Here is a 121,896-nt window from a genome sequence, read left to right as displayed (position 1 = left end):
TTTAATGCAACATGCAGGACATCGAGGCTGATTTAAGAATTTGAGATTTATTCCAGAGCTCGTGAAAACGGCAGGACAGACAGCTGACGAAGAGCTGACAGCAACAGAGAAAAAAGTGAAAGAATGACAGAAAGAGGGATACTGAAGAGTGCTGTGAATGAGTGACTAAGAAGGCAAAGTTAAAGTGAATGAATGAAAGTGGCCGAGTATCACCTGAGCCACTGTGAGCCAAACTGCTAGGATTGGCTGTTCCAGCTGAACCAGCTTTAACCATTTGGAAGTGTTTCACTCATGGCAGTAGGATCTCATCTCTATGTAGAGGCACTCCCTACAGTTTTCAGAACAATAAATGTCAGATTTAATTAGCTGATTTTATTTAGATTAGAGTTAGTGGCCCAACAGTTACGTGACGCACCAGAGTGTCACGAAGCGGCAATTTGCCCACTTTTGCATTGCTCTGTACCTTATCAAAGAAGGTGACATTTCATCTAATGCTTAAACAAGCGGTGAATATCAAATCTATGAAGTGCTTTTTTAGATGTTACACCTTAGATTTATAAGTTATTTGTGGGAAAGGACACATTGTAGCAATGTCCTTCATTAGCAGTACAGCTAACATCAATGATGCATCTATAATGTCAAGTAAGTAAATAACACATCCTTGAACATTAATGTTCTCATCTATCACATACTTAAATACCACATCATGAAAAAACAAAACTTCTGGGCTCATTTTCTTTTTAGCTCTTCTGGCTGAAAGACTCATGCAGTGGCGAGGCATCCGTGCAAACTTCCACAGAATGATCACCAGTGCTGGGCATAATGTGTTCCAAAGTAATGCATTACTGTAGTCCAAAAATATTTTTCAGTAATGCAGTAATGTAACGTTAGTGCATTACTGTTACTGTACTAAATGTATTAATATTTATTAATTACGTTATGGTTACAATTATGCATTACAAAGGTTATTTACACACCATGGCTACAAAGGAAATAAATCAAACAAAAATGCAGAAACAACTGAAGTATGGTGTATCTGCTAATGCTAACACAAAGCTAGCCATAAACCCAGAGTGATGATAAAGCTGAGTGCATGCTGACCCCCAGCCCAGCAGCCAGAGCCAGATCTTCAACAGCAGTTGCAGTCTCGGTTTCTACATGTTCATGTTTCACGTTCACGTTAGATCAAATATAATACAACAAAGACTCATTCAGTTCCCTACGGGGGGGTTCAATTTTTATTTGTCATCAGGACTTGATGCATCCAAGTTCAGAATCATTCAGTTTTGGCACCTTGAAAGACATTATGTTTTTTTGTTTTTTTGTTTTAATTTGTCATTTACAACAACACAAAGCAAAACCAAAGAACAAGAAAATGAGATAAAGAAAGAGACTAAGGCTGTGTGAAAGTCCAAAGTAATGGAGGAAATAAAATTAAATGAAAAGGCAAGATAAGATTCTCTTCTGTTAAAAAAAAAGAGCCTTGATACGTTTTTCAAAGGTTGTTTTTTTTTTGTTTCAAGCATGATGAGACCCCACCCCAAATAACCCACTCAAAAAGAAAAACAAGATAAAGAAAAGTAGAAATTGACACAGTACTGTAACATTAATTACTACTTTTTTCACTCCCACTGCCCTTACATGGTATCATTGTTCAGTTGTTCAAAACATAGGTTCCTTAAAAGCAGATCGGATGATTTTAGATTAGCATGCATGTAAATTCTTAATTTTTTTTTGGAGTCACTTAGCTTCAGCTCACTCGTAGCCATGTTCTCACACGCACTACTTTGTGTCTTTGGCAGTAGTGACGATTCATTGTCCATAGTCATCTGCAAGTTTGCAGAGAGACCATCCATTACCCAGAGTTCTCTCTTCACTTCACCCCTGTATGGGGCAAAAGCAAGAGTGGCCAACTCACATCTAGCTGACCCTGAACAAAGATGGCTGCCAGGGTTTTGGCGGAAGGCCAAACGATTTTGTTGTTGTTGTAAAAGAATGTGATAATGTGTCTAACGCTAACCAATACCAGTTTATCAAGTAGGCTGAAGCCTTTGCCCGTCAAATGAGCCAGTCACAATGAATCCTCCGTCTTGGTTTAGTTTCCATGACGACTCGGTTTAGTTTCATTGTAGGTTACGTTGTTTCTTTCTTTTTTTTTCTTTTTTCTTGATATTTTTTGCTTCAGGGAAGTCGAGTCATGATTTATTAACATATATGTTCATATATTTATATATAATCAATACATATATTAACTTATGTGTTTTTTCTTGGTTTTTTCTCTTTTTTTTGCGGCCTGAAATGCTCCCTGCTAAAATCCCGTACCGCAATGGTTCACAGTATTAATGCGAATAAAGAATGAAATCAAGAAGATACAGTAACTAAAGAAAGGAGTAGGGTTTATAAGGGAATTTAGGGTGCGTGTGTTGGGGGGGAGGGGCTTGTGGTATGGTAGTGCGAGGGTTGGTTCATAGGCAGGGCCGTGGGGCCTTTCAATCAGACTGAGGAAGAGTAAAAAATATAAAGTTCGCCTATAAATGGGCAGTTTGGCCCAGCCCACCACTCCACAGTTCCACAGCCCCGAGACAACCACCAACCACCCCAACCCAGCATCATGAATGCCCCCCATCCCCACTCATCTTTCCCCGACCTTCCCTTCAACTCTTTACAAACATGTTCAAAACTTGTTAAACAATGGTTCATGGGAAAATCATGCATGTTTCTTTTTTTATGCAATTTTACTCCATTTCCTTTTTATTAAACAGAAACTCTGTGATTATCTGAGGCGCTGTGGAGCTCTCAGAACTTCCCCTCTGCTGCCTACCCCTCGCTCCTCAGTCTTTTGGAGCCCTCTTTCTCTTTCTGTCTCCTTAAGCCACAATCTGTCTTTCCCCCCAGAGTTCCTCTGATTTCTCTTAATGTCTGTGTCATTTTCATACAGGTGTGGTGCGCCGATTGGCGGTGTTGCTATGGCCACCTGAGTCTTTCAGGTCCTTCTGGATGCAGTTGTGGACCTGCAGGAAGTTGTGGTCCCTCTCCGTGGAGTTATAGGTGGCTGTTGGAGTGCCTGTTTGGCCTTTGGGGAGCGTGTACATGGACAGCTCAGTGGAGGGCAGCGTCCCAAAGGCCTTCAGGCCCACTGGCGATGCCTCGCGAGAGTGCGAGGGATCTGTAGAACGGGACGAAGAGCGCGAGCGGCGTCGATAACGGTAGCGGTAGCTTGGGATGCGTGTGATGGCTGCCCCTTGGAGGTAGTCGGCGGCTCGTGCCCCCACACGCAGCTCCCGATGTCGGTCGATGAACATGTGCACAGCCAGCACACCCACCATTTCAGCCATGATGAAGGAGAGGGCGCCAAAGTAGAAGGACCAGCCGTAGGAGTAGCTGTTCTTCTTGGAGTCACTCTTGGAAGGATCCCCAGCATTGGCTGATATGTACACAATGATTCCTATAATGTTGCTCAGGCCTGGGTAAAGAAATGAGGGATGGAGATTAGCTCAAGAGCTAAAATGCAGCCAATTGCAGACAAAGCCACACGTTAAGCACACATTAACTTCAGTACAATGAAATATTCACAGGCGTAACACTATGACCACCACCCTAATATTGTGGTGATCCCCCTTTTGCTGCCAAAACAGTCCTGACCCATTGAGGCATGGACTCCACTAGACCCCTGAAGGTGTGCTGTGGTGTCTGGCAGTCCAGACCTATAAGTTTTAAGGTTGAGCCTCCATGGATGGGACTTGTTTGTCCAGCACATCCATTCAATCCAGAACCTCAAACTTACTGTTGTGTTCCTCAAACAACAGCGAATACTGTTTCCATGAAAGTGTGTACATGATCTGAAAATGTTGCCCAAAGCATCATACTGCCTCCGCCCACTTGGCTTCTTCTCATAGTGCACTTTAAAGACAAAATGTTCCCTTACTCCCTAATATATCCTACCCACTAACAGCTGCCACGATGAAGAAATAAGCATCATAATTCACTTCACATGTCACTGGTCATAATGTTATGTCGGTGTATGCAAAGTAAATATGCAAAAACATATATGTTATAAAATAAGGTCAAATTAAGATCATCATATGTCATATTTATATTTTCCTCTTAAAAATCTTACCCTCCTCCACACTTTTAACTGTCTGCTCAGACTGACTACATTTTTGTAACTTTTCTCTGTATGGAGGGCAGCAAGTACTGTATTTAGGACAGCTGGTACCAGCAGCAGCTGAATCGAGTTCAGCATGTACAGTAGGGTCCATAAGTTTTTTGGACTACGCAGCTTTTGTAGTTTTGCCTCTGTACACCACCACTGGGAAATTCAAATCAAACAGTCGACATGTGATTGAAGTGCAGACGTGCGGCTTTAATTTTAGTGTTTTAACAAAAAGGATCACATTAACTGTTTAGCAACTACATTCATTTTTATTCATAGTCCCCATTTTCAGACGTACGTGTAGGTCTTTAATACCGAACATTTTCCCTGAGGGGAAAATCAAACCTCTGAAGGCTTAAAATGACTTATTATGATTTGTCATTATTTTGACACATAGTAGTGTTTCACTGAAAGTATAATGATTCAATAGGCAGTCACAGGGCCTAGAATGACATTTATGATTATTATAAGAAAGCAACCTTTTCATATTTAATTGAGGCTTTTATGTTGAATTTGTTTACATTTCAACTGCTATTGTTATCCACCAGGAAAGTGGCCAAATAGCTGTCCTTCACATCTGATGGCTGAAGTGGCTGATCAGTGAGCATGGCAGAGAACCATAAATATGCCTCAAATAAATTAGTAAATTAACAATGTGCAATGTGCATCTATGCGCAGCAGCATTAATATAAGTAGAATCAGTGATACTTGAAAGAAAGCATATTCCCAAAAGTGCAGGATTTTTTTTTTCCCAAACTGGGGCAGGTTCACTTCTATTTCTTATGTCTTATTTGAATGTTTTCATCTGTGCCTCTGTATTTTACCCTCCTCTGTCTCCCCCCAGCCTCCAATGAGCTTCAACTCACATCCTTTGTCAGGCTCTCTGTTATCTCCCTTTCTGTATTTTCAACATCATACAAGAGGATTCTGGGTGTGTGTAGCCAGAAATAGACACAGACATGGACAGACAGCCAGAGAGACAAACAAGACGAATACAAAGCTAAACGATGAAAACAGTTCTGCACAAAGACATAGAGCAGCAGTCCGAGGTGTGAGGACTTTGTAGGCCTGATTGAGATGGATCAGAGAAAAAGTATCAGGGACACCTTATTTTTAGAGTGTAATCCCAGTGGCCTCCTCTTAGCCTAGCAACAGGGTGAGAGAGTCAGACGCAGACAGTGAGAAAGAGAGAGAAAGAGACAGAACTGCATCTCTCACTTCTGACTTGGAGGGGAACTAGTTATCTAGTGCAGCACAGTAGGCCATGGCCTAGAACCATGCACAGCCACACACACATACACAATCAGAAAAATTCTGTGGCAAAATGGCAACTTGCACTATCTTTGTCTTGTGTCGGATGCGGTGCTGTATAACGCAGTGCAACTGGACTCTAGAGCAGTGCAGACATGTTCTCTGGAGTGACGAATCACACTTCTCCGTCTGGCATTTTGATAGACGAGCATGGGTTTGGCGGTTGTCAGGAGAACGGTACTTATCTGACTGTGCCAACTGCAAAGTTTGGTGGAGGGGGGATTATGGTGTTGGGAGTTGGGCTCTGTCCCTTAGTTCCAATGAAAGGAACTCTTAATGCTTCAGCATATCAGGACATTTTGGACAATTTCATGCTGCCAACTTCATGGGAACAGTTTGAGGATGGCTCCTTTCTGTTCTAATATGACTGCACATCAGTGCACAAAGCAAGGTCCAAGAATAAGCAAATTTGGTGTGGAAGAACTTGAATGACCTGACCCCAAACCGACAGAACACCTTTGGGGTGATTTAGAGCTTAGACTGTGAGCCAGGGCTTCTTTTCCCACACCAATGTCTGACCTCACAAATGTGCTTCTGGAAGAATTATCAAAAATTCCCATAAACTCCTAAACCTTGTGGAAATTTTTCCCAGAAGAGTTGAAGCTGTTATTGCTGCAAAGGGTCAACATCCTATTAAACCCTATGAATTTAGAATGGGATGTTACCCAAGTTTAGATGTGCGAACAAATACTTTTGGCCATATATATAAATATGGACATGGTCAAGTTCACACTTAAGTGTTTCAGATCATTAAACAAATTTAAACAGAAGTTTCATAATGAAGGTGTTTATTATTAAGAGGGAAAAAATCCAAACCTACTTGGTCCTGTGTGAAAAAATCATTGCCCCCTAAACCTAATAACTGGTTGGTCCACCCTAAGCAGCAGCAACTGCAATCAAGCATTTGTGATCACTGGCAATGAATCTTTTACAGCCCTGTGGAGGAATTACGGCCCACTCATCTTTGAAGAATTGTTGTAATTCAGCCACATTGGAGGGTTTTTGAGCATGAACCACCTTTTTAAGATCATGCCACAGCATCTCAATCTGATCCAGGTAAGGACAAGGCCACTCCTAAGTCTTCCTATTGTTTTTCTTAAGCCATTGAGAGGTGGACTAGCCAGTGTGTTTTCACTTTCAATGACTTTCCTAGTAGTAAAGTAAATCATACCACTGTATAATCTATATATGTATTATTTTTCACAGTGGTAACATAAAATCATCAAGTCCAACAGAAACCCTTCTTAATATTTGCTTAATATGCTCCCCTTCCCTTTTCTCCCAGTATATCAGCATAGTTTTTAACTTACGCTGGCTCTTTGGTCAGCTTCATTTTCATCTGCCTCTTCATACATCCACAAAGATTTTACCTCCTCTAACTTGCTTCTTCTTAATGTTTACCTCCATCTACTCACCCACTTTGACTGTTATATCTCCCGGTAAGTCTGCCTGTTTTCCTATTTCCCTTAATACCTGCAGAGACGAAGAGGATGCCGGCGCTGAGGATGATGTTATGCCGTGACTTGTAGAACTCGCTTGCGGCGATGCACAGGCCCCCCATGAAGAGCAGGATCACACTCAGGATGGGGAAGATACTGGAGGCTCGTACAGCACCTGCACACATGCATCAAAGCAAAAAATAGTTACCATAATTGTCATCGGTGGACACGCTGACATTAGTTCCTTGTATGGCACGAGATATGAGCAAATACAAATCTTTTAACCAGAAGCTAACAAAGTATGAAAGGTTTCAGAGAAATAGCTGCTTTCATGCTTTGCTTTTGGACTATTAAACCTCAAACAATGATCATGAGTAACAGAAATTCCCCATTTGTAAAGGTAATCTGAATTTCTTCAGTTTCTTTCAGTAGCAACTCTGCACTTGGCAGCACAACAGGAAATACTTTTAACAACTTAAACCCCTTTTTTATGTAATAAAATCTTCATCTAGGTCTCGTGTTCTTCAGTGACTTTTTCTAAACACTTCTACACCCAGGTTGCAAGACAGGGACTTCCAGTGTGGAAGGGGTTAAGCACCATATCTGCTATCATCCTGTTATGGTATGATGACTTTGAAAACAATTATGCTTAAAGCGGTGTACAACATTTGCTTGCACAAATTTCAGCAGTAGGCCAAATTACCACTTTGGAGTGCCTCGGTACAACTAATCCTTGATATGATCCTAAAGAGGGATCTTTTATTGCCCTGTATATAATATTATTGTTATTACTTTGTTTAACTTCCTTGCCACTTTTCCTCCTTTTCTATCTGTATCAGATCCTCCAATGGGCATTGTGTCTGTCTCCCTCCATGAAACCCCTCATCATCGCTTTATCGCCCCATCTCTCTGTATGTGTCTGTCCTCATCATCTGTCTGTTTGCCATCTGCGTTGCTGATTTCCTGATCGGCCTCAGGGTTGTCATGGCATTGCCGTGGTCATGGAGCCGGTTTCTGAGGAGACCAGTGTCACGATTCTGAAATTTTGATTGTATTTCAGCAAGCTCATTCAGGTTATTTCCGTTCCCCTTGCAGAAAGTGTCCCAATATTCTAAGCTCTGGTTTTCAATGAATCTAGCATTAAAATCCAGATGTGTGAGACTCTGTGAAGCAAAAACTATTCATATGCTTCTTGTGAAACTACTAGTTGCAGACCTTTGACCTGACTTTACATCCTATGTCTCTCGAAATTATGGTCACAAAGCAAAGGCAAAACAATGCTGGCTGTAATAAACCAGAGTTTGCCTCCATTGCTTTGCTCAAAGGTCCTTAAAATGAACAAAGAGCAGGTCTTGTCCCTGGTATTGTTTCTAATGTCAGTAGCTCCCATATTGGTTTTCTTTTCCCTCCCTCATTTTGTTTTTAATCCTGCATTTCTCTCTCCCTCCAACTCTCTATTGCAGCTGCTCTCTGACCGTTTCATCCACTGAAGCAGATCAAATATTAAGGTGACCTCAGAGTTGGAACTGCACCAAGATTCCCCCCCTCCTCTTCCTCCTACTCTTCTCCCTTCTATTTGTTTTAACCCCATCACCTCTTCTTCATGTGCTGTCAGTGCAAATCGTCTTCAAGGTGGAAATCCTTCATAACAGGTGCACACTGTACGTACACAAAGACACACACATATTCAAAGAATAGGCAAAGTTGCCTTCTGTCACATTCACTCACAGTCATGTAAACATGACTTCAGAGGACGTTACACTGAGTTGCACTCCTGGAGAATCAGTCCAGCCTTAACTACTACTAACTACTACTACTACTAACTACTGCCTGCCCAAGACCCCAGTCACACAGGCCTAGAGACAGGTGGTGACAACCTCTCAACCACTGGTTGCTAGGGAACAAAATGAGTATTCCCTGACTAGTTGTGAGTGTTTGCTGGGTGTCACTCTGAAATCAACTGCTAAAGCTCCAGTCTTGCAGGTCTACAGATCGGTGACCTGCTGGTAATGACCGGTTACTAGGGAAAAATATATATTCTCCAACCAGTTGGCAAGTGGTTGCTGATAGTCATTAGTAGAAATTTGTCAAAGAAGTATACAATTCTGCACTGATAATTTTAACAGCTTTGGTCACTAGGACTTTGCCACAACTGCAACTATGTTTCTGTAGACACAAACAACTATTCGATAAGTGACAATGCAAGAAACAGAGAATTTTTGCCCTCAAAGTAAAAACTGTGCCTCTAAAAGAGTTAGGCTATGTTTGCAAACAAGTTGGCATCTTCCATGTAAAGTATGGGCGCCTGCAGCAATCTCTTAGCAGCACCCAGCGGCAACCAGCAACCTCCACCAAACATTTGCCAACTGATTTGGCAATATGGATTTTTCCATAGTGAATGGATGCTGCTAGGGAGTTGCCAACTAGTCACTAAGGGTTACGGCTGTGTCACAGTAATCTTTACAGTGACAAAATGAGTAATACCTACACCACACACACACGATTTTGCTTTTGCTGTGAGGACACTTGTTGGCACAATGCGTTCCCTTAGCTCCTTGGTCACCGATAGAGGGACCAGACCACAGTCCGGATTCCGACATAGACCTATTGCTAAATTTTGACAGACTGTTTCTATTTTACTCTGCACAACTTTTCTCATCTTTACAGTAGAGTTATTTTAATCTGTTCAGCCTTTTCTTTGTCTTTACAGGAGTCAGTATATGTACAAATCATTCAGAGCACGTGTGAAGACAGACTACTGCAAGAAGCTGAGATGCAGAAGTCCAAAGACAGAAGAACCCACTACTAAAGAAAACAACAAGCAGCAGAGATTTGTTTGGGCCAAGGATCACAAGAAATGGACATTAGACAGTGGAAATCTGTGCTTTGGTCTGATGAGTCCATATTTGAGATCTTTGGCTCCACCCGCCATGATGGATGGCCTGTACATGCATGGTTCCCACTGTGAAGCATGGAAGGGGAGGTGTGATGGTGTGGGGGTGCTTTGCTTGTGACAGTGTTGGGGATTTATTCAAAACTGTACCAGCATGGCTACCACAGCATCCTGCACCAAAATGCCATCTGGTTCGAGTTTATTACTTATTTGCTTTAAAAAAATGGCACATGCTGATTCCAGGTCTTTCTGTAGCTTTCCACAAGTGGTCCTCGGCTTTTGGAAAAGTCTTCTGATAATTCTTTTCACTCCTGTGTCTGAAATCTTGCAGAGAGCACCTGGAACCTTCTGTAGTTTAGAAATTCTTCTGTAACCAATGCCATCAGTATGTTTTACAACAATAAGGTTGTAAAGGTCTTGAGAGAGCTCACTGGTTTTACCCGTCATGACATGAGATACCTTTTTATAGGCCCTCAGATGGGACTGAACCAGCTGATATTAATTTGGTCTAAGTGGCAGGATTGATTTCTAATTACTGAGAGACTTCAGGTGGTGTCATGACTTTCCGTGCCTGCTTGTTCAATACTTTTTCTGTTTGTCATTTCTCATTATTAAAATAAAAGGCTGCACTTTGTTATCAGATTGGCATTTTGCTAAGCTACTACGCAGTTACGTTAGCTAGCACTATCAAACCTGTCAGGTTTGGCATTGTGGCATACAACATACTTTACAATGACATAAGTGGTTATGTAAATTCTGACACAATGGATTCAGAGAGAAGTATGACATGCTTAAATAAACTTCTTGGTTTTACCCGGTGAACAAAATTTGACAACACTCTGACAACATTTTTACATTTTCCAGTTGACTTGATTGAAAGTAGAAAAGATTATTTTTTTTTGTATTTTACCACTATGACTGATTTCATGTTAATTTGTGCCATAAAAAAGTGAATAACCAGAATCGAGAGAGAAAGAGAGCGAGAGCAGGAGTGGGTTTCATAGATAAGGAAGAAAAGAAACAAAGTTGCAGTAAGCATGCTGTGGCACTGCAGGTTTTTTTAACATACACTGCATGTATAATTATAGGATTCAATGAGAATAAAGGGCTAAATAGGGAAAGGAAAAGAAAAAGAAATACAGAGAAGAAAGAGAGGGAAAAGAAGAGAAGAGAGGAGAAGTGCAAAGACTGCAGGCTTTCACTTCTCTGTGAAGCTGCTTTGCCTCCAGCGATCCCTCTCCCTCTGTTTCCCTCCCTGCACCTACACTTTAAGCAGAAGGCAGGGAGTTAAAAAAGGAGAATTTTTAAATGCGCTGGCCTCCAGGCGCACCCTGCCACCAAGCACATCATGGCACAGAGACAGACAGAGAGAGCTGAATTGAGAGTGAATGAGTTTTAGTGTCAGCAGTGTGAGGAGACATATACAGCATGGTTTAGTTTCTTTGTTAAACAAGCAAACTTTTTCCCACCTGTTGTGATTTGATCTATCTCGAGGCCACCGTTTCTTATCAAAGTACGCCAAACACCAAAAGGCAAACAGAGCATTACAAAGTCCAACTTTCCAGAAATATCTTTTGTTGCACAGAGTATTGTTGTACCAAAATGAATTCATCAATTTTATTATACAGTGTTCCAAATATTAAAGGAAATTTCCCAGAGGTCTTCTATTGGATTTAGGTCATGTAAGCGTGGAGCCCAGTCAAGTCCTTTGACCAACGTTACAGGCAATGTTACAGACAGCGCAACGTTCTTCGTGACTTCTTCAGACCCTTTTACGTCTGGCACATGTGCTCACGGTGAACCTGCTCTCATCTGTGAAATGCACAGGGTGCCAGTGGTCATTAACCTGCTTCCAAACGTCTCAAAACCCAATCCACAGAGGCAGCACACTGCAATCGACAAGAACAAAGGATTTGAGCACTACAGAGCACCTCCAGAAGTCTCATCATATGGACATGTTATGGCTGAGGAATACAACAGATATTTACTGAAGACAATCAGAAAGCAAATGAAAAATACCAATGAGCAATTTGTTTTCACTGGCTTCCACGTGAGAACAATTGCAGCTGACATTACAGTTTGTGCGTGCCACTGGTGAGGGGATCAACACCTTATTATCTGCACATCTCAGCCTATTTATCTATACCCCCTTATACATGCCGAAGGAGTTCGTGGCTGTCTTAGCTCATAATTGGACGAGAGGCAGTGTACACCCTGAACAGAGCACCTGTGTGCTAATTATCAGCATGAAATTGGTTCGTAATATTGTTTATACGTTCCCCCGTTGGACTGTGCAACACTATTGGTTTAGTGGTTCGAAATTAGAAGAGAGTAAGGGTTTGCATTATTGCTGCACATGGACAAACAATCATTCAGAGGAGGAAGCAGAGAATGGCGATGATCATACTATTGCTGTTGATGCTCCTATACTACACATCAGTCCAGCAGTTGTCAGCTGTGTGACATTTCATCTCACTAAACGTGTGAAAAGCTGCATAATATAGGACTTTTTCTCCAGTTTGGATCTCTCATTTGCAGAATCTGCGAATATGAGCAAAGTTAAGCAACACTTTTTGAGACATTAGGTCATTCCTACATCCACACCAGCACAATATGTACTGAGGACTATAATTCAGATGGAATACACAATCAGATGGCAGAGCAGGCACACACACATACACACAAACCAACACATTCGCCTCGCTGCTTTCAAACAGCTTTTCTTTTTCTTTCTATGTATTACACTTTCATCTTCCATTCATTTCCCCAATTGCTTGGCTGGTTCTGCTGCAGTGGTGTGTGTGTTTGTGTGTGTGTGTTTGTGTGTGTGTGTGTGTGTGTCTCTGGCTGACTTATGGTTTCATTAGCTGCAGCAGAGGAGAGCCTTGTAATTGTGGCTGAATTATAGAGATGGGGGTGGACACCACCATGGGAGCTCCTTGGGTTCACACACACACACCTACACACACACAGAGCTGTGTTATGTGTGTACACATAATCTACAGTTACAGTACAGTTGACCCCCCTCACTCACACACACACACACACACACACACACACACACGTTAGCTCAGCAAGCTACAAAGTGAACACACTCATCGATCAGCCCACCACCTACTCACTCGCTCATTCTCCAAAGTGGGGTGTTTCCCATACACACTGTACACTAACCATGCTGGAACAATCTGCTCACTTTTTCTGTCTCCCATACACACAGACACACACAGGCACACACAGACACACACAGGCACACACAGACACACACACGCACACACACAACTTCGCCCACGTGGGAGAGCCCAGCAGCAAAGAACATGTGGTAGTGGGAACTCAGCAAAACAGCTTCAGGGGAATAACTATCTGTGTGTGCGTGTGCGTGTGTGTGTGTGTGTGCGTGTGAGTCCATGCAGGGCTGACGAACGAATCATTTTAGGAAACAAACTGCATTTATTTAAATGGAGAAAGAAGAACAGAATAATGAAAACAAACACCACCCTGCAGATGTGTGTTTGCACGTGCCTGTGTGAGTGGGAGCACGTGTTTGTGTGTGTGCGTGTGTGTTTGTGTGTGTGTGTGTGCTACACGCACAGGGGGAGCTTGCGCAGCCTGCCAGTCATTATCATGCCGTATTACTCATGTAAATCGTGATATGCCTCCATGTCACAACTCGACCGCCAAAAATAGCTGCAGTGACATCGGTGGGCCTGATGACATCATCAGTGGGTGACGTCACATGTCTCCTAGCATACCGATTCAAAGTATTAGCATTGTGTATACGCATTCAACATTCTAATTATAGGAGCTAGAAGGGTTTTCAGTGCAAATCAGGACTCTGATGGTGTGCGCCCTCTGTACCAAATTTTAGACCTGACTAGTGAGGACATCTATTCAAAGTCACTATATTTTGCCTGATTCTCACTTGTTCACCTGGCTTTTTATGCTTTAAAAATTAGTTAAAGGTCATAAGTGTAAAATAACTATATATATATTACCTTAAATACTCTATTTTACAGAATTTTGCTCCGCCTCACCCAGCACATTAATGTATTAAAGTACATCCCAACATGAGTGCTTTTTTGTATATGACACATTTTTCTAATCAACAGTTTTACTTGCAGTATTAATTAATCGCAGTAACATATAGTTTCTCCTCATACTGTATACTCTAAAATTTGAATTGTTAGGTGTGCTGGGAGGTTTGTGGTGTAGGATTTACAGACTGCAGTTCTGCATGGATGGCTAGAGGGCAGTCCACGTAAAAGCTTCTGTCAAAATCAGTTGAGCTGAGTGTGTTAGAGTAAGAGCCAATGTGTTTTCAGTTAGCCAAAATACTAATCTTAGTAACAGTACCTGCTATACTGAGCCCAGCTGCTGAAGACGATGTCTTATATCTTTCAGTTGAACTCATTTTGTCCACTACAGAGGATATAATGAAGAGGCTATTTTAGATTTTCTGTTTGTGATGCTAACTTTTGATGCAAACGGTTATATTGATCCAGTTAAACAGCTTACATTATATTTTACTAAATAAATTGCACAGTTAGCTGACTGAATTCAGAATAATTCAGCTTATATTTATGTAGCGCCAAATCACCTCAAGGTGTTTTATATTGTAAGGTAAAGACCCTGAATTAATTTAGCTACGTGAACACCGCTGCTCTAATAGTGTTAGCTAGCTGGCATTGCCTGTTTTTCTGTGCTAAGAGGCAGCTGCAGAATAACTACTCTGAAACCGACTGCTATCAACGTTGTTGTTATTATTGAGAACAAAATCTGCAACACCTTGTAAAGTGTATTGTTTTTGACAAAGCCAGTCATTGCCCAGGTCTCATTAGTTTAATATATACTGGTAGGAAGCATCTGCCACGCAGACATGGCTAATTATTGGCCAGTTTGTCGACTTCTAAAAATCTTTCTGATTTGTGCATATCAGGAGTCACGATCTTCCACAATACCAGTAAAAACTGACACTTTCATATGTTATTGTTTGCTTTATCTGTAGGTTCCATAACTCCACTACTAGTGCTTAGTTAAGGTTAGGCAGTGGTTTTAATGGTTCTCGGGAGTGTACATTTAGTGAAGGTTCCCATAAATGCACACAAATGTGTTTATGGTTGTGTGTGTGTGTGTGTGTGTGTGTGTGTGTGTGTAACTCTGCCTTGTTCAAGCCAGTTAGGGCCAGTGCTGAGCTGTTAGCCATATCTAATCCCATTCATCGGCTCCATGCATGACACAGCACACATAGACACTTCAAGAGCTTGCACATGCACTGTCTCTCTCTCTCTCTGACACACACACACACACACACACACACACCTTTCCCTTTTTACTTTTTACTCTTTCCAACTCTGCAAACACACACAGCTGTAGTAGCCTATGCAAAATCTGTGAATTATAGACTTCATATGTTTCAAATTAATGCCTCAACACACATAACTCATATGATACCCAAGTCAGAACATTTACTGTAACATGTCCACAAAGGCACATCAGTACACAAATAGCCACTCACCGTGGGCTTCGGATTTCCTCAGTTTTAAAGCCAAAATGGGATCAATTATGTAACAATTTCAGGAAATAAATATAGATAGCTTTTTTTTTCTTTGTCTTGTTTTTGGATATAGTGAATGCACATTAATCCACCTTGATGACACCAAGAAACATGCTGTCACCTAAATCTGTTATCCAATAAATGCAAGCTCGGGTTTCAAGGACACCATGAGTTCATGTGCAATAATAGCAGACAGTGCAAGACATATTATGGACAGTAGGCGATACATCAAAACGGTTTTATATAGGACATAACAAGCGTCTCAGCAAGCCGAGGTGAAATGTATGTCCTTGTATAATATTTGTTTTCAAGTGAGCCACAAGTTCTGATTTTGTCTGGTGCATATTTTTGCACAAGGTTTCATAAAAGTCAAAGTTCTGACCAAGAAGGCGGCTGTGATTGCCTTCATGGTTTCTGCACAGCATGAAACAGACCAAGGAAAACCCCAAAGTCTTCATGCATAAGTTAATGTTTTAAAATTAAGAGATCTGAACGAAAGGAGACGGCAGTAAAATTTTCCAGGAAACAGAAAATGCAGTTGAGTCACACAGAGAGCGATTTCTGCATCGACAGTGGTGCTCTCTGGTTTAGATGGGTACATCGGCAAGGTAAATCGTCAGCTCTGTCCTCTATATTATGCTATGCCGAAGAATTCTGGTGGCAGATCTGTCCTCTCTCTCTGTGGCTGATAGTACAACTGCTGCAGGACGAAGGCTGACTGCTTGCTCTTACATAACCACATGTACAAATTCACCCAGTGAGAGGAGACCTAAAAGGGAGGGGGGCAGGGTGAAACAGCTCAGAGAGCAAGAGACTGAGGGAGAGAGACAGAAAATGCCCTTGGGCAGAGAGAGAGGGAGACAGAGAAAAGGAGAAACAGTGTGTGAAAAGAATCTCTAACAAATAAAGGAATCTATGTATGCACGTGTGTGTCGGGCACACGGGCACCTATGAGGCATCCCGGGCATAACTTTGCTACATAGCAATGTATGAAAATGTATGAAACCATAGTGACCGCAAACCCGAGCTTCTTATGCTGCAGTCACGCTCGGGAAAACAGTGATTGGAAACTGCAGCATGACCGGAATTATTACGACTGTGTGGAATGAAACTGCAATCTCATTTCTTCTTAAATAGCTGCTTTGGAGAAGGGGATCAGATCAGCCACCATTCACAGTCAGTTTCCGGACATCTTCGAAGCCACTCTGGTGCATCGAGATGGTACTAAAACGGCAATATAATGGAATCAGTCTGTATCAATTTGTCATTGAATGGGGTCAATTTGCAATTATATTCAATCTGTTTGCAATAATATGGCAGTTAACTGTGATAAATCAGTGAAAATTCCACATCTCCTCCTGTCTGTTGAAAATCTGACGCCATATTCACATTAGATAGAAATTCATATTAACTATTTACATTGAATCCTGCAAGAACCTCCTAGATTTGAAACAGAAATTCTTTCTGATGTAGTTGCTGCAAGATGGTTATTTAACTACAGACTGACACAGGCACTGTGTCAGACTATTTACAGGATAGGGCAGCACGGTGGTTAGCACTGTTGCCGCACAGCAAGAAAGTCCTGAGTTCAATTCCACCGTCAGGCCGGGGTCTTTCTGTGTGGAGTTTTCATGTTCTCCAGCTTCCTCCCACCATCCAAATACATGCAGTTTGTGGGGATAACTGATTAATCTAAACTGCCTGTTGGTGTGAATGTGAGTGCGAATGGTTGTCTGTCTCTGTGTTAGCCCTGCGACAGACTGGCGACCTGTCCAGGGTGTACCCCGCCTCTCGCCCTATGACAGCTGGGATAGGCACCAGCACCCCCCGCGACCCTGGAAAGGATAAGTGGAAGCGAATGGATGGATATTTAAAGGATGCAACCAGCTGAGTTGAGTCCCCTGCTGCAAATAGCCAAATGCAGATGAGTTGCGCTCGCTGGTGCAACCTGATGCAATTTGATCACAAGCGGAAACACGTTGGTCAGTTAATAAAGTTGTTCCTCTTTACTTTTAAGTGTTGCTGGAGCCTCTGCTTTGTACATTTATTAATTATACAGCAATTATTTACAAACCTTCACCAATCTGTCTGAGAGTGACTACAATCTTTTTGACAGACTACATTATAATTGTTTTGGGAGCAGCTTGCCTTCCACCAGATCACCTGTGCAATCATGTTGCCATCAAAAGTGGTCACCCCGAGGGTCAAGGGAATTCCCTGCTTAACTTCTGGGTAATTAGTTAGTTGTCCCTACTATTTGCTATCGATTGCCTTAATTCAACTTTTGAAAACCTTGCATTAAGGCACTCCTCTAGTCTGAATAACAGCCTTTGTCATCATATCAATATTAGTCTGCTACTGTTTGAATGGTTACAGAATGATATCTGACATTTCCGCCCGTCTCTGTGCTTCTGTACACTTTTTTATTCATTTCAGTTCCGGAGCTGCACAACTGCTGCACTTCATTAATCTGTGGACAAATCCCACTCAGTCATGATGCAAGAGGTGTTATTTAGTCCTTTTCCTTTTTTTTCTGTGCAGTGAATCTCAACTCAAAAAACCCATCTGGGACAGATCGTGATACTGCAACAAAAACAGGAAAATGTTATGGCTCGTTTGCTTTCTCCTTCTTAATTTGCATCTTCGATGTGGTCTGTGATGTTAGTCCATATATCACCACGAAGCTGCATTCAGACATGGAAAAGCAAAGATTTATTTCACACACATGTTTTCAAAACTGTTGGTCAGAGCTTAATGACTGATGTGATGTGATGTGATATTACGACAGAAAAAAAAACAGGTGAAGGTAAAATACCTGCATCAATGATCGGATGTCCTGAGAACAGCTTTGATGTTTCAGGATGTATTGAGGAAACCAGAAACCCCAAGTCAGCAAATATTGAACTCTATTGTTTCACTCCGTCTCTCTGGCCGTCTTTATTAAGGCTTTTGGCAGCAAAACAATGTGATGGAAATTCAAGGTGGCAAAGGTGGGCTGGGATTTACAGACGCAGCACTTGAAGGTTAGCTTTTTGAAGGGGAATGGTTAACCATCTACATCAACTATTGTATAACGAACCCAGCAAGTTCAGTTGAGCAACTAGTATGAGACTGTGGCTATAGTGGGCAGCTTTCAGGTGGGAATGTGTGTGAGCAGAATAACAGAGGAAAAGATCTTGCATTGATAAACAGATGTTGCACCATTTCCATCTGTCAAAATGTGTCATCATCCACACTTTACATTGTTATTGCTGTAATTTAGCTGACACTGTTAATCAGAGTGACTTGCAGTGAATCGGACAGTAAAATGGGCTTTGATTACCATATCACTGAAGAATTCAGGAAGCCAAAAGCAAATAGTGCAAGAGTCAGTGCGTTAACGCATTTATAATAGTTATGTAACCTGGCAAACTACAAAAGTGGTGCTCAGATAGCAAACAGAATAGGAGCAGAAGGACAATTTGTGCAAATGGTGACAGTTACAATTAAGCACTTGACACAGCGATGAATTCCAGCCTATAATTACAGCTGAGTTCAGCATTTAACTGTTTTACCTGACTTGTTGTCAGGGTTACAGCTAATGACTATTCTAATTAAGCTAGGTCATTCTCGTTGGGCAGCAGTGGTTACATCTCATTACGAAGTCAACGTTAGAAAAAAAATTACATTCAGTTTATTAATATTCATGTCCAAGTGGATGTGAAGGCTTATTAACTCTTACAAACACGCGTTCGTGTGGTCAGGTTCAGTTTTTCCCAGGCCTACAATTGCCTCATTATATGTGTTTATATCAATTTTAAAATTAGAGAATCGTTATGGAATTTACATAATAACCCATCTGACATTATTAAATGGAGGATTAATTATTAATTAAAGTGAGGAGGGAGAGTATTTTTTAGGCTTTTCAACCCCTGTTTCTGTAGAAAAACCTCTAGTATCGCAAATTAGGTCCTGTTTTACCTAAAAATATTTTGTGTTAGCCGTGCAGCAGACTGGGGACCTGTAAAGGGAGTACCCTGCCTCTCGCACTAAGACAGCTGAGATAGGCTCCAGCCCCCCAGCAACCCTACCAAGGATAAGAGAAGAGAATGGATGGATATTTTGCGTGACTTTTAACAAAATTTCAGGTTAATCTTTTACTGCTACCATATATCAAAATGATTCAAGTTTTGACCTGAACAGTATATAAGGAGGACTCGGAGAGCTGATGGGCATGATGGCATCCCAGGGGCTGTGGTCGAAGCCTGGCAGGGATCCTCACCAGCTTCTTCAAACTCTCCTTGACTCATGCCACTGTTCTCACCTGTCTGAAGGCCTCCACCACCCTTCCCATCCACAAAAAGACTGGTATAGACAGCCTCAACGACTACACACCTATAATCCTCATGTCTGTAGCTATGAAGTGTTTCGAGCAGCTACATTAGGATGCTCTTCGTGGAGGATCCCAGACATCCTCACCACCAAACTGGACCACCTTCAGGTCCATCCTGACATCTGCTCCTGGATCAAAGACTTCCCAATCAACTAGCCTCAATCAGTCCAACTCGGCCCAGAAACCTAACTTCACCTACAGGTTTTTGGGCACCCACATCTCCGGTGATCTCAAATGGACCCACAACGCCAACGACCAGAAGCTCCTGCTGGGCTTTTACCGCTCCTCAGGGCCATTAGTGACAACAGGAAGGCTGCACAGAGGGTAATTAACACCACAGATACTTTTTTTGGCTGATAGGTCAGAATCTTCTGTCTGAAAGGCCTCAGAGAAAGCCTTATGGCATCGAGAGAATTGCCGCAACTCACTCCCTGCTGTTAAAAAAAAGATTAACTGTACACTATCCAGTCTCAAACTAGCAAACTTCCCGTGCCACACTGTGTGCATCCGTTTCAACTAAACCATCTTCAAACTTTTGCAAACTTTTAAAAACACAAAAAAAGATTTTTGAGTGGACACGACAACAAACTCAGTTCCCTCGCTTCCCTGTATTCCTCGCTCTACCCCACAGCCTCCATCCACCAGCTGTCAGGCAAGCGTGAAGGCCTCGGTGGAGATGGACAGACATATGGATGGAAAGCAAGAGGGAGGAGGTGAGGGATGGCTGGATGGATGGAAGGAAGGAGGAGTGGGAGAGGTGTGACCCACTTAGCAGAGCCTAGAGTATTTATAGAAGAAAGTGTCCTAATTGGCAAGCCGCTGGGAGAGCAACAGCGCTGTGCTGCTACCCTACTCCTTGTCCTTCACCTCCTCAACCTTCCCTTCACTGAGCCATGTGCTTTCTCCTGATGCACCTTCCTCCTGTCCTCTTTCACCTCCCACAATCTTTCTTCTTGAGGACTTTAACTATTTCTTCTTCCTCCTCTTCCATAACAGTGAGATTCCCCTCATTCTTCCATTCACATGCCTGACCCCTCCTCCTCTACTGAGTCTCTGCTGTAAGTGTACACTGCCCTCCATAGTTTCTCCTTGTCTCTGACTTTCTGCCACCTCTTCCTTTTACCCTCTCCATGACAAAAAACTGTGGTTTCTCATCCCAGCCCCTTTCCCCTCTTCCTTTGATCTTTTCCCATTTTTGGCTAAGTGTGCTGTCACTCAGCCCACATCCTCACTTTCCATCCTTCATTTAATATGTTTGTAGGCTTTTCAGAGAGTTCACGATAAAGACACGAGCAGTGAAAGATAACTTTAAGATCAGATGTTACTGACTCAAACCCAACTAAAACCAGAAAGCATGAATAGATGACAACTTTGGGATTATTCTTGGATTATGAAGGAAAAAAAGACAGACTCACGTAAGAAGTACTCTGAGGCATCCGCCTCATAGTCAGCATCCTCAGGAAAGTGATCTATCTGCTTGCACATGCCTTTGAAAGAACCTGTGAGAAAGAAAGAACATATTACAAAAATCAGCACTGACAAAACATAAAATTGCACGTGTAAACATGCGTTTATGTTTGTGTTCGTCTGAATGACCGAACGCGAGCAAACTCAATTTTCCCATTTTTTCCCTGCATGGTATCGCAGATTGTATCAAGTCTCCAGTATTCTGCTCGGTGTCTGTATCAACCCTTCTTTGGGACAAAAGAGATGAGACAGGGAGGAGAACTTTGTCAGGAGCTTTGAAGGAAACATATCACAGAACAAAAAGTGACAGACAAGGAGAAATAAGGAAGACGATTGGAGGAGCTCAGTCTAAACAACTCAAAAACGCAGGTGGGAGGGTGAGGGGGAGGCGAGGGGAGGGGAGAGCAAAATGCAAATGATAGACAGGAAGAAAGGATAGTGCTGCTCATTAAGAGAGATTGTGTGTGTTTTTGTGTGTGTGTTTTTGGCTTAGTGCAGCTTCCGTGGTAATTGTTGTACCCTCCTAAACCACTGCAACTAAATGGCCCCTTGTTAATTGGCGATTGAAGGACGAAAGACTAGCGCCGGCTTTCAAATGGGCATCGGCTGCGCACACTCTCACACTCTCACAATATGTCTCACACTTCCAGGCGTGCACACACACACACACACACACACACACATTCACATACTGTAGCATCAGCCCTGTTACCACGAGCCTCACTCCAGCCGTATTTTTCACTCATCGCTGGGGGAGTGTTTGCTGCTAAACTTGCATTTTTATCATACCTGTGGAGAAAATAACCACTTTATAACAAAGCCTGATAAATAAAAGTGAAAAAAGAAAAACAAAATCATGACAGGACTCCAACAACAGCCTGTTTCGTATTTACATATCTTTAATACACCTCAGAAAACTCTCAGACGAACAAAGTGTTTTTCATCAAGTGCACTTTGATAGATGCATTAAAGAAGATATTTCACGAGGAAGCGGCGCCAAAAACCTTTTAGAGTCCTGCAAAAACACTTTCATCTTTTCATAATTTCAGCGTGAACTGCGTGTAGAGCGCCGTGTTGAGATTGCGTTCGCTTCCTGAAAGGACCGCGATGAGTGACAGCGCACTGTGTTTCAGCAGGAATAGCTTCACATCTGAATGCCCCTTTGTCTCACTTGCTTACAGTAATTGTTTGTTGGACAAATGCGAGTCGGTACTACAAAGTTAAAAATACTGCAATCATGCTGAGTGCGCTTCACAGACACACTCACTTTTCTACAGTAAGCGCCGATGACTAGACTTTAAAATGATGTCATTTTCACTCCAGTGGACGTGAAGGAGATATTTAGCACTTCAGCGCAGCCTCTTAGAAACTGTTTTTTTGTTTAATGAACAGAGCTTTAAAGGACGGTGGTGACAGCTGCATTGTTCAAGTTACATTGGTAGAGGATAATCTAAGAGCATGAAGAGTGTGACAAATGAAGACGTCATCGTACTGTGAGACTGTCCTCCCTCAGAAAACAACACCACATGTTTGCACGAGGTTTTTTTATATGACCCATAAAAACCTCAGTGTGAATAAGAGCATGTTTAATGTGCACTGAGCTCTCCAAAAAAATGAGGATGCCAAACTCATTTTACATTGGGAGCCACATACAGTCCACTTTGATCCACAGTTGGCCAGACCGGTGAAACTTTCTGTTAGTGTAAAGGTGTTTAACTGCACGTTTAATCCCTAAGATGTCTTAGGATAAGAAGAAGAGATGCAATTTCAACCTAATGTCTCAGTTTTATAAGATGATAAAGAAATGCTGCTGTAGTAAGCGAAATAAAAAAATTCCAGCTTGGCTCTTTGGGATTGAAATAAGAGTGTAAAATTACAGAAACAGCTCTGCTGGCTCATTGCCCAGACTGCCCTGTCATTACAAAGAGGAAAGTTTTTGTCAAAACAGAGAAAATGTCCATTTTAGTTATTTATTTGAATGTGGACAGGTTGTAAAAAACAGACACTTCTAAAGTAGATGTCATTTAACTGATTACTACTGTGGGGGAGGTCTTTATCAGCAGAACAAGCTGTAAATTTGATGAAAATACAGTTAAAATCTAAAATTTATGTCCTCCTTTAAAAGTCCGGTGGGCCGGATTGAAGTCTTTTGTGGTCTGATTGTGGTCCCCGGGCCTTCTGTTTGACACCACTGCTTTAACCTCCTAAGACCCGAACTCTTTCAAGGCATGCATTTTTGATTTCTCTTTGCTATGTGGGCTGATTGGGACCTGATGAATGTAAAAAGATTGAACTTGCTTTTTTTTTTTTACCTGATTTTTTGTCTCTGAGAAAAATGAGATCCACATATGAGGATATTTGTTTTAAATTTCGATAGAACAGTGGCAGTATAACGTCGTCGTACGTGGATATCAGGCCTTTGTAGAGCAAAATTGAGTATTTTGGTCTAGACGACCCAAAATGTGATGTCCACATATGTGGACGCCAGGTCCTAGGAGGTTAATGCATTAGTCAGAGATCAAGATTGTTGGGGGCAGTAATTCCAAACTAACATAACTTGGCATCATATTCAAAGAACCTGGGTGTGACGTAGGTATCTTGTGGGAAGTTTCTGACCAAAGTGATGTGCATATCTTATGTTGTTGTTAGCGGTGATTACATTACTGTTATAAACAATAAAGTTTCTGCAGTACATATGAAAAAAAGCAAGTTTAACAGCTACCTAAGAAAAGAAAAGAAAAAATAATATTTTGATGGTTTTGATGGTGTCTCTCTCTGAGTGCCCCTTGCTGAGTTCCTCCAAACCGAAGACCACGCAGGTAACCTCTGGAGCTGAGGAATGATGGAAAAGTGGAAGTGTCTGAAACTGTAATTCCTTGAAGTGCCACTTGAGTTTGGGCCCCAAAGTGAGTCAGTGCCCCAAAGGATGGAAATTTGGCTTAGTTAAAGCAAGGACACACTTTAGAGCTGTTAAAGCCATTATGGTTTAGTCAGACTAGAGATATATCAGTACATGTGCATTAGACTTGTACCAATAAGCCTAATGCACATCTTGTTATGTACCAACATCAACAAGTCAATAATATCACATCATAAATAGAGTAAAAACAAACTTTGCATTGACCCAGACTCTGGGTCTTATAAGGACTATGTGGGAAATGATTATAAAATCAGACACAATCTCATACACGCAGAGACATTTCTTGAGCTTTTCATCTTTTCTTTACACCTATCACTGCTATGGTTGGTTAGCCATCACCAGTTTGTCCGTCTGTATCTGAAAGTTCGACAGAATCTCAGCTCAGTCATTGTCTCCCATTTTGACCTCGGGACTTCCAGGCCATACTTCCTGTATACTGTGCTGACCACTTGGTATGCCCTGCCTGCTAGCATCTTGCACCCTGCTAATATTTGCTGGATTGTCTCAGGGGTGTCTTTACACAGCCTGCACTTGGGGTCTTGCATTGTGTGATAGACCCCAGCCTCTATAGAGCTTGTACTTAGAGCTTGTTCTGTGCTGCAATGATTAATGCCCCTGTGCTGTCTTTCAGTGCAGCTTTGTCCAGCCACTGGTAGCCAATTAATATCAGCCACTTCTTCTATCTGCCGATGATCCATGCCATGCAGAGGTCTATCCTTCCTCACGTATTCACTAACATGCAATCAGTTGTGTCAGTGGTATATATATATTCATCATTTTAAGATACGTTACACGGCTTTCTTGTGTAGCTGGGAGTATACAGCCACGGCGCTGTTAGACTGGTACCACCATTTCCTTTAACTTTAATAAAAGGACTTATTTTTTCCCGTGTTTGGTTTTCTGTATAAATTTATTGGTTTGATCTCTGGTGTCTTCAACCCACATCCCACAGCATGTCAAACACATCAATTCGCACACACTCACAGCTATGTAGAAACTACATTATATCTATTCTTCCGTTGCTGCTTTCTCTCTCTTTGCCTTTCACACGCTCCCTCACTTGCTTCAACACATGCCCACCCACACTGCACCACAAGCACATGTAATCTGGAATTGTATTCTCCCTTCCTTCTCCTTGCTTTCGCTTCCCCCCCCCCTTGCTGTCTGTCTCACATACATGTGCTCGTACCCTGAAGACCAGATTCCCATTTGAAATGAGCTTGCAGCTCAGCCCGTCCTCTGGGCCTCTCTCTCTCTCCCCTTTTTATTCCTTCTGCAATTCAAATTAAGACCACGCTTTACTGTCTTGACTGGGAAGAAACCTGTGCAGTGCATTTCATTTCTTGGCTGATTCTTTTTTATGAATTTTGTATGGGCGGTGGGGGTTAAACACATGATTCCATGGCCTCTTTATTACATACACTCATACCTGTGATTATAGAGCAATATAGCACAAACAGGATTGCCAGCTTTCACCCATCAGAGTGAGGCTGTGGAGAGAGAGAGGGGCTTTGAGCATTTGGCCCTATTCTACTGATCATACCACAAGTACTTCACGAGTGGATATTAGCCTAAATCTACATTCTGTCTTATTGATTTCACGTGTGAAGATAACTGATCAAACTTTGGTGAATTATGACACAAAAACATGTGTGAGACAAACTGGAAATATATGAAATGAGTACCTTTATTATTAATGTAGTATATATAGTGGAGGACCACTGCACATAGAGGCCCTGGAGCAATACCTTTGGTTGGCTTTGAGGCAATTCTGGCGATGTAGGTAGCAGCTTCCTGCTCACACCGTCTATAGTGGGAGTGGGGTGCTGCTGATCTCATCCATGGATATAATAAAGAATTATTCAAAGATCTCAAAGCCACTGAAAGACTTTCTTTAGTAAAAGCACAGAGGGATGACTCGCCCATCACTGTGTCTGAGGTCACCAATGTAGTCAAAAAAAGACTACTTAGAGATAGGGTGAGAATCTCGATTATTTGGGAGGCAGCTCAGTGGAGCTGTTACTCCTCGATGTGGAAAGGAGCCAGCTGAGGTGTTTTGGGGCATCTCCCTAGGATACCTCCTCAGTGAAGTGTTTTGAGGATGCCTCACCGGGAGGATATTAACCTGTGAATCCAGTCATAAGTGACCATTCAGCCCTCAAACTCCAGTTTGAGCTAAAACAGAGTTGGCTTCTTGGAGCTGGATAGAAAGAAAAAAAGGGGAAATGATCAGCTTCATGGCAGTAAATTTGGATTCCATGAAACCGCGAAAGGTCTCTTTATGAAGCAATGCTGTGTATTAGCAACACAAACCTCTGCTAGCAAACAAATCCGCTTTGCATTCATTTACGCTCATTGTGTATTCGGCTTTTGTCAGCTTTGTCATCGTGTTGAAACAAGCTGGAGTATTTTTTGAAGCTGCAATACATCAACCAATCTTTTGCTCAGATAAAAGGAAAAATGCAGACACCTTTGTGCCTGCTGAGAAATCCCCATCTGAGAAACTCCTCCTCTTCCCTTCTCCTCTCGACACAGCCATCGTAATGACGTGTCGCTCTTCCAAATTGCCCCTTTTAAATTATACATTCTGCTTTAAACATGGAACAGATACTATTATTCCGAGACCAACCTACACCTCGGGGGTCAGGACAGCTCTGTCACCCACTTATGCTCACAGCAAGAGGGGCCGCTGTGTCTCACAGCGGATGATTTATACCAATAAGAGGAGACCCCGATGACCCCTTTGCTGTCATAAGCCAATCAGAATCCTGCTCGCTGACCGACCTGGTAGCTGTTAAGGATAAGTTAATACAGTATGATGAAACACTAGAAGACATCCTTTCATGAAGCATTAACATCGTAACCCACTCGGCGAGATACGTGAAAATGTGTGTGAAGAGTAAATGCCCTCCTCTGAACCGGTACTGTGTCTTATGCAAATAACTCGGCGTGTCTTTATTCCTTTATGCTAATTACGGCTCAGTCTGTGTGTTAAAGTGCCACTAAAGTAATCCCTCAGTGGCAAAGGTGGATGAACATCAGAGACCTCAAAGGAGACGTGTTGCACAGCAAAGGTGGCTACCAGCTCAGTTCAGTGGATTACAAACACGGTACACAGGAAATGTGCTCCTTTCTTTTCTTGATCTATTAATGTAAATTCACCCAGGAGAACATTCATCCCTGCTTTCATGCTTTTGTAAATATTTCTTTGTGTTCTTTAGGCTCCTCGGTTGTTCCGAATACGAACATTTTAGATTTTCTAAAAGGTTGCAACAGCCCCACCCATGAACCCTTAGCAGAGATGCTTAAAACGCTCCCTAAACGCCCCACCTGCTGCATCTGATCCACCTATCTCCCCAGTCTTTGACTTTTAGTGGCAGAAAGGAATTTAGAGTAAACGTACAACTAACTACAACACATTTAATCTCCCTCGGCTACATCATATTGATGGTTTTCTTCTATATTAACAAGTGGGTTAGCAAAGAATATGACCTTAATTATTAATAAACATCTGCAGTGTGGCTTATATAATTTAACCTCCTGAAAACACCGTAAGATTTTCAAAGACATACACTGCAGTTGTTAGTTAAACCTGTTTTGCATTGTTAAATGGAAGGCTAAAGATCGCGACTGATCGGACGCCACAAGCGAAAGATTCATACTGGTGGAACATCACTATATGGAAACATAAACATTTTAATTGTCGTTATTTAAATTCTTTATAAAGAGCACCTCAAATAATAACAATTTGAATAAGCAAACATAAGGAAATACACTTGTCTATAAACCCTGTTAAGGTTTCTTTGTTATACGATTAAATTCAGTTTTATTTCTATAACACCAAATCACAACAACAGTCATTTCAAGGCACTTTATAATGTAAAGAGCCTACAATAATACAGAGAAAGCCTCAAGAATCAGATGACCCCCCATGAGCGAGCACCTCGGCGATGCTGGGAAGGAAAAACTCCCTGTTAACAGGAAGAAACCTCCAGCTGAAAAGTGGGAAGTTAAAGATAAGAATAGAGCTTAACTGCTGCGCCCTGTAACTTTACATCATAAAATTTATGAATAAAAATATTTTGTTGCTTTGTTCTGTTGTGAGAAACATAAATATCTGTGCAAACCTTGCGGGATGTTACTTGCTTAGCAGAGGATATATGAGATATGAGAGGATAAGATGATAAGACTTGCTTGTGAACATACACCCAGGCAGCTGTCATGTTATTCAACTTCCTATTGCTCTTTAAATCAGGCCTACACATGTGTAGCTGGTTCCCTTGTACAATACTATCACAGCAAATTGAATAGTATGCAGATTTCTTGCATTCGTATTCTCCTGATGAAATTTATATCACTTGTGCTTGTATGTGTGTACACGTTACAGTTCAGGTCATGACCCAAAATCAGAACAAGTCGGGAGACAAGAGGATTACCAGGGAAAGTGAAAATTGGATCAAACTGGATTGTAACATATTGTAGTAGGAGACATAATCAGGTTTCTCAGCAAGTCAGGGTAAGCAGCTGCTTGACTCATTAAACCCCATTTCCTGACTTCACCTCATATGAAAAATGCAAAATGTTATTTCTGTACAAACTCAGTTCAAAGAGGAAAAAGGCTTCATGTTCTCCTACTAGTCCCAAACGGTCCAAATATAACGATCCATATAAAAGGAGCTCAGACAAAATTTATACAGCAAACATGCGGCCAGAAATGAACTCTTCGTGCATTTTAAAACTTTGATAGAGAACAAAAGAACTGAAATGACTGAAAAAGCCTTCAGTTCATTAAACGACTTCATTTTGAGCTGTATTTCATTTTAATCTTTGAACCCGCACGGCCAATTCATTTCCACGCAATTTCAGCACACGCCTGGCAATAGACAGACCTATTAAAGATAATTGTAATAAATGTGGAATTAGATTCTCACCCTATTTGTTCTAACTAATTTAGAGTAAGCAATTACTTTTCCTACCAGCAGGCATGCACAAGTGTGCACACGCACCACATAAATTACTTTGATGTCTGGTTGTGACAGAGAGAACTGCTTGGGTTTGCTCCTGATAAAGAAGCCTCCATCCCGACTTTGATTTTTTTTTCCCTTTTCTGTGACGGGGAAGTAGAGCAGCCTGTTGTCATGTGGCACAAAGCAAAAAGGAGCGAATGACTGGTTAGTGATAATTTGGCAGATCATGGCGCTGTGTGGTGGAGGTCAGCGTAGCGTCCAGGTGGTCAGAGAGCATTTCACAAGTGTTCACACTTTTAGTCCAAATTAGTTCATTGCTCAGATTTCCCTCCGCGTTTAAATGACTCAACTCGGGTTAAGTGCTTCTGATCAATAGCAGAGCAAAAGCCAAGTGGACTAACGTGGGTAAACCAAGTGTGATACAGTAAATGCATGCATCCATTCGCTATATCTTTTACTCTGTATGGCTATAGGGGGTTGGAGCCTATCCCAGCTGGCACAGGGTATATACCCGGGGTGGGCAACACAAGGCCTCGAGGGCCAGAGTCCTGCAGGTTTTAGATGTCACCCTGGGTCAACACACCTCTGGAGAACTGCAAGACATGTTGTGGGGGTAATTTAGCCATTTGAATCAGCTGTGTTGGATCAAGGACACATTCTGCCATCTGCCATTCCTACAGCTGTGTATCCTGCTACAGTGATGCCAGCGGAACATTTTTATCAATGGCCTGTGTCACTTTTCTTTCAGATGTTGAAGGACTCCTGTTGACTCTACAGGACTAACCTGCACATTGACAATAGATGCTAAATAATACCGAGCACAGCTCAGTGTAAAGCCTATGGATGCCTCAGTATGTGAAACCTTGGAAAGAAGAGTGGACCCAGCCAGAACCGTCAGTCTGTGGACAACAGTGCTGACCTTCCAGGCTGCAGACAAGATGTTTAAATGACACGACTGTGTTGCTGCAGCTGCATGCAGAGAAGCAGGCAGGAAAGCAGCTAAACAGGTGAAAGAAAACCAGTGTGATCCTTGGATGACTAAGAAATATCCTGTTTTGCCAGTGTGTCCAAGATGCTGTTTGAAGCGAAAGACAGATCTTCAGTTATAAGCTGTTAAACAGACAACACTGAAGTAAGGAATCAGATTGCATCTCATATCATGCAAAGTTTTCAAGTTTTGCTAGATATGAAATCCTGCAAAATATAAAATACATCAAGTTGAAGTCAGTCATGTAGTTAATAAAGACAAATTAGCGACAGCAATAACAGCAAAGCTGCAGTTTCAGTAGACTTTTTCATTAAAGCAGTCACTTAATTAGCAACGCTGGCATTCTAGCAGAAGGAACACCTTAAAATAAACAAGCTGCTTGTAGAGAGTTCATCTGTAACATAACTTGGCGTTGCATGCATTCAGTAAATAAACAGGGCATATGGTGACATTATATCTGTGATATAACATTTATTTTAAACTACTACTGAACACAAACATAGTTAAGCCTTTGGACTACATGGTTTCAGTGTTGGTGAAATGTGATGACACACAGCGTCTTGCAGAAAAGTCATTCGTGATTTTAATCACTCAGGCAGAGTCAGTGTATTAAAGCTTAGACTATAGTTTAGCTTGTTTATAACCGCTCACATCTTGGATATCTGTTTTTTTTTTATGTCTCTGCTTCTTGTATAAACACATTATGTAGTGCTGTTACACAAATAATCAGTCAACAAATGTTGATATTAACTATGTCGGACATAAAAATTGTACGTCTCAAGTAATGCGTATGCCTTCAGTCAGATACACTAATCCAAAACTGTCATCTTCTGCTATCACGTTTGGATTTGCATTTACGGTACTTTTAAAAAAGTATATACGGGGCTTCACAAATTGCCACAAAAACAAGAGAATACATGAATTATTAATTCATGGATTACAACGATAAATATATTTTTAGCTTTAAAATATTGTCGTTGATTAAAGGATTTGTGCATAACTAGTGGATTCACCATTACAGAAACATGAAAACTGATTTTGGTAATTACCAAGGCTGTTAATGTAGGATAGCAGTGGCAACAACCTTACATTGGGTGGTGCTTGTGACTAGTGATGTGCGATACCACTGATTTCCTTTCCGATCCGATACCAAGTAAAATTCAGGGTGGTATCGACGATACTGATCCGATACCGATACTTTGTACAAAAACGTATTTTATTTATTGTATGTTTTATTGTATCTCAAATTATAGCGTCATCATGATTACAGGATATCAGATTACTTGTTCTTATAATGCAGAATTCATCATATAGCAATAAAAAAACTGAAGTTGTGCGCTATTTGAACACGCTGACTCCGCGAGAGACGTCATATTCTGTGATATGATTTACTCTGAGGTGTTTGACGAGGTCAGTGGTGTTGCCACAACACCTCACTTTCTTGCCACATGTATCGCAAACCACGTCTCGGCTGTTTGTGGAGGTAAAATACGTCCACACATGACTCCATTTACGCTCAGCCATTGTTGCGAGTGCGCACGCCAGGGGGCTGCAACACATTTCATGCGCCATATTTCGCATATGACTATGAAAGGCGGAAGAGGAAGTAGTTCCTTCCAGTGTAGACAATCCGAATGATATAGGTTCTTTCCACTGTGTTCCTGTTAATAATAAACTACAAATTTACCCTAAATTACTAAAATATCGATATTTTAATGTGAGAATCGATTCAAGAACATAAATGACTGGTATCGGAGGAATCGATATTTCAGTATCGATCCGCACATCACTACTTGTGACCCTTTATGAAATTGTTCATTTTTCTTTTCTTTTTAAATGAATGCCAAGCGGAGGATTCAAAAACCCATTTTACCCAATCAAGAATCAGCCTGATTCATAATGAAAATTTCTATTTGTCATTTGTACACAATGTTTGCCGCATAAGTTAAACAACGAACTTATGGATGATATTTCTACTGTTGCGATATATCATCAAACTCTTGGCAAGCCAGATAATATTGTCATTTAAGGAAATATCAAACCATTCATTTAAGCTGCAATAGAGACCAGAACAATTATGTCAACTCCAAGATCATGCCAAATTTCTATATTTATTTTAGAAAAATCCATCAATGCAACCAACAGTGTAGTTGCTACTCAGTTAAAGTTAAAAAGAGAACAAAATCTAACATGCGCGTGAGATGCAGCACGCCGCACCATCCATCTCAGATCTCAGCTAAAAACATGCGAACAACCGAGGCGTTCACGCATCATGAACATCATCTTCATCTGTGCATCCAGCACTAATACATTTGCAGACATCTATCTTCACGGATCCTCGTTACACTACCTCAGCGCGGCTGTCTCTGATAGCGCCACACAAAATTAAACTTGTGATCAGACATAATCACACCATTTCAGAGAGCTGAAAAACTCAGCAACACTTTTTTTTGGGGGGGGGGGGAGGCAGAGCTGCAGAGAAGCAGCAGTTCAGCTGTTAAAAGTAGGACTTGTACTGTGTCACCAGCATGTAGCACTCTTACAACAAGAGTGTTACAACTTGGCGAGCGAATGCAGATTTTCAGAACACATTACACCACCTCACGAAAAACAGCTACAGCTCTTTGAAACTGCCACACGAGAAAGGACGCGAAACGACAACTGAGTGGTGAAAACAGGGCCATCATTTCTTAAGTGAAGCGTTTTTTTAACATTGTACTCTGGCTCCACCATCTTAATGTGAAAATAGACGGTTGCGAAACAACAAACACGGTAGCTCTCGCAGCTCTGAGAAAAACACACAAGCCCTTTACACTCTACATGTCTGTGAAGGAAGGTATTTTGTTTAAACTGATGGCGGCTAAAAATGTTGAGCCCTGCCATGAAAGAAGAATGCTTATCTTAGGAATGCATTGATTTGTATACATATGTAACTATAAGAAATAATATGCAGCACCAGCAGCAAAACAATGGTCAAAATGCGAAAGATAAATCAGACACTAATCAGTGCATGAGTGAAGTAAACTGGACAAGGTTTGCTGATGAGACAGTTACTAATTACGGAACATCCACCTCCATCTGTGGCTGTGCACGTGCTAATTGCAGACATAAATTTGCAGATGGTCTCTCAAAGTCTTTAAAAAAAGAAGATTACCAGGTACAGCAAATAAACAATTCATTTTTAAAAAGGGAGTACCATCAACCACCTGCAAACAACCACACTGTCCCCCTTTTGAGAAATCCCTGAGCGCGCCGTCTCCGGTCCCTTCCCTGCTCTATCCTAGTTTTGTTTAGTGAAACTTTCTGCAATGTTTTCCTCCTCCCCTCCCAGCTCCGATAAATTCCTTTGGCACACATGTGAAGAAAAGAGGAGCGAAATGAGGAAACTGAAAAAAAAAACAGCAAAAGGATGGAGAGAGGACAGGAAGGAGACAGACAGACGAGACATGTGAGACAGAGAGGTGACAAAAATAAGAGAAATGTGAGAGATCCACAAAGCCTGCAGCGTCCTGGTGAAGCTTCGTTGATAAATGAGGCAACAGATGTTTAGCCCCATATAAAATTACAGCAAGCTGCTATATGTGGAATAGATACCTGCCCTCATTCTGCAGCTCTACATTACATCCTCCCAAAATCATCTCTGCGCACTGGGCAGCCGCTCATACGTCCAATATTCGGCTAGGAGACTGACATTTAATTCAAAAGGTTCACATTTCTCCTCATTATAAGGTGTCAACAACTGCATGTTTGCTGTATCTCACTGTGAAAGCACATAACGTGTGCTGGTGAGAGAAATACTTAAGCCAAAATGCTTTGTCTGTTTGACTGACAGGACCTGTAGATTATTTAGTGTGTATTTCAACATCTGCTAGAATTTAGCAGAAAGTTGTTTGGCTGAACAGATGGGTCAGAGTTTTGAAGGTTACAACAGAGCACTGCAGTGACTATTTTGAATCTCTTACATGTGATGTGTGACTCATTTCAACTTGTTTTAAATTTTTATCACCACTGAATATCCTGAGATATCAAAAGGACTAATCATCATTTACTAATTAAAAGCAAAAACAGCTGACTATAATTAAATGACTATAACTGAATTTAATTGTGCATACTTGTGACGCAGCACGAGGGACGAAGCTGTGCACAAAAGCAGCAGCGCAGTGACACGGGCTTTTCTGTTGTTTCCAGTGTTTGTAGTATTTTCTTCATTTCTGTTGTATTTTACATGCTTTATATTGCAGTATTGTGAAACTCTGAAATAGTCACTAGCTGGGTTTTTTTGCATTGTGAAGGTTTTTATTAGTGTTGGTAAGACCGACCAATGAAAATGTCTTTAATAGTTTTAGAGACATTCAGGTTCAAATATTGCTGCAGATTTCACTGTGTGGAAAAAGGGCCTGAAAGTAGGTCAATGGACCATTTTCAAAAAATATATCTCGAGAATAATTTGATATGACACACATTTGACACAAAGGCAAATGTGTCCAACAGTCATAGGCATAAGAAACTGGAATTCTCTCAGTGATCATCTTAAGTGTTGTACAAATGTTTCTCAATTTAAAATCTGCTATAAGAATAAAATGATAAACCGATATGAAGAAGTTGAAAATAATAGAATTTAATTGTAGAAAAATGATCCCTTTAGTTTGATATTTGGTGGTATTGCTCATTGTTGAGTATATTGTTCTGTTTGCTTTGTTTTGTTTTGTTGTGTGCAGAATATTGTCAGAGTGTAATTTTGGTTGTAAGTGCCTACTTGTATTATCACAGATAGGGGGCAGGTGTCAATAAGAATTTATTCTTCTTCCTGCTCCTTTTCATGCATGGAAACAGTGTTACTTTAATTGAAAGGAAGGTTGTGTATGGGAAATGAATTACTGCTGTACCATGTGTGAAACAAAAAATAAAATAAAAAATAAATAAAATAAAATATCGTTATATATGTTCACACATAAATTTTTATGCAAATCAGAGACAGTTGAGCAGAAGGCTCGTATGGATTTGAGATGGAGATGTTAATGTATCAGGTCTTAAATTCTCCAAACAAGTAAAAAAGGAAAATGTTGGACTTTAGTCTGACATCACATTTGTGAGGTACTAAACTCAGCTATAGTAACACTTGATCCTGTGGAGTAGTCCTGTGACCTGGAAATCATGTTGTACATAGTACTAGCTTTCTTTTCAAATGTAGGAAATGCTACATTCATATTAGTCGTATACCTTCATTCAAGTGCCTAATCTAGAACTGGTAACACATTGCAATGTAAAAAAAAGAATGGGGGCTCTTGCACTTCTCCGTAAAATTTCTCATCCTGAGGTTGGAAACACTGCACTGAAGGCCAAAGCACCGTAGTGTTAGGTATAGGAGACTAATACAGATAACTTGGTTTGATTGGTGTGAATTGTGTTCATATATTGAAGGGATTGATGGCAAGACAAAAGGCCTGGGAGAGCCCTGGTTTTTTTCCGCCTGTCACAGATTGGAAACGTGAGGACATGACAAGAGCAGAATATGTCTGAACATTTCAGAAAGTAATACAACAGAATTACAGTAAATTTTACTTTGTTTGGTTAAAAGAAACAACAAGTGGTCATGAGATATTCTGACTATTTGCAGATTTTTAATTAATCTCATTTACAGCATACATTTAAAGCCTTGAGTCATTCAGAAATCTTTACATAATCACATTAATCATCAGTGCCTGTTTTTCAAATACTGAAAATCTTTTAATAAACCTTATTCTAAAATTTCTCCTCGCTTTAAAAGCCCAAACTAATCAGCTGGGTCGGGCTGTTGGTTTAATAAATGATTTAAGCAGAGGTCTAATTTTCAGCCTACGGTGAAACTGGTGCAGTTAAAATCGGAGTGTTGGTTAGAAACCACGGGCCTAAAATAATTTTCTGTATTTCTGACATGGATGTGAATTGTTTGACAGATGGGGATTGCTGAATGAAAAAGCGGTCATGGTCATAACGTCACACATTACACCACATTAAAATACATTCATGCTCCGGTGAAAAACGCGCGTAAACGGGTCAGAATCAGCCGTTAGTTCAAGAGGGTCAACTGATCGGACCGCAGGATCTGGCAAGATAGTGGGTCAGTGACCAATAAATGGCGAGTGCTTGCTTTCTCCCCCTCCCTCCTCATTTAAGTCTCCCGTCCACTGTCTTTCCTCCCCATCCGCGTCTCTCTTACTCTACCCTCTTACCCCCCCGGTGTGTCTGTGATGGACGTTGCGTAACATTACTAAAGAAAAACGACACACACCAGTGTGCAGCATCGGCGAGGGCTGGGAGCTTGGAGGGTGGGCAGGAGGATGGGGTGGCGAGGGAGTCGAGCAAAGAGCACTGACCCAATATCTAATGAAAGAGCAGAGAGAGATGAAGGGGAAGGGAGGAGGAGGGTGGGGTGGAGGGCAGAAGCGAAGTCGACTGGAGAGATGGAAAGAATAAACGGAAAAGAAAGAGATGAGGGAGATGAGATGAGAGATGAGGTTTGGTGTGGGGAAATATGGAGGGGAGGAAAAAGGGAAAGGGAGAGAGGCTAGAGGGGGAGACAGAGACAGAGAGGGGCAGACAATGAATTCAGGCAAAAAAGAGCCTGGGCATTTAAACTATAAATAACCAAGATACTAGCAGCAACACTGGTCTTCTCTTTCTCTCCCTCCATCCTTCCCACATCTTTCTTTCCCCCCGTTTCCCTGCGTGTCCGTGCTTGTTCTGCTTCACAAAGTCTGTGATTTTGATCAGCGTACGCTCTTCAGAAGGACAAACCCCATCTGACTTTGATTTAGTCCTGTTGTGACTGGCTGCAATTTGGTTTGTTTGATTTGGTGATCACAAGCATTTGTTTTATTGGGATTTATTTAAAAAAAAAAAAACAGCACAAGACATTTAACCAGGTTAAATTCCAAGTCCCGTGCTCTCATTGGCTGAGCAGAGTATAGGAAAACAAAACCGTAAACCATAAATAAATTGATATTCAATTACAATCACAATTAATATAGGCACTGATTTATGAGATGATTTTCTCTGAAATATTTTATTTTGTAATGATATTTATTTCCCAAAACATGTTTACATTTTTCATTTCTGCTTCTTCATGCAAATGAATGATCTGTTATCGGGTTAGCTTTTTGCCTATTAATGCTTAAGATCACAGTGTAAATGCTAGCCTCCAATCAGGGGACTGCTAGAAAGCAGCAAACAAAACTTTCACATTTGTCCTGCAAGATTATGCTGCCAGTGTGAACTGCTGCATTAACAATACATGAGTTTGAAAAATATCTTTAACACAAGAAAACAATTGCACAAGTTTTGGCAGCTTTTGATCTCCATATAACACTCCTCTAAGCTACTCAAACCCGAAGAGCACCTTGCATTATGTGATAATAGCTTGAGAACACACATCCAGCTGTGTTAATGTGAATATTGGCATGAGAACAGACATGACTGTGACCTGAGCTTGAAAGTTTATCTAGCACTGGAAAATCTCAGCTCCAAAACCTTGAAGCTTCATCTTCATGTAGAAAGGAAAAACCATGTAACGAGTGTGGCCTGACATGTAGGAGCCTCAAAGTTCAGTATGTAAGCATAAGGTTTGAGTGCTTCACTTAAACGACACCTCAGCAATGGTTCCTGAGGGGAAACTGTTATGATGGCTGCATGTATGTATTTGTATTTATGTTTGTGTACATCTGCGTGACTGTGTGCACTTGTGTGTTCATGCTCTTGCATGTGGGAATGTGTGAGTCTGCCTTAAAAGCGTTCATCTCTGCGCTGTGCGTGCGCACCTGTGAATGCATGCGTGGTCCATGCGTCCACGTGTGTGCAAAAGTGCAAGCGTGCCTGTGTCTGTGCGTACATGCATATGGATATGAGCCATTAGCTGTTATCCACAGGGAAGACATGTTAACAGGTTTGGCTACCACTGAGAGAATTGTTAGGAAACTGTGTGTGTGTGTTTCTGTGAACGTTTGTCCACACGCACACATGTATACATGCCCAGCTGCGTGTGTTTGTGTGTGTGAGGTCCCATTGAGTCAGTGGAAGGAAGGCAGGGGGTATGAGTGTGAGGGGAGGGAGGGCCTGGTGGGGGGAGGTGGGGAGGGTGCTATGAGTCATCCTCCGCATGGGCTTCTGGCTCTCTCACTTGCTTAGTAGCTCACCCGCTCGCTGTCTTTCCCTGCATAGCAACGGCTGTACAAAAGCTCATATAGGTCCCTAGCAACCAGTACTGATCGTGTAGTGGCCTGTAAACACTCCATTAACAGGTCACAAGGACCCATTAAATCATAAATACACTAATCAATGCGCACAAAATTGTTTCAAGACGTCATGTAAACACGTAGACAAAAAGGATCAGGACAATACGAGGAATGTGGGGGGCAAACAGAATCTATTTTAAGGACAAATTCAATAAAACTCTGTCCAAAACCAGCCTACAACTTTAACTAGCTAATGTCTTAAATATGCTTTCAAGTGAAGAAAAACGAATTCACATCTATTTGCTGGAAGTAAAAATATGACTTTCCCATAAGGCAGGATTCACACACAGGGATCACTGAGTGATCTTGTCACAGAAAGCAACAACAACCAGTCGCTCACAAGGCAAGCTAGCTGAGTGTTGTTTAGTAATTAGCATTTCCAAGCTAGCTATATGTAACTAACTAGCTAGGGTGTATCAGATATCCCGGGTTGCTGTTACTGCCTCATCAAAGTATTGTTGGTCCAGGATCAACATTGCAGCTGATCAATCATGTTGCTATCATAGCTTTGCAATGTGGGGGGAGGAAATACCTTCATTATATAAAACTCTCTTCAAGAAAAAATAGTCAGCTATTCAAGTGTTTCCTTTATTAATTTATACAATATAATAAATATATTATTAAGAGGTTTGCTCTTAGTCAAATTTAGGTTACTTCTGTTGGTTTACTAGAGACAGGTTTTAATATCTATCAAGTTAGGTATCAGGAGATTTCAGGTTAGCTCTGCCAACCTAGAGTATTTAAAAGTAGAATGGGAGGGAGAGCCTTCAGTTTTCAGGCCCCTCTTCTGTGGAACCAGCTTCCAGTTTGGATTCGGGAGACAGACACTATCTCTACTTTCAAGATTAGGCTTAAAACTTTCCTTTTTGCTAAAACATATAGTTAGGGCTGGACCAGGTGACCCTGAATCCTCTCTTAGTTATGCTGCAATAGATGTAGGCTGCCGGGGGATTCCCATGATGCATTGAGTTTTTCCTTTCCAGTCACCTTTCTCGCTCTCTATGTATTAACAGACCTCTCTGTGTTGAATCATATCTGTTATTAATCTCTGTCTCTCTTCCACAGCATGTCTTTTATCCTGTCTTCCTTCTCTCACCCCAACCGGTCGCAGCAGATGGCCGCCCCTCCCTGAGCCTGGTTCTGCCGGAGGTTTCTTCCTGTTAAAAGGGAGTTTTTCCTTCCCACTGTCGCCAAAGTGCTTGCTCATAGGGGGTCATATGATTGTTGGGTTTTTCTCTGTATCTATGAAGCGCCTTGAGGCGACTTTTGTTGTGATTTGGCGCTATATAAATAAAATTGAATTGAATTGAATTGAATCAGGAAGCTCTGTGATGCTGGATAACTTACTTGTCCCCCAGAAGCAGAGGGCAGAAGGCATTAGCTGCCCGATAGTTCAACACATCGAACACATAGATTCGATACCATTTTTGCAGTTTATCGCTCGCTAGGAGAAAAAGAACCAGGCACTAATTTGTTCACGTTTGCTGCACATTGGTGCAGAGACCTTTTTCACTCAAAATGTTTAGATCCCTAGCTCTGAATTTTGAGGTATGGATGGTAGAAACAAGCTTAATACATTCTAGCAACAATTTAGTTGCTAAATGAGAGCATTAAAAGTTTAAGTAAGCAAAAATATTTCTGAGTGGCAAGGGCTAAAACCATAGAAAACCTGTCATTACGTTTAGGTAGGACATAAGTTTACAAACAGATTGCTGGGTCATTGCCTGCATCATCACATCCCAATCACTTGATCCTTACCTCCACATCTGTCTTGGAGTTTTCTAATTAGCTCCCTCAGTATGCATACCAGTCCCCCAGTTTCCTTACAGACTGACTCTTGTGCTTTCATGCACAGTTCTCCAGTTCACAGACCTTGTGCTCTTGTTTTGATGATTTGGATTCCCCACCATGTACACTTTTTGGAACCCACCTGCCAGAGATGCCACTGTCAGAGAAACTGACCTTTTACATCTTGTCTTATACATTTCCCAAAATTGAACTCTGAGTCATAGGGAGGTGGCGAGAAAAATGCCGCCCCGTCGCAGGTCTCCGCACTCTGGCCCAGCTTTGTAGAAACAATGTCAATGCACAAGTGAATACAAATGTGCTTCTTCATCTTTGAAGGAAATGTGAGCGGATTGTATTTCTGTTAAAAAAAACACTGCATTGCATTTCAGCAGAAAATACATAGAGTGCAAGTAATGTGTTCTGTGGTGGTATAATGTTGTTTTGATCTTGCATTACAGCGTTCACTTGTTACTACAGCATTACTGAAGTTTTTATGGTTATTTTTAGGCACTCTAATCGCTTACATTCAGCCAAAACAAAGTGTTTTCCCTGAGAACAGCCCAGCCGGTAATTATATTCCCACCTTAGCGTAATTGAAAAAAACATTTGAAATTTGTAGCCTACCTAGAATCACAGGAATGCGCTTTGCTACCGCAGCTGGAGCACCTGAAGGGTTAATAGTGATAGATGGGGCAAATAGTAAAGCTAGTAAGCCATGCTGGTGATCGATGATGTTTCCCAAAAGGCTCAGCTGCGGTGTTTTTACCCAATCAGCAAAGGAGTAAACAAGAAGAAAGTGTTGTCTGTCTCTATCAACTGATGTTTCTGCGGCGATAAAAAATACACGAGCTTCCAGTGTCTGCTTGCTGTGTCAACAACATTAACCGTCACTCAAGGCAGCGTCAGTCATCACCTCGGCGCGCTCTCACTTTAAGATCTCTTCTTCCTCTCACCTCACCCCCCATTAAAGACGTTGATCTCGGTACAGATGTTGTTTGGAAAGCTTTCTCTCGTACACATCCACGGCTACCTCGCCCTCCTTCACAGATGTTGTTTGGCACATGTCTACCCGTCCCCATCTTCAGCTTTTTCGCCTCTCCTTTTACCTCCATCTCTCTCTCTCTTTTTCCACCTTCTCTTGGTCACCAATGCTGCTTTTCTCTCCATCTGCTCTTTTTCCCCCCCAGTTTCCCTCCCTCACATCTCCCGTTTATTTTTTCACCTTCCTTTCAGACTTTCCCTCTGTGCTCAACCCAGATCTTCTTCTCACTTTGCAGCAGCATCTCTCCCAGATGTTTCAGGGCACAGACGATCTCTCCTGCAGATGCAATAAAACTGAAAAGTCTCCTGAGGCAAGAGAAGTACTTGTTGTTTGGGTTGGGTGGGCCGGTCACAGTAATACGCTTGCAGCCTGCATAAAGAGAGCAACACATACTGTCACGCAAGCTGGGAAACTGTGTGTGTGTGCGCGCGGGTGTGTGTGTGTAGATATTCAGCTGTGAACTGTGTGAGAATGTATAATTCTAGCCTGGTGTCTAAGAATCATTTCCATCTTGGTTTCAAGGCTGCTGATTTGGGTCCAGACCCAAACACAAAATCTCATTACATGGACAAACATGAAAAAAAGTGAAAATAAATAAATAAATAAAAGGAAAAAGCAAGAGGCAATTTTCCTGGCTGGATACTGAAGCAGCAAGAGTCGGGTCTCAACATTCATAAGATTTCAAATTGCATAGAAGGTCACCACATTTTGTTCTAAAAACCAATTTACGGTCTCTTTTACAAAGGTTACAAACACATGGTTAACTCTGCAAGCTACTGAGTCGATGAGGCCAAACGTGTTTAATGCCGAAATGGGGAGAATAAGGATAAATGTTTATGTCCATGCCAAGAGTAAACAACCTTAAGGTGGCAAAAACTGCAATTCCTCAAAGACCGCACGAGCCTGCTTCTAAAAGCAAGACATCCACATGTTGAACCCCACAATTCTAGACCAGGACAAAATGTTTACTGCCTGCTGCACTAAATAGTTTTGGCTTGTTTGGGTAGATTTCCCCATCATGAAAATTTGTAGCGTGGTCAGTTTGTATTTGTACAAGTTGTATTTAAAGTTTAATGTCATGCAGTTAGGTGCAAATTATAGCCAGATGTAGTAATTATGATATAAATTAAAATTCATATATGTAAATTCATATTTTCTTAATTTTTAAAAAAATTGTCAGACGTTTCAGTAATTAAAATTTTCATGGTTCAAGCCTTAAATGGTAAGTTCTATTTAATTCTAGGGGAACTGCGGCTTAGTTGTGTGCTGTATATTATGTATTATAGGTGGACGGATTGATCAAAATATCGATAGTATAGTATTGGTATTGGATTAACACTAGCACAGTAGGATACTTTGTTTTTATCCTCATAGTTCAGTATATAACCCGCTGAACTGCGTTCAATAAATTATAATTATTGTTACATAAGCTGCCTTTACAAATGAAAACTATCAGTGTCAGTATCGGTAATACCGCCCTATATTTACTTGGTATCAGATCGATACCAAAGCACAGCACTAATGCATAAATAGGATTTCTGCCTAATGTTCGCTCTGTGTGTTTTTACTGCTCGTTCATTCAAGTCAAATTAGTCATTTATTAATAACAAGCCAACAATCAGGTTTTATTAACTGGACAGCTGTTAATAGGGGAGCTTTAGTAGAACGTAATGGTCATTTGTCTTCATGTTTGACATTTTACAGACTGAACGATTAATCGAATAACTGATAAATTAATCGGCTTGGGTGGCTGAGGTTGGGAAAAAAGCTCAATAGCAGAAGAAAACAAAACACGGAGACCCTGAAGACAACCCAGCTCAAACAGGTCCTGCCATTTCAGTGGATTTCAGCAGTAATTGGATTTCCTTTTATCCTTCACCTGTGCAGAGCCTTGAAGGAATACTTTGACATTTTAGGGAAAAAAGGGTTATTAGATTACTTGTTCAATACCGCTCTCATATTGATCCTTTAAATATAATTTTATACGACCGAGTGCTGCTTGGATTAGTTTAGCATAAAGAGTGCAAAAATAAGGAACTCTTCCTCAGGCGCTAGTAGGAGTTTTTCTGACTTTGCACCTGTTTTTTTCAGACCAGCAGACTACTTTACCAACTTTCTTGTTTCGCTTTTTTAAAACTTCAGAGCAGAGATAGTCATTTCAGAGTAGGTGTGACTTTAAAATCTCCAACTGGTGGATTTCCATGAAGGCAAGAGATATTTCCTCCCTGAAATGATCCAAAGAGCGACTAACGGGGGCGCCACAACAATCGCCATGACAACAATGATTACTCATCTCTAAATAAGTGAAATAACAATGAATAACATCTAATCAGGCTCAGCGCGCTGAAGGTGTGATTATGCACACTGCTGCTGCTTTGCCACTTTATGCAAACCATCTCTCTCTCTCTCTCTCTTTCTTTCTTCCTCTCTCTGTCGTTCTCAGAGCGCTCTGGGCAGGATGATTAATTTGCGACTATTGATTCCTCGAGAATGTGGGAGGGATTGAAAGAGAGCGAGGGAGGGGAGAAAGGAGCATCCAGTATTCTGAGTAGCGCCTCGCTGCAGCTCTCGCCTCCAGTCTTTCATTTAAGAAAAAGCCAATGAGTGCAGAGTTTGGATCCGCCAGAGCACCTCCATCCACCCCCCTCTCTCCCTTCTTCTTCTTCCACCTCCTCTGCTCATCCTTCCTTTTTTCCTCTTCCCTTTCGCTTCCTTCTTTCGTCTTTACTTCCCTCCTGCTCCTGCATCCCCTGTTGTCTAAATTATCTGTGAATATTCAACAAATGCAAGCGCGCCTGGCAACAAGCAGGAAGGAACGGAGGGAAGGAGAGAGGGCGAAGTGCTTAGAAAACAAAAACAAAAATATTTGCTCCTTTCGAAGTTCATAAACTGTTTCGTTCCATAAATATCTTGAAACCAGGAGGCCAGCCCTCAGCTGTGTTTCACTGCAACTTCAAAACAGTAACAGCCGATGAAGAAGTCACAGAATAATTATTAATAATTTAATATTAAGAGCAGCGAGCTAATACGCCAACTTCTGCCGTAGTAATGGCAAAAGGTACATTTTAACACAGCGCCAGTTCACAAACACAGCAGCAACACAAACACAGAAAAAGAATCCCGTGAAGAAACAAACAGCAGAGAGTGAACGTCTCGAGCCAACACTCGTTTTTAATTTGGTTTCTAAGAAGCTGGATTTTTTAGGTGTTCTCAAGCAATAGATTTCCTAAAATATTTCTCTTCATTAAAAAAAATATACTTTAAAGCAGATTAACTTTTTTTTTAAAATCATGCCCTTAGGAAACCAGAAAGCATCCAGCAAAAACCTGACACAGGACCCAAGAGATGCACTTGGGCCTTTAGTAGATCCTGTTCACTGAAGCCACAGAGAGCTCAGGCTGTGTTGAAGAATAAAGATGGCCACAAATATTGACTTTCAAGGTCTTTAGTATTGTACAAATTCCGTTTTTGTCTTGTTTCAACATGTTTCAATAAATCATTGCACCTATTTCCCATTTGTCTAACAAAGTAAAAAGCAGTGAGGATGGCTACAGACTTTTCCACTGTGCTGTATTTTTTGGATCATATCAGAACTTATGTGAAACCAAGTCAAATTTGCATCTCAGTGTTTTTGTTTTTAGCGTTGTTGCATTTTCTTGTATTTTATTTCTAACGATATGAAGTTTTTACGTTTGCATTTCTCTTGAACAAAAAATTCTAAGGTGGAAATATAGTTCAGTTTAAGTTAAAATTATAACTCCACAGGAAAATAATTGGGAGACGATGGAGTGATAATGTATTCACAGCTTCACTATCATAGCAGGGGACCTTCAGTGTCGCTGCTCAACAAAACCAACCCTAAAAAAGTCAACTTCAGCCTCCCATTTTGAGGGAGGGACACACACAAGTGTCCTGTCATCGTGACTTCGTCCCTTAAAACCTGAGCAGCTCTCCCACACGCCAGAGACTTCACCAGAGAGGTCGTATAACTCCACATTTAAGGCAGAAGTTAGCTTCAATCTAGTTGTTTCCTTGATTTAAAAAAAGAGGAAATAGAGACTAGAAATACCAAAAATACGTTCCTGATATTCACTTAGATTAAAAAGTGAATGGAGCCTTTCCCAGCTACCATAGGGCGAGAGGTGGGGTACACCCTGGACAGGTTTCAGGCCGATAGTGGTTACACTAAACCTGCTATAAACTTGCATTCTTCCTGATGACCAACAGGGGGCTATGTGTCAGTGGGAGGTCAATAGGAAATCAACACTATAGTTCCTTGATCTAAGACAAAAGAGGGTATTCTTTGACTGCAGCCACCTTTTGACTGATAATTACTTTCTATGTGAAGGTGATAAATCCCTTGCTTATGATATTAAGGTTTAAAACCCAAGATGGTGATGGCCAAGACACTCCTCAGTGCTTCAGATTTATTTATATACAGTGTATGATATAGATAAAATTTTTGTCTGATAGTCAATATGTTATCCACTGTGATATATCGCCGTACCAAAAGTTCCTACCTTTGCATGTGGAAACACTGTTTTGCCACAGATAACAAGAAGGCAGCTTATTGATGTGTGACTACAGTCAGAGTGCAGACAGAATAGAAATTGTCCTCTGACTGCTTGTCTTACAGCACTATAGCTTTTTTACATCCAACCCTCTCAAAAGCCGATCGCTTGTTGATAAAGAAACACTTGAAATCCTAATGAAATGACACAGCTGGAAAAATGTAGGCATCTGTTTAGCGTGCCTGCTGTGCTGATATTGTGCCATGTTTTTTGGACATTAATCAACAGGACGGCTCTACAAAGGAAGAAGAGCGTTCAGTCTGGAGCATCAGAGAATCACACACTTATCTAAACACATGATGCTGGGAGAGACACTCCACTGTACGGTTAGCAGATGGCTGCAACGTGTTCTCAATCGCTTAATTCACAAAAAGGTTTACAAATAATACACAAACATAGCCGCTGCACACTGCAAATCCTGCGCCTCCCACGTGCGTCACCTGTCGGTCGGCACGTCTGGACAGAGACGCACCGAACAAGGAGATTTAGCTGGAGGCCATTTTGCGTCCACGCGTTGTTGTCACTGCACTGACCTGAACTCTTCAGGAAACTACTGAATCGTTTCAGTTTACTCTGAGTCGACTCATGCACTGCAGTACCTGCTGCAGGGAAGACGCTTCCTGTTCCCTCAAAACAGCACGATCCCGTTCTTGAACGCGTCATCAGCTGCACGCACGAGTCAAATACCCACTACGTAGCTTGCACATCAGAATCGCACATCAGACAGTAAACCGGGTGCTTTAGATTCTCTCAGGAACAAGGAGAAAACTTGCATTGAACTGAAAGTTTAAGGAAATTTGCAGGATACGAGAAAGCATTCGTATAAATCAGCTGCCAGTCAACCTGCCCTTTAAAAAAGTTTTTTTTTTTCAGTTTCTTTAAAGAACACAAGCCTGTTTCACATCATTGTTTAGCCATTATCTAGAAAGAAGACTGGTAAGCCTGGAAATGGTGCAAGTGTAACTTTAACAGTGGAATAATGAATGTGCATGCAAGTAGTGTCTTAGCAACACACACTGAGTCTTGTTAAATTTACACACCATCACACAGCACCACCAGCCCAGTACAAATACAGTCTTTTGCTGGGTCATTTAGCAGCTGCAGTTGATCAATGAGTAGTTAAAAGTCCAGTAACTGATTCACTCCACACCTATTTACTGTATGTCTCTCTGTGCCTCTCCAGTTCAGTCCTAAGGGAGGGATTAGTAGTATACTGCAGGACTCAACCCCAAGTCATTTAAACCTTATTTTTCAGATCATATGTGCATAAGTTATGATTTTACAAATTGACTGCCATTTGTACAATTTTGCATGTCTGAAACTCAAAGAAAACGGCCATTGTCTACATACAGTTGGCCATTGCTATATACTATATACTTGCTATTACTATATATATGCACATACATTTAGAAGCTCTAGCTGTGTAGGTCAGCAAAAAGGGGAACTTCACAGATAAAACCATCCATTTAAATTAGCTTTGATCCTAGTGCTCCTTCACTTGTAATACTCTACAAGGACAATAAAGGGTGAGTGGTTCCCTCTGACTCCAACAGTTTTAGGTTGAGAACCCCCCAGGTACAGGAGTTTCTGCAGCAGGACTGATGGAACCACCAGCTAACGCAGCAGCATGCTAAGGAACCTAGCTAGTGTAGCTACACTGTACACTGAAAAGCAGAGGACTGTTTAATGTACTGATTTAATGAAGTGATAAAACTTTATGTTGAGATATGTGTTCAGAGAGAGGCTGTTGGGTGGCTATCGCCACCATTCTCGTTAAGTTGGCGTAAGTTATGTGCCACACATACACAAGGTATGGCGTGCAAACTAACAGTCCTCTTTCTGACTTAACCCTAAACATAACCACATGTTTCGACTTGTCACACATACATTCTGACATTCAGGCTCAGTCACACTGGAGTAAAAACTAAACGGGAGCATCTTTGCGACGAGGAAACGTTGGTTGATTGACCAATGCTAGCAATTAATTTTTACCCATTTAGTGACCATTTGGAAGCAGTTGGGCGACCAACTGGTCACCCAGAGGATGAGTGTTCAACAAACAGTCTCCTTGGATGTATTCTTGTTGTATTTCTATTTAAAACTAAGGTTGCCAGGCACCTCTGTCCTTTTTATATCACTGTTTTGCAGAAACTAGGTCACACAGTCCAACAGATTTGCAATTTTTTGCTGATTTATCAGTTAATCCCTGTGTTGCCACAAACAGATTGCATGGGATTGCCAACTAGACCCCATTAAATCACAAACTGATAGCAGACTGAATCCATCTTACTGCCGTTTTATCTCCATCTTAAAGCACCAAAGTCACTTCGAGGACGGTACGTGACTGCGAGTGGTGGGATGCCTGGTGCCGTCTTTGAAGCAACCATATCAAAGGCAATGAAATATTTGTGCCTTGGTCTCAAACCACTGTTTTGCCTAGTGTGTCTGCATTACACACCTTCCATTTCTAATGCACCTTTAGTTACAGTGTGCAACTGTGCTTCAAAGGAGTGCATTTGATATATGCGCTTCTTTATTTAGCACTGCACAAGAGTGATTGTTCCCTTCGACCTTTACATTATTATGGTGTTATATATTTGTATTAATTTAAATCTAATAAACAGATTAATTTTAATCGTGTCATTTGAAGCATTATTTAAAATGCCACCAATTATGATAATTATCCCGAGAGTGAGTAATGTTGTTTATCTGTTTGAGAATGATTTATGAGGCTGATTTAATAACCTAAACCTACAGCTGAACATGTCCAGAAGGCAAAGCCATGGTTTCGTGAACCTAAAGCTAATACATGCAAATGACTAATTATGAATTTATGCAGGCTCATTTTCATCTATACTGTTTCCTCCATGCACGCAAGAGTCAACCTCAGCTGTGAATTATAGTAATGACCACATACTGGCCTCTTTGCTTTGTAGAGGTTAATAGAGCTGAAGCACTCAGTGAGGACTGGAGGTACTTACTGCAGGTAAATGTCCATCAATGAATTACTATACTCGGTATGCTGAAATATAAGTATCCCTCATTTGTGTCTGAGGTGATTGGCATCTGCTAAATTTATTGCTCTAATTTTCCATCTTCAATCTTAAAGACTTTACCTCAAGTATGGAACTCAAGCGTCTATCCTCAGAAAGTATTACTCCCAAACATCTGTAAAAGTACTTTGATGTAAAAGAAATTCTTCTTTAAATACTTGGCTTTTAACACTTTAGAATTTTCTTAATAATTCATCTTTTCACAGGTGTACTTCTCAAAAGGCCTTCTAACTTTTGTTCATCAGTAGGCGGATGTGGTTTGATCAATTTTCTTCTGCAGTAACCAAACAATGCACCAACAGTCATCAAATTCTTGTTCAAATATTGTCGCTCTGATCGGTGCAAGGAGCACAGCCATTTAGACTCATTCCATCAGTCTGCACAGAAAGGAAAAATTTGTTTTCCAGGTCTTTGAAAGCTTAGGCTTTAAAGCTGCTCTCGGATGACGTGCGGAGCTAATAAAATGTTCTTGCTGTCGAGGTCTGCCAGTCAAACATATCTGATGCATCACATATACAGTACCTGTAAATTCCCAAACTATCTCACGAAAATTGCATCCAGATGGCAACACGCACACACACACACGATTTACAACAGACCACGAATCATAAAGGCAGACAGTGAAGTTTATTACAGCCTTCATAGTGTTGCACCATTATCATTACTGTGAGTTAGACACATCTGCAGTGTGGCAATAAACATCTTCTGCTGACCATGAAGACTTGGTGAATCATAACCTCACACCTTGTTTGAATTTTCTTTGTGGATCTGCATGTCTCTCAGTTAATATCTTTCTATTTTTATGAAGCATACAGTTAGTGCTGATCAGGTGACTCTGAGTCTTCCTTTAGTTATGCTGTAATAGGCCTAGGCTGCTGGGCCTTCCCATGATGCATTATGCGTTTCTTCTTCACTCACCTTTTCTCACTCTCTGTGTGTTAATAGCCCACTCTGTACTTAATCATTAGTTAGCTCTCTTCCACAGCATGTCTTTTGTCCTGTCTTCCTCCCATTAGCCTGAACCAGACACGGCAGATGGCTGCCGCTCCCCACGCCTGGTTGTGCTGGAGGTTTCTTCCTGTTAAAAGTGAGTTTTTCCTTTCTACTGTTGCCAAGTGCTTGCTCAAAAAGGGTCATCTGATTATTTGAATTTCCTCTGTATTATTGTACAATTTTACCTTATAATATAAAGCAACTTGAAGTGAATGTTCATACACTTTGTAAAAAGAATTGAGAGGAATAGTAACTGGAGTGTCCATGAGTCGTAGTGTCACGTTCAGGTGCTTTGCTCATCTTCGCTGACAAACGTAAACCCTGTAATTCAATTGCTGCTCAAAGCATATCAAATCTGTCATGTTTTAATATACCTCAGTCATAAAAGTGACATTTGAAGTAAGCCAAACCAACTTTGTGTCACCATGTGGCCTAATGCTGAGTGAAGTGCAACAGGATCTGGCACTGTGACTGCTATCGTAGTGTTCATTCACACTTCAGTGTCTGCCAGGTTGTGCAAAAAGTGGCCTCGGTGGTTTGTGTCCTGGATTGTATCCCGCAGTAGTGCATCTGCATCCAGGCTACATAAATATCATTCTAGTGCTTTTTAGTACTGTTTCCTGTATTAGTTAAGAGCCTAAACAAATAAGTGCTTTAATACAAATGACTTACTCCTAAATGTTATATTTCAACAGGTAGGAGGATTGGTAGCTCATATCTACTGACGTCAAGTTTCGACAGTGTTTGTATATGTGTGTCTGTGTGTCTGTGTGTAAGACTGAGTCGTTGTACTTAACACATTGCTTAACCTTACAGATTTGACCTCCGGACCCCTCTTTAATGAGAAGTGCATGTGTTTGTGCTCTGTAAATGAAGAGCCAAAGTCACGACATCGCCTCAGGGACTGGCTTCTGTAATTTCTTCTGTATGCAGCCGTCTCTGCCCGGCTGTACACACAAGTCCGAACTGCCAAGCTCTGTACCAAGGCTGCGCGTTATTACTCACACAATGAATGTGAGAACATAATTACATAACGTGCATGCGTGCGGGTAACGTTAGTTTGGCTGCGTGTGCGCAATGTGCTTGCGTCTTAAATGTGTGCAAGCAGTCCACGTTTAACTCGTATTGCGCGTGCTGTGCTGAGATCAGCTTATTTTACTATCAGGTAATCAATTGACTAATGTATTGTTTACAGGAAAGTGAGACTGTGAACACACACACAGGCATTATGTTCATGAGTCATGTGGCTTAGAGATGACAGCATTGTTACTCCATCAGTTCGACCATATGTTACTACTAATGCAGATTTCTTATCGGCTTTACCCTGTGTTCGTAATGACAGCAGCCCACTCGAGCTGTCGCTCTGCTGTGACTTATGGTGGGCAGGGTCACAGGCTCTCGTGACTTCTATCTAATGAGCACATGGATGTTGTAGTATTTTTCCTTCTAACAATAAAGAGTGTCTGCATCGTCACCATGTGACCACAAATACTCTTTGCAAATGTAAATGCAATAGATTTTTTTAACAACAGGTTCATATGCACGTACATGCACTGCCCGGTCATTCCCTTTGGCTCCTGTTGTCTGCAGGATTAGGGAGCAGTCGGCCTGTCAGCACCTCTCCCACCAGGCGTTAAACAGACTGTGTGGAGGTGCCAACAGATCCCCGCTACACCACAGTCAGCCTACTATACTGTAAAACAAAGAATGTGACATACTGTTACTGTTACTACTGTAAGAGGCTGGGCTCTCCTGTGACAACACAGATTGCAATACAATGCAAGTCATTCTGTATGATTTAAAATAAAGCCTATAGATCTTTTCGGTGTGGTTTAAAAGTCAAGGATTGGCTTACACTACAGAAATAATGCACATGTGCAGGATAGTCCTGCTACTACATCGCTCTGGCACACCTTCCTCTTGTAACACCACAGTCTGCTAACAGCTTTGTCCTGTTGCATAACCCTGTTAGTGAAACACTTCAGCATCCGCAGAACAAACACATGACCGGACACACTGCTGTAGTTTTCAAAAGCAATTTTAATGTTAACACCGGAGGCTTTGGATGCCCTGTGACCCCAAACATATCAAAAAAGATTTACAAATATAATGAGGGATTTGATTTGATTCAAAATGTAAATGTATTCGGTCTAAAAACAGCAGTCTTTCTTCAAAAATACCCACCAAATTAAAATTACGTTAGTGCTCACTGTCCTCTGCCTGGATATTGTCCTCCATGAAAATTATTATTGATCAGAAATGACTTGTGTATATAATTGTATTGAGACTGAAAAAAAAGTTTGGTTAAAGGTTGGAATAATTTTAGTATTTGACTATACAGTACATGAAAATATTTTGTTTTTTAAGATTTTAGTAATGGATTATGTTCACACATTTATGAACTACATCTGCATTTTTACCAATGCATCATTAGAGGTGGGCAGATTGATCCAAATATTGGTAATAAACACCAGTATTGGTATCGGATCCGATCCTCCCAGTTCAGTATGTAGAACCAGTGGATTTTGCTAAATGAAAAAGTATGCCTCAAACATGACAGATGGCTGAACCTTTTTTTGTTGACTCTCACGTCTATTTTTTTGTAAAAGCTGATTTCATTGTGCTGATTGATTATTGCGGAAAGTAAACATTTACAGAGATTTAATGGTCATTAAAATGTGTTTTGGAATTTGGAAAGACGATAATTCATCTTATAAATCATGACATACTGCTGTCCCCTACACATAAGCTGCCTTTAGAGGTTAAAGATATTGATATTCTTCAATTCTTCAAACTTCAATTTTGTGGTAAACAATCAACAGTTAATATGTCAATGAATCGTTTCATTGAGTCCCATATGGAAAAGATTTATATAAATCTTATAAATCTTATAAAGAAACTTCCTTTAACTATTTCAATTTTTTGTATTTATTTATTTACTTTTTTCTTTATTGCTGCAAAGGTTTTGCAAAACTGTATTCACAACTGTCCATTTATTGGTATTATTAGTTTTATTGCCTTATTTAGAACAATGCTTGTGTGTTGTCGTGTCTCTACTACACTTGTGCATGCGCTCGCTCTTTTGCACGTAGCTGTTTGCTGCGTGTGTGATTGATGCCCCTCCCATGGCGCGGACTGGAGTGTGTGTGTCAGTCCCAGGTGGTGTGAGTGCTCGTAAACAGTCGCTTTGATTGAGAGGCCGTGATGCCTGTGTGACAGCCGGCCTTGTGCTGCCAACAGAGCTCTGCATCACCATAGTTACGCCGTGTCATGTGGCCATAGATGCCCAGCAATGCCATGAAAGAGGACAAGCAACACTGCTACAAATAGGAAGTGGACTGACTGCATTAATTGGTTAACACAGAGAAGGTTGGGGAAATATAAACTAAATTAGTTAAAATAGTTTTTCTCATTTTTATTTGCTCCATTTGGATCTTAGGCTGTCTTGTGGGAGGAGTAATGGTGGATGTTTATATAAACATGCCTCTGAGAAAAAGTGGTAAAACCCATGTAAAACATTTGTTCACGGTCATGACAACAATGACTCGGGCGCTCAAGGACACAGACAGGAAAAACACAATTTCTGGGTTTATCCATCCATCCGTGTTCTCCCACTATCCACTTCAGGGTCTCGGCAGGGCTGGATCCTATCCCACATGTCATAGGATACACCCTAGATGGGTTGCCAGTCTATCACCGGGCTAACACAGAGAGACAGACAATAATTCAAACTCACGTTCACACCTACAGACAATTCAGAATTACCAATTAACCCAACATGCATGCCCTTAGGCTGTGGGAGGAAGCTGGAGTACCTGGAACCCACGCAGGCACTGGGAGAACACGTAAACGCCACATGGTGGAGTCGAGCCCAGGACCCTCTTCCTGTACTAAACTACTGCACTAATGTTTTTCCAGTTATATTATGTAATCAAAACAACAACAACAACAAAAAAACATCCAAATAGAACTTAAGCTCTTAAACCCAAATGATTGTATTATTATTTTTTCCTTTTTAATTCTAATGCCGGTTTTCATTAGCTTTCACAAGCCTGCGATAATGGGATGCAGGATTACTAAAAGAAAATGAATAAATAAAAGTCAGCCTGAGGTCACTTGTCGCTTTTCTGTAAGTTAAATTCTTCACTTCACAGAGTTTATGCACGCACAGCAAGTATTTGTAGCCATGCAGCATGGTTATTAACTTCCAATTACAGTTCTCTGTTATGGCGTACAGTTATATAAGTTACACCACAGAATAAGTGTCATTATGCAAGAATGTATAAGTGTGTGCACAATGGCAACATACAAGGTGAGGAGAATACAGAGGCTTCCAGTTTTTGACCAAACAGGTCAGTGTTTTGACTTTCAGCCTGTCAATAAAAATATTAAAAACAATTCTTTTGACCTGGTGCTGAAGAAAAATACAAAATCAGGTCTTTAGCCTAAAATAAACGCTTATCTCCATGGTAACCTAACCCTTACAAGACAGTGAGCCTCACAATGACAGAGTCCCTCACTGTCTTTAAACTATCCTTTGCGATACATACATGTCCGCACACATAAGCTTACAGGTGTACATAACGCACAGCCGGTGTTTTTGTCAGTCCAGGCGAGTGCTGCATAGATGGAAATTATTCGACGTGGCAGGGTTTTTACAGGTTCATGCGGTTCAGATGGCTTGAGCAGCGAAATGATTTTGAGTGTGATGAAAGCTAAAATTGACGGTGGTACAAACACATACTCGCAGCACACTCTCAGACACTCACACCTCATTCCCAGAAACATATCTGCTGTCACACACACCTCGCTCGCTCTCAAACCCGCCGTGATGGAGATTAATAGCAACATTTAGAGCCTGCTGAGCTCCACCTGTCAAGGCTAGGGCCCCCGGGGCAGCTCCGGTCTGTGCCTACGAACGAGAGACTGTCCCGGGGCAAGATCCATCACGGAAACCCACGACAGGCTGGATCTGTGGAGCCTGCCTCCACAGCTGGACCACCGACACGGGGCCATCCGTCCAGAATGACAGGCACGCTGAGCGGATCCAACTGGAGCAGACTCGATAGCTGCTGGATGGAGGAGTGTGGGGGTCCGAGGGGACGAGTAATGGCTGCACGGATATTAGGAGGCTGCTCCAGGGTACTGCGTGCACTTTTACACAAGTGTACAATACACATATACACAAAAGTAAAGTTGTCATATGTGATGTATATAGATTTAAAGATTCATTCTGCCTGTTCTGCCTTTGTATGCATCACTGTGTCACTTCCTTACTTTTAAACTGCCCAGTTCAAGAAAGAAAGGAAGAGAAAGGAAGCTTTGTGATTAATTAGTCCAAGTGGGAAATACTGATTTAATGCTAAATGCTAAACTAAAACATTCAGATTTTTACTGTTATTGTTTTCATCAATAAGAACAAAAACCTTGTAGTTGGTGCTCAAAAAGTTTCATAAAAGCAAACAAACAAAAAAAATGCCTGATTTAAATTTCACAGTGATAACCTTTAAGGTCTTCTTGTGCATCTCTGAACCGCTTTCAGAACAGCTGCAATGTTCAAGCCCAGAGAAGCTGTGTTAGGTCAGAAGAGCAACCTGGAGCATAACTCAAGACTGTTTCCTCAAAATTCATGTGTTCATGCACCGTAAGTTCCTCCCCCAATCCAACCCATTCTACTGTAAGATCCTATAGCCAGATTCGCCTGTCAGGGTTGCCCTACAGGACTTCCATGGACTAATCTAAAGATGGCCGCCCCACTGGGAGAGGACTCCCAGAACATTTTTGTGTCAACTTTTATTGCTGTAATAAATAAGTCATAAGTAAAAAAGTAACCATACGTTATTTGTTACTTTTTTCTTCATAGAACAAACCAGCAGCATCTGCACAGCTGGGCTGTTGTGGCAAATGCTTTACACTTGTCACCAGTTTAATATAACTGAACTGCTGGTTAAGAAATTTTATCGTGTAATAGTAAAACATGTCATTTTGACTGATGTGCCAGTTTGTCAAAGCAGCAGCATATCTCAATTTTCTCTGACTTTTTAGGAAGGAACGTCCGTCCATTTTCATACCTGCTCTCCTAATTCTGTCACAGGGTGAACGATGGTGTACACCCTGGAAAGGTCACCAGTCTGTCACAGGGCTAACAGGGCGACAGATACACATTCACACTCACTTTCACACCGAAGGCCAATTTTGAAGCACAACGATAATCACCTATCGCGCAGGTCTTTGGACTTTGAGAGGAAGTCAGAGAAAACCTATGAAGGGAAAACATGCAAACTCCACCCAGAAAAGGCCCCAGCTGGTTGGTGGATTCAAACCAAGGACCTTCTTCCTGTGTGGTGACCGTGACACCCACTGCACCACTGAGAGGAAACAGCATAAAGCAAAATTGCTGCTTTTTCGGCCAGATTTACTAACTAGCTTACAAAATAGCGTGAGTTGGGTTCTTAAAAGTTGGGTTGATTTTTATTTCGATATCTAGCACAAAAAACAACATTTTTGGGGGTTAAATTTTCTATAATTCGCGTGTCGGAAATGCCAGTAAGTCTGATTTAAATATTCTCCTCTCTGTATTTTACGTCTTGTGGAACGAACTCTCAGAAACATGAACATCTTTGTGTTTCTGCTTGAAAAATCAGTTGAAATTCAGAATTTTCACTGAAACCTCACGAGCACTTAGCAGCAGGGAGAATTTCATAGTTTCATCCAATAGTTGAGCTATCACGACCGCTTTGTTACGTATTTCAGGATGTCAGTGAGGCAGTTTGAACTGTTTTTGGGAGAGCTGGATCACATTTGAAGAGGCAGAGAAATCATTTCAGAGGGCCTATTGACCTGCAGCAGCGTACAGCTGTGCGTCTAAGGTTTTTACTATCTTCGTTTTGAGCTACGAGCGCGAAATGCAGTGGTCTGATTGGTCAAATCTGCTTATTCACATGTGAAAATTCAGAAAAATCAAGCTTGGTCAGAAAAACATGCCTCCAATTCATCCTATGAAATTTTGAAGTCACTGTAAATGGCTGCAATAAGAACAGAGGAGTTAAAGTATTTTTAATGCACTAAACATTCACACAGGTTTTCCGTGTCCGATGTGTACAGGCCTTTAGACTTCATGTTCTCAACAGGGATTATGGGAAAAAAGCGGGACATTTTCTTTAAATAAGTTATAAGGCTAAAAATAATTCCAAATAGGTTTTGTTGTCTCTGTTGAGAAGAATTTCCAGTAGTTGGGTGGCTGTGGTTTGACAGCTGCCGTGACCTGTCAGTCACTTCTATTACAGTATCAACAGCAGCACGCCCACAGAGCGCTGCTGGATGCTGACTGTTTGCAGGCCTCTGTGTGGAGACAGAACAATGGTTCTTATTTCTTACACCAGCGCTCCTCTTTCAGACATTTTTTAGGAGTTGTAGCATTTTATTAAGCAGCTACGTCTTCAACCTTTCCTCTCCTAAGCATGAGTTTGTGTTATTGTAGGAGGGGACAGGTTTACACATTTGCAACATTTTATGGATCCTGATTATTAATTTCTTGTGAACTACATTGGATGTACTGACCTCTGGGTAAGGACGTATTATAATTCGGTTCATTTTAAGCTAAGGAGATGACAACAATAGGGCATAATTCTCAGTAAGTGACTTAATATTTGAATGTAGCCTCAACACAAAGGTATTTTTTAGAACTCGTTCTGTGCAATACTGCAAGTCAGTACAGTAGAGTACCTGTAAAGACAGCTTACATGCAGGAAAGCAGTGTGTCATGATTTATGGGATGAATCATCAGCAGTCTTAACACATTTTATCGATCACTAAATCACTGTTTTTTAAAATTTTCCACAATAATTAATTGTGACTTAAAACTTTGGGTTAACATCTGTGTTTCATAGTGCATGTTTGAAAAAAACAACAACAAAAAGATTCAGTGAGCTACATATTTAACATAGAGGATAGAAACAAAGTATCAATTCTATTGTTCTAGCAGTGATTGGATAACAAAATCAGCATTGATATCGGTACCGTCAATATTTGGATGAATCCATGTACATATACTGAGTTTATGATATACATTCCACAACACAAACAAATACTATGAGCTCATATTTTAGCATCACCTGAAAACATAACCCTAAATATCATCATAAAATATGCAGAAAGCTCTAATCTACAATAATGCCTGAAAAAAATCGAACACCCATAACTTGAGGTGAGTGTTGTGGTGATTTGGTGCCGTATAAACAAAGCTGAATTGACAACACAGACTCATAAATAACTGTACAGAAAACACTGAGGTAACCACAGTGGAAGTTCAGCCTGTCAGTCTAACAGTTTGCATCATTTCATTTATTTCTGGTTGGAACTCGGAGCCTACAGATCCCAGATCGCACATTATCAGGTGACTTTGGAGTAAATCTGTTTGTAATCATCATTTCCCGCTCCCCATATCAAGTAATGAAGCATCCGATAAAGCAGTGGGTGTTCTTTTGCAGTCGGCCGTCCCTCCCTGCACTGTCTCTCTGACTAGTGCTTGATATGAAAGATACATGACTGTTTTTGTCCAATCAGATTACTACTGTAATCTGATTACAAGCCATTTGTGCTCTCCATCCACTGATGCACTTACTGGGGCTTTAGATAAAGAGTTGGTCTGCATATTTTTCCCGTGTCAGTAGCTGGATTTTTGTATTCTGGATCCCATGTAATTAGTTACTCCCCTATCCTGGCATATCACTATCTGGGGCTTTAGATAAAGAGGCAGCGTGGAGAGGCTCTGTTGACGATCAAGCACGGCAACGCTACCGGAGCTGTTGGCTATTAGCATAATTAATGTCATCGCTGTAATGCACTCCAATATGGAGACAGAGCCCTGCCTCACGCAGAAAGACACAGGCACTTTCCCATATGTATACAGAGCAGAGCTTTAAAGCAGAAACATATTCACAACTGCAATAACGAACACAAGCTCGACGTGACAGTGCTGCGTGCGATCTTTGGTGTTGTTGTGACGCCAGCCTTTCACCGTGATGACAAAACCTTTAACATTCACTCAGTAGTTTCTACAAATCACTTACATCACGTCTGGAGCATTAATGTAAAATCACTGTCACGCTGTGACGTTTTATGTTAAAAGGCGGGCAAGATAGGTTAGATAGAACGTGGGCCTGTGTGTTAAAGATAGCACAGGATGCCTGAGGGGGTGTGACAGCAAACCAGGGCTGCCTGCTCTTTCTATCTCTTGCCCCCCTCCACCACCACCACCTCCGTTTTTCTCTTTCTCAACACCTCCCAATTCTTCCTCTCCTCCCTCTCATTCTCTTCTCTGCACCACACAGCCATAAAGCAACTGTAGCTCTGAAGGCGAAGCACAACAGAGCAAGCTGGATCTCTCTCAGATTCCTCTCTGCTCTTAACCATTTCAAATCTCTGGTGCCAAGGACACAGAGCGAGCCTAGAGTGTGAAAAGTAAAGCCACTTAGCGAGGAAAATAAGCATATCACATGGAGCGAGTTGGCGTGGCCGCGTTCACATCCGCGAACGTGTCGTCGATTTGACACAATCTTTAAAAATTCGGTGCCAAGTTCTTCGGTTTTTGGCCGTTTTTTTGTACCTACGTTCATGAACCAACCGGCGTTACGTGCAACATTTGTTATCCGTGACCCGCGCTCGAAAATGATTGCGTAACGTGGACACATGGCCGATCACTCGTAGCTGTTATCACACCTGCACAAAATGAGCCCTTTGTTTAAAATAGAGAAGCTAGCACGAAGAGTTGTGTGAAATACGCTGCCTTTTGTTTCTGGGCTAAAATTTCAAACAGTGCTCAGGCTGCAGGGTGAAAATATAAATGCTGGAAGGAAACTACGTTTCACTTTTCATGGGAAACCAAAGATCCTTGTTGTCCAGTGTATTTCTTTTTGCAACAGATGTGTTAGCACCTGAGCGCTGATGGAGGTAGCCATCAGTGGGAAATTCAGTTTGGGTTAACTGAGGCTGTGTTGCCACTGATAAGTGTATTTCTTTTACATAGACAGCTTATAGAAAGTTTGTTACCTTAATATAGCGACTGAGGTGACTGAGGGTTAGGTTTCAGTTTGGTTCACTGTTGCGCTCTAAACCTTTATCACCCAAGACTCACACAGGACACCAGGACTTATTTCGGTCATTTTGTAATCTCAAAGCTGATTTTTCCATCTGTGGACCTGTGAATGCTTTGTGCTACCATGATCCCAAATCTTCTCTTCTATCTGCAGCCGTTTGAATTGTGTTTCTAGCAAAATTGCAATATTAAAAAAAGAGCCTAGACCCGATTCTCTGAATGTGGTTTAGGACCTTTAAGCGCTTTTCATAACCTGGCTGGTGTTTCGCTGAATGAGCAAGCATTAGCAACTGTTTGTTTCAGTTATTGGGAGCACTGTGCTATTCCTGGGCTACTGTTCTGTTGAGATCAAGTCGAATTAAAAACCACAGTTACATTTATTACTGTAGTTTAACTCGTGTAAAACAGACAGACGAAAAAAAAAGTGCTACATCTTCCAGGTCTTGGGCACAGGTTACGCTGTTATCTGTAATCTTTCTCATGGCAGACATTTGGAGTCCTCCCAGCAAGGGATGCGCAGGTGTATTAATGATGCATGCTGGTTTGCTACCATGGCTTAATGGGACATGTGGTGGAACTAAACCACCTGTGCTTTCCCAAGTTAAAAAAATATCTGTGCAAAACTTCTTTTGATTTGAATCTCTGATTAATCATGAACACGGCCCTTCATGTTTTTGTCCACACTAGATGAGCTCATTTATAAAGAGAAAAAGGAAAGATGGGTTTTTTTTGTTTTGTTTACCTTGTGGTCAAAGGATCGACCAAGACATGATGGTGTCAGGCCAGACATGACCTCATCACCTACATACAGTGTCAATACGTGTACAACCAGGAGTCCTACAAAGTTTCAGAGACATAGGAAATATTAAATCATATTTGAAACTGATATTTTCGACAAAACTATAGATATGATGTATTTCCTTTGATTAGTTCTACGCTAAGATTTGACCAGAACTGGACAATTTTGTGAGAGATGTGCCATCAGCTTCTGTTAGATAGGAACAATGATGGTAGTGCTGTTAGTCCAGGATATAAAAACCTGGTTAAAGAATACATTTTTTTTTAAGAAATACAACAATATTGAGCAAAAAAAGTGATGTCAGTGACATTCTGATGTAATTAAGTTTTGAAAATTAGTGTGTGATGTTGCAGCTTCATCTGCCACCTGATCACCTCTATGAACTTAAAGGATAATTTAAGATGTTCTGGAAAAATAAGGTGAGATTATTGTATGAGATCAGAGTTTAATGCCATGAAGTCAAACAGCAGCAGAGCTGAGAAAGAAGAGAATACAACATGATGTTGTGTCATGGAAAAAAAACATTTAAAATTTGATCATCAAGTGAAAGAAGCAGCTGGAGTTGTCATTTTTAGTTTCACTACACGTCTTTTCTATCTTTGCCATGAAACTGAAAAGAAATAAATATGAGAACAGAATCTACAAGCTCGTCCTCTAATCATTTCTGTGAGCATGAATAACAAAGGTGTGCGACAGGATCAGGCTTCATGGCTCGACCGGCGTGACAACGTGAGGTCACAATCAGGGAGCGGCGCGTCACAGCATCCTCGCTGTCGCACACACACACAGTCTTACACACATACATATACATGAGTAATAGGTAGGTGCTGATTATGACATCAAACCAGACTCAGCAACATGTCGTTTTCTGTCAGATTTATCACGAAGGTGCTGATTTCAAGGCCCGAGTCAACGTGCGAACACCGTGTTGCACACAGAGCTTCTTGCTTTCTATCCCTCCTTCTCCCAAACGCCCGTCCGGGCTAACGTTGAACGGAGCAGTCGTGCAGCCTCGCTGAATCGTGGGAGAAATCCCACAAATGCAGCGAATCTCCGTCACTCGAATCTGTGGGCTTGATATTGCGCGATTTATGATCACGACCGATTGAACGTGAATGCCGTATGTAAAGTGCGCGCGCGTGTGTGCGTGACCCTCTGCAGCGCGAGCGTTTGTGTGCATGTGTCAAAGACGCTTTCGCACGCAGAGACACTTCACAGCTTTTCCTTTTGTATGATCACAAACTCACACTGCAAACTCGCATATGCTTTCCTCTCTCTCTCCCTCCACCAAAAACCGCTCTTCCTGCACACATCAAAGACACATTCATGCCAGTTTTCTATCCATCTCTGCTCCCAAACACGGCTGTATAGCAGGGTTTTTTTTATTATCCCTTTGCAGCCAGTATTTTGAACACAGCAGTGCACCTCCATAGATTTACAATCAAAAAAGTTAAAACTGACTTTTTTTTCCTCGTTCTTTTTTTTTTTTTAGTAGAATCCCAATAACCCCGGCTCTAAAATAAGCCCTGCTGATGCATCACATTGGTTTCCCCTCTGTGATGCAAGGATTTTGGATTTCGCTCCCCATCTACATCTACAAGACTAGTATGGAGAGCAGGAGAGATTACTGTGATTGCTGTGATCGCTGAATTGCTCCCCCCGCATAGACGTAGGTAAGAAATATGGGTTCATCAGCCTGCCGCGGAGATAAACTTAGCTGTACACCTGGCTGGACCGTGTGTGCCATGTGGAGCCCGCTGTGGCAGTTTGCTAAGTGGGCCAGGCTGCTCTCTGCTGGGACAATTAAAAAGACATTCTGGCCACACTGGCCATGACGGACCATGAGGGCAGCCCCAAAACCGTGGACGAGGATGTGGCCGTTTGGTAGACAAGCCATCCAAATCACTGCTCAGGAAGAAGCTGCATTCATTTCAACACACAAAGAAGGAATGATGTCACACAGATAGATAGACAGATAGTGTGGGAATGGATGCAGAGTACATACAGAATAGTGTGGGCATGTGAGCCTATGTGTAGGCATGTGAGTGCAACTGCAGGACTGTGTGAATGTGTGTGTGGGCATGTAGGGATTGATCTGCTTGTGTGCCTGAGTGTGGTGTTGTTGGTGTATATATATATTAAATACATATATATATATATATATATATATATATATATATGTATGTATATATGTATATATGTATATATATACGCATATGTGTGACTTCTACAGCACAGCTCCAGCTCACCTTCCAAGCAGCAGGTCCTCCAGAGGCCCGAGTGCGTCATCACCTCCTCGTTTTTCTTGCTGGTCTCGTTTTCGTTGTTGCTCTTGATCTTGCAGACGCCGCGCGAGTACAGCCAGTAGTCTGTCCCCACGGCGATGGTCATGAGGCTGAAGGCAGCGAAGGCCCCCACCGTGGTCAGCAGCATCTGAACCCCGCGGTCAAACACGCCCATGTTGCCGCATTCCACGAAAGGGGGGCCCCCTTTCCTCTTGATGTACAGGAAGTAAATATTTGTGAGTTTGCGTCGCCACGCCAGCTCGGAAAACGGGGGGTGGGCGGCGTCGGGCGGGCGACGGTGGCGGGGGGCGGCCGGGGGGGCGGGGGAGTTCGGGGAGCTCGGGGGAAATCGTATGGTTGGTTTTTGGGGGGGGTTCTTCAAAAGGGTAAAAAAATGAAGGGAAGGGTGAAGCTCTGAGGTGGATTTGTCGCTGTTTGACCCAACAGAGCGAGGGGGGTGAGGGGGGGGGTCAAACAGACTTTGGCAATGACAGCAGAACCCTCAGCTCTGAAGCTGCTCGAGTCCTCAAACGGCAGTAAGTTGCCCTGCTCTAGAAAAAAAAAGTCGACCTAAAAACACAGGCTTCAAGCAGATCCCACAAGAGACCTGGTCTGGGATCTAGGCCTACTTTGTTGAGTTGGAAGGCCTCTAAACGTCAAACTCTGAAAAAGGCCCAGATCAGGAGAAGATGGAGGATTCTGCTCAGCTTCTCCGGGGCTGTTTTTAGACCTGATTTAGGCTTTCTGAGCCGACTCAAACAGTTACACGTATTACAATCCTCACAGCTTCAACGGTGATGTGATGTGCATGGGAGCGCTTGATTTTTTTGTGAAAAATATATATATTTATATATATATTTTCCACTCACAGAGTCTGTCACACACAGCCTACACTGTCATTCTCCTGCTCTCTCGCACACACACACACACACACAACACACTCGCTCGCAAACTTAAACTTTCACGCACCTGTGCATGGACGAGCACCCGCATGCACGCAGGGTGAATTAATTCATACTGAAGAGGAATGAAGAAACATAGGGGGGTGGGTGGAGTGTTGTTAAGACTAACACAGTTGGCGGCCTGATTTCTTTAAAACACTCCCCGAAGAAGGCAAAGCACAGATCTCTAATTAACGATGACACAATTCAGTGATGGCTAGCTCGGCGTGAACCCAGGTGGATCAGTGAATCATGGAGGTACATGTCAAGCACTTCTGACGAATCAGGCTGAGCACATGTATTCTGATGGGAGACAGGCAAGACAGACAGGCAGGCAGGGCCCGGGATATGTTAGGGAAATTAGGACTAAATGTACCAAAAGGAATGAGAGGACAGACTCAAACCAGCAGAACCAAGCACTTCACCCACCCACCCCCACCACACACACACAGACACACACACACACACACCTCCAAATCAAGGACAGAATGATAAATACTGCCAAATATCAGCCAGTGCCATGACTGCCATAAAAACCAGCCATTCCTTAGAAGACAGGATGGAGAATTAAAAAATAAATAAACAAATAAACCAACCAGGGACGATCAACCCCCCTCCTCCTGCCCCCCTCTTTCTCCAAATAATAGGAATAAAAATCAAGCAAAGAAGAAGAGGAACAACATCAAGTTGTGCAAATCAAACGACAGCCTGCTTAGTTTTCCTTTTTCCTAAAATTCTGGTCCCCAGTTTCCATATGTGGTCCCTAGACCTTTCTCCGGCAACAGTGGAATTCTGCTACAGGGGGACACGGGCAGCGGTACCGACGGCACACCGCGGAGAGAGGGGCGCATCCAGGCGGAGAGGCCGAGCATCACCGGTCACACAGCCGGTCGCAGGCAGGAGGAGGACAAGGAGGCATGGACGAAGCTTCCCGGAGCGTCAGAGCCTCTGCCTCCCGCATCCAAACGGTCCTTAGACGGTTATATCACGGTCAGCCGGAGAACAGCGAGGGCACACAGACACACTCACACGCACCCAGCCGTTTACTGTCATCACATGAAAAAAGATCGGAAATCATCAAAAAAAAGGGGGAAAAAAGCAGCAATTATTTTATGGCAAGGCTGTCGGGCGTGAGGAGGTGGTGGGGGGTGGGCAGTGTGCGCAAAAAAGGAAGAGGCAAATTTCAAGTCGAGCAACACATCAATCCTCGGTTCCCTCGGTTTCCTTCTTCGCAGCGCCGAGATAGAAGTGGAGAGAGGAGAAAAAGAAGAGGAGGAGGAGGAGGAGGGGGTGGATGATGGTTAGGAGCACAGGATGAAAAAAAAATCGACACAACCAGAAAGCGAGAGAGCGAGGGGGGATGTTCCGTGCGCAGCAGCAGCAGTACTTTACGCAAAAACAAGCGCACTGCAAAAAAAAAGGGAAGAAAAAAAAACATGCCCTTTACCCACGTCAGTACATCCATCACTTTATTGTTTGTCTGAAGCAGTGTGAAAACATGTGCATGTTCCATCAACTCGTTTCTAGAAAGCTTTTCTTTGCACTCCTCTAAGGTTGGGCAACTTTATTTGTAAAACGGCGACAGGCCAGCGCTTTACTGACGGTATGAAATGGACATGACACTGAAAGTGTACCAAGGAGCGCGACTTTAAAACAAAGGTCAGAAAAATTAGCTGGTGTAGGATAAAACGATAAAAAGTAGATATAGGCACGTGTGGTAATGTAATGAAACATTTTTGAGTTGTAAGTTTTAAATTTTATGAAGCAACAAAATAATAATAATAATAATAATGAGCAGTCTGGAGAAGCAGACAGTTTCTTCCCAGATACCAAAGAATATAGCGTGAACTAGACACGCATGCAGAAGCCACGTTACCAGCAGGGGGAGATAATTAAAGCCAAGAGTTCGGTTGTGAGCAAAAAAGAGACAAAGTACATCCCAGGATCCTTAATCGCTAAACAAGATTAAGCTAGGTGGCTAATATGTATTTACATGTAATTACGTTTTCATAATGTCTGTTTAAATGTCTCCCTGTGATTATTTTCATGTTGGTTTGAAATAAAATATCTCCCTCTGCCGTTACTGCAACTTCTGCATGCATGTTCATGTCACACCGGCCCAGTGATGTCAGTTTGAAATAACTAATTACTGAAGTGAGTTATGTGTGTAAAATATGTAAAGTCTTTAACTTCAATGATAGCAAGGACACTGTTAAAGTAACAAATGACAATGAGTTACAAAAGCAGTCTGTAGCTTTTTTTTAGCACTCGAGGTCAGATACCATTTAAAAAAAATTGTTATTATTGTTTTTTTCTGCCATATTGTAACACCCCCCCCCCCCCCCCCCCCCATACACACACACACACACACACACACACACACACACGCATATTTCTATAGTAAGTGGTGGAAAAACAGGACATCTCACATCACCTCAGTTTTATCCATTACTTCATTACTGTGGTGTCTTATGAATGGTGACAGGGGAGGTCTTTGTCAGTAGAAAAACTTAAAAAATATGTTAAAATATATTTAACAAAATGTATGCTCTCCTTCACATTTTCTAAAGCCATCCAGTGGGCCGGATTGAAGTCTTTGGCAGGCTGATTCTGGTCCCCGGGCCTCATGTTTGACACCCGTGGTTGAGTCGCATCACAGTGGCTGTATTTCATCAGGCAGCATATGTTTGTGTGTTTTTATTTTTTCTTTAAACCATTTCATGTCCTGCAGACCCAAAAGCCTCTAGTTACTGCAGGAGTGCTGCTGTGATGTGACCTCCACCTTCTAGCCTTTTCTATGAGCAGGGGAAGCAAGAAAAAAAATCTGACAGGGATCAATAAAGTGTCACATTATTATCATCATCAGTGCGTTATTATTATTATTTTCCAGGGGGCTGGTGTGCTCATTCATTTCCTGGGGAGAGGCAGATTCGAGACACAAATGATGAAAGGGTGAGCAGAGTGTGTAAAACACCTGAGCGAGCAGTTAAGAGCTTGGATGGTTTCTACAGAAATAGATTGGTTAGGTTGTAAAACTCACTGATCCGTGGTCAGTATGTCTGGCTCTGTCATATGTTTCACATCCCCTCGCCTTGCAGAAACTACAGTGATTCTAATGCTGTCAGAGCCACTCGTATATACATCATGCTATATGTAGCTGCACGTTTAAAATACCCCAACGAAAGGAGTTTTTCAACACAGGTCATGAAAGCTTTAAAGGCCAAATAGTTTTGAGGAATTCCTGCAAATAGGTGGCTGAAGGCCACATATAGCAAGTGGAAATACAGTGCAATATGTGGAATCTTAGTAAACATATCTAATGTTTTGTTTTATATTATCCACCTAAATATGGAACGTTTCAATAGGAACATCTGTGGCTTCTGCTGCCTCATCGTGGTGCTGAAATGGACAGCTCCTCCAGTGACTCCACAAGCACGGCAACTGTCTCCCTCTTGTGATAGGCTGCACTGTATCCACATGGTATTTTCATGGGTACTGCCAGTAAATAGACACAGATTCATGTGTATATACACACAAACACACGTAGAAAGAAAAAAAACTGAGTGTTGCCTGAAGGCAGCAGGAGTTTTGTTCCTCTGAGAAGGCGAAGGAACGGTTGCTTCTCTTCTTGGCCAGGATTTTCTTCAAAAGGCGATGTTTAATCTCAAAACTGATTAACTGATTAAAGCGAAGAGAATCCGTATCTTCGGATTCACCTGGATTTCATTGGATTGGACATTATTTCTCAATGCTAGATTGAAAAGGCATCACACAGAACATCATGACGCACACTAAGATGAAGCTGATGATATCAGCAGTACTGTGTTTTTTCTAATTTTGAAAATTTTGTAAACTTAAGGGGTGCAATACACTGACACACACATCTGCTAATTACTGCCATGTAAGAAACTAATAAAACAAAACAATCTCACTTGCCAGAACTGAAAACACCAACGTTTAGGACAGGCTGTACCACACAGCAGCCCATAATATCAGATCGTTAAAATAAATAAAATGCTCCAAAAAGCACAGAGAGCACAAACACATTAGTGAGGTGGGGTTCATGGACTCTAATTTAGCAGAGTTGAAGCCCAGCAGACTTCTATTAGCTAAAAGCTGCCAGTGTCGAACACCTGCCAATCAATGCTATTATCCAGATGGATGAGTTAGAAAAACAAAAATAAAAACTCTCCCATTGTGCACTGCAATGAAGAGGAAAACGATCAATAAAGGCCAAATTAGTTTTTTGCACAAGGCTGTAAATATGCTTCTTTAATTGTCTAATTTGGGCCATTTCAAAATGTTTATATCTGCAGCAGAACAACCATCATCTATCCATCCTTTCATTTTCTGTTGCTTATTTAATTCAGGGTCACCAGGGTGGCTGGAGCCAATCATAGCTGCTGTAGGGTGAAAGGAGTGCACCCTCGATAGGTTGGCAGTCTGTCCCAGGGCTAACACACAGACACTATGAGAATCAAGAACTGCTTCCTGCAGAAAACCAGTTCCCAGTAGTCCAGTTCTTTGGAATTGTTAGTCTACCTGCATATCGATCCCGCTTATCAGTTCTTGCATTTGCCCTACAATCAGCTGATTTCAGTTCGCATGTCAGAGGAAAATAATGACACAGTCCAGAGCATGGATATGAACATTTATTTTTATTGCAAAAAAGAACAAGATAAATGGTAAAGTTGAAATCTGCATCCATGATGGAAACAACTGCAGTATGTTGCTAACACAACTTTGGTTCTTTGCATACAATTGCACAAACAGCATGCTAACGCTAAGCTAGCCAACAAGAAAGCTGAGTGCAGCAGCCAGACCCCGAACTTCGACAGATAACAAGCAGATGAACAGTCGGGCTGCAGCCCCCCTTTCTCCCTGTTCATGTCTCTAAAGCAGAATCACTGTGGTGATCGCTCTTTTGTGCTGGTTTTCATCTTTGCTTTGTGCGGTCAGCTTTGTATTCTACTAAGAGAAAGATCTTAGAGATGTGTGTCCTCATTAGGGATTTGTGTTGGTCTGTGGGGTTGTAGCCTCAGGTTTCTGTTGTTAATTGGTGATTACAAGACAGTGTGCTTCAGATATTTTACCGGGTAACATGAGAGTAATGTAACGAGTATATCATATACCAACTGCATGTCTTTGGCCTGTGGGGGGAAACCAGGGTACCCAGAGAGAATCCACGCAGACACACAAATCCACCATGAATCTTCAGGGTATGAGTTTCTACCCGTCAGCCATGATTGACAACAAATTGATATAACGGGTGCATCTTCTTAAATTCTTGGACGAGCTCCAATCTCAGTGATCTCGACCTCAAGGTCAAGGTCAGAGGTCAAGTTTTCTGAAAATCAATAACTCCTGTAGGTAGTCACCAAAGATTTTTATACCATACTGTAGGTTCATCAAGGCATATTTTTATATAACTAGCATGTTTAAAATATATGAGAATTTACAACTATATACATTATATACATTATTAGGGGCACAGTTACTCTGAGCGACATGTTGGTCCTGACTAGCCCTCTACCTGTCTGCTAATCTGGACCTCAGGTAATGTTTCCCTGAACCTCACAACCGTCTCCAGTGTTACCATAGTGATTTACTGCATATAATATGGCTTCCCATGTGGTTTATTGGAGAAATAGAACAAACTGATGCAAGAAGCCTGTCCAACACACCCATGCAGTCAATGAATCCTGGTTTCTAACCAGAGTTTTCTCAGGTGAGATGAATTCTGAACTTTCAGATGGATACAGCTGAGCTATGTGGTGCAAAGGATAGCTCACAGAGTGCCATAGGAAACATTTCATGATTTGTAAGTACATTAAGACTTTTTATAGTGACCCTTCTATATGTAGAGTTATTTGCTGCAGCGTTAGCTAAAAGGGCTGTAACTGTTTTAAAGCCTGAAAGAGGCATTTAAAAGATTAGTGTGAATGTATATACAGTGTAGCAAATGGTTCCATCTATATATACATTTCTACATATATCCAGCATGTTTCAGGTGATGCCAGAGACACACTACTGCAGAAGAAACTTGGAGCAATGGTCTTTGACACGGTTCCAGTATTTTGAAATTATAATAAGCTGCCTGTTGGGGATTCTCAAATTAAATGTCAAAACTTCAGACGCTGAAAGGCCATACACTGCAGCACTAGTCAGATCTGGATGTAATGAGGGAAGCTCTACCTTCTTGCTGATCCCCCTGCAGCTGCCTGCACCATTTGTGGGTGATGACATGCACAGTATGCTTCTTTTGTCTTTCTCCACAGACAGTCCATAGATTATGTGCTCCTGTCAAAGTCTACAGCTTTAGTATGCATGCAACAGTGCTGGCGCCCCACGTTAGCTTATGTTCTACTCCGGAAATCCACTGCATTATTATACCTCTGATTTACTATGGAGTAAACAAACAACACGCTACATAGCTGTTTGAGAGTCTGGGTTGTTTTTTCACCTTTGCCTTCCACCAAAGCAAAACAGCTGCTGGTTTTAGCTTCATAATCTGTACAATCTACATATGAACAGTTTGAAGAAAAAAACAACAAATGACTGAACTGTTGGTATTACCAGGATTTCTGAACCGATTACTGACATAATCTGGTCTGATGTTCATCCAAGTTAGAGTTACAGACAAACATAATGTACCTGATTGTCTATGTGTTGGTACAAGTGACACAAATAGTTATACACCAACCAGGCATAACATTATGTGGCTGACAGGTGACGTGAATAACACTGATTATCTCTTCATCGTGGCACCTGTTAGCGGGTGGGATATATTAGGGAGCGAGAAATAATTTTCTCCTTAAAGTTGATGAGTTAGAAGCAGGAAAAATGATCAAACATAACGATATGCACGAGTTTGATCTTGGCCAGGTTGTAATTGTTAGATGACTGGGTCCAAAACTGCAGTTCTTGCGGGTTGTTCCCGCTCTGCAGTGGTCAGTATCTATCAAAAGTGGTCCAAGAAAATAACCAGCGTAATGGTCGAGGGCGCCCAAGGCTCACTGATGATGTGTGGAGTGAAGGCTGGCCCGTGTGGTCCAATCCAACAGACGAGCTTCTGTATGTCAAACTGCCCAAAAAAATTATGCTGGTTCTGCTAAAACGGTGCCAGAACACACAAAGTATCGCGGTTTGTTATGGGGCTGCATAGCTAGGACCAGTCAGGGTGCCCATGCTGACCCTTGACCACCTGAAAGTGCTAACACGCATTAGAACTGGATCACAGAGCAATGGAAGAAGAGGGCCTGATCTGATGAATCACATCTTCTTTTAAATGAGCATTGCTTATCTGGAGAACAAGTGGCACCAGGATGCACTATGGGAAGAAAGGAATCCAGCAGAGGCAGTGTGATGCTTCGGGCAATGTTCTGATGGGAAATCTTGGGTCCATCCATTGGGACATTCCTTTGACACCAGCTACTTAAAAACTGTTACAGCATTGTTGTACACCCTTTAATGGAAACAGTATTCCCTGATGGCAGTGGCCTCTTCCAGTAGGATAATGCTCCCTGCCAAAAAGCAAACGTGGTCCAGGAATGGTTTGAGGAGCAGAACAATGAGTTTGAGGTGTTGACTCGGCCTACAACTTCCCCAGATCTCAATCCAATCAAACATCTGCAGGAAGTGCTGGACAGACCATGGCCCTACCTCGCAACTTCCAATATTTAAAGTTGTTGCTAACATTTTGGTGCCAGGTATCACAGCACACCTTCAGGGATTTAATGGAATTCATACCTCAACAGGTCAAGGCTGTTTTGACATCAAGTGGGGCCAACACAATATTCAGCAGATGGTCATAATGTTATGACTGATCGGTGTAATCTGCATATCAATACTGAACACACAGGATAATAACTGTACAGGATCAGCTTCAACAGTGACAACCCCCATTAGGGCATTTCCTTGAGTAGTTATGGATCGAACCACAGAACCTCGCATTAGTAGATAACCAGCTCTACCTCCTGAGCTGCAGCTGCCCATCAGTAGTCTTGAAACAGCTGTCTCCAAACCAGTGCATCTAAATGTGTCTATGGTACGGACTCTGACATTTCCAAAACACAACTGTTTTTCCTTTTTCCAAAAGTTGTGTTGTTGATTTGCTTGTGTACTTTGTGTCACTGCATATTTGCATCAACCAGATTCTCCTAAGCTTCAGGTCATGGACTGCTGCCCTGACATTCACCTGTAAAATGTCTGGATACGAGCTTTAATTAACCGTTTCTATGACAATCTAGGCCCTGAGGTAACGAAGCAGCACCAAACCACAATGCTCCATGCTTCAAAGTGGTTTCCTTCACGGTGTCTTTAAAGTTACATCATCGTTATTTTTTTTTTCTATTTTTAAACACAGTTTTTAGATTTTTTCGGTCTAGATTTTTAGATTTTTGCAATTCTGTTACCACCGGGTTCTTTTTGCCTCTTCGAGGGTCTTATGCCGCTAGTCTGCTGTGATCTTTGATTCTCAATGTGTGGATAGTAGCAGCAATATCGAGGGGCACTTCTAATTTTCCACACGTCCAATATGACTGACTGAAAATGGCTTTTGAAAAAGTTGTTAGCAAAATTGACTTTTTTTCAGCCTGCACTGTGAGTTGTCTGCAAGTATTAAAGCCAAATCTCATTTATCTGCAACTATGTCACAAAACACACACTTTGATCAATTACTGCAGCAATTCTGATGCATGTTTTGATAGAGCTAACATTCTTAAATTGTATTAAGGAACAAAGCTGTGTACATTTAGGGACATGGTTGCTTTGAGTGACAAAGTTACAGAAATCCTGTTAATATGCAAATATTTTCTTGCACTAGTTCCCAAAATGTAAAACCATGCCTTTACCACTAAATGTAAACATTTAGTTTATAGCAGGACTATAAGTGTTATATGGTTATTAATATCTTGTTCTTTTCCACAATGCATCTTTTGCCATGACATGCTGCCCCTCCCTGATCCTGGTCTGCTGGAGGTTTCTTCCTGTTTAAAGGGAGTTTTTCTCTCTTACTGTTGCCAAGTACTTGCTCACAGGGGGTCATCTGATAATTGGTTTTTCTCTGTATTATTGCACTGTCTTTACCTTACCTTACAATATAACTACTGTTGTTGTGATTTGATGATATAGAAATAAAACTGAATTGAACTGAAATTGCTCAGCATCAACGTAACAGCAAACATACGTGCTATCAGGTTGTGACTGCGATTTAGTTTATCTCCATTCTTTAAATCATGTTACAACAATCACTGCAGTCTAATCTCTACTGGGTTAAAGTTTGCCTCGGAGGCCTGTTAATAATATAATACTGTGCAAAAGAAATTGTGATTTGTTAAATTAAGGCATGTAACTTTCCTGACCCATTCAGAAAGAACAGCAAGGTATTATGGTATTGCACTTTCAATCATTCTGAAAGAATAGAATGAGCATTACCTCATTTGGTGACGCAAATCCTGATGCCTAATAACAGCTGGTACACTGACTGAATTACAATAAGAGTGACAAACAAAATTTGAGCGATCCAGAGCAACTCACAGGGTGGCAAGTATGAACGGTTTCCCAATTAAAGACAAAAAATCTCCAAACAAGAGATAAGAGTGGGAGGAAGAAAGTGAGGGAAAGTGATACAGAGGGATAGAGACTGAGCCATAGAGGCACAGAGCGAGCAGTCTGCCATGTTGGCCGCCCTCCCTCCTCCTCCTCTGGGGTCTAGAGGACATGTTTAACATTCCACTCTACTCCTCCTCCTCTCCTCTCATCCAGCCACAGCCTCAAGTCCCTGCTGCACTCGGGTTACTGATGGCCAGAGACGAGAGGAGCGGCACAGAAAATCCCTTAATCATGACCAGCACGGCATTGTTACTGCATTGTTGTTGCTGCATCTCATGAACCCTCTCTGCACAGGCAACAGCCGACTCCAGTTTGGCATTTTCATCTTAAAAGACCTTTAGATCAAAGCTTGTTCTGCCGAGCAACCGATTCAATGCGGCACCAAATATCCAGCATAAATCTAAAGATTTGTCCCTTCTGCCAGTTAATGAAGACTGCGTTTTGTGTACATGTGTGTGTCTTCAGATTCTGGAGATCAAAGTCTTAGTGTGTTTTCACATTGCGGTAGGGTCTAGACTGTGAACACGTCCACTTGTTTTTCTGGGCTTGGTCACTCGGAAAGTGGCGCAGGAGCTAAATTCTTTCACGCGTTATTGCATTTATGCGCACCAAAATCTCGCAAGGTTGACAGCCTAATCAGAAAACATTAAGATCACAGTTACACGTCTACATAATCGTGGCTGCACAACTGATCTCTAACCACGTCCCAATGCGTTTGTACTGGGACTTAACCAGAGAAGTGACAACATCAGCGTTGCTATATTAACAGGTCTTATAATCCACTATAAAAAAGTCAAACCAGAAACTGTATTTAAAGACATTTTAATAATGTTTTCAAATGTATTTCTTTATCATTTCAGAAGAGGGTGACTCCTTTGATTGCAAAAAGAATTCAGATTCTCTGTGGGGAAAGTGACCCCGTTGCTCACTTGATGTATGACCTCAGTAAACACTTTCCTGCTGACTTTATGATCTCAATCAATAGCAGATGGGTACAGAGGGATGCACGCTGCATTTAAAGTGCTTTAATGCGACCCTGATTCCAAAACATTTGCTTTCTGTGTAAATTTTCCTCTGCAAATCATCTAAACTCTATTATTAGAGTACTGGATTGTATAAAGTACAAGGAATTTCCAAGAAAGTTGATTCGGTTCATCTGGAAGTGGGTTTTATGAGAGTGGAAAACATAAAATAATAAGTTTCCTTTTTGTTTGATGGAAGGCTTAAAAAGAAGAAGCTGGTTCAAAGACATCTTTTTTCACTTCTTTTAACAACACTCTGATTGGGAACTGAGGAAACCGTCTCTGTAGTTTTCCAAATGTTTCCCATTCTTCCCAGACAGGATTTCAGCTGAACCTCTGTTTTCATTTCATAATGCACCAAATGTCTTCAGTGGGTGACAGGTCCGACCTCCACGCAGCCAGTTTAGCACCCAGACTCTTTTTCTGCTGAGCCATGTTATCAGAGTACATGTAGATAACACGTGATGCAGCTTTGTCTCGCTGAAATAAGCAAATCCTGCATAAGAAGTTGCAACGCGCGTTTGCGTACATAAGATTTTTTGGAGGAGGACAGACGTTTGTTTAGAACTCTGAAAGATGTCGAAGAAGCTCCTTTAAGCAATTACGTTGGTGTTCCTCCACCTCCAAAGAAATGTCAGAAGGAGTGCGAACCCCAAGTGCGTATTCTCGGAAAAGTGGTTGCAGGAGGTGAGCTGGCTTCAAAAAAATGATGAACGCACAGAGATGTGGTGCAGAATGTGCCGTGAAAATCCCACTCCAGCGGACAAAAACAGTGCCTTTTATATGGACGCGAACGCGCGTTGCAGCTTCTTATCTGGTCCACTTATGTGCACCCCTGATTATAGAATCATATCTGATTATGATGCAGTGTCTCTACAGAGCCCAGGATTACAAATAATTAGTATTGGTTTTGGGACTTTTCCCTTGAGTTCTGACATTTCTCTAGATTCATGTTTTGTTTTTTTTTTAATGATATAAGTGCGATTAAAAATGAAGTCCACTAATTAGAATAAATTGTTGAACCCCTGGGCAGCAGTGTGGTATTTGAAGTTGCTGCCGTCAATACAAGAAGGTCCTGGATTCACATCCACCAGTGGGCTGGGGCCTTTCTGTGTGGGGTTTGCATGTTCTTTGTGCCTCTGTGCATGGATTCCTCCCATAGACGTGCACGTAAATCACAATGATTATTCTAAATTGGCTGTGGGTGTGAATGTGTCAGTCTGAACTGTTGACCTATCTGGTCTGCACTCTGCCTTTTGCCTTATAATGCTTAGTATAGGGCTCAGCCCTGCAATCCTGAATTAGAAAAACAATTAAGATTTTTTTTATTCTTTAAATTTCTTTATACTTTGCTTGGAAAATAGGAAATAGGTACACTTATACACTTTAGGAGTGGGGGGACTCCAGGCCTCAAGGGCCGGTGTCCTGCAGGTTTTAGATGTGTCCTTGATCCAACGCAGCTGATTTAAATGGCTAAATTATGTCCTTAGCATGTCTTGAAGTTCTCCAGAAGCCTGGTAATGAACAAATCACTTGATTCAGGTGTGTTGACCCAGGGTGATATCTAAAACCTGCAGGACACCGGCCTTGAGGCCTGGAGTTCCCCTTTACGGAGATCTGCAAACATAAATGAAAATGCAGTAAAGCCTCAAAGTCAATGTTTTTATTCTTCAATGCAGCCTGAACTCTCTTTGGCAAAAGCTATCTTCTCATTTCGTTGGGTAATCTTCAGGAATAGACATTTAAAGCTTTTCTTTGGATGTTGGCTGCCTGTTGTTGCATCTCTATCAAGATACTATATCAGCAGTGTGTTTGGGATCATTGTCATGCTGAACAGTGAAGCCAGTGCCAATCTACACTCTCCTTTGCATAGTGGATCAAATTAGACGATACTTTTCTGTGTTTATAATCATCTCTGACAAGATCCCAACAGCACTGACTGAAATGCAGCCCCAAACCATGACAGAGACTCCATCATGTTTTATAGATGGCTGCAGAAGCACTGCTGTACCTCTCTCCTGACCTGCTCTGTACATATTGACAGATAAACAAAAAATTTCAAATTTGGATTCATCACTCCATGAGACTTGTTGCCACAGATTTTCACTTCAGGTTTTGGTGTAATTTTTCTCCAGGTTTCTTAGAAAGCGCTTCTTCACAGCTTCCCTTCCACTGAGCCTGTTTCTGACGAGGCTTCAGTGAACAGTAGGTGCACATCTCAGGTGCTGTTTTAGGTCTTTGCTAGATTTTTCCTTTTTCTTACGAAAATGACTTTCAGATACTGTACTCAATCCATCCATTCTCTTCCACTTATCTGGAGCCTATCCTAGATGCCATAGGGCGAGACGCAGAGTACATCTGGACATGTTTTCCAGTCAGTTTGCTCTCTGCTGTAAATACTTTTTTTTGACCGGCCACTTCTCTTGTCCTCAACTTGGAGTTTTCTCAAATATTTTTAAGGACTCACCACATAACGTGCTGAAATGTGGCAGGTTTTGACTGACAGCTCTTTCTTTTTCACAGTGTAGTGTGAAAATACCATTGTATGTCTGTCAAACTGTTACCTTTAGCATTTTTCATAGATTCACCTGGAGAAGTGGGAAAAAAGTGATTCATTTTTGCAATATTTTTCTAGTAATAAAGTTCCTACAAGTTCAAGTTGGTCATGTGTAAACAAATGTAAAAAAGCAGTCAATGTCCAAATAAACCCTGTGAACAATCTTCAGAAAGCCTGGAGTGCCAAAGACCACGTTAGAAAAGTGGCTCCTTGGAAACAAAACAAAATCAAAGAGAATTTTGCACATCTCTGAGTTTTTGATGAATTTGCTTAAATGAAAATAAATTCAGTCTTTAAAACATCTGTATTTAAAATATTGAAATCAATTTTTCACATTTTCTCATAAAACCCCCCAAAGTTTTTATGAAATAAACTAATTTGTGCACAAGTATTTTTCAAAAATGTGCATCCATGTGCCTTATTTGTAAACACCAAATTGAGACTAATGCAGCCACCTTCTTTCCTCTCTTTCCATCTCTCATTGCACTTTTTTCTCCTTTTTAACACACATTTTATGCATTTCTTTTTGGCCACGTCCCCAAAGATTTCCACTATCCCATCTCCTGCTTTTCTTTCCCCCTGCCCTTCACCTCTTTCCCTTCTGCCTCTCGTTGCCCAAGGCTGATCCAGGGTGTCCTGTTCCTCTCGTTCTCATCACAAGCTTCCAGTTTGCATGAATGACTCTGCGTTACCTGCTGCAACCTGGCCTACTTTGAAAGTTCCTCCTCTGCTCTGTTCCAGCGCCACGAGCAAAGTCACAGGCAGACAGAGGGAGGCGGTGGGCTGGTGAATTAGCAATGTGGAGGGAGGAAGAGAGCGAAGAAGAGAGGAGAAAGGAAATAAAATGACACAAAACCTGGGTGAACTTCTCCCCAGAGCTGATGTAAGGAGCTTCACGCAGCAGCGATGAAGAAAAAAGAAAGGCAGAGGAAAGTTTCTCATCCACATCTGTTTGTCCATCTGTTCTTCTATTTGACCTCTTCTTCATGTTTTGGGGAATAAAAAGGGAATAACATTATTATTATTGTTATCCCACTCCTCTGCTTAGCTTTCGTCTCATTTACAGGGGAAACATTCAGAGTCCAATCATTTAAATAAACCATACTCTGTTTCATTTTCAGACATTCACACATTAGACCATTAAGATCACAGGAAGTCCTGCACGCTGAATTAAAATGGGTCAAAAACTGCTGCAGATCCCCAAAAGTTTGCCTGAATTTAATATTTTAATCTCATCACTGTTTTCTAACTGCAGAGATATGAGAGTTGGTGTTAAATACAAACACAGGGTTGCACTCATGAACTGGATCTCAGTCCTCAGAAGTAAAAAATAAAGGAATCGTGAGAAGACGCTTTTTTTTCTCCCCTCAGTGTACAAACTGCACGCATGTTTATTTGTGCCTGAAATCTTCATGCATGAATTAGCAATTTAACTGGAGTGCTGCATTATGCAATCAACATTTTTACAGATGATGGGTGACTCATAACCTATAAAAAGCCTCGCATCCGCAGTCGGGGCTGTGGGTCAAAAAGCTAATCACCGGAGAACATGTATGCCATCCATCCTTAAGCCACGGGTGCTTTTTGAATAATCAGATAAGTGCAGTGATGGGCGTGATGAAGGGAAAAAAGGGAGAGACGGGCTAATTGCTGTGGATCTTCAGTCCTCTGAGGTATTGTCTCAGCAGACCCTGCTGTTAGTGAGGTGAAACTTCTCTCTCCTCTCATCTCCTGGGTGAAGGAGGAAGGTCCCAGGGTGGCTCTCTCTCTGCAGAAGTCATCATTAACGGGGGCAGAGGAGAACAGAACGAGAGCATTTTGCCCCCTCTTTCTCTTTCTTAATTTTCCACTCTTACTTCTGATTTCCTGTTGGAGTGTGTTTGTTTTTGCGGTGTGGTGGCGTGTTGGCGAGTCCTCGAGAGTGTGGATGATACTGACAAAACAGCGCGCTCGTCCAAGAACACGAGCCTACACGGAGATTACGGCGCCTCATCCGCTGTCACCTGTTCATCCTTCGCTTTAATCACAGTTATTGTGCAGGAATGCGAGCATTTAAAAAGAAAGAAAGAAAACAGCCCGTCCTTTAAAGTTGCATAGCGGGTTATTTTGGGCTCCCTCGGTTCCATGAAATTCATTTTCAATTCATTTTCTGCATGAACAATGTTAGGTGACTAGCAGCTGGAGCGCATCCAAAGCTTGGCTGGGTACAAAGCTGTCCCCGCTGATTTATCAGCACAAATAATCAGCAGCTTTGCTAGAAAAATATCTAAGACACGGCTTAAACAAAAGTACTAAGATGTGCACCGAGTACAAACATCAAAGAATCACAAGGCTAAAAATTCCTTATTAATGGAGGTATATGTATATGGCAATCATTAGCAACGTGCAACTGTGAAGTGTTTAGGAAACCCTACATTTCCATGATTCGCAGTTTTTGGCAGGCTTTGTCTTTACAGGAAGTGCAAACATGCAACACAAGTAGGGGAAAAATGCATCTCAGATGTGTGGTGCTGTTTCTGTTGCGAGCGCCTGAATGCAAACCATTACAAATGATGGAAGAGACATAGTGTAAACCAAAATACACAGTTTATTATTGCCATATTTTTGTGTCGCCCCATAGCAAGAAGATCCTGGGGTTTGAATCCACCATCCAGCCCTTCTGTATGAAGTTTGCATGTTCTCCCTGTGTCTCCTGGGTTCTCTCTGAGTACTCTGACTTCCTCCCACAGTCCAAGGATATGCAATTAGTGGGGTTAGGTTAACTGGTGATCCTAAATTGGCCATAGATGGTTGAAGGTCTTTGTGCGTTAGTCCTGCAACAGACTAGCGACCTGTCCAGGGTGTACCCACCTCTCACCCTATGGCAGCTGTAACAGGTTCCAGCCACCCTGAACTGGATAAGAAGATGGATGGCTATAAGGATGGAGGTTTGAGTTTTGGCCTTTATTGATAGATTTCCTCTTTATTTCGATGCACAATGGGTGCAAACGAGACCCTTAATTGGAAAAGCAGAAGAAAATGGATGGATTGATATTCTTACCGGTATGTCAGCAGTTGCATTAAGTAGAAAGATGCAAAGACAGCCAGTGATGAAGGTTGAGCAACATGACTGATGTCAGTTTAACTGACCGATTGACCAACTTTGGGTCGATGCTGAATAAAGTTGTAAATGTTACATTGTTCCTCATTATTCCACAATGCTGAGTGGATTTGTAGAGGTTTAAGGGGAGATGAAAGACAGGAATGAGAAATCGCACCTTAGACAGCCTGGATTTGTCCACCTCGTGTGGTCTGCAATGAAACTGCAAAGACATGTTTCGCTGATTTTGAAGCTGACATCGTAGCTGCATATAGAAATCTTTAGCTGAAGTCCACGTTTACCCGCTTCTTCTTCTTCCTCTCTCTGTTTCTTCCTCGGTCTCTCTCTGGAAGTTAAAGGGCCAGTGGAGGCTGATTAGAATGCAGAGGAGGAAGGCTCTGCTGCAAATTGAAAACATATTGATTCTCCTCATGCTTCCGGGGAGAGAGAGACAGAGGGAGAGAGACAGAGGGAGATGGGAGCAAAGGGAGAGAAAAGAAGGATAAAAGCTGGTGAAGAAACGGAGGGAGCAAGACATGCTCCCACACCACCCCCCACCCCACCATGCCTGTAGCAACTTGTGTGTCTGGTGTCTATCTCTCTCACACTCCCTCTCTGTTTCACACTCAAACAAATATGAACTGTTTCACATGGGCTACCAAGATAACATCTCACACAGGCTGAGGTCTCTGTCGCTATGGCAATCAGGTCAGGGCAAGCAGTCGTACATGACTGCGTGTGCGTGTTTGCGTGTGTTTGCGTGTCTTCTACATGCGAGCGCGCGCTGTCATGTCCAGCTGTGTTGGCGAGAGGCCGCGGGATGCCAATGAGAGAGGACAGCACACAACACGTACAGATGTGCTGACTGCACAGTTTCTATGGGAACCAGCCCCCACCCACCCCTCCCCTTCCCACTACCACCAACATATCCCTCCTCCTTCCATCGCTCCTCATTGCTCCTGCAAAAGCTTGACAAGCTCCTCTAATGCCTCTCGCTTCGTCTTTATGCGAGTCCAAGCATTCCTGGTGGAGCTCTCACATCAGCTACAGCTCAATCTGTCTCCCCCACTTCCCCCCCAAGTGTGCATGTCAAGTGCGTGTGCATGGGTAAGAGCCTGCGTGTGTGGATATTCAGTGGACATGTGCGACAGGCTTGTCTTCTTCTTTAATCAAGAATGGGGGTGAAGGCAGGCGAAGTGTGAAGTAGGTGGTGAATATTATCAAAGAGACTGGCCCTTCTGTCATCCGCACAGAAACAACGCACAAGCACAAATAACACACACATCGAGCAAACACATTTGTGTGCACAATCGCAGACACTGCTGGCACCCTGTTGACAGGGCTTGATTTATTGTGCGTGTGTGTGTGTGTGTTATAACTACCAGAGCTGATCATAAACAATACCGCTGTCTGCTGAATAAAAGCTGCCATCATATGGCTGCCTGCTGCCATTGCATGTCTGATCGTTTCACGCAAGTCTAGATTTCGGAATATTTGCGTGTGTGTATGTTACATACATGAGCAGCTGCTTAGAGTTTCATGTTTCCGTCTGATCTTTTAAAGAAAAGACACAAATCATAAAAATTTGGAAATTTTGCAGCAAAGTAAGATAAACTACACCTTCCCAAAAAATTACATCTGAATTAAAGGTAATGAAAAAACTGCACATAAAAATGACACATACTTATTAAAAAATAGAAATGTCATTGACTTAAACAAGCTTTTTGCCAATTTCAGATAATCTGGCAGTTTTTGTTTGTTTGTTTGTTTGTTTGTTTGTTTGTTTGTTTGTTTGCCAAATCCCAAAGTTAAGTTATTGAAGTTTAAGTCCAGGTATTTTTTTTTTTTAAATAAAAAGTCCATATGTGATTGCCTTTTGCAGTTTCCTGATTGACTGACTTTTGTTGTGGGGCACTTCCTGTACTTTAGCGTTTTAGCATGATATGCACTTAAGCAAACAATGCAAAACCATGGAACTATAAAATGAGCTTAGTGTAAATTTAGCTCTATGAGGATTTTTGACAAATACACAATATTTGCAGTGTTGAATCTGCACATCACCACAGTGGATTTTAAATGAAACAATCAATTGCAGATTGCAGATGTTCAGCGTTAATTCAAGGGTCTAACAAAAGTATTGCTTTAAGAGTTTAGGAATTACATCTACTTTTTGAAACCAGATTTTCAGAGGTTCAGAAGCAACTGGCCAAACTAACATAATTTTAAATTTGATTTTCTTTTTATATGCTTAAATAAAAATCAATCAATCAATCAAACATCACCACATGCTGTGTTTGTGATGCTCTGCCAGGCCTTCACATATTTGAGAGTCTCTCTGCTTCTCTTCTGTCTTCAGTCAGTGACTGTAACTCTGTTGGGTTGAGACCAAGTGACTGACTTTGTCACTGAAGAATACTCAATTTCTTTGCCTTAAAAAACTCTTCTATTGCTTTTGCAGTATTCTTTGGGTCATTATCCATTTGAACTGTGAAACAGCTTCTACATGAATCTTAGCAGAGTATAGCCCTGTACACTTCACAATTCATAAAGCTACTTCTATGAGCAGTCAAATCATCAATAAACACTATTATTTCATGGAACAAAACCTGAACAGCCATCATCTGACGGTTAAACTGCTTGCCATGCAACAGTCATGTGGATATAATACATACATATACAAGGTCAGGTACAACTATTAAATACAATATATTTAATATATATAGGGAATATTATAAGCTACAAGATTTGTTTCAGTAGTTGTTAAGTGTGTTTTCTGTCAGACATAGGGGCTGTTGTGGCTCAGGTGGCTTAGCACGTGGCCTACCTATCAGAAGGTTTCTTCCAGTGCATTCACTGGGGCAAATGCTTGTGTGTGAGTGTTAGATAAAACCAATGTGTGTGTAAATGATGAAATTAAACTTATAAGATAGTAGAAATTATAGAAAAGTAACTAATTATTTATTTTCCCAAAATTCAGAAAAAAATAAATGCAGAAATGTAAATTTGAATTCCAATTCCGTCTAGTCCGCTGTCACGCAACATACATGTCAGGGGCTTTTATTTTGAAAGGTAGGGACAGGAAGAGTTACAGGAGGTTTCCTGTAGGGGTTGGGCAGTGACAGACTGCGGTTAGAAGGTAAGTTGCAAGGAATTTACATTATAGCAACACTTTGCAATCCAGCTGTACAACTTATCAGAGAGTTTTAGTGAGTCTGCCGTGCCGTGTTGCTCTTTCACACACTCACGAGCTTCTGCCGACGCCGAGCAGCTAACTGCTAACTGTGGTTACTAGCAGTGCAATGCTAAACACAACTCACCTGCAAGTTCAAGCCCCACAAGCGTGCAGTGTTTTGGAGAACCGGCTGCAGCATTTCTACAGCCCGTTCTCTTAAACTATGGTCTGCTTTGTTGAGTGGACCGTGTTGAATGCAAAAGTGTGGAAGTTAACAGAGACTTTCATGGTGTTTGGGTGTTTGCATGGTGTGACAAGCTGCTTCAAGTACTAACCCTTATGCAACTCTGTTTAGACACATTACAACAAAGGGGGAAAAAGCCTAAGCTTTGTGTGTCTCACCTGCTCAGGCAATGCGCATTGGTTTGTCCACAGCAGAGACACTACAGGGTGGATCCTTTAAAGCTTTACTTTTGGTGAGTGTGCGATTTCTTCTAACACTTGGCTCATCAAGTTAGGTAAAATGAAAAAAAAAAAACATGCTTTGCTCTAACGTTTATTCATTCCTCTCGTCAGACAGTGCTCCTGAGCGTGTTTATGTTCCAGCTGCTGAGGACTGTCGGACTGAGGGCCTTCTCCATGGCATCTGAGACGTACACATCAGGCACGCACTCTGCTGCCTTTGTCACCTGTCCTAATGACACAGTTGCTAGAGATTTAGCCAGGTGATTCAAATGGCACAATAACAGTTCTGTTTATAATATATGCACACTAGACACTTTGTTAGGTACACCTTACAAGTACTCGGTTGGACCTGTTTTTTGGCAATAATTCAATTCAATTCATTCATGCAAATTTCCTGGTCCACCACTTTCCAAAGGTGTTCTACTGGATCGATAGCTTGTGAATGTGGAGGCCACTTGTGTACATTGAACTCACCGTCACCTGTTCAGTAAAACCAGCTTGAGATGATTTGAGGTTTGTGATGTAGTTTGTTGCCATCAGGTGTCATGAAGGGTCTGAAATGGTCAGCTACAATATTCAGGCAGGCTGTGATGTTTAAACCATTTCTTTTTGAAGCTAAGTGCTCCAGAGTATATCCCCCACACTATTAGACCACCACGACTAGTCTGAACCATTGATACAAGGCAGGATCCTTGCACAAATGTGCACGTTCAAGTAAAAAGTCTCTGTCTTCATTAGCTGGATACAAGGACCATGAGATGTTTTTCATCTGTGCTCATTTCATTCTTTTATTCTTTCTCACAGGGGTATTGTGGAAAAGAAGCTAGCAGCTTGTGTCAACATCGTCCCAGCGATCAAATCTATGTATGTTTCACATTAGCTATTCTTTAGTATCATGTTGCACTGAGCTTTCTTTGCCAGTGTTGTTTTTTGTAAATTGTAGACTATATTTATACTGTTCTAACTAGCAGAGGTCTTCCTGCCTTTGAAGCTAGTACTTAATAACCAAAAATAATTGTGTGCTGTTCCTTCAGATATGAATGGCAGGGGAAGATTGAGGAGGACAATGAGGTGCTTCTGGTGAGTGCTGTCTGGGTACTGTTATATATTGCCTAGATGCAGCTAAAATCCATTTGTATGTCTTGGGGGCAAAATGTAATACAAGACTGTTATTATTTCAGATCCTATTATGAATATAGTTTCATTTATTAGTGAAATAATTTAAAAGAAAAAAATCCTCATTTACAGAAGTATTTAGACCCTTTGATGTGATGCTCCAAGTTGTTGTCCGATTTCTAAAGTCTTGAGTGCTCCCCACAGCAAGCAGCTTCAGTAATTGTGAGATGGAAGACGTTAAAAACCACAGAGACTTTTCCAAGAGTGAAATCAGTCACAAAATAATGTTGGTACTTGGTTACAGGGGCAATCAAGACTCAGTCCCTCCAACAGAGTTTCAGAAGACCTCAGGAGAGAATTGTGAAACCTTTTAAAAGGTGGCTCAACTGAGCTCCAACAGTTAGTTTTTTTTTTTTGGTAGAGTAGTTCAATGGAAAACAATATAAGTAAATGCTATTATCTAAACTTCAACCAAATTATTTGTAAGAGCAAAACCAAAAAAGACAAACTGTAATATTTTTTGCATTTAAGTCCAAATTCTGTTACCGGTGAACACAAAGCACTGATTATTGGCTACGGTACCATCGATGTAGCATGGTGGTGGTAGCATCATGCTCCGGGAATACTTCACAGCAAACAGGGATGGGAGATGTATCACAATCAGGGGGAGAATGAAAGCTACTAAATAAACAGAGGTTTATTGCTGCAGAATGGGACGTGAAGGAGGGGCAATGGTTCAAAAAAGTAATCCGAGACACTTCTAGAGTAACTTGAGGACAGAAAATTGAACCTGGAAATAAGATTATTCTATAGAAGAGCTATAGTTTTTAAGCTTAGGTTGTGACTAAATGACTGTCAATATGAGCTGTTAGTAGATAGACTCTGTCCTACTTTCTGTAGTCACTGTTAGAGGGAACAGCGCTGATAACCATTCTCTGCTGTGGGCAACATTTCAGTATTTAATATAAATATTTTTTAAAGCAAGTAAGTCCTGAATGCACCTGTGAAGACAGCAGTGAATGGCAGTACTGCTTTTTTGGGGGGTGTTTATTAATGCAACATGTTTTAAAATGTGCAGAGGCAGGTTTCAGGATAGATCCCATTATTTGTCTACTTACTCTGACATATTAGGTCATGGTCTCTTAGAACACGGCAAACTATATTTTAAACTGTTCAGCATGAGCTTTCTCCTTCATGAATTTGATTAAATGGAAAGGTAGTATGTCTGAAGTCCTGTTTGACACAGTGTCTTTCCAAATCTAGATGATCAAAACAAGAAGTTCCAAGGTACCCGCTCTTGCTGAATATGTCCGGTAAGTTTGTTTTAATATTCAACACATAAAAATCCTTCCTCCAAACAGATCGCACTAGAACATCGCGTTCATCATTTGCTCCATTATGTCATGATTCATGCAGTCACAGTTTTAAGTACTGGCTTTTCTCTGTTTATTTGACTCATAATGGATTGTCCTCCACAGCTCTAACCATCCCTATGAGGTGGCTGAGGTCATCAGCCTGCCTATTGACCAGGGTAACCCGCCTTACCTTAAGTGGATTGGAGACATTGTTCCTGAGTAAAGGTGGACAGTTAGATTAGTGGAAGAATTTTGGGATGATTGATGGATGTAAAAAAATTATGTAATACAAAAGTTAATTCTTTTCAAACACACCCCCATTATAAAAAACCTGTCCAGATTTGTAATTATTGTTACAAACTGCATTAAATGTTGGGATTAAAAACATGTTCTGAAATATTTGCAATGCTTCTTTCTCCTGGCAATGAGCTGAGGCTTGTAAATAACTGTCTTCCCTCTAGTATGTGGACCTCTAGAGGGCAGCAATGTTTTGTCCTTTTTCAAAGTTAAACTGGTGCAGAATTTAACTTTATCTCGGTGAACCTGGAAATGTTTAACGTGAACAGACATCTGTTACATCTGTTGTCTTTAATTAATTTTGCATTGTGAAATAAAGCCAACGGTTTTTCATTGGTTTTAAGCATTTTTTTGGTGAGCACGTTATGACGGCGTGACACTTACATACATGCTACATACATATGTTAGGCACATACTATATACATGTCCATATGTTGTGAAGTAGGTTACATGACTTTTTTTTTTTTTTCATACAATACCTTTTCTTTCTTTTTTTTTTTAAACATTCTAGTTGGTTAAAGTAAACATTTATTTAGCCTACTGTCACTACTTGGCTTTAATACTTCACCATAGCATTAAAAACATCACTGATAATACAAAGTTTTGATAGTGGAAAAAAGACTTAAACAGACGTAAAACACCAAGATCACAATAAATAACAAAACGTCCTAACTTTTCAATGTGACTCAGTTTCTTTACACTGACTAACACTGTGTAATGCTGAAAACTATGCTGCTCATTATGCTAAAGTTAAAGGAACACTTTAATCAAAGTACAACATAAGGTTTTAAACTTGTGGGATATTGATCTGGTTAGTTAAGCAACAGAGGGGGTTGTTCATCAGTTTCAGCTGCTTTGGTGTTAATAAAATTAACAACAGGTGCACTAGAGGGGTAACAATGAGGCAGGCACAAAAACAGGAATCTTGTCTTTGCAGACTGTTTTTCACTGGCTTTGCACCTGGAAAGTGTCAGTGTCACTTCTGGTAGCATGAGGTGATACCTGGACCTAACAGAGATGCACAGGCAGTCCAGCTCCTTCATGATGGCACAGTGCAGGGGTGTCAAACTCAAATACACAGTGGGCCAAAATTCAAAACTGGAACAAAGTCGCAGGCTAACATTAATATTTATTGAAAAAAAAAATCTACTCCAGATATAAGAATGAATCTTTTCTTATGGACTCAAACAAGTTTTGCTGAAAAACTGAATATGGAACAAGCAAAGTTTAATACTAAACAATATATATATTAGCTGTATAATACCAGTAGGCCAGCTCTAATAGTAATTTGGTATGGCCCGCGGGCCACCGATGGCACAGTGGGTGTGGGGAGACATAATCATGGAGGGATGCACAGACCTCTACAGACTAGGCAACAGCACCCTGACTGCCATTGGGTATCAGGATGAAATCCTTGGACCCACTGTCAGCTCCTACGCTGCTGCAGTAGGTCCTGGGTTCCTCTTGCAGTGAGAGTATGCAGGCAGTTTCCTGACAGAATTAATACTCTTGACTGATCCTATGCTTGGCAGAGCCTTTGATTTCAGTCCTCTGTAGGCTGATAATTTCCATCAATTGATATGGTATTCTTTATCTCTAACACGTTACCCAGTCCTTATCAGCTGAGATCTGATGTGCTTTCAAAGTGTTCCTTTATTTTTGAGCACTCTAAATATATAGCTTTACAAAATTAACAAAAATTGCACTTTGACTTATTAAACTCATTAAACATTCAAAGTTGAATAAAAATCACAATTAATGTAGAGATTTTTAAAAACAGTAACTATTTAGGTCACTTGCAAGTATATTTATTATTGCACTTGTTCTTAAGCTGTGACCTAAAGCATGGTTTTAGTTAACCTTAAAAAAGAAGAAAAGTAATTGGTTGATCTCCACACATGTGCACTAATTCAGGTGAAAATGATGTTGCACACAAGCCTGACTGAGACGTGTGTTTTCTGAAAACAGTGCTAATTATCTTTGTGGGCTGCTCTCAAAAGCCAACACAATAAAAGTAAACACAGCTGACATTTTTTCATTCCACAGTGGGTCATTAGTCATGTGGTTTCCCACTGGGGCATGATTCATTTAGTGCATTAGCCATTTCAGCACAAGAAGTTTCAGAAGTAACAGTCTGGTTCAAAATAACAGCGATACTTACAAACAGTGGTCATTCAGGCATCTTTGTGTGTTTGTTGTGTCCTTCAGGTTTCATTGTGCCTGCCGCTATAGTTTCTCATGGTTAGATTGAGTTGTTACCCTTTCAATTTGTGGCAAAACACTTGCATTAATGATGCCAGACTGTTACCATAAACTGGTATTAAAACCAACTTCAAAGACGCTGTAATACAGCAGGTACCCAAATCCACTGAAAATGGGCAAATTTCTGTTACAGGTAGCTGATATCAAGCACAGAGTTTTGGTCCAGGAATTCTTCAGGTGACCTACTTCTCTTACTGGCCAAAGAGGACACTCCCTCAGCAGGATCAAAGCTTGCACCCTGGTCACATGTACCCCTCTGTGCGACCTGTGTCCTTGAGTCCTCTTTTACTCCGTTCTGGTTCCCATTCTGTGATGTCTTACAGATTTCTCTCATCTGTATAGCACCTTCTATTCCACCTATTTCCTCCTCTTCTTCATTTCTACTACTTTCTTTCCCATGAACGTGAGTGATTCCTTCACTTATTTGCTGTCGGAGAACAATGCCGCCCCACTCCTCCGTGGGCCTCTGGGCCTCGATGCCGGTTCTGTCGTTGCTGTTCACCCTGCGCGACGTGCGGCACAGCGCCTTCCTGAAGCCCCTCTTGAAGTTGTCAGACAGAAATCCGTAGAGTATGGGGTTGGCGCAGCTGTTGGCATATGAAAGGACAACAACAAAGAAGTAGAGGCCCCTGAAGTCTCCAGGCAGGACCACAAGGAGGTTGAGAATGTTGAGAACATAGAACGGCAGCCAGCAGAAGATGAACACCGCCACAACAACAACTACCATCTGGGTGATTTTACGCTCTGACTTCTTGCGTCTGGAGGATGTGGCCTGTGCCCGTTTTCCAACACTTCTTACCTTTAAAGGAGAGGAAAGCAAATGCCCTCAATTTAAAAACAGGTTAATGAGAAAGTCTGTCCAAAATGTATGCAGGCTCATATTAAACTGATAACAAAAATTTTTGCAGATACAGATGTTTTTTTTACAGAAAGAAAGAGACTAGTGTACCCGATTAATCCTGTTTTCTGACCTGTCCGAGGTCTACCATGCCATTTGACTAATGACAGCTGGGATAGGCTTCAGCCTCCTTAATGACCCAGTAGTTAAAAAGATGGATGGACAGATGGTGGAATGAATGGATGAATAGATGGATGGATTTCCTGAAATAGAAAAGTCACTGAAATAACGTAAACGGTACACAACTATGACAAACAGACAACACTATCTGAGATCCTGCTGGTGGTTAGAGAGGATAAATGGTAAATGGCCTGTATTTATATAGCGCTTTACTAGTCCCTAAGGACCCCAAAGCGCTTTACACATTCAGTCATCCACACATTCACCCACTGGTGATGGCAAGCTACATTGTAGCCACAGCCACCCTGGGGCGCACTGACAGAGGCGAGGCTGCCGGACACTGGCGCCACCGGGCCCTCTGACCACCACCAGTAGGCAATGGGTGAAGTTTCTTGCCTAAGGACACAACGACCGAGACTGTCCAAGCCGGGGCTCGAACCGGCAACCTTCCGATTACAAAGCGAACTCCCAACTCTTGAGCCGCGATCGCCCCATATGCATGAGTCTGTTTGTTGTTTAAACATATTTATAGAGTTAAGAGTTCAGATTGCTGGAAGAACAACATTCACGCTGTCTGATTGCTGTTTTTCTCCCAAAATGTAGAAACACCTGCTAACCATGGCACACTCTGCTTTTCCATTAGGTCTGTGCAAATACTACTTAAGTACACTCATCCTCCTGTGCCATTAGTGATATTAACAGAGTGTAGTCCATTTACGTTGGACTTCAGCATCTACACATTTGTTGGCAGATTTTCTGAGTAATGTAAGTTTAGGAGGACGTCACTGTGGAGAGGATTGGAGGGGTTTTTTTTAAACAAAAATAACCGAGACAGAGTTTTAGTGTGGAAGGAGCCATTATGTTCCCAAAGTTCATTTATGTTTCCCACAGATGCAGCAACATGATTCACAATGAGTCAACATGAGCAATGTTAATCATCATGACTGCAAAAAGATTAGCAACTGTGAAAGTGGAAGATGAAAAGTTATAACCTTGTTTACATATAAACAAGTTACAGTAACAGTGTATACACACACTCATGCAGATACCGATCAGGCAGAACATTATGACCACAGGCCACAGGTCCCCCTTTTGATACCAAAACAGCCCTGACCCACTAAAGCATGGACTCCACTGGACCCCTGAAGGTGTGCTGTGTCTGCAACAAGATTCTAGCAACAGATCCTTTAAGTTCTTGAAGTTGCAAGGTGGTGCCTTGGAGCTTCTCAACCTTAAACGTGTTGTTGTACTCCTCAAACCAGTCCTGAAACATGTTTGCTTTGCTGAAAGAGGGCACAGCTTTAGAGGCCATGTATTTCTGTTGCTCCATGGTTCAGTTTTGATGCTCATGTGCCCATTTTTGGTGCTTTCATGAATGGACAGAGGTCAGCACGGGCACCCTGACTGGTCTGCAGCTATGCAGCCCCATGCGCTGCACATGACCCTGCTGCTGGTTCACCACTGCTCCTTCCTTGGACCACTTTTGATAGATACTACTGCAAGCCGGGAACCCCCCACAAGAGCTGCAGTTTTGGAGATGAACCAGCCATCACAATATTAATATTATTAATATTGCAGACTCACTCAAATCCCTGTGCTCGCCCATTTTTCTGCTTCTACCTCATAAACTTTGACTACAAAATGTTCAGTTGCTCCCTAATACATCCCACCCACTAACAGGTGCCACGATAAAGAAATAATCAGTGTTATTCACTTCACCTATCAGTGATCATAATATTATGCCTCATTGGTGTATACTGTTAAAATTAGATACTCATGTTAAACATGGCCCAAATTTTGAAACCTTGTGGCCAATGCATGTGCAAGTAATTGCTGTGCACAGTGAGGTTTAGGACAGTGTTTATAATAATAATAATGGATTGGATTTATATAGCGCTTTTCAAGGCACCCAAAGCGCTTTACAATGCCACTATTCAGTCACTCTCGCATTCACACACTGGTGCAGGTTTACTGCTTGTTTATCTGTGTAATATGTAAGAGTGGGGACATCGTTAATATGGTCATCTCATGCTCACAGCTCTGGCTGTGAGTACAGCCACCGCCTGCTCTTTCAACCTGTTTATAATGAACAGAAGAAAGCTGGCTTAAAGTGAGGGTGGCTGTTATAACCCTAGCAGCCTCCCACAGGTTCAGCTGCCACCCATTTCTCCTGAGGAGCCAGTGTATAGCTGGATACAAGCTTGTGAAGAGCTCCTCGGTGTATGCCAGTGTCAGTACTGTGGTGACCTTAGGTGTGTGTTTCCCAGCCTGCAGAGGCTTGTGTAGTGATGTGCTTTGACGTTTGACGATGAGTTTAGCGCTGTGTTTGAGCTAGTAGTGAGCAGCCAGTGCCCTATGTGAGAGTTAAGTTTTTCTTTGATTAACCGTTTCTTGTCTTTTCAGCAGATTCTAGCCTGTTGACATCCTTTGTTGGAGTAATATAACAGTATAGTTGACTCGTTATCTGTCCCCTGAGCTTAGCATTGTTAATCCCCTCATCCCCTAGCCCAGGGGTCTGCAACCTTTTACACCCAACAAGCCATTTGGACCCGGTTTCCATGCAAAAGAAAACACTGGGAGCCGCAAATACTTTTTGACATCTAAACTGAAGATAACACTGTATATATTGGGGTTTTTTTACCTTTATGCTTTGTGTGAACAACTAATGTATGCTGCTTATTAGGGATGCACCGGTATCGGGGCCGATACTGTAAAATGTGTGTGTACTCATACTTGTAAAAGTTGACCGATACCATGAACCGATACTTTCGTTTCATTTCATTAGTCAGAGGGTGGCTTGTCATTTCTGTTGTAGTTTTTTAGATTGGTCACTAGGGGGACATCCCGCGCTAAACAGGCACAGGGTTAGGCGAGTGAGACTGGCAGCTCCAGATAAAAAAGAGAAACTGGAGGCTGCTGTAGCTAGGCTAAACAAAATGTCAGCAGTGTGGACTGGAACAGCCAACTTTAACTCAGGTTTTGGAAAAGCGATGAAAAATGTCAAGAGAAAATCCACTGGCAGTTAAAATAACAGAGGCTCTGACTCATTTTATCGCTCTGGATGACCGGCCAATGCCAGTCGTGGAAAGCATAGGATTGAACCGTCTTCTCAGCGTACTCGAGCCGCGATATGAAATTGGACACTCTGCAATAATTTAAAAGTTTATTTTATTCTCAAACCTAATTTGTATTTATTTTATTCCAAACAGAAGTGTTTATTTATTATTCTGAAAGCTCGAGACAGTGCCCAATAGTTCAGTGATATTTTGTTAAATTACAATGTGGAGACTCCGCAATAATTTAACAGAAGTGCTTATTTTTCACTTGAAATTTTTTTTGTGGTCATTTTTATTACGATTTTATTTTTTATCGGCAGAGAATAAAATAAAACCTGTCTTCCAATTCATTGCATTTGTGGTAGAAGTATCGGTTTTTGTACTCAGTATCGGCAAGTACTCAGATCCAAGTATCGGTATCGTATCGGTTTGAAAAAATTGGTATCGTTGCATCCCTACTGCTTATGAAATCCATGAAGTGCTACAGAGAAAATTTGATTTTATTTATGTAATCAACACATTTTGAACTCTTAAAGAAATATAACAAAAGGAAAGACACCCAGCCAGTGCCCTATGTGAGAGTGAAGCTTTTCTTTGATTAACCGTTTCTTGTCTTTTCAGCAGATTCTAGTCTGTTGACATCCTTTGTTGTTGTAATATAACAGTATAGTTGACTAGTTATCTGTCCCCTGAGCTTAGCATTGTTAATCCCCTCATCCCCTAGCCCTTTCCTGAGGGTGTAAGAGTGGCTTTAAAGGAAATGGCTTTTTTTAGACAGTGGATGAACAGTTTATTGTCAATCATAAAATGTCAATCATGTACATCAACATTAGTTGACTGAAGCCACAATACTCTTAAAACAGTTTGCAGCTGAAATCGGTTTACTTGTGGATTCTAGTTTGATTTAAGTTGGCCATGACACTAATGCTGCGGTGTTTTAATCAACAATAAAAGGCTCCTACTTCACTATTGCTCATCTGAGTCAGACTATGTAATATTTTTAGAAAAGAGTATATAGGCTACGCTTTTTCAAAAATGTCGCCAACATCCTCATTTATCTTAAAAACTCAAATTATTTCAGTGTTACTCTAAAAGTCATACCTTGATGACGATCAGCAGGTAGCACAAGCAGATGACCAGCAGGGGGCAGAAGAATCCAACAGTGCACGTGTAGACAATAAACGATGTCTTCCACACTTCTGCTGGTTCAGGCCACACAATGCTGCAGTTCCCATCATCCTTCAGCACGTCCGCGAACACCACTACTGGCAGCACCACCACAAAGGACCCCGCCCAAACGGTGCCACTGATAGCCTTAGCCACATGGGGGCGGCGCCACCAAGAAGAGCGGATGGGATGCACCACAGCCAGGTATCGGTCCACTGACATCACAGTTAGACAAAAGATGCTGGTAAACTGGTTGATGGCATCCACTGTCATAACCACTCGGCACATCAGAGAGCCGAAAGGCCACGAGAGCAAAGCGTTCTGTACCGCCAAGAAGGGTAGGCCCAGCATGAAAAGCTCATCTGCAATGGCTAGATTGAGGATGTAGATGTTTGTGACTGACTCGTGTTTTGTGTAGTTGACAACAACATGGATGACCAGAGTGTTTCCCACCAAGCCAACGACACAAACGATGCCATAAATGAGTGGGATGAAGATTCCAGCCAAGCCAGGGAGGGATCCTGGTTTACTTTTGGTGCAATTTTGACAGGAGCTGTTAAGGAGATCTTGGTCATCTTGGTTGAAGCTGTGAAGCGGTTCGGAGGGAGTAGAAAGGAGCAGGAAATGAGAGTAGGAGGGGGCAGAGGTGTTGCTCCAGGTAGCTGTAGGGACTTCCTGAGGCAGCAAAGCAAACTGGATGAGCTCCATCGAGGCGTTAACGACTATCAGGCAACAGTTGTTGGTAAGCTCACATCCGTAGAAGATCAGCAGCCCTACAGAAAGCAAAGTTAATTAATTTAGCACACTTCATGTGGACATGAAATATAAAGCAATTAATGCATTAAAGTTGTATTCTAACATTTTGGAGATGTCCAGTTAATCAACTCTTCCAACAAATCAGCCGTGTTGGTTGTTTGTCCACTGAAATGTGTCTGTAAAGCTATAAAGTTTCTTCTGGGACCTTTTCTGAGTTCTGTTTTCAGTTTCTGTTCGAGCAGATCTGTTGTTGGAGAAAATGCTTCATCCTTTGTAGCATCCTTTACATCAGGGGTCCCCAATCCCAGTCCACGAGGGCCAGTGTCCCTGCAGGTTTTAGATGTGTCCTTGATCCATCACAGCTGATTTAAATGGATAAATTACCTTCTTAACATGTCTTGAAGTTCTCAGAGGCCTGGTAATGAACTAATCATGTGATTCAGGTGTGTTGACCCAGGGGGAGATCTAAAACCTGCAGGGACACTGGCTCTCGTGGACTGGGATTGGGGACCCCTGCTTTACATGGTAGAATAGACACAGCACACAGTTTGCATGCAATTATACACACAGCAGCAAACTTGTTGCTTAACTTTAAAATATAAATATAGTACATAATAATAGTTTTTGTCAAAGTATAGAATTTATGTAAAACCCTTAGGAGTAAGAAAGGTGCTAGGTGTTATTTATCTTAGATTAGCACCTGGATTATCGTTAATCCAGGTCCATGAAACTTCAACTAAACTGCATTATAATTGCATTTTAGAGTTTTAGAGGAAACATCTAGGCTGACTGTGTAAAGGTAACAGATTTCCCATCACATCTTAGATTGTTCTTTGCTAGTATGGACTTTAAATTATTATTGGATAGACAGCAACTTGGGAAGTCTTGTTACCTTGAGGTTGCCTGGAGACAGCCAGCACTCAAGTGCTGTATTGTTCTTGGTTTCAAGTGGGCAGGAGACTTTCGCTGCATGTTTAGTGTTTATGTCTTCTCTGTAAAAACTCACAAGTGACATTTTTTTGCATCTAGACAACAATACTATATAACTAGCTAATGTGAGCTTTAGGGGTATTTATATGTTTTAACAGGCTTCTGTCAAAAATAGACATGCAAGCACTATTAAATTTTTCATCTTACTATTGGCAAGAGAATGAGTGAGCCAGTTTAAAAAAATATAAAACTGTGTCTCTAAGAGATATGTAGTAAAGAAAATTAAAACATAGGAAAAAAATGGCATACACAGCAGTAAGAGAGAATGAACAGGCAACGACATGTATTGACAAAGACACACTTTTCTATGCACACATAACGTTGACTGCTGCTGATGTTGGACAACACCTAAAAGTTTCAAAAGTTTGGCCACATCTGCCCAGTGGCTTGATGAATACTAAGCTATTAATAAACATAACAACCTTCCTTCCGTCACAACAAAACAAGCGAGCACCAGAACACAGACATAAGGTATTTAGTTTTATTAGTACGAGACTTGTTTATGAAGCCATCCCAGCTTCTTAATCACCACTGTTCCACACACAGGCACACCCTCATCCCTCACAGCGATGGTTAATAATTGGTGCTCTGGTAGGAACAAAATGCACTGACCTATGGGGGGAAAAATAGCAGAGGCATATCTTCTGTGACCTCAACTGAGTAAAGTACATTAATGCAGATGTGAAGATGAGCGGAAGAGCGGGAAAGTTAAGGTGAATTATATACACTACTAAAGAATCCCCCAGAGACAGTTACTTTAGATTAAAATAAGTACAATTATTGGCAGCACACAGGAAATGTACACACTTTGAAGCATGACCGAATTCTATTTCAGTGTTTGGAGGGTTTTTTTGCTTTGCTTTAATTACATTTCATTCATTACAACCTAAAGGGCAGCAATACCACCAGTGGAGATTAAGACGACAGTGTTCACTGGTCAAACACGTGATCAAATCATGGTGAATGTCAATCCTTATGTACAGTTTTTAGACCAAACCTAAGAGCCATCCATAGGTCATGACCTCAATTACTAAATGTAAATGCCAGAGGATGGTATATGCTGTGGATCTCAACTGCTTAATACTGCTACTGCTTTTATGAAGCAACTGGGTAAAGACAAGAAGTCGATAAATATAGAAATATTAACTTGCTAGGAGTACCTAATATCGAATTACACTTATACTTGGGGTTATTTAGGCTTTTAAAACCTCATGTTTAAATCAGAAATTATTCAAATGAAAGAAGGCTAAGATTGATTTTTTTATAATGTGTGCACATTGTGTAAGGAGTCTTTAGTAAAGAGATCCTATTGTGACATCATCATATAAGGGAGTAGTGATATATTGAGCTGTACTGGAAAAATCCCCTGGAGGGAGTCTAGACGGTGGTGATAGCAGCGCAGGGGTGAAGGATGATGCTGGAGATCTGGATGGATGTGATGTGGAGCATGACAAATGGTGAGATTAATGGATGGACCTGAGGACAGAGGTCCTGATTAAAAGTGGAGATGAATGGGGTGGAGGAGTTTTCCATCAATCTGACAAGGAAATGACCACAGAGAGCAGCAGAGGCTTAGACATTTTTTAAATGACCACAGTGCAAAAAATTGGATAAGAGACAGAAACTATGATAAACACAGAGAGGAACATCATCAGTCAGTCGACTTTATAAACTAGGTGCTGTGTGAGAGGGAACATGAATGGGTGGTATAAACGTGAGACAGTCTTCTTGACTAACCTTTGACAGGCTTTGTATCACAAACAGTGCCGTGATTGTGAATATTGAGTTGTACAACGTTCAGGTGTCACACTGTACAAAGACACGGAGCTAAAATGGTTTAACAGATTAAATCGAGGCACCAATTAATTCTCTGGCCTCAGTCATTGATTTTTTTTCCCCAGTCAGCGAACTTGAGTGACGTGTAAAGAATTTCAATAAGTCCTTTTCAATAAAGCGTATCAGGAGTACACACAACAGAAAAGAATGTTGTAATGCAGTAAAAGTGGTTTAGCAAAATATTAAAAAATCAGCTAAGGCACAAGAGCCAGTGTTCACTCTTAAATCCTGTCTCCATAAATAAAAAATATAAAAAAAATTATCATTCTGGTTTTTATGGTTCCAAAATTTATTTTAAAAAAAAACAGTTTTGGATAGATAATGAACAAATAGTAGGAACTTTTCTGTGGTTACACATTGTGACTATTTGGAGTGCATTCTCTTTGTAATCCAACCTTGTGGCTAGTATGTGCATCATTTATTAAGCTTAAAAAATCCACAGTTACCTTTAAGTTCTGTCCTTGTCTCTCTATGCTCCCTTTTCCTCCTTCTCTTTCCTCTCATTCAGCAGCCAGTCACAGCACAAGGCTGCCCCTTCCTGAGCCTGGTTCTGCCACATGTTGCCTCTTATTAAAATCGAGTTCTTCCTCCCCTCTGTTGCCATGTGGTTGCTCACAGTGAATTGCTGGGTTTTTCTCTATGATATTGTAGGATCTTTATCTTGTGATAGAAAGCGCCTTGAGGCAACTGTGGCTGTGAATTGGCACTATAATAATAAAATGGAATTGAACATATAAAAACTATAATAATGCAATTTACATTCATGGTTAGTGAAGACAAATGATTTTCTAACATATCACAGGCTTCACATCACCATCATAACGAGAATATCTGTTAATTAATATATAACAGGGGAAATAACAAGTTTAATGGTTCCATAACACAAACTGGAATGGTTGCAGGTATCTTTTGTTTTTTTTACTCACACCATACATTAGATAGTCACTGAATGTCCCACTGAGATGTGAACAGTCAGCAAGGCTAACCTAATCACACACACACTCCCCTACACTCTCCTCATTTTGCCTTTGCTATTGCCTCCCACCCTAATCTCTGATAAACACAATAAGAGCAGACTGACAATTTTTCTTCCTGAAGTGCATCACTTCTCTTGTCTGCCATTGCACGAGCAGCTCTCTGAAAACCCTCCCAGGAGGTGTTGCTATGGTAACATAAGGTCAAGACAAGGCTTAAAGGTCCCTGCATGGAGCAAATTGACGAGATAAGTGAGAGTCTGAATGACTGCTGATTGAAGAGTCCTTGCATTTACATTCAAATACAAAGAGTATTGTGTGTGAGAGGCCAGGTGTGTGACAAATGCATTTGTGCATGTGTGTACACAAAACCTGCCCTCTGTGCATCTGCAGAGTGAAGATAATATAGTCTTAGAGATCTCAGGGTAAATTTATGTTAACTGGTTGTTATTTAAAGTCTGATGCTAGCTGAAGTGATGATTACAATTCTAAATGTTCACTTGTTTGCTATACATATCTATATTTATGTGCCATTTGTGGCATAGAATGAATATGTATAGTTTTCAAAGCAAATCTTAAAATAACAGGTTCAACACAAAATATGATTGAGCTACTGGTTTGGCAAATTTTGCATAGTCTGCTCTCTCCTAATACAGACATACGGAGAAACAGAAGCTAGAAAGTTTGTTAAAAAAAGGAAGGTACTTACTTTTTTATTATTTCACATCTCAAGGATTACTCCATCATTCTGGCAAACAAGGTTATACAGTCATATGGCTTACTAATTCAGTGTTCTGGTTCACTTTCCCCACTTTTTACCTCATTTTGTGGCTGCAGCAGGGAAAAGCAAATGCCAAGCATACAAATTTGAATATCAAACACATTTGGAAAAGACTCAAGATTGGATTGAGGGAGTGAAACGGTAATCTTCTGTGGTTTCGTAACCTTATCATTCTGTGCAAGCAGGAAAAAACTTAAATGACGTTGAAGCTGTGCTGAAAAAAATAAATGTAGAAAAAAATCTCATGTGTAACTGAAATATGTATTTTGCCTGATCATTAAACTTTAATGGTAACTTACTGGTTGTCATTTACAGTAATTTAACTATTAATAATAAGTGAATGCCATATGCCACATATGAGACTGAATAAAAAAATATAATATATATTAATTTTACAAAGTGACACAATGAAAAAGAATAAAAAAATAAATTTAAAACCTTAATTTGCAGTTCTTTTATTTTTTTAAAATTAATGAATTAAATGTAAATATATTTAAAAAACTGAAAAAAGTCTAGAAAAAAAAAATGTTTAAGTGAGATAGCACAGGGTTTACAAATGAACTGGTGAAATTGTACCTATTTGCTGAGGCAGTACAATGAAAGGGCCTGGGTGGGGTGACTGTAGCTCCAGAGGTAGAGCAGGTCACCTACTGATCGGAAGGTTGGTGGTTCGATCCCTGGCTCATGTATCATTGGGCAAGATAACCCCAACTAACCCCAGGTTGCTCTCGATGCATCCATCGGAGTGTGAATGTCGATAGAAAGCACTCAGTTTAGAGAGAGTGCTTGTGAGATTGGGTGATTGTGGCATGTTGTATAGAGCACTTTGAGTACTCTGGGAGAGTAGAAACGTGCTATATAAGAATCAGTCCTTTTGTACAGCATAATTTGAGGCAACAGCAGCAGTTCATAACCTACCGAAATTATGCAACGCTTTCAAACTGTCGGTGGTCTAAGCAGCAGTCCTTTCTATCCACTTTTTCACTACACACTTTAACGACATTACAGTTCAATGTGTTTTTTCTTAATCTCATCAGTCCTATGTTTTCCTGTGCTGGCTTGAACACCTTTAGGCTTTCACGTCAGAGACTTTCTCACTGCTCTAATTCAACTCTGACTAAACTCAATGCGGCAAACTCAGTTTGTGATTACCAACAAATGCATGTCACTTTGTTCCTCATGAATCAGTAGAAAATAAAATCCACTTTCACTGAAGCCTCAGTGTATTTCAGCATAGGCTTTACAGTTAGCCTTTGAATTAGCTGAAGCCAAGATGTCATCTTGAGATTTTCAGAGCCTTTTCCAGAGGAAAGACTATTATACTGAGTTATGCACCACCTCAGCAGTTATTGTCCCCCGATGGAATTCACTGAAGGTGTGTGTACTCATAACTGGATGCCATGGCTGGCACTGCAGGACAACACACTTCTCTACTCCCATATCGATCATTCCAGCTGTTCATCCACAACATCACTGAATCCCAAATTCAGTTATTTCCATAATGATGCTTGCTCATAACTGCAAAGCGACACTAGCAGTATTGTACTTAGAGATTAGCTGGTGAAGCGACAATTGCTTGGCACATAATAACCCTGGATACTATTGTTATGGTTTCTGCTAATGAAAATAGCTTGCACCTGCTGTGAGCTTCAGCTGTTGTGTCTTTCAAAGGAACAAGCTGAAAACTTTCAAAAATCCACATTCATGCTAACAGCGGTTTGGTGCACGATGCTTTAATAAACACTTTCAACATCAGTTTCCATGTTTTTTTTTTATGTTTTTGTTTTTTCCCCATCATGTTGTACAACCATCAATTTGGCTTTAACCTCTGGTGTGATTAACCACTCATAAGACAAAAGAGAGCATAAGAGACGGAAAAGAGATGTCCTTGAATACATTTCAATAGTTGAATTTTTGGAAAGCATTTATACTAACATTAATGGTGACTCTCTTTATAAGAGGCCTGGTGATGATTACATGGTTGATACTGGTGGTAAATACATGTTTCCTCCTCACTGAAAACTCTGTTGACGCCTGCGTAATACCTCGTAATTGTTCAATCCACAGCGTGGAACAAACAACCTCCTGATGCAATCTAGAGGCCACAAGGTACCCATTAACACAAACGCCTGTCTGGCAAATGTTTTGTTGGGGAAGTGAATGCCTGCTGATTGCCCAAAGGGCCGCTCATTATTGTTACATTCACTAAGTGCATTTTAGGGCATTTCTATTGTTTCTTTTAATGTCAGTCTGGCCTTATTCCTAGCATATAAAAAATAGAACAGAAAAAAGCAAAGACTGTTGGTCGTGTGGCCACCAGGCTGCAGAGGGTATCTCATAAAGGTACATGGGAAATGGGGAAGAGTAACCATCACTCACTGCACAAAATAGATTTCAAAGCCTTACTTATCATGCCATCATTAAGAAGGTGCCAAGGAATTGCAGCATAAACTGTATACATTTATGTGCATCTGTCCATTTATTTCATATGGTTTATAATGTTAGTTATAATTGTGGATACAACTGATCATCACACGACGGTGATGCTGCACAAAATCATCACTTGAATTCCTTGCTGCGACGTTTTGAGCTTGGACATGAACACACCTAAGTATATGTACACTTCGTGTAGACAAAACATTTAGAGACTGGAGCTTGAAACACACTCCTGCATCTGTGAATTTGCATTATATGCCAATAAAATACAACAATAATGCTAATGACACACACATTTAAAAAAAGCTTACCAAAGTCAGTACATTCTAGGTTGGCAGCAGTCTCCAGGGTTAGGGTAGCTAAAGCTGCTAGCAAATACTAGGTAACGCCTCAGCTAGTTAAAAATCACTGAACATGTTTGTGCTCTTTTGGACCATTTTAACGAGTTTATCCGGCAAATTATATGTCTTCTGTCACAAAAAGGTCTGTGACTTAAATTGTAATACTGTATGAATATGCTTCAGTCTATGTATGCAAGTTGCTAATCAAGATAAACCACATTAGCTGCTAACTAGCTGCTAGCACTACAGCTTCTCATCCAAATATGGCCATTGTTTACTTTCAAAGAAAAACAATGGTGACAGCCAAAATGCCAAACTTGAAGCTTCAAAGCAGTAGTCCACAAAAGAGTATGTGCTCTTGTTGTGATTTGGTCCAAATTTTATGTACAGTGTTTGAATTTAGGTAACATTTAAATAGTGATAATATTATCAGTGTGAAATATTGTACTTTTTGTTTACTAAATTTAGCCTATTCAATATCTACAGTTACTAAAAATAGCCCCATCTTTGCAAGATAGACCAGTAAACATTTGTAAGTTACTTTAGCCCAAAGTACACAGATCCTAAGCTTGTATTTTCACAAAAACACATATATGCTTTCAGCAAGGCAAAGATTTGCACTATAAATATTCATTTGTGATATTTCTTTGGGGAAAATTGTGGGTTTATGATGTGTGTACACTGTTTATGACATGTAATACACAGTAATGTTCTTTTTTTTTTTTTTTAGCAATTTCACTCGAAGCAGGAGAGCATAGATTGAGCAGAGATACACCATCAGCTAATTGGCTATCCATTAGTCCTACTCCCTCAGGGAATCTACTTCCTCTGTTGCAGTTTAATTAACAGATTTGGACTGGATCCAGTCACCTCCACACCGCTGCCCGCCTCCACACTTTTTATTACAAAGCTGACAAGTGCTCACAGATTGCACGGAATCTGATCAATGATCTTACAAGCATGTCATGTGGATCAAAGATCTGCAAATGCAAACATGGTCACAGAACGGTTTTGGTTGTATTTCAGTTTTTCCGAACGACACATATGGATGGACTTATCTATGGATAGATAAACACGCAGGGAGGTGTTCGTGTGCACACATGAGTCATTTGGCCCTAAGGCAGTGACTGAAGTTAAAAAACAAAGGAGACTCTGCAGCACCCACAGTGTCACACTGCTTGTGGAGGGTAGATTTTTGTGAAGGTATACAGGAATTTGTGGGGGGTGCATTAATGCTTACATGCGTAAGACTGTGCCACAGTTCTGCTAAAACCAATATCAGCAACACTTTTATCCTCTTCCTACACAGCGTGCAGGACACATGCAGTTTATGAAAAAAAAAACGTACCACAGGTGAACAGACGAGAATGAAAAGCTTTAAAAGCTAAAGAGTGGTGACCAATTAAATTAAAAGCTCTGTTTCCTCGGACAGTGAAAGAAAGAGAAAACAAAGGGTCACGTAGAGGTTAATTATTTTTTTACCTGTTTCACAGCAGTCCATTAATTCAAGCAGCAGGGCTTCAATAACAGTGCTCTAAACCTTATCAGTGATAGTGGAGCAGATTTCATATTCCTTCCTCTTCTTTCCTCTTTCTTTTATTTCCTCTCTACCCTGTTGTTATTTTCCCCTCATCTCTTCTTCTATCTCCTACACTGCATGTCACCCTTCTTCATCTCACTTGGTTTCTCCTCATCTCTTCTCTCGTGGCTCCTATTCCTCTTAATTCTGCATTTTTTGTTTTTAGTTTGAGTTCAATTTCTATTCCAGTCCCCTTTTTGTATGTGTGACCCTTTAGAGCAAATCAAGGCCTCCACGTCCACCTGTATCATTTTTAAAAGCCACATACACAAAAATCCTAATTTTTACAGTAATTCCAGGAGTTCTGTATCAGCAGCAGACAGATGAGCACCGTGACTGATAATGTTTTTGGCTTGCTGCACCTCCAGAGACACGGCGCGAAATATATCTCACATTAATAAAGAGTATTAGAGATTAAAATAAATCCCACCAATACACAGCAACAACTAGGACAAAAGAGAAAGACACGAGCAACACACAAAGCACAGACTGCTAAAGTGAACCTAAACACGACACCACCTTCACCTGATGTATTTACACGTAAGCACGAGTTTATGGCTGTGTGCTGTCCGCTATCACAGGTGAATTCTGCAAATAAAAATGTATGCAGCTGCTTTTGTTTGGACGAGCCATCAAGTTTATGTTACTAAGTAAGACAAACTTAACGACGCTTCATTTTCACAGGCTTGTGTTAGCAGCAGTGTGGATTAAAAAGGCTGTCCTGCACACTCTAAACAGAGACTAAAGACATGACGAAGGGAAAAAAAATACTTACAACTATCCGCTCACTGTTTTTCACCGGTCTGCACTTCAGCTGAGAACAGACTCACTCGGAGCCGTGTACAGCGGAGACTGTCTCAGAGCTCTGAGAGCTGAGGGGGTTTGTAAGAACAGCCTCCACCTACAATACCCACGCGCGCACACACGCGCTCGTGTTTCTTTTTTTTCTTTCCTTCTGTTTTTTGTTGGAATTTCGAGGACCCTGCAGACACGACGTATTAGCAACTCTCTTAACCAATACAAACCACAACCCTAGTTCTAGAAACAGTTTTAGATGTTTTAAATATACATTATATTATAATGGTTATGCTCGGCTTAATCACATCCTGTATTATCCTCTCTCGTAGCTGAGCAGCGAATGTTGTGGAAATCTGAAATAAATCAGATTTCTCTGTGACTTTTATTTGACTTTGCATTGGTTCAAATTACCAGCAGGTCCATGTGCTTTTTTACAAAGCACCTCCAATATTTACACATCACTGCCACGATCACAGAATACGGTCAGAACACTGTGTGCGAAAGATAACTGATGTATGAGCGTGTGGTATACCTGAAAGATTATTCTTTGCCATCATAACACAAAGCAATACTTTAATCCAACTGAAATAAATAAAATCTGTTTATTTAGTCAAATTATTAGGAAGATATGCTCATAATAAATTGAATACATACCAATCAAGTACATTTCATTTGGCCAGATTCCATTAAACGTTTTTCCTGGACTTAAAAAAACAAAGACACAGAAAGTTGACATGTAATTAAATTAAAATCAGCATTCTGAGCATAAATATTTTCTGAGTGCATGAAGACAGATTGACAAAATATGGAGCCTTTCACTGAGTCAGGTCAGCTTCACAGTCTTAAAATTTTCCATTACACTAATCAGTTGTTAATACCTTTGCAGGGAGTGCACAAATGAACAAACAGCTAAGCACCTGAATCTCTGGAGCCATTACTCATAGCAGCAGCTTTGGAAAACCATCACTTTATGCTTTTTAAACAAGTGCCATTAACATAGGTTCATTTTTTACTTTTTGTGCACTTAAATTTGAGTCCTCAAGACAAATTGGCGGTAAGACGTACTGTATAACAAAGTACAGGGATAGTGCTATCACAGAGTCACATATTTTGCACAAAGCAATTTTTAAAAGCTGTGTTTGTTTAGACATTTAATTCTGATTCAGAAATGCAAACAAAGTTTTCAAAAATAGAAATTCATACGAACATAGCTGGCACTTTGCTTTGCTCTCTCGTCTTTCTGCCTCTGTGAATAGCTGTAAGTAAAAATGGAGGGGCCATTGATTAACAGTCCACTTTCAGACCAGACTTTTTAATTGAACGAGGCAGTCACTTTTACGACCGTCAGCCAGTGCATTTCACCTTCCTCCTTAGCAATAACTAAGGCAAAAATGCAGTTCAACCCAAGGCATAGTGAGAATGGGCTTCATGAACATGGCTGAAGCAAATGTCATGTTCACAGAGTGAGATATATGCTGAGTGGTGCATAAGTAGTTTGGGTCTCCTTAGAGAGTACTCTGAAGGTGTGCCTGCATGTGTGTGTTCTTCTATTGTCTGTCATTCCAACACACAGTTCCAACATTGTTAGTTTTCAAGCACCTACACCTGTGCGGCAGACCCAAGCTCCTGCAGTGGGAACTCTAACCTTTAGTACATGTGTCCCCACTCAGCCCATTCATCCTGATCAGGAGCTGTTATGATCTAAATGGTGTTCTAGATCCAGTAAGCAAACAGGAAGAGCTGCAATGTGTGTGCTTTTTCATTAATGAATAAATAATACAAAGCTATAGTGCAGACTACAGCGCCATCCAGTTGGTGTTCACTCTCTCTGCAGTAGAGTATCACTTCCTGTTCACATAGTGGTGTTTTTGTGTAGCTTATCTGCACAGCAGTTTAATTATAACCTTATAGATAACTTCTTATTTCATAGGGTTAGGGTTAATCTTCCTGCTTGAAAATGACGTGCCCAAAGTGAATTGACTATTTCGCTTTGGACGTCTGCTTTCAGCACCTGATGGCATGTCCGGGTGAATGAGCCGCGCTTTGCGTTTACATCTTTTTGCGGAATCTGTTTACACATTCAAAATAAAGAGAGAGAAGTTTGTTTGTTTCTTTTTTGTTTCTTTCAACTTTCATCAAAGTCAGAAGTATGCATACGCTTCCTTATTATTTGGTAAAATTGCCCCAAAACTGTTTCACTTGGGCCAAACGCTTCAGGTGTCCTTACACCAGCTTTCTGCAACAGTTTGCTGGAATCTTGGCCCACTCCTCTTGACAGAACTGGTGTAACTGGGTCAGGTTTGTAGGTCTCCTTCCTGAGCGGTATGATGGTTGTACATTCCTGTACTTTTTATTCTCACGTATTATTGTCTGAATGGATGAATGTGGGACCTCCAGGCATCTGAAAATTGCCTGTCATGGTGGTAATCTCCCAGAAGGGAGCCATTAAACTGAAGGCGGAGTTCTATCGGGCTTGGTTAGCCATCACTCAGTGGCCTCCAGCTCACACTGGAGGGGTTCACAGCAGGGCTGTGCGATATACTGAATATACTCAATGTATCGCAAGTTTTTCCAAAAAAAGTGAAACACTGCCTGGACTGACAAACAAACCACCCTTAAAGATATTAGAACACACCAAGCTTCTGTGTTATTTGAGCCAGAGACTGCACTTGTGGATGAACAATAAAAACATTTTATATTTATTATATCAGTAATGTAACTTGCAATACAAAGTTATGAGAAGCTTAAACTTAGTTTCAGAATAATTAAATCTGAGACTTTGTTTTATTGTAAGGTTATTAAGTTTCAAAAAGTGTGACAAATAAATATAAACTTTAATTCTGAAAATATTTAACTATTATTAAATAACACCGGGTACAATATTGGTAATATGTGTGTTGTTCAGCAGAACAGTGACCAGTATGTTGGCTGATATACTTTATTTATATTTTAAAATAAAAGTTGGGCTGATTTTAACATATTAAAAGGAGTGTTTTTAATAATTATTTTTTAAATAAAGATACAGTGTTTATATTAAATGCTGTACTAGAAATAAGTTCAAGGACGATAAAAGGTCATGTGATTTAGTTACATTCAACTTGTATGCAGCAAAATTAAAAATAAGTTACCACATGTTGTTTTTTAATTTGGTAAATAATTGATAAAATGTTAAAAGTACTGGTTGTGTTTGACCTCATCACCAGGATGAGTTGGAAATACCTCAAATTCCCTCATGTGGCCTTTTGCTGGTTGGATTGCCACTACAGTCTGTAAACTGTAGAGGTCATTTTGTGAGCTCATTGGATGAACAGTTTCTGAAATACTCAGACCAGCCCATCTGGCACCAGCAACCACGCAGTCTCTTCCCCCCATTCTGATACTTGGTTTGACCTTCAGCAGGTCATCATGAACATGTCTGTATGCTTAAATACTTTAATTTGCTGAGGTCTGATTGGTTCACTAGATATTTGTGTTTAACGAGCAGGTGAACAGGTGTACCTGACAAAGTGTGTGTAACCCTCAGTGTTACTGACATGTTCCACACTGATGCACAACAATACTCTGTGCCCCACACTGTTTTATTAAGTATGTCTAATCACTGTGGACATTACATGTACCTTCTTAAAGGAGAGGTCAAAGGTCAGTTACCTTTATAGGTTCCTGCTATATGTTATGACATATACACAGCACAGTTGTAGGAATGATAGTTTCTAAGTTCTAAAGCTTTTTGTCAATTTTCAACCAATAAATCATAAAGTTGACCTTGAAGACCACAAGTTTTAATGGATTGTTAACTTGACCCCACTCTACAGCCCTACAACATTTTAACAGGATTTAAAACCTTTCCAGCTATCCTGGTTACAGAAAAAGATTAACAAGCAAAAAAACAAAAACAAACATAATGTAATTTTTTCTGATTAGAAGCTGTACAGTCAGGACTGACAGTTAACAAATGTGTTATAGGCTCACCTGGAAAATAGTGAACTTTACAAACGGATTTTTGTGCCAAAGGCTTGCACAGACCTAAGCTCACTTATGACCACTAGAGCTGGAAACAAGACCTCAACCAATCCTAAGGTTAATTAGCACGGATAGCCTTTAAAAAACATTTGCTAAAAGTTGTCGTTGCTAACATATACCTGTATTACAGCATGGTGAGTAGCGAGAATGCAAAGTTATTGTTACCTTTGAAAAGAAAAATGTGAAGATGTAATATTAGTATGAGCTATATGCTAATCACTCACTGACAAAAGCAGTAACTATAAATGACCATAAATTAACTGTAAATTAAGCTGCGCTGGCCTCCATTCATATAGATCTATCACGTGCACGCACACGCACGTTAGCAATCGTAACGTGCCAAATTTCAGAAAAATAGCTCTACCATTGACCAATCTCACCTGTCCTAAGGTTATTTTTCTCACCTCCTATCACTTCCTGTTCCAACACACGGTTGTGTTTTTGTGTAGATTATCTGGATAGCCAAAATAATTAAAAACTTATAGATAACTTCTTATTTCATAGTTTAATCTTCACTTGCTTCATCCAAAGCACACTCTCTTTGTATTCACTCACTGTATTTTTAGGAATTCGCTACCTTAGCTTAGCTAAGCCAAATAACACACACCAATTAGTTAAACTACATGAATGTCTTAAAGCCATAAAGACCTGGATGACCTCTAATTTCTGCTTTTAAATTCAGATAAAACTGAGGTTATTGTACTCGGCCCTGAAAAGCTTAGAAATATGGTATCTAACCAGATTCTTACAGTGGATAGCGTTACCTTGGCCTCCAGTAACGCTGTGAGGAACCTTGGAGTCATTTTTGACCAGGATATGTCCTTCAACGCACATATTAAACAACTATGTAAGACTGCGTTCTTCCATTTGAGCAACATCTCTAAAATTAGAAATATCCTGTCTCAGAGTGACGCTGCATTTATTACTTCGAGGCTGGACTATTGTAATTCATTATTATCAGGATGTCCTAAAAACTCCCTGAAAAGCCTTTAATTAATCCAAAATGCTGCAGCAAGAGTACTGACAGGGACTAGAAAGAGAGAGAGAGCATATTTCTCCTGTTTTGGCTTCCCTTCATTGGCTTAGAATCAAATTCAAAATCCTGCTCCTCACATACAAGGTCTTGAACAATCAGGCCCCATCTTATCTTAATGACCTTGTAGTACCATATCACCCTATTAGAGCACGTCGCTCTCGCTCTGCAGGCCTACTTGTTGTTCCTAGAGTATTTAAAAGTAGAATGGGAGGGAGAGCCTTCAGTTTTCAGGCCCCTCTTCTGTGGAACCAGCTTCCAGTTTGGATTCGGGAGACAGACACTATCTCTACATTCAAGATTAGGCTTAAAACTTTCCTTAGTATATAATTAGGGCTGGATCAGGTGACCCTGAATCCTCCCTTAGTTATGCTGCAATGGGGTGGGCTGCTGGGGGATTCCCATGATGCACTGAGTATGTCTTCTTCAGTCACCTTTCTAACTCACTATGTGTTAGACATCTCTGCACTCAATCATACTTGTTATTAATCTGTCTCTCTTCCACAGCATGTCTTTTATCCTGTCTTCCTTCTCTCACCCCAACCGGTCGCAGCAGATGGCCCCGCCCCTCCCTGAGCCTGGTTCTGCCGGAGGTTTCTTCCTGTTAAAAGGGAGTTTTTCCTTCCCACTGTCGCCAAAGTGCTTGCTCATAGGGGGTCATATGATTGTTGGGGTTTTTTCTGTATGCATTATTGCAGGGTCTACCTTACAATACAAAGTGCCTTGAGACGACTGTTGTTGTGATTTGTTTTCTGTATAAATAAAAATGAAATTGAAATAATATAATAATATAGTTTAACAGGATTATAGTCACATGGAGACATAGGGCACTATTAATTCCTTTAGTACGTTTTCATGACAATATAGTCATATTTTTAGTTTATGTGCAGAGAACAGAGACAGTTTGCTGAAGTACAGATGATGGTGTTGGGCCATCACCAGAACAGCTTCACTTCATTTGGCTGTGATTGGTCCAACTATCAGGAACTGTAATTATATGATGAAACACACTTATTTCACACTGGCCGGAGATCGGACATCTGTGAAGACTATATCATATAAATAAATCCTTTTATGAGTCCACAGGAAACACCACAAATCACAGGGCAGTCTGTGATCTTTCAGGACAGAGACATCAACAACAGTGACAGGACCCTCAGCGTCTTTCTACTGAAGCTGTCAGGCTCTGCTCAAATTTGAGCCACAAGCCTTCGGATGAAACTTAATTCAGGTCTTGACCAAAGTACATTTATGGTCAGTTCATACTGTATATCTTCTATAATAAATCGACGGTTTACACAATACTCAAAGTTTCATTTCTCAGCTTCATTTCCCTCCCAGCACTTTATGAAAGGCAAAAGCAAAAACTGCTGATGAGTAACTTTGCATAAATGTGTGGAGTACTGCAGCTTTTCATGCAGCATGATAAGGCTTCATAATGACACTGGTGACTATACAATGGTCACCATTCAGACAGAAAGGCAGTTGTTAGAGGGTGAATGGCAGGAACACTGTGTCTGCTGCCTCTTCTCTTGCCTCTGTGCATCAGTGAGCATTCAACAACAGTTTCTATATTTAACTGCTGGTTCTTACTGCATAATTCTGTCTGTATAATATGAAAATGATTTAATGCATCGAGTTATGCCAAACCTCACAGAAACTGTGCACGGTGGGTATTCTGAATTGCTGCTCGGCACATATACGCAGACCACAGTCAGAGCCTTACCCTCTGAGGTAACCCACTCGCTCTCTGTCAGCACGCAGTCGGAGACTCGTGAGTGAGGGTTTTTTTTCTTTTGCTTTGCTCTTCAACTCTTAAGAGCTCCATTAGCCACACAGAGGGCGCAATATGTTCTGCATTGCTTCTCAAAGTTAACACTGGTTAGTGATCATGAGCTGTTTTAGGTTTATAAATCATTGGTTTAACAAATTGACAAGGCACAAATTGACAAACTGTGAGATACAGTGAAGCGTGTAGAACATGTAATTCAAATCAGAGCACGGGCAGAACAAGAGCATGAAGCTGAGATCAAACTTCATTTGCTTCCATCTATAAGGTGCAGGTCACTGAGGTCTTCTGACGGAAGCCTGCTGGTGGTTCCTCCTTCTAGGCTGAAAACTAAAAGAGACTAAGTGTGTCTTCAAGGTGGCTCCTAATCTATGGAATGGAGCCAAAAGCAAAAAGAGACGATAAGTAACTTTGCATCAATGTGTGGAGCTTTGCAGCTTTGCAGTTGATAAAGCTTCATAATGACACTATGTGACTATGCAGTGTCCAATATTCAAACTGAAATGCAGTCATTAGAGAGTGAATGGCAGCAACACTATGTGTGGTGCCTCTTCTCTTTTCTCTGTGTATCAGTGAGTTTTCAGCTACAGTATCTATATTTAATGGCTCTGGTGCTTACTGCGTGGTTCAGCCTTACTTCTGAGAGCAGATATTTTACAGGTACAAAGAAAAACTGGCAGTGACCTGGTGGGGTGGGGGATTCCTCTTTCAGGTGTGACGGCGAACACAGAGGTCGCTCTGCAAAAGAGAGTCATTGGAGGTGATGAAAGTGAGCGACAGTATCATGTACAGCTCAGAGCAGTTTATCCACATGGACCTTCCAGCTTGTGTGGAGGCTCTTTGATCAGCGACCGCTGGATTCTGACTGCAGCTCACTGTCTGAAGCCAGGAGGGCGAGGAGATCAGAGCAGCAACTAAAACTTGTGAACCAAAGGAATGTCTAGTAGCCATGTTTTTGCTATTCAGTAAAAATTAAAATACATTCGGACAAGATGAGAAATAGAATATGGTGACCATCAGTAATCATGTTTTATGTTTGCTGTGCACATGCAGGACCATGTTTGCAAATCTAAGTGTGCATCAAGGGGGTCCGGAACAAGAAGTGCAGATAACAGCAGAAGCTGAGATCTATACAGACACCAGCACAGGCAGAGTTCATGACATCATGCTGCTGCAGCTACCTAGCAGCTCTGATATCCAACCTATAAAACTACCTGACTGTGATGAACCTCCTTAAAGGCGAGTTGTGGATGTTTCTGCTTCAGGTTCATGTGTTCTGACAGATACTGACACGTTGTGCTAACTTCAGTTTTAGATTCAAATGATACATTTATATTCCTGTGGCTCAAAGTTTCTTGCTTTGAAGTTTTTTTTCTTAAAGTTTCTTCTTGACCTGAGCTCTGTGCTGTGAAGTGAGTTCAACAAATGTAAAATATATTTCCTTTATCTTAACCCAACAGTGGGAATCCGGATAAGTACTCACATTGGTTAGTGCTGCTTATCAATCCACTAAGTTAACCAGGGCTTTCAATCCTAATGGATGTGGATAAACTATACTGGCAATGAAGGTTTTAAAAAGGAAGATAAAACTGTAATATTAGAAAAATATGAAGGGTTTAAATGCATACTACAGACCGAAAGTAACAGCTGCTGCAGAAAAATCAGTGTTGTGTGTGTGTGTTTGTGTGTGTATGTGTGAGTGGGAAATTGCTGTAGGGTAGCTTAGTAGTAAAAGCACTATATGAATGTGCAAGAACTTCAGATGCTTTGTTCATTAAGACTGGATGAAATCTAACAATAAAGTCTAGCCCATTTGAAGACAAGCAAGAAAAACAGCAAAAATCCTGATATCACGGCCTATCATTACACAGGAGAATCTGATGGATCATTAATCAAGTATTTAATTTTAATTAATGTTTGAAAGACAGTTTCAGCTTTTATTCTGTCAGCTACAAACTTTGTGTTGTTTATTAGTGTAAGAGAAAATAAAACTTAATATAACAACAGAATTTAAACATAGGCTGCAAACTGAAAAATGTCTATGAAAAAATGCTATTGAAGAATTTTAGCCCCTCCCACTGTCCATGTAGTACAGTAGGAGGGTCTAAAGTTGAAAGTTTCAAGGGATCTTCCAGGAATGGTGATGCTGCTTTTCTGAGCAAATGATCTCTAACCTCCAACTTAACCAGAGGGATATAGTACAAACAAAATTCAACAAGGCTGGGCTTACTTTGTGTTAGCTGGCTTGAGTAACCGTAAAACACCAGTCAGTGTCACGCCGCCAGTTATATCAACTTCTCTTTTAAGCTGTGCTTTCTGCTTCACGCTCCGTGCCCACGCATGTAACAAGGGCTGCTACAAGGCCCTTTAAAACAGGAAGTAGCATGTGCTGCAGTGAGCTTGAATGGTTTCCCAATGCGTTGAGCAAGCACAGTGCAAGCATGCTAGCCAGGCGTGGTGAGTGATGATAAAGTGGTGACTAAAACTCTATAAAGGACATAACTAATATAACAGCAGGTCAGGGTTACTCTTACAATTTTCTCTGGTAAGAAGTCAAAATCCTTCATATAGAACTCTGAAGTTACCTGGAGAGATGAGATCCTGCTTCATAGTACAGGCCTCAGGGCAACATTTCAAAGTTAACGTGCAAAACAAACAATATATGTATTTGTATGTAACTGACAAAAAAAGGAGAGAAAAGTTTCCAAAAACTTCTGGTGTGATTCCAGAGTTGAGATCGCAGGTTATGGTGCCACCACTGGACTGAAAGATATATGTCGAGTGAGTGTGCATGATCCCTCAGCTCACAGCTGTATTTATTAACCACTGAAAATACAGAAAGATTTTATAAAACTGGGAAACTGTATTTCTGTCTTGCAGGGAGACTCTGGTGGAGGAGTGGTTCATAATGGCAGGATTTATGGGGTCTCTTCTTCTTATGCAGAGCACCGGCTGCCTTCATGGACCTCTGTGATCCTGGGTAGTGATGGGTCGTTCGCGAACGAAATGGCTCTTAGAGCCGGTTCTTTGACGTGAACGATCCAAGCCGGCTCCTTATCGCGAGCCGTCACGTGGGGTTTTTTTTTCTCTCAGCCTCTCTCTCGCACTTTTTTTCTGCTTCACTCAGCACGCGAGCCTTGTGCTTTACGCTGGGCAGAGGGGGGAGGGGCGGTAGTTACACTCAGTAGCACAGGAACAGAGAGGGAGGGAGAGACAGAAAGCCAGGGACAACAACGTCACATTAGAAAGGTATAGTAATCATCCACAACTATTTTCAGTTGCAGATGATAAAGGATTCAGAAAGTTTATTCATGCGGGCCCATATGACAGAGAATATGCATCTTCTTTTTGTTTTCATATTTTAATTTATATTTAATTGTGTTGTGGTTTGCAGTGTTTTGTGTTGTTTCACTTTAAATTTGTAAAAGGAAAAAGCTGAAAATTTAAATAGTTAAAAGTTGAAATGTGAATAGTTGATTTTTGTATTATATGATTTATTTATTACATTTTATGTGGAGTGAATAAATAAAAGTATATTTACGGTGGCCCCTACAGACAAAGCACATACAAACTTCAAATCACGTACAAACCCTGAAGCACATACAAACTTCAAATCACATACAGACCCTGAAGCACGTACAAACTCCGAAGCACGTAAAAACACGTAAAAACTCAAAACACGTACAAAAGTCAACAGAAGTGCTCCAGAATGCAGGCGCAGTGTTGAGCTTTTGTTACCTCGTGGCTACACAAGCCAGCAAGTACCAACGACCTGATTTGGTGTGTGGTAGTAACAGGTAAATGAACATTGTTTTTAAATTATTTGAATATATATGAGTGCCTGTGTATAAATACACAAACATGCTTTCAATTGTGTAATTTAAGTGATCTAGTAGCTCTGCTTTGGAAGTTCAGTTCATGCTAGAAATGTGTTTTGGAGTTTGTACGTGTTTTGTCTCTAGGGGCCACCGCATTTATTTATATATAAACATGTATAAATAAAACCACTTTTTTACGTTAGTAATTCCTTTTGTGCATAATTTAATATTATTGTTAATAATAAATTAATTAAAGCAACAAAACAACCTGAAGAGCCGGTTCGGAGCCGAAAGAGCCGGCTCTTTCTGTTCGGCTCACTAAAAAGAGCCGGCTCTTTCGGCTCCGAACCGGCTCTCTAAAAAGAGCCGGAAATCCCATCACTAATCCTGAGTATGCAGATTGGATCAGGAAAACTATCAACCCATAAAAAGCTGTAAGGTGTGGATAACTGTAAACAAGCTGAAATAAATAATCTTTTAGAGTTTAGCTTTGGTTTCTTTTATTATGTTTGATATAAGCAGTAGAGGATTTCAGAATTTCTGTTTTATTTACCAAAAGAAGTTTTTTTCAGCTGCACCCACACACAGTTTCTTTAGATAACTTCAACTGCAAAAGGTAAAAACTCAGCATTAAGTTTCAAATGCAGTTTTAAAGATAATGATGACATGGTGTCCCTGAAGAAAACACCCGTCAATAGAAAAAGCTGCAAAATCCTGCAAAATGTAACAGAAGTTGAATAAAACACAACGGAAATAGAAAAAAAATGCAACAAGGCTGAAAAACTGAACAAACAAACACAAATTACAACAGAAATAATAACAATGATATAAAAAAAATAATAGAAGTAGAAAAAACTCTTCTCATCATAAAACTTGGTGACAAAGTGGAATATGGTAAGGAAACGCTCATTTAAGTGCTTTCATTACTCAAAGGTTCCTGTTAATTATGCATGAAGTGATTTCTGGAGGGGAATGAAACTTAACTGACATTTTGACCTGTCAAACGCAGGCGTAACTCCTGTTATTCATTGTTGTATTGCAGGTCTGCTGTGCACGATGTCTGTGAATCTGAGTAATTTGGTACAGATGAAGGAATAAGACTGCTCAGATGCTTTGGGTGTCACGTAATGATCCCTCAGGTTAAGGTGTCTTTGGTGCCCTTTGATTTCAATCTAACTGCACACTGAACAGAAATCCTGCCATGACAGAACACACTAATGCCTTTTCAAGGGAGAACCGATCCTAATCTGAACTGTCAGTCCCAAGTTCTCTGCAGTCATCAACTCAAGCATAATCTGGTTTGAACAGGCTCCCTGCCTCACTGCAAAAGCCTTTTTACCAGCTGCTGTTTGACAAATTGCAAAGCCTCTGAAGAGACTTTAGAAAGGGGGAAAAAGCTATCCATGCACTCCTACTGAGTCGATTGACTGTATTCTATCTGTGGATTGCATTATAGTTTCTCTGAGAGCTTTGCTCCCTGAAGATTTTATGACCTGTGAACGCCGAGTCTCTCTTGTGGCTGTAAATCAGTCTGCTCAGCATGGCACTGCATGGCAGAGATTCTCTCCATTTTTTTTTAATCACCTTTGCTCAGTTGTGCTCCTAACTGATCTCCTGAGTTTCGCTGTATTCCTGGACTTTGCCATTTAGTTACTCTTCAGTCTCTTTGACACACAGGCTGTCAAATTTGAAATAACATTTTTAGTTTTGGAAAAAGAAGAGCGTGTCTAGCAAATTCTTGCACATCCTTGTTCTTAAATAGCACTTTTCTACTCAATCACTCAAAGCACTTTATACACCTCATTCACCCATTCATACAAGCACTTTTCTGTACCTAAGTTCTTTCTAACATTCATACTCTGATGGACACATGAAAGAGCAGTTTGGGGTTCAGTATCGTGTCCAAGGATACTTTGAGATACAGACCAGATCAAACCTCCAACCTTCTGATCGGTACTAATTGGACGTTTGCTGCTGCACATGTAGCATCACAGCTTAGAAGATGGTGGTGTGGAAATATGTTTCCCATTAACAATTGACTAAGAAACTCTTAGTCAAGGGTTAACATTACTAATGTCAGTATTTTCACTGACTCTAAAAAGGCACTGATCTTCATTAGATTAGATCAACAATGTGCCTTAAACCTGAGCTGTACAGGAAAATAGATTTCTGATACACATGTACATAAACAAATAAAGAGAGATGTTTCCCACCTGCTGAGAAGACAACAAATGCACAACCTGATTACCACCATTAATCTCATATCCACTGATTTCTGGCACCTATAAGTGAGATTGATTTCACTGTCCTGCTGTCTTGGCCTTTAGGAGAACACAGTGAGACAGATGAAGCTTGCACCAGATGGTAGAAACACAATGATTGTGGTCTTAGACACAGCATCCACACTCTGCTCCGTACATGATAGTGTGTGTGTGGTGCTGTTTGCAGGAACTTGATGAGGCTTTGCTTAAGTGGAAATCCACTGATGTTCAAGCCCCAGGGAAGTGGGCGGGGGGATAGGACCTCTGGTGCCCTACCTGACTCCTTTCACTGCTAAAGCAAGAATATGTTTAAACAAACGACAACAACGAAATCATTAAAAAAAAATCATTTTAACAGAATCATTAAATGATTCTGTTAAAAACAACCGCCCAGTGTACTTGCATGACTTTAGTATGTGAAAGAGTGAACCAATAAAAATGTGAAAAGAATGGATTTGTTGATTTTACAGGGATATGCTAAAATACTTTGAACTCATTTGTTTGTACCCATAAAGAGACCACCAGTCCTTCCATTATGATCATATTTCAAAGTTAGTGTTTAATAAGACATTATTAACTTTCAAAGCCTTTATTGAGAAAACTGAATTGAAATTCCAAGATACACATTTAGACTTTATATGTATCAATTTCATACTATGTTTGCACCTCTGAAGCCCAACTGATCCCCCATGACTGCATTTAATATCAATCATTTATATGAGATGAGCAAAGTCTGTGTATCAAAAAGTTTCTGACAATATTGCTGGACATAATTGAGCTATTGATGTAAAAGTGCCTGGTTGTTTTGCACTGACCCTATGTTACTAAATATAGGCTGTCATATATTAACTGTTCCTCTACGTTCCTCAATGAATGCAGCCATTATTACACCCCTGAAAACAGGAAGGAAAGAATCACAAGAGTGATTTTGTGTTGTTGTCTCACAGAGTCGTTTAATGCAATGAGGAGAATGTGCGAAAGCCCCCTAGTGGAGATTGGAGACACTACCAATCGATCCCAGAAACTAGCCGAGTAGTATTGTACAGATTGCAGTTCTCGTGAATAAAATGACAACCATTGATGCAACATAAAAAATAACAACTTTTAAACTATTTTCATATCTTATTTACATTGTCTTTATGCTTATGTCAACTAAGATGAATGTGCATTAACTGTATTACTTTTTACTTTCAGTTGTGAACCCTTTTTATATATAAGAATAAGAATACCACATGACTGTGGCCTTGTGTTATACCCTCACTGCTGCAGTGATGCTGCAGACAAACACAAACATCGTGATTAGACATTCAAGAAGAGCCTCTTAAAGATGAAGGTCTGTGTCTCTTGACCTAAACACATAATCCAGTTAAATCTGATTTATGTTCATTAATGTCCCTCACACTCTAACTTAAAGTAATAAATCGGTCACTCATTAATTACAGAAGCACGTCTGTGAGCATAAAGATGTAAGCCTTGGACCATCAGGATGAAATGTGGTTGGGAAACTTAACGAGCTTTGATAAAACTTCATCAGTAGTTCGAACAAGACCTCAAAACCTTCGATCACCACGGGTGGTTAGCAGCCTGTGGTTGTACCATGTAGCCTAACAACATGCAGTAAATTGCAGGTTAAAGCAGTCTGCTTACACATTGTTAAACGAGGGAAGGGAACTAATGTGGCTGTCACTTTACCCTTTTGTCCCATTTCTTCCCAGGACTCGATTAAATTGCTGCTCACTTTCTACAATACTTAAAACTGATCAGTAGGACCTGAAACTGCAAACATTCAAACATTCAGGCCAAGAATCAGTTGGTGAACGTATTAATCTACTACAATTAGCAAAAATGAATAAATAAACAGAAGAAAGAGTGATAACAGAGTCATGCAAGTTTTTGACCAGGAGGTTAAACTGACCAAATGACCTTCACCCAGGCTCATGAAAACAATCTCCTGCTTATAAACAGCAGATCATTTGTGTCAGTGTGTCAGGATGGTTTATATTTGAGCTTTTAGTTCACACAGAACAATTTTTATTCATTTTTTTTTAGCGATTACCAAAGTCTGTGAATCCCCAAATTGTTCAGTTGTTCTTTTTGCTCCCCATGAGGTCACTTTCACCATGTGACAAAAACAACACCCCACTGTACACACTCGGGCCACCAGCAACTTTCTAAATCCTCAATAAAAAGCTGACAGGTTGCAATGATGTTCCAAATAACTTATTAAGAAAACAACTAAATACAGAGAAAATGTTATGAAAATTGGTTTATTTTATATCTCATAGTTTTAAATGACGCAATAAAAATATGTATAAAACATCACAAACTGTAATATTTTACAAATGGTTACGTCCTGCTGATGCAATGGAGACATCTTCCAGTGACAGTCTTCATCCGTGTGTGTGTGAGGAGGATCCTAAACCCACCGATACAGAAGTGCATGTTCACAAGTCCCTCTGTGCAGGCGGGGTCAGGACCCTCCTCACCCTGGGTGAAGAGGGGTGGTGCTGTGGCCAGTCAGGTATGAAGTGCTGAGAGTGGCTCTTTGGTCCTCTGTGCAGCTCTGTCCACTCTCAGCTGCCCTGCAAAGCAATAACATGAGAAAGACGTCATGTTAACACAAAACAGCATTTTCATTGTTGGCAGCTGCAGCATGTTGTTAAAAAGCAATTTTAAACCCAACGTATACACATGAAAAATATAAATAAACTTAAACTTACAGTGCTGCTGACATAGGATGATGATTTATACCAACTATTGGAAGAATTTCATCTTCAAGACAGTTTGTTGTCAATGTGAGGTGATAACTTACATAGTTGGAACACAGCACCACTCTCCCGTTTTTCACTTGGTCATCCATCCTTCTCATCGGGTTGGTCGGGGTAAGGCTGTCTTCTGGGTGGGGTGTTAGCTCCATCTTGGACGTTGAGTGCCTGAAGTGTTGAATTCTTAGCCACAGGCTATACCTTATGTAAAAACAAGAGACTACAGTCAGTTCACTGCATCATTTTTAAACCTTTTCTACTTATTTGTGTTGACATTAAGTACAGACTTACCTTTGTCCTGCATGGTGAATTAGGGCTTGGGAAAAACATATATATTCATTTAAAAAGTTACCTGTCATATTAAGAAAAATAGAAGTAATAACAACTAAAAAACTAGCTTTCAGTCACAATGTAATATTAATATTAGTGTCACATATCAAGAAAAAAACAATACATTTCACATGTGCGAGTCAGATGTTCTTATATCTGTGTTACAAACAGGCTTAACTTAAACATTACAAAGTTAATTAAAAAGTAAAAGATATTTACAAACACTGCAAAACACAAAGGATAACTTAAGTGTTACAGTTTAAAAACACGTTCTAACATAAACTAATCAGAGTCACTGTCATCAAGTGAAAGGTCAAAAGGCCTCTCCCAGAAACATCTGACTCCAAAATAACCTGAGGATGTTGAAGGGGCATCAAACTGGTCACTTACCTTTGTCAGGGTTCCTGGGTCGGTGACCCAGTGCTTTCCGTTTTGTTCACGTTCAGTTTATTTCGTCACTTCCTGTTTGTTCCTGTGTTAGCTCGTCTCGTGCCGTTAGCCAGATTATGTTCAGCTGTGTACTCACCGGTCTCTCATTATCATCCTCATCAGTCTGTGTATTTAAGTCTTCTGTTTCTATTCGTTCTTTGTCGTGTCATTGATGATGTTCGTGTGATGTTGTCCTCCCCGTGTTCTCTCAGTCAGTCAGCCATTCAGTGTTCCAGCCAGTCAGTGTCCGTTCACCCTCTGTTCCTCCACTCCTTATAATAAACATCCACCAGTCTTCACCTACCTGTGAGTCCTGCGTTTGGGTTCCTTCTTCCTCGCCTCCACACAACGCCTGACAACCTTGCACCTCTTTGCACTTACCTCTTCGGTGCAGGTGTCTTCTCTGCTTCTCTTTTGTGAGGAAGGAGCAGCAGAGGGAGCAGCTGAGGAAGGAGCAGCAGAGGGAGCATACTCACCATACTCACCTTCGTTGATACGCTGGGTATCAGTGTCCTGTTCTTCATCAGAAGAGGTGGTGCTCTGGAGACTGTCGTCCAGGATCCTGATGACTTCAGGAAGGCCTTCTTCTGCAGGGCGTTCAACCACATAGTCAAGACGCCCTGTGAGGAAACAATTTTTAAAATAACATTAGGAATGTAATCGACACCCAGTGTTAAAGCAACAGACCTACATCTGTTAGTTTGAGCAGAGGATGAGAGAAAAGCATTTTATGTCAGACTGAATGACACTTCTACTTGTTCAATCTTTAATTGAAGTTTTTTAATAGAAGACCACCAAACCTCCACCAAGGCAGCTCACTCTGTGTACTTTTAAGGTGACACTATATTGACACTATATATGACACTGTATTTTGTGTACATTC

General features: G+C 41.0%; 3 protein-coding genes across 6 annotated transcripts; 1 reads left to right on the top strand and 2 right to left on the bottom strand.

Moving 5' to 3' along the window:
• Positions 1-1,220: 1,220 nt before the first annotated feature.
• Positions 1,221-63,451, bottom strand: cacng2b (calcium voltage-gated channel auxiliary subunit gamma 2b). Its single transcript, XM_087841540.1, has 4 exons — positions 62,923-63,451; positions 21,135-21,218; positions 6,938-7,078; positions 1,221-3,463 (listed from the first exon to the last, which is right to left on the bottom strand). The coding sequence occupies exons 1-4, from the start codon at positions 63,131-63,133 to the stop codon at positions 2,931-2,933; spliced, it is 969 nt and encodes a 322-aa protein (XP_087697666.1). The 5' UTR covers positions 63,134-63,451; the 3' UTR covers positions 1,221-2,930.
• A 19,790-nt stretch (positions 63,452-83,241) lies between these two features.
• LOC102777976 (protein CutA homolog) lies at positions 83,242-86,676 on the top strand. 4 transcript variants are annotated; one of them, XM_006803782.3, is made up of 7 exons: positions 83,242-83,305; positions 83,697-83,817; positions 83,918-84,066; positions 84,611-84,670; positions 84,841-84,886; positions 86,186-86,235; positions 86,401-86,676. In XM_006803782.3, exons 2-7 carry the CDS (start codon positions 83,755-83,757, stop codon positions 86,498-86,500), a joined length of 468 nt encoding a protein of 155 aa, XP_006803845.2. In that variant the 5' UTR covers positions 83,242-83,305; positions 83,697-83,754; the 3' UTR covers positions 86,501-86,676. The 4 variants fall into 4 exon arrangements, with proteins under 4 accessions (XP_006803845.2, XP_006803846.2, XP_035769275.1 ...); XM_006803783.3 differs by having other exon boundaries at positions 83,243-83,305; positions 83,752-83,817; XM_035913382.2 differs by having other exon boundaries at positions 83,273-83,305; positions 83,752-83,817; positions 83,922-84,066.
• A 1,985-nt stretch (positions 86,677-88,661) lies between these two features.
• On the bottom strand, positions 88,662-104,611 carry sstr3b (somatostatin receptor 3b). Its single transcript, XM_006803781.3, has 3 exons — positions 104,546-104,611; positions 94,012-94,850; positions 88,662-89,635 (listed from the first exon to the last, which is right to left on the bottom strand). Exons 2-3 carry the CDS (start codon positions 94,783-94,785, stop codon positions 88,964-88,966), a joined length of 1,446 nt encoding a protein of 481 aa, XP_006803844.2. The 5' UTR covers positions 94,786-94,850; positions 104,546-104,611; the 3' UTR covers positions 88,662-88,963.
• Positions 104,612-121,896: the final 17,285 nt, after the last annotated feature.

This window comes from Neolamprologus brichardi, chromosome 6 (genome assembly GCF_056152115.1).
Source record: "Neolamprologus brichardi isolate AB-2024 chromosome 6, ASM5615211v1, whole genome shotgun sequence".
Taxonomy (NCBI): Eukaryota; Metazoa; Chordata; class Actinopteri; order Cichliformes; family Cichlidae; genus Neolamprologus; species Neolamprologus brichardi.
This window is presented reverse-complemented; position numbering and strand designations above follow the sequence as displayed.

What these genes read in the sequence shown, in the direction of transcription:
- sstr3b (XM_006803781.3), bottom strand. Translation starts at nt 94,785, where the DNA reads ATGGAGCTCATCCAGTTTGCTTTGCTGCCTCAGGAAGTCCCTACAGCT. An exon ending in ACCTGCTGATCGTCATCAAG is followed by an intron (nt 89,636 to 94,011) that starts GTATGACTTTTA and finishes TCTCCTTTAAAG; the next exon opens with GTAAGAAGTGTTGGAAAACG.
- cacng2b (XM_087841540.1), bottom strand. Translation starts at nt 63,133, where the DNA reads ATGGGCGTGTTTGACCGCGGGGTTCAGATGCTGCTGACCACGGTGGGG. An exon ending in GAGGACCTGCTGCTTGGAAG is followed by an intron (nt 21,219 to 62,922) that starts GTGAGCTGGAGC and finishes TCTTTCTCACAG; the next exon opens with GTTCTTTCAAAGGCATGTGC. An exon ending in TGCCTCAGAGTACTTCTTAC is followed by an intron (nt 7,079 to 21,134) that starts GTGAGTCTGTCT and finishes GCATGTGTGCAG; the next exon opens with GTGCTGTACGAGCCTCCAGT.
- LOC102777976 (XM_006803782.3), top strand. Translation starts at nt 83,755, where the DNA reads ATGCGCATTGGTTTGTCCACAGCAGAGACACTACAGGGTGGATCCTTT. An exon ending in GTCCCAGCGATCAAATCTAT is followed by an intron (nt 84,671 to 84,840) that starts GTATGTTTCACA and finishes CTGTTCCTTCAG; the next exon opens with ATATGAATGGCAGGGGAAGA. An exon ending in AGGACAATGAGGTGCTTCTG is followed by an intron (nt 84,887 to 86,185) that starts GTGAGTGCTGTC and finishes TTCCAAATCTAG; the next exon opens with ATGATCAAAACAAGAAGTTC.